At 46.0% G+C, this 144,179-nt stretch overlaps 4 protein-coding genes and 2 long non-coding RNA genes across 11 annotated transcripts in view; 3 read left to right on the top strand and 3 right to left on the bottom strand.

The window, feature by feature from the left end:
* Positions 1-65,089, bottom strand: part of LOC139054854 (shootin-1) — a 71,868-nt gene extending 6,779 nt beyond the window's left edge. The window contains exons 1-14 of one of the 5 annotated variants that reach the window (XM_070532516.1): positions 64,913-65,089; positions 57,948-58,042; positions 53,971-54,031; positions 47,673-47,767; positions 36,972-37,164; positions 33,365-33,462; positions 28,412-28,493; positions 27,579-27,673; positions 26,733-26,879; positions 23,167-23,302; positions 15,680-15,794; positions 10,506-10,573; positions 8,269-8,366; positions 5,450-5,506 (exon numbers count right to left, since the gene is read on the bottom strand). In XM_070532516.1, the coding sequence (XP_070388617.1) occupies positions 5,450-5,506; positions 8,269-8,366; positions 10,506-10,573; positions 15,680-15,794; positions 23,167-23,302; positions 26,733-26,879; positions 27,579-27,673; positions 28,412-28,493; positions 33,365-33,462; positions 36,972-37,164; positions 47,673-47,767; positions 53,971-54,031; positions 57,948-58,042; positions 64,913-65,036 (1,464 nt within the window). In that variant the 5' untranslated portion in view covers positions 65,037-65,089. Of the gene's footprint in view, positions 1-5,449; positions 5,507-8,268; positions 8,367-10,505; positions 10,574-15,679; positions 15,795-23,166; positions 23,303-26,732; positions 26,880-27,578; positions 27,674-28,411; positions 28,494-33,364; positions 33,463-36,971; positions 37,165-47,672; positions 47,768-53,970; positions 54,032-57,947; positions 58,043-63,937; positions 64,187-64,361 lie in introns of those variants that run through there. The other 4 variants (XM_070532517.1, XM_070532518.1, XM_070532515.1 and 1 more) reach the window with 4 other exon arrangements.
* Positions 65,090-65,754: 665 nt separating this feature from the next.
* On the top strand, positions 65,755-67,801 carry LOC139054855 (uncharacterized). The gene has a single exon (XM_070532521.1). The coding sequence runs from the start codon at positions 66,213-66,215 to the stop codon at positions 67,116-67,118; it is 906 nt and encodes a 301-aa protein (XP_070388622.1). The 5' UTR covers positions 65,755-66,212; the 3' UTR covers positions 67,119-67,801.
* A 6,707-nt stretch (positions 67,802-74,508) lies between these two features.
* Positions 74,509-143,678, top strand: LOC135900245 (insulin-like growth factor-binding protein-related protein 1). Its single transcript, XM_070532514.1, has 3 exons — positions 74,509-75,129; positions 139,301-139,444; positions 142,429-143,678. The coding sequence occupies exons 1-3, from the start codon at positions 74,688-74,690 to the stop codon at positions 142,599-142,601; spliced, it is 759 nt and encodes a 252-aa protein (XP_070388615.1). The 5' UTR covers positions 74,509-74,687; the 3' UTR covers positions 142,602-143,678.
* LOC139054852 (uncharacterized) lies at positions 77,928-84,300 on the top strand. Its single transcript, XR_011511553.1, has 4 exons — positions 77,928-79,596; positions 79,666-79,834; positions 82,136-82,368; positions 84,145-84,300. It is a non-coding gene; the product is annotated as an uncharacterized lncRNA (long non-coding RNA).
* On the bottom strand, positions 84,671-94,323 carry LOC135908859 (uncharacterized). 2 transcript variants are annotated; one of them, XR_011511554.1, is made up of 2 exons: positions 93,973-94,323; positions 84,671-92,450 (listed from the first exon to the last, which is right to left on the bottom strand). It is a non-coding gene; the product is annotated as an uncharacterized lncRNA (long non-coding RNA). The 2 variants fall into 2 exon arrangements; XR_011511555.1 differs by having other exon boundaries at positions 84,671-91,791.
* On the bottom strand, positions 94,954-100,875 carry LOC139054851 (uncharacterized). The gene is made up of 2 exons (XM_070532513.1): positions 100,389-100,875; positions 94,954-98,803 (listed from the first exon to the last, which is right to left on the bottom strand). The coding sequence occupies exon 2, from the start codon at positions 98,583-98,585 to the stop codon at positions 97,221-97,223; it is 1,365 nt and encodes a 454-aa protein (XP_070388614.1). The 5' UTR covers positions 98,586-98,803; positions 100,389-100,875; the 3' UTR covers positions 94,954-97,220.
* Positions 143,679-144,179: the final 501 nt, after the last annotated feature.

Below are 144,179 nucleotides of genomic sequence, written 5' to 3'. Positions count from 1 at the left end.
AACCTTCACCAACAGTTTCAAACACTCCTTATTGGTAGGCGGCCAGTGGGTGCTCAGATGGAGGGTGGGGAGGTTGCGCTGTCATCCACTAGTGCTGTGCTTTCCTGTGTGCTTGCAGCTCTGTATTTATCTTAGCTGCAATGCCCTCACCACAGCCTCTAGTCGGCAACTGCAGCAGGCAGCCTGCCAACAGGTAGCCTTCGTGCTAGAGCATCACTCACAGCCCTATCGTGTACACTAGTATTGTTATTGTGCATCCACGCTTCACTGCCGAATATATATGACAGTGACATGCAGTTGCCATGCTGCATAATGCACAGCATATTATAAAATTAAAAGAAAGACAACAAAAGCCCAACACCAAGACGTCGCAAAGATGCAAGCTGTGAAAACGTGCACTGACGCACCCTCTCGCCAAAACAGGTTTCCACAGGAGAGTGCGGGGCTGTATGTTTCTGAAAAGGTCCATTCATACATTAGGAATACCTTTTTCAAGTTAATGATAAGAAACTTGAAGCTTTCCTCGGTCATCCTTTTTGCAAGGAATCGTGACACATTTTAATAGTTCCTGGGATGCTCATGCTAAGCATTTTTATTATTATAAACCCTGATGAATTGGCTATTACAAGCAACTCCCATTCAGGTTATTGCGAAGGGGCATTGAAAATCTGCTTGTCTCATGCAAATGTTTTGTTCAATAGCGGCACATTGTTATGCCATTATCATCAGCAGCAGCCTTTCTCTTTGTCTCCTGCAGCATGAAGGTCTCTCCCAGTTATCTCCAATTACCCTGTCTCATGCTAGCCGATTATACCATAAATTTCCTAATTTCAATCCCCACCTAATTTTCTGTTGTCCTTGACTGCGCTTCTCTTCCCTTGGCACCCATTCTATAACTTTGATGAACCCTTCATTAACTGCCCAGCTTCATATTTTGAGCGCAGCTCTTAGGCGGCCATTCCTGGGTGGAGTGTCGGTGTCCCTCGGCGTAGCCACACAAACACACTCGTGCCAGTGCTCAAGCAATCGTCATCTTCTTCCACAGCTGTCTCCAATGCTGCTCATCATGCCAGCGTTCGCATACTGCCCCTCCCTCTGCAAAGGTGCTGAAAGCACTGGCCCACTGCCAGTTGGTGTGGTGATTTGGTCTCAAATCCTTTGCCTCAATATATCGCAAAATGAAAATACGTATACAGCTGCAGTCAAATTTCGCATTAGAGAGTATCGTAATTGTTGGACATTTTTTTTCCCTCTTTATGTAAACTAGAATATCAGCTACCCCCATTTGCTCTCTTGTCTATACCACTTTCGCCCTGTCTACTAAATTCCAGGCACTGCTATGTGCAGAAAATTAAACAAACATGCCTGGACTGTACAGTTTATAAGTTTGACGTAATAGTTCTGCGGAAACCGCAAGGTGGAGAGAAGTAATAATTAAAGGGAAAATGAGACATCCACCCAAACGTAGCTAAGTGCTACAAAGAAAACCCATACGGGTTCCTCGAAAGAAAAGCTTCGCAGTTGAAGAAAAAGTCAAACTCTTGCCTTTACTTCTGAATTGTTGATAAATTCGACTTCGCCTGCCATCTGCTAGCCCCTTTTGTTAGCTCAGATAGTAGAGTGGCTGCCCCGGAAAGGCGGTGGTCCCGGGTTCGAGTCCCAGACCAGGATGAATTTTTCTTCAACTGCGAAGCTGTTCTTTCGAGGAACCCATATGGGTTTCCTTTGTAGCACTTAGCTACATTTGGGTGGATGTCTCATTTTCCCTTAATTAGCTTATAAGTTATCGGGAACATATGACTCGACAGACACAGCATGCCTTAAAGGACAACTGCTGTACTGCAGCTATTACGGTTTGTCGGTACGACATTACAGAATATCAGAACACAGGGACGCTAGGACAGACATATGAAAAACATGACCCACAAGCACCGTCCTTTAACTGTCAGTCTTTCACCAAAAAAAAAAGGCGACAGCATGTAGTCTGTTTAGAAAGAGAATGCCTACACAAACTTGCCTAAGCTGTACAGCTGTACTTAGAGTACTATAGCCCATGCCTTTCAAAGCTACGAAATCTGTCACTTCGAACACTAGTTCAAAGTTTGGCAAATGAACCCTTTCAATGTCAGGTTCTTTTTGTAGGTGATGCACAACCAGTTTTTTTTTTTTCTTGGATATTGTAAAACAAACACAATTTATTTTTGGTTATGCAGGAGAGATAAAAATACCACTGATAATGGCAAAGGCCCTCTTGATTTGGTCCCCACATTCCTATTCATTATCTCCCACCTATTCTTGTTTTGACGCATACACTTCCACGATGGTGCCGCCATGTCAGGGTCAAAATTTGAGGCGGTCGAAGTTGTCTCTTCCTCAGATGACAAGCTGTAATTTCCTGAGTCCAAGCTTGGCTCGCATTTAGAGTCGAAAGAGCCGCCACTCCAATCTACAGTTGATGGTCCCGAATGAGCAGCTGTCTCAAAGCAATCATAGGGCCACACTCAAGAGAGGAGCACTTTCATTTATTGGAACTCAACCAACCAAAGCAAAGAGATCAACAAATGAAACAGAGAGCAAGAGGAAAGAGATATGACAGAGGGAAAAGCAATCCTGGAGAAAGCACACTGATGAAACGAGCACCCTCGTTGCTGGAAAGGAAGCATGCCGTAGCAAAGACAAAGCAAGACAAAGAAAAAACAGCCTTGTATAAACCTACGACAGATGGTTGAAACATGCAAGAGTGGTGGCCTTTGCTCTGTGATGTGAATATTTGAATGGAAAATCACTGCTATCTGTGGATGCGTGCACCCCGCGAAGCACGACCTTGCCTATGAAGGGGCACGTTCCACAGCGTGCTAACACAAACTGAAAATATGCTTCTATAAATATACGACACATGGAGGAACTACCGTGGACCTCACCAGCTTCGTGTTACTGGGTACATCTGAGTGGAGAAAGTGGAGAACATACACTTACATCAGTGACATGGTGGGACAGAAAGCATAACTGTACCAGTACATCAGTGACACTGAAAGGGTTAAACATTCATGGCATCTTCGGCTGGTCGTTCCAAAGTGCTCTAGACTGCTCTAACAGGCAGCGTTGTCTTCTACTGGTTGAAAGAAAGCACACACTTTGCATTTGACTATTCTTTTTTTCGATTACACTCCTCCCTCGTCAAGCATTCTCAGCTATTGAGCCATACCGCTGAAGCAATTGTCGAGATTGAGAGCATTTCCTGCCACGTCGTCACAACACAGCATTGCTGCAGTTGGCGATGGTTCCCCGTAAACATGACAGTGATGTAGGCCACTGCATGCTGGCATCTCAGCAAACACTCGCCTCACCGGCGCATCCACCGTCTTTCTTAAGGGGTGCTGGGAGCTTGGGATAGGCGAAGTCACACATTTGCTGTAATCACATGGTTTTGCCTCTGGCATTTTCTTCTCCAAGAGCAAATCATAATTTCTGATTGCCTGCTTGTCCTCTTTCTCTAAATTTGAGGAATGGTGGATCCACCCAACTCTGTGATGGAGGATGCTGGCGACCAGTTGAAGATATCATTAACAAAAAGAGAACATACCAAAAGTAGTTGTTTCGAGGCAAATATGAGTCCATTATCAGACTGTTTCATGTCTACTGTAGTATAAAGGTCCTTGCCCAGCGATCTTCAATTAACCCTTCCTTGAGTCATGTAACTTCATACTATGCCTTCAAACTCCCTAACCTCATCGTACCCCCTAATTCTCTGTTTTGCCTCCGACTACATTTCTCTTCGTTCCATGTTCGTTCCATGTGCATTACATGACCTGCTCAACTCCACTTGTGCCTGGGTTCCTGTATTCACAGGGACAAGCTTGACATCTTAATTTCAGGGTCCACACAGGTTCTTTATACAGTAGCTTGTGTTCTTGTCGGTTTATTCTTTCTCTTTTTGGCAAGTGCTTGATTTAGTTTGGCATGTATCCCTCTCACTAGACAGGTTAAACACTATTACACTTAAAAGTCTGACACAGAATGGTCACATTAACTGCTCGGAATTGTGAGAAACAAGACATACAATGTTCTGAGAGCTGAGGGTGTAGACAGATTTGCCAAGGCATACAGCTGTGAAATCTCCCATGAAGTGGTAACGAGGCATGGCCGCCAATGCAGGAAAAAAAAGACAGTTCTTGTTGCAGATGGATCCACAGCTACTTTGTGACTGTTACTGTGAGCTTGATATCCGATGTCCTGACGCTCACACGACATATTTTACACAGCTGTAGAATCACGCAAATGACCGAAGCTATCTCAAATGAAACTTTACAGGCAGAATTTTTTGTACATTCCTGCAATAGCAAGTTATACTCGGTGCTTGTACTGGATAGTCTCATTTTGCCTGAAGCCTCTTGTGCATTCATGTCTATTCATGCAAAGAAGAAGAAGATGAAGCGAAAAAAAGAAAGACACAAGAGCTGGCATCCAAATCTTGGAGGCAACAGCCTTCGCTCGTCAAGTGCATGCTAGATGTGCCACAATACTGTGTTGGAGCAAGCACTGCAGAGCCTTTACCAAGGCACACAGCATCCTTACCTTGTTATCAACTGGCACCTAAAACAGTGATTGAAGAGCAACAGCATATGTACCAGCTGCACTATGTGCAAGAGTGACCTGAACTTGCTATCACAATCCTTTTAGTAATAGTTCAGGCAACTGAAGTTTGTTTGTTCTTGGTAACTGAAAGGACTTTTTTTTCTTCGATGTGCTGCCACATTACACATGACAGTTAGCCTGCTTACTTCTTTTTTATGAACAGAACTATGTGATGAATTAAAGATCTATGCAGGCCAGAACTACAGGAGAAAGAGAAAAGTTGAAACTGCTATTTATTTCTTGGGACAAGCTTGTTTCTTTGTTAGTCTGTACACATCATCACCTTAGCAGACTAGTCAGTGCCCAACAAATGAACAGGCTACCCCAAATAACTCATTCTCTGGCACATTCGTCGATACTTGGCAAATTCATTGTAATGCAAACAAAATACACATAAAGAAAAGAGGGACAGATACCATGAGCACTTCTGTGTAGCACCCATAGTCTGTTATCTTTTTTTATATGGTTGTGTGTTTTCTTTCTTTTCTTTTTTTTCCCCCTACAATGGCTTCACTAAGGCTCATCCACTTACACTGCTTTGACTAAGTACGCTTCTCAGGAAAACACTCCACGGTGATGGAAATCAGAAGTTCGGAACACAAGCCCTGGTTGTTGCTCTGAACAACATTCACAAAACTGTCACAGTGCACCAATCGCAGTGCAATATGTGAGCTGTAACCATGAGACTCCAAGACTACACGCAGTTTATCTTGCAACACTGAGCTGCCTCCTTGCTTCAGGAATATGCACCTGCCTCACGAAAACATGCTCAGCAGCATAATCCACACCAATATGATCGAGCAGTGCCGCTCACCAGTATGCTGAGAACTTCATTGACGGCTGGCTCCGAAGAGGACCTCTCCTCCAGCTCCTGATTGGTGAGCAACAATGTCAGTGTGAACAGTATGCAATAAAGATGGCAAAATTGACTATGTGACATGGAACAAGTTTTCTCGTGGACGTCAAGATAGATATGTAGCACCAAATGCTCAGACAAAGAAAGCACAAAGTACTGAAATAGTGCATTATCCAAAACAAATGCACTAACATGCTTATATCAGTGTCAGTTATTGCAATGCACATCCTAAACAAAAATAAATAAAGAACAGCAAATCCTGCTTGATTAGTTCTCTTGCCACTGTTTAAATGTTGCAATAGGAAGAATGCCACCATTAAGGATCTTCAACATGACAGTTAATTAGCTCAGCTTTTCAGGTAGTTACAAAACTGCCATCAAGTCTCTAAACCTTTAGAAATCTTTCCATGCCATGTGCAAAAAAGATTTGCATGTCACATATTAATCAAAGCAACAAGGACTGCAGGCACAGAGCTGTATGTGCGCACACACTCTTCAAGGATAATGACTCAGTCACAACCATTAAACAAACAAATAAACTTATAGGCTACAAACAACAGCACAGGTGATAAGAAACGCATTTTGGTAACTGACAAAAGAGACTTCCTTTCACAATTGCTTGTTCACAGCTGTATTTCAGAAAACACAGATCAGTGAACTACACTCAAATAAATGTGAATAAAAATCAAAGGCTGGCACAGGTAAGCATCCTGTTTACTTGACTGATGCAAGGCAGTAAAATAAAGAGAAATGTTTGACTGAGAATGAAATTTCAAAAGCACAGGACGTAAAAGTACGACAAGCTTAAGAGAAGGGTACTTCAGACAATTTTGGTGGCCACAGTCACAGCTATTATGATTACATATTTCAATATTATCGCAAGCTTATTTGTTTATAATAACAGCCATTTCACTGTAAAGTTTTGTTTACACCCACCTATAAAACTGGATTTGTGACATAAATGAGCCATCATGCCATCATTGGTGGTTTCGTACTATCATCATCACAGTGCCATTGTCATAAAAAATTCGGTGGCTATTTAGCTGTACAGGCGAGAGGAATGCATTAGAATTCTGTCCCACTTCTTTGAGGTTCTGGATCCATAATTTAAACAAATTTCACAACATTGCAAAGTGTTGTTCGGGAGCTAAATCAACGCACATTCTGCCTCTTCAAGGAGTGAAGTGCAACTGACGGTGGTCCGTAGCAGACGACTGTCAGTTATACGACATAGTATATACCTCTACCATGTGACCGGCTTCCCACAGTTCACATACACTTTTTTCCATTTGGACACTTCTAATGCTAATGCATTAATGATGTCATGGTGCAGTCAATCGTAGTGCTGCAGTATCATCATCATTGTGCAATTTTCATAAAGATGTTATGGTGCTACATTGTTCCTGTGATGTCATTGTTTTTGTTGTCATTATCATTAGCCTTCTCAGTTTACATCAGTGAACCAGCAATCAATGTATCAGGAGGCCACTTAGGGCTTTCCATGGGACACAGTGTTTTACAAAAACTTGCCTGTTTCTTAGAGTTTCTCGGAGGATCATGCCTGAATGCTGACAACTTGTCCTTCAACGCAAGAACTGCCTAAAAAAAAGTGCGTAGCATACACTAGGAACTGAGGAAAGCGTGTGAAATGCTAGTGCGCATAACTGCCAAGAATGCTTTATTTCACATTTTCAAGATAATATGCCTGCTGGTATGCATGCAAGAGCGCAGCTTTGAAGTGGCTTTGAAGGGGAGCAGTCAGCATAGCGACAGCAGCACATGTCCCACCCTCTTTCTGCCTGCTAAAGCATACTTAGCACATGTCTTGTGTAATAGTGCAAGTGGCTATTTAATGCTCAGAAATGACCCACCTTGGTTCTGGAACCTCTGTGCAAAATCCTTGACACTATTGAAGTGCCTGCTCGTCCACCTCAAATTATTGCCATCATTACACTTAGGAGAATAGCGAAGTGGGCAAGTTACTGCTGGTTCTTTATCAATAACAATGTGATAAACTGCGATGAAGATAGACACTGAGATGTGCCTCATTCTTGTCGTTCTTGTGTCTATCTCCATCCTAATTCATTGTGATGCTGTTAAGAATAACCCATCATCACCTTTCTCTCTGGAATGGTAAACTGCTTTCATCGCCATTTCTTCCTACATTTGGGAGGTCCAGTTCTTCCTTCTGCCATCGTCACTGATGCGTTCCTGACTGCTTAACGAATCTAGTCAAGTTAACCCACCAGATAACACTTTCTTGTAGTCATCTGGGTAACTCATCCTTCAACGTGCGCCACACTTCCTGCCATATGCAATTTCCTCCATAACACAATTACACTGCTGATCTGATCTGGTTGTTGCTCTGATAGTGTCTCGTTTAAGTTCCCGTACGAGTTCCAACTGATGCACTTTCCGAGTAATTTCAGTTTGTCTCTTTTCCTTCAAGTTCACTTTGTTTTTCATATCATGATCTGACCACTCAACTAAACATGTGCTTCGTATTCCACCATTAATTTATTTCTTACATAACCTTGGAATTTCCTTTCTTTTTATCATTATTTTCTCTCCTCCTACTGCAAGCTTCTTGGTCTATCCACCATGGCGGGTACATGTCGCCAATGTTGGAGGTCAGCAGCAGCAGCCGCAACATTTTTCTCTGTGCATGCCAATACCGTCCTCTGAACGACACTATCCCATATAACAAGGGCTTCAACACATGGAATGTTGAGGCCCCATACTGTGGCACATTTGACCCACACTGAAAAAGAACCAACCTCTTCCTGGGCAGGTCGTGCCGTGGGCCGCAAGTGGACGCCCTTCTTGATCTGCTCAATCATCTCCTCCATCAGCTTCGCCTGCAGCTGATCTTCCTCTGCATGTGGAAATGTGTCCGAGTCTATGTGAGATGCCATTCACATATACTAATAGGTACAGACCTCCTCCTCCTCCTCACCATGGTGTCACAGATATGTAAAGACCCTTTCAACAGGAACTCCATGGGCCTTTGGATAGTGCACTACAGCCGCTGTGACTCCATGTCAGCGCTTGCTCAAAAGCTTTAGGCACAGTGGTAGCATGGGTGCTTCATGTTCATGCTCAACAGCTGTTCACTTGTCCTGATGAAAAGGTCTACAGGTGCGTACTGCCGTATTTAACCTAATCTAAGGCGCACTTTCTTCCGTGAAAATGGGTCTGAAAATTGTCTGCATGATATAATCAGATATGAAACCACAACCGCATTCCCTGCATTGGCAAAAGCCCACAGTCAAAGCAGTCAGACTTAGAGTCATCGCCATCACAAGATGGCGACAGAGCACATTTTCACATAAGTTGTGGGTTCATTTTGTGCTTGACTACAATCTGGAGCAGTACTCTTGGTCAATAACGTTCGGAGATACCATCACTTTTGCGAGACTTTGTGCGACTTGGCACTGGATGTCCCAGCGTATATGGCCACCAGCGTTTCTGGTGCAGACTGTGCAGTGCCAAGCTCGCTATCTACACACAGTGCAAGGGCTTCATACTTCAACAGTTCTAATGCAGAGTCTTGCAAAAGTGACAGCAGCATCTCTAAAAGAGATCACTTGAGAATACTGCCCCTGTGTGCTTGGGATCAGTGGCCAATGAAGTGAAAATGGGGACAACGATGCATCATTTTTATTATGAAAGGTCATAAAAAAAAAATCCTTCTGTGAAGATAAATTCTGCACGTCTCGTTTTTAAAAATTTTATTGTGAACATGGGGGGCATAATAAATTTTTTTTTATAAATCAGTGGCATGTTACATTCAAGTGCACTTTTATTGTCTTTAAACCCGCAAAAATTGGGAGCACGTTAATTCAAGGGGGAGAGGGTTCGAATCAGATGAATTCAGTGTGCTTAACAGAGCTGGCATGTCACCAAACAGGTTCCTACAGGCGCATAAAACCTTCCTAGCCATATTAGATAACTGCAGCTAACAACTATCATGACAGTGGTCAACAAGGCATGCTTCTAGAGCCAACATTTTGACAAGGAGACTTGTCCTCATCCTGTTGTGTAGCTTCAGCAACATCCCTTGCTTTAACCACTATTGACTGCATTGAGCTGCCATCTTCCTGTGATCCTTTGCCTTGCTTGGCTTAAGGCGGGCTTTTCAAAGTTTTATGTGCCGCACACCAGCACTGTCATTGTGTCCTTGGTTAGGATCATGAGGGATCTCTATGGTGCAAGGGCTTCTTAAACTGTGAGAAGTGTCTCAACAGACTAGAACAGTTGTTACTTCACACATTATTAAATTGTAATGGCCCACAACTGACCTAAACTGGCAGATTAACGCTATGTAAGTCACACATTTACACTCACAGTAATGACAGCACAAGATAAACAAGGGCACTCAAGGAAATGGGACTGAATTTAAGTGTCCCATGTCCTGGAATGTCCCACAAATTGTATTTGTTTGGTTGTGCTGTTATTACAATGAGCAATTGCCAGACAGCCAGACTATCCATTCTTTCAACATAATTACACCACTGGGCTTTTACACCTTTAAACAAACGTACACCCTTTGAGGTGTGTATTTGCCACACAACAATAATCACCAACCGCCATGCTTGCGTTTCCTTTCTTGAAAACGCTGCACTCACCACTTTACTTGCCGAGAATGCTCTGTCATGCTGATAATGCACATCCGTTTCGTGATTTGGAAGTACCGAGCTCACAGCATTAAAGGAAGGAAATGCTGACAAGACAGATGAATTTTTATAGCACTGTTCCTGTTGGAAATTTGTACTTTTTATACCTTTACTGTTTAATATGCCCCCCTTACTTTATGCCCTGCCATAGGGCCTGTAAGGTTCTTTTGAATAAATAAATAAATAAATAAATAAATAAATAAATAAATAAATAAATAAATAAATAGATTATTCTTGTGTGGCAAGATACAACCCAAAGGGCGTAATTCTGTTTAAGGGTGTACAACCTGTCCCTCATCAGAAGCCTCTTGACTAATGAAACCAAGCGAGTGACTCACTTGCTTTTGCAGTGGCTGCAGCTGGTGCAGGTGTCTTTCTGCCGCTGGCAATGAGTGCCATGAGGGACCTGCAGGGCCAAGGAAGAGGCACACATCACCCGGCAGCCATGGGCTAAGTGACAAGCACAGCCACATACGGCATAGTTCATTTTACACTGGTGCCCAGTCTTGACAATGAAATGGGGTGGAGGCACAAGGAGCAGTGCCTGAAGCTTCCCTGCAATTCTCAGCTTGCTCTATGTATTCATGTATCTGACGTGGTTACAAAACATCCCCATTTATCCCCCCCTCCCCATATTATATCCTCCTGACTGTATTGCTAGAGTTAAGGAACCAGTTACCTTAAATTCTGCTGGTATGGCTTTTCTCTGATAATCATTTCCCTCTCCTAGTCAGACTTAAGCATTAGGCGACTGCTGCCCTTTGTGTGAGAGGTTATATACCAAATCTTCGAAGGTGACTTTCTATTAAGTTCAGGAAGCTTGTTGGCACATTCTCCTCTTTAGAATAGTGTTTACCTGAGCTAGTTGGTTGAACATAGCACACTTGGTTTCCAGCAGAACGTACTGACATGGACAGAAAGGCACGATGACATGCACTTGAGCCCGCATGGTCATGTTCGGGGTACTGGGCAGGTTTTACACCCCAAAGTCAAACAGCAGGCTATGAGGGTGACCAAAATGGAGGGTTCCAGGTCAATTGCGGCCACCTGAGGTCGTTCAATGTGCCTGAAGCTAGGTGCACGAGTGTTTCTTTTATGCCTTCTACCTCCATCGAAATGTGGCTGCTACAGCTGGAAATTGAACCTGCTATTTCACACTATCTCGTGCAGGATCGTCAAAACTCACTGATTCAATCACACAGAAGCGATGCTTTCAACATGGTGAGGGCACCACGACACCTGACAGTACATTGGCAACAGATTGACTAATATGCCTGTCTAGCACCACTCTTGGTAACAGACAAGTACTAACAGTGCACAGTTCAAGGTGAATTTTGCATGCATTTGGATCTGCTCCACTCAACATTTCATGCACTAAGTATGCCTGCCAGAGAAGTGAGTGATGTGTAGTCGGCTTGACTGCAAGACAACAAAGAAACCAGGAAAATGCACCGTCACACTCTACTCAATTGGCTCTGTAGAGGAGCAAGGGCAGCATTCTGCATTCCGCTACTGCCATGAGCATTCTGCACACATGCACTAGCATAACTGCTATGGCACGCTCTATGCTTTAGTTTGCCCTGAGCACATACCTTCTATGGGATACATACACACTTTATTAATTGTATTATTTACCTTTAGCACCCCTTGTGAAGCGTCGGGGCAGTAGGAGAGGAGAATAACAAAAGAGGTTGGATGGCAACTCCAGTGCCATATTGAAAAAAATATATAGGAGGCTATGCTTCCCGCATATAGCATCTTTGTGGCAAATATGCTTCAACGTTTTTAAAGAGGCCCCTATGACCAAATTATACCCACAATGTTCTGCATAACACGGCATTCCTTGTGTTATCCTGAGCTGAATGCAAAAAAGAATTAGCAGAATTGATGCAATAAAATGCAAGTTATTCAGCTTATAAATTTAAAATTACAGCAGGTGACATAAAGAAGCTTACCCTATTGCATTTCGCTCACCCAATGAGGACTTAAGCTGCTTCCAATCAAATGCAGCTTACATTCCGCACTATAGAAAGCCTAATTGTTTTGGTTTTCACAGGTCCGAGAAAAACGGCCAAATTAATCGAATGTGAAATCACAGAGGGAATCGAAGAAACAATAAATAAGTGCTTGCCACATCAATCCATCTTCATTTAGTGAATAAATTCGCAACCCTTGCTTCTATTTTGCACAATATCAGCGCACAAGTGACATTTCTCGTAAGGTTGAGACTGATTAGTGTTCGCAGTGCCACAGGCCTCTTGACTTCATTTGCAGTGTGGCCCGTTTGGTCGACCAACGTTTTCATCCAAGTAGACGTGCTTTTCACTACCACGCACACATCCCAATTATTTCTTTACCAATGAGCTGGTAGATGGTCCATCCATCTTGACGTAGCTGCAGTACAGTCAGTCTTCACCCTCAACAGCTTCCGCCGTGTTCCTAACATTGCACAAGCAGTGCACTGAGTCAGAACGGGGCTACTATTAGCCACAATCGCTGCGCACGAAATATCGGTCTCTATTGGCATGATCATGCATCGTGACTGCACAGTTCTGAATTAAAATACATGCAGCCAACATGGTGTGATGTGAGGCAATAAACGCATAGACACACAAATAGACACAAAGCGTTCGGCATTTTTGTCGTTACAGTACAGTTTCTGCTGATGGCTACGACGATGCAGACTTCACTGCTTCGTTTCTATTGGCTCCTAGCACTGCTTTCACTCTTTTGCGTCCCTCACTTGTGGCACTCCACACTCTGGGGGTTGTCCAAATTAATTGCCGTGTGGCCAAACACATCCAAATTAACAAAGGTTTGATGTCATTAAATAATGCATACACATGTGCGAGGCAAAGGACAAGTCCAAATTATCCGGTTTTTCAAATTAACGAGGTTTTAATCAATGAGGTCTCCCCACCACACACCTACCATGCCAGCACTGGATATGGTGGCACCATCTAGTTAAGGCGCCTGTAAACACACCCTCTCACACACAGTAAACATTATAAATACCCGTCGCGTGTTTGTCATACATATACGAAATTAAATTTACACGTCGTTAATGTCTACAGGCTACGTGCAAGTGCCTACTTTTGCATTATATATTCAGTGTAGACTGTTGGACAGCACGCCTAGTGTCAGTTGCAAATAAAATTTATTTGTATACTGTTACATTGCAGTGATGGGGACAAACGCAGTAGAAAAAAAATGTGAATCACAAAACTATTTATTGGGCAAACCTGTGCCTAGAAAAGCAAGTGACACTCAAAGCAAAACGATAGTGGCGAGCACAGTTGGCAATTGTCAAAATCTGATCATTGGGTCAAGCACATCAGTTTTTATACATGAGTTGTCGAAGGTTCCAGCACAATCACTGCTGCCCGAGTTCCTTCCAGAAAGTACTACACTATTTGCTTCACACATAGAGTTAGTTTACACACAGTTTGGTGGCAACAGACAATGAATAGAACTATCGACAATATTCGAGAAACTTCCAATACATGCAGCGTGTCCTGTGCTGAGCAACTACGTTTAACATTTGCTAGCTGGTGAAAAGCAGTCACCAGAGAAAGACAAACAAGTACATGTGTCAGTAGCCCCCCTCTTAAAAAGCATCGTCCCCATGCTGCAAACAAACCGAACAGTTAAAAACAATATGTGTGTCTCCTTTGTTGCTTTAAAAAGCATAAGAACACATTTTTATTTTTAATGTCATCATTGTACATACTATAGCATAAATATTAACAATACAGTATAAACGAGAAGAAATGGGGTTAACCGAGGGGCCCGATTTTATTACTCATATCATAAGAAGCCAACAAACACTGACACCAAGGACAACATCTGGGAAATTACTTGTGCTTAAACAATGAAATAAAGAAACAATAAATTAATGGAAATGAAAGTGGTTCAAAAAACAACCTGCAGCAGGTGGGGAACGATCCCACAACCTTCGCATTTCGCGCGCAATGCTCCACTAATTGAGCTACTGCGTGTCGTTTTCCCATCCACTTTCTTGGGTATTTATGTGCCCTAGTAGAACCCTGGGAGTGTTAGCCAGCGCCACCCACTCACAGACCTTGCCAGCGGATGTGGAACATCCTTTCTGCCGCAGGTGTCACGAGAACGTGATCTTTTGGGGTGAAGGCAACTGGTCAATAAACCCACACATGCTACCTGAAGGCATCAATGTTGCCGGATTCGAGACCCTCGTTATGAAATAAACGAGAAGAAATGGGATTAATCGAGGGGCCCGATTTCATTAGACATATCATAAGAAGCCAACAAACACTGACACCAAGGACAGCATATGGGAAATTACTTGTGCTTAATGAATGAAATAAAGAAACAATAAATTAATGGAAATGAAAGTGGTTGAAAAAACAACCTGCCGCAGGCGGGGAACGATAAATTAATAAAATCGAGCCCCTCGGTTAACCCCCTTTCTTCTCGTGCAACCCACCTGCAGCAGGTTGTTTTTTCAACCACTTTCATTTCCATTAATTTATTGTTTCTTTATTTCATTCATTAAGTACAAGTAATTTCCCCTATGTTGTCCTTGGTGTCAGTATTTCTTGGCTTCTTATGATATGAACAATACAGCATGTTCTTCGTGCCCAAGCAGTCAAAACGAACAGCATAGGTGATGTGCCTTTGCTTCACATCTGCTGCTGAAAGTTGTTGATTTATAATGCTTCAGTAGGTGCCGAAACTGATTTCAGGAGCAAATTAAAGTATAAAATGATCCAACTTCAGCACTTTCATGGGCACTGGAGGCGTCGTCAAGTTCTATGGTTAGTAAAAGTGTAATAAAAACAACATACATAACTTGGAGTGCAAGGGCACCTTAAAACATTTTCACGTAAAAAAATTATTTTTAATGCAACATTCACAAAATTGTAGAAGAAATAATTATGAGGTTTTACGTGCCAAAACCACTTCCTGATTATGAGGCACGCTATAGTGGAGGGCTCCAGAAATTTCGACCACCTGGGGTTCTTTAACGTGCACCTAAATCTAAGTACAGTACACGGGTGTTTTCGCATTTCGCCCCCATCAAAACGCGGCTGCCGTGGCCAGGATTCGATCCCACGACCTCGTGCTCAGCAGCCTAACACCATAGCCACTGAGCAGCCACGGCGGGTAATTGTAGAAGAAGCTCAAATTCGTAAACATTACAGAAAACTTGGAAGATCTGGCAGGTACGCATTAGCTTTTGTATGCACAGTGATATGGCGCCCTTGCCTGAACCAAACAGAATGTAAGCACTCAACTAAAACTCTCTACTAGCTCACTAAGCAATGAGATGTGCGGGGAATATGGGAATCTTTGATCCATTTTATCGCACACATCTCTCCTACAGACAGGGAGTCATTTGAGACTTCCTGATATGAGACATGCCATACTTTGTGCTACCCTTCTATAAGACTCGAGGTCAACCCAGTAAACAAAGATGTTTTCACCACCACCAATCTTGCACTTGCATCAATAAGGTTCCAGCAGTGCTCACCTGAGGGGGTTGAATGGCACAGGCGGTGGTGGGGGTGGGGGCGGAGGAGGCGGTGGCACGCTGACGATGCTGGGTGCCGAGGTCTTCTGGTCCAGCTCTGTGATTAGCTCTCGCACTGTGGCAACGGATGAGAGGAGAAAGATGGAAAAGGGAGAAGAGGTTCTTATAAGAAATGTGTCCCATTTACATATCATGATGCAAATGTAGTGTACCCATAGCTAAAGCTGCACCACTAGACCCACCATGCATGCAACAAAAAATGCTTCTGGCAACACAATAAAGTGCACGCTAAGGCAGGCAGGAAGAAAGTGGAGGGAAGGTTGGTGTGCGTCTCCTTTTTTAGCGCTGCCGTGGCTGTCAACACAGCTGAGTGCATATGAAGCCTGTGCGCCCTGTTTAATCTGCCACGCGTGCGAAAAGTGGGCATGCCAAGATGGCATGGCATCGTGTATGCTGTTTTTCCACACATTTAGTGCTGGAAGATGGGTAATCTCAAGTTTTGGACACACGTCGAAGATGGAGTATGATAGAGCATCCGCTCCCCGCAGCTGGCGCTTTTCATGATACAGTCAAACCTACTTATAACAATATTCAAGTGCCAAGAAAATTCCATTGTTATAACCAATAATTATTATAACAGGGTTGCATGAATACATCAAAATAGGGGCATGGCAGAGGTGATGTGAGAAAATTATAATGGCGGGGAGGGCAGTGCCCCTCCCCACCACTTTCCTCTGCCCAGCTGCTGTTTGTGTTCACTCATTTAACTACTTCCTGAGCACTCTGATCGTGTGTAACAAGCCGTGGCTGTCAACGTTAAAAAATGGCACTGCGATAACAAATGCAAAGAGGGGTCACAGGCGGCAAGCGATATGCGAGTACCGCCGAGGCATCGCTTTGGTGGCCCCAATAGGGGCCTTTTAAAAATTGCGAGAACGCTGCCCTGGCAGACTGCCAACTTGAGAAATCCAGAGGAAACGCTGATGTGAGATCACCACAAGCGTCTCGACACGTGCTTCTCACTGGCTTGCACGGGAAAACTCTATGTCTACCAGCCTTGTGTGCTTTAAGCGAAGCTTGCCGACATCCTTCTCCAAGGCATCCAGGTGCTCGACGTAGTGCAGCGGAAGGTTCCTCGCGAAAACGAAGCCGCGGAGGCAGCATTTCCTACTGCATCATCGCTGCCATTATCACCGTTGCTATCCGATGGAAGCACATTCACAACGATCGCCTCATCGGTTAGAAGCACTTAGTTTCCGAATCTATAGCCGTGCGTTTTCTTTTCACTGCGAATGTCGTACATTGCTGGTGATCAGCTGGCAGATCAGCCATCTTCCGTTTTGGCGGCGAGTCAAATGAGCCTGAGAAACCACGTGGCCAGGAACGATTTCGATGCAACCAACAAAGACGAACACGAGCAATTAAGCTGTTAACAGAATTGGGCTGAATGAAGAACCAGCCATAGAATAAAGAACCAACTTTATGCAACATGCAACAATCAACATGCGAGCAATCTGGGAGCAGCGCATTTTCCACAGTCCATTCGTGTTCAGAGGGGTGGAAGGGCAACTAGAGAGAGGCGCGCGGAGATGGCTAGAAAATAAGAGTGCAGTGGCTATTGGAGCAGCGGGCCATCGTGCAGCGGCTCAAACTTCTTGTTTTCTTTTTTTCTTTTCAAAGATATTGAATATCACCACCTTTCGGCTCGGACACCCAGCAGCCAGACTTCATCATTATAACCGATAATGCGGCATTGGGGAATTGTAGTAAGCGGGTTATTTCACCATGGAAAACATTCAAAAGTTGACGGTGCAGCAGCGTCTCATTGTTATAACAGATATCTTGTTAAAACTGGTATCTTTATAAGTAGGTTCAACTGTAGTGTTGTCCCACTGTGGGCAATACTATCAGACGCGGAGGCAGAGTGGACGCAAAACAGTAGCTGGCTTCACTTCGCACCGTCAATGAGAAGATATCGCCGACATGCCATAAAATTGTATTTTCCGTCACCGACTATCAAATTCAACAAAATTATTTCTTTTCTCATTTAAATTTGCTTTTAGTGATTGCCCAATAAAATTTGAAAAAATTTTCAGCACCATCCATGTAAGAAGAAGCCATCGGCGACTGTACTTTTCTGCATAAAAGATTGAATTTCAATGTAACGAAATTTCATTATACCAATGCAAATGGCCAATTTTACAAACTTCGTTATATCGAGGTTTAACTGTATATATAGATCTGTGCATCAAGTACAGTCAAACCCACTTATAAGAACATTCAAGCTCCACAAAAATTCCATAGCGACAACTGATAATCTTATAACTGGGCCGCATGATGTATGCCACAAGGAAGGGACATACATCAAAACTAAGGGTGTGTGAATGTTGAACAGTAAACTTCAAATCAAATATCAAATCAAATCAAGAAAATTTAACGCAAGCCTTAATGCTTACAAATTTTGTGCAATAAGCACAGGGCTGCATATACTCAGGAGGCTGCTCAAATTACATGACAAGAATCTTGCTACGTATAAGTAACTTAGATACCTAGGAATTGAGATGTATAGTATTGCAGCACTGATAACAACTTAGTTTATAAACGAAAGTCTGGAAAATATTTTTTATCAATAGAATGGCTGTTGAATAGAATCAAGCATTTTTTTCCCTCTGAAGCTGAAGTTTAATAGTGGGCCATACTGTGCTTGATGGTAGTCCTCTATTGCTTAGAAAGTTTTGCTTTCCCGTTTTCGTCCAGGAAACACAAGGGTGTTTCCATCTTAATGGTAAGTGGTTTCATTGGGCTATCGTCAGCTCCTTAAAGGGACACTAAAGAGAAAAATGATTTCTTCTGCATCAGTAAATTGCCTTTCTATGACACCAAAAACACCACTCTTACCACAATAAGACTCCTGCTAAGCCAGAAAAAGTGCAAGAACAAAAGACCGGTGGCGACGCCTCCTTGAAGTTCCGCACCTGGTCACTGTGACGTCATGGATTCTGATGGCATCTTCTAGGGCCTACTTAATAATATAGCGGTACAGATTGACTACATTGTATTCTAAAGGAACCAACTATTAAACATGGCAAGCTTTCAGAACCTTCACTCAGCCAACATGGCCTAAATGCGAAAACATACTTTGGAATCCTTGACGTCACACTGACATACTGGCTTCGGGGTTTCGGCGCAAAATTCAAATACTCATACTTCGACCTTCATTTTCTCATCTAATAACCAAACTGTTATTTTGAAATGACTGTCTGCAGGGTTTTCACATAATGCTTTATTAGTCTCAACTGATTTATTATTTCGCTTTAGTGTCCCTTTAAGTTCTATCTGAGCTATAGACAAAAGCAAGGAATGCAGGTCACATGATTTGGCACTACTCTGCACAGACATTGTTGCAACACGGTTTGACCGCAGTCAGCACTGACGGTAAAGGGTTCTCAAAGATCAGGAGGCCTATGGCAAGTTTACGCGATGGCTCCTCCTTACTCCTATTTTTTTTTTCACGTGCACTTTCACCTGCCTTCTGTGTAAATGTGTCTAAGCCAGTGGTCAGCATGCTCATCAAGCATGCTCGTCACAACATTTTCGAGCCTGCTATGCAAATCCAAAGACAGTCCTCAAAGCTACAAAAAGAGACCAAAGTGTGCCCATACGGCGTTTCACAAAGATGGCGGCCATGAACAGCGGTCATTCAGTACACTCGCTTTCATTGGCGAGGTGGGTTGTCACTTTTCTGGGGGTTGTGAAAGAGTTGTAAAAAGATCTGTGTTGATTTGGCAACCGTAAATTTAGTCGCCGACACCCAACGATGCACATCCAAATAAGCCTAACAGGTTAGACAGTGTGGACAATGGTGCAGCTGTGACAAAAATTTGCCATCAGCAGATGTGATAATGGGTTGCAAGCCATTGCAGAAAGCTTGTTGCTAATATTTTCCTATGGGTGACTCACCTGTGATCAGTTTCAAGATCCCGCGTACAGTATGTTAGATGGACGGCCACTGAAGCGGCGTTAGAGTCCGCGGTTGACCAGCTGGCAACCCGTGCCAAGTTCATCTCTGTGCATGCATGTCGGCAGAAAGCTTTAAACTGCTGTACACTGAACGCAATGTGATCAGCGTGCCCTATGGTGGCTACTTGACCCGATCTTCACACATGCTCCTGTGCTTTCCACGTGCATTGCTTTTGTTGTTCCCTCTGTCCATGTACCGTTAATCATTTTGATTGGTCCAGTCAACCTGATCGTACTTTGTACTGATAACGATAGCGCACCATGAGAACGCTGCATGCGTCAAGGCACTGATGACAGCCAGGTCATTCGCCGATTATACCGAATATCACAAAAACCACATATTTGAAAAGTTGAATACAGTCAAAACCCGCGATAACAAATTCCTGTGACAACAGTGTCATGTGTGTGTGTGTGACAGTTTGCCCGGTTAGTTCCAATAGAATTCAATGCACTTTGTACCTCTAAATAATGAAATGTCGCTATAGAAAAATGCAGCAAAAACAAAAACAAAACAAAATCCACGACCCACCAACTTGGAATTGTTTATGATGCTTGAAATGACGGCGACACCATGGAGTGCTATGTATCTGGCCGTGACTGAGCGATCATCCAGGTATACGCATCCCTTTCTCCAAGAACACTGGTTCTCGTGCCACCAAACAGTTATCGTGTGTGGATTCGGTGCCGGACATAGATTTACATGAAGGGGTCGCAATCTCTATCAATTGCCATCGGGTATACGACATTTGATCACTTTCGTGCTTGGAACCAGATGTGTCAGTGTCTACGGGCGAAAGTATGCGCTGTAGAAATGCTGCAGCGTGCGTGCAGCTCTGTTGCTATGTTTCTGGTGCCAAATTATGCAAAATCTCACAAAAGTGATCGTATCTCTGAAAGCAATCGACCGAGAATACAGCTCTATGGCAGCGCTGCCAGTGCTGATCGACGCATGCGGTGCACTTTGTACTGTCAACAATGCAATTCTTTATACTCGAGCAAGGCTTGCCTATGTGGGCTAACAGAATTTCGACAGTAAAGTTTCATTCTGCAAAGAATTACCTATCTGTGCTGTCTCATTCTGCAACAACGAATTTCTCACAAAAGTGAACTTTTTTTCGCATTCTCCACTGATTTCGTTATTGCGAGGTTCAAATGTACTAGATGTTTTATTCGAAAATTGTTTGGACTCTCACTATCTTATTCGAAATCGAATATTTCAGCGTTTGCATGGCCCCAATCTAAACGTTTCAATTTGACAAAAAGAAACACAGTCGAAGTGACTTATAACATTATCAGTTTTAACAATATATCTGATATAGCTATGAGCAGCAGGGGCACCGTTACCATTTGTTTGTTCTGTGTTATTGGTCACAACAATTAAATCTGGCTACTGAGTCAGTGCCTAAGGGAAAAGGAACACAAAAATATCTGGAAATCTAATAATAGGAAAATGCAAGTCACCGTTCCCGTCTGCATGCTGCGCGCCTTCACCACATCGCCAGCCTCACGTGCCTCTCTCCCGTCTCCCTCTCCCCCCTCTGAAACACAGGCAGACTGCCCGTCTGTGATTTCTGCAATGAGTGTTGTGGAAACTTACAAGGTGAAAGCTGGCACCTGCCAGACTGTATGCAGCTACAAGCTAAAACCATAAGGGTTCCACCGAAAGAAAGCCTTAAAGTTGAATAAAAAATAAAAAGTTGTCCCAATACATAAATAGAAGCCGGCTAACTGCCTTTATAGAGCAGTACAGTGCAGTCGACTTATAGCAATATCACATATAATGATGTATCATTTATAATGATGAGCTGACTTAAAAGTATCAACTTATTATGCATTAGGGTTATAAGGAAAAAAAACAAAATAATAATATTTTATTCACCGCATATCGGATGTAAAAATAAATATTTGCCTCCTGGACAGCGTTTTTTATGCAGAATAATCATGACATTCGCATTGCAAAGTTCCCCTTAAATGAATGATGATGAAACAGGTGACACGTTTGCCTACCCGAGTTCGTATCTGCAGCCATTACTGCACAGCACATCCCGCCCGCATATCAGTTGTGAAAGCGATAGAGAGCATCACTAGTTGGTGCCAGATGCTTCACGTCCACGTTGCCCGCAAACATGCTCTGTGCGTCAAAAGAAGAGAGAGAGAGAATAATAATATTTAAAAAACTCGATGTGTCATCTGCCCTTTCTATGCACTCTTAGTGAGCGTGGAAATTTGCTGCAGAAGCAGCCCAAAAGAAGATGGCGCTGTATAGCAGAAAATGGTGCAGACAAAGTGCAAAGCTGTGTCACTTGAGACGAAACTACAAATTCTGCTAGACCCAAAGAAGTGCAAGCTCACGAAGGAGCTCTGCAATCATGACAGCTGCATCCAGGCGCCATACCGATCAACGGAAAAGGCATGCTTTGTAGGGCAGGACGAAACCCCCCACGATAACGAGACCAACACAGTAAAAGCCACTGACATTACCAAGCTCTGGGAGCACGTCGCTACTGAATATGAAACAAGTGATGCTTCGGTGGAGGAATTTCTGAGTGCAGATAGTGCCGCCTCATTCCGCTAAGAGATATTCGAAGGGGCGATTGTTGTCGCAACAGGTGACCGCATTGTGCGACGGAGGTGACAACAGCAGTGGCAGTGACGATGAAATTGACAATGGCCCATCTTTAACACTGACCCTGATCGAGTCGCTCACCAATTTCATGCACACTAAATTACTGCCCATCAGTGTTCGCGCAGCAGCTAGACACAATACACAGTGTGGTTGTGAACCTGAAATTCCTGCAAAAGCAAGTGCAGATTTCCAACTATTTCAGTGCGCCTAATGCTTCACACACTGTTTAGAGATACAAATTGACATTTCATTTTTCACTGCCTACTTTCTACGTCTATTTTTAGTGCAAGCGGCAAATTGGATTTCAAACAACAATGGTTTGTTTGGTAGGTCTTTTTTCTTATTTTTTACAGCAGTCTAGATATGACGATGACAGAATTCCTTGTCCTTCTTTATATTGTTATAATTGGACTGCACAATACTGCCAGGTTTCCTTTCTGGAGTGCTAAGCAGGTCACAGTGTGAGCGTGAAGTAATAACTGCAAGCATGAAACAAATGACGAATGAAATGGACAAATCCAAAGAAATCTGCAACCTAAAGGTTGGTTCATAAAAAAAGAAGATGGCACCCATACATTTAAGAATGCCAACCTCCCCTTACAACTGTTACAGCATCCAGTGAGTTTGCTCAACATTAACATTTCGCCTGCACAAAAGTGCAAAGTTGGGCTAGTTGGGTGAGCATCATTCTCAACAGGATTGAAGACAGTGCCCGTGTATTCTCTTTTTTCATTCCTTTTGTTGCACTGTTTCTTTTTTTTTTCGGAATGACTTCAACTGCATTTCTTGCTGTTTTTTCTGGGAATATTCAGGTGCACCACGTTGTGGATTCAATGCTCACCCCTCTCCTCGAGCTGTTGGACCCTCTTCTGGGACTCGTACAGCTTCTGCTCCGACTCTCCCAGACACTGCTTCAGTTCTTCCACTGTTTCCCCAGGGGCGCTGTGCGAGTCCAGCTGCTCACGTAGGGCCCGGACCTAAAGGGAGGGATGGAAGAGTGTTTGCATTGATTAGCTGATTGACTGATTGTTTGGTTTTCACATAGCGAGTGCCTGAACTTACAAGCATAGGTCGGCTTTATCACTCACAAGTGCACTGACTTTTTCTCGCTATACATTCATTTCGCAGGCATGAGAGGGAGCTTTAGTGAGCAACAAAGGGTGCGAGTAAGCAGGGGTATGAATGGGAGTGAGAGCCAGTGAGTTTCAGTGAATGTGAGTGTGAAGAGGTACGAGTGCCCGTTAACGTGAGCACGAACGAAAGTCAGAGGAAGGGATTTTGAGTGGACGCGAGTGGCTGTTTGTGAGTGTGAGCAGATGTGAACATGTATGTGAGAGAGTGCCGGAGAGTGGGAGTAGACGCGAGTATGAGTGCGAGTGGATGCCAGCAAGTGTGAATGGGAGTATGAACAGGAGTGAGTGTTGATAAGTATGAAAGGGCATGTGTAGAAACATGAAGGAGTACCAATAGGTGTGAGTACACATGTATGCGAGTACATAGCATATGAAAATATCGGTGAATGAGTATGAATACTAACTTTCAGCTTATTCTGTCAACCTATGCTTACCAGGCATGGGAATACAGTAAAAGCTCGTTAATTCACAGCTCATTAATTCAAAATTTCAGATCATTCGAAGTAGCCACCACGGTCCATCCAACAATGTATTGAAAGCAATATGTAATGCATCCTGCTAATTCACACTGAAATCTGCACCGCCACCAATAATTCAAACTCTGTGCCATTGTAGACGGAGAGAGTGCTAGTGCGTGGGAGCACGCTGGCGGCGCTGGCGATGCTGCGCGGGCCGCGCCACTTTGCTCTTTCCATCTGCGGCCCTTGGTTTAGGCCTGACTGGAGAGACGCATTCGCGCCTGGCCAGCCATAGCCAACGTCTCTGTTGCAGGTTGCTTCTCTCCCTCTCTCAGGACCTTAAAGACAAAAATGCAGAGACGGTGCTGCGTTTTTTTTTCTTCTTTTTCTTTTTCTTTCTTTGCACCTTTCTGTTACATCTTGGAGGCTATGCTCTTTCTCTACAAGGTGCCCTGCCGAATAGTGGAACCAGGTAATGTCTGAAACATGGCAGCCACGACGTTTATCGGCGCTCAAAGTACCATAAAGCACAGCCTTTGAGATTCGTGACTATTATATGTATCCCAACGTTGCTGGGATACGTATGGTGCATTTCGCAGCAGGCTGTGGTGCGTTTCACAAGTGCATTTTAGAGTGCAGTTCTTGCTCCTGCAGCGCAAAGGCGCGTTCATAGCCTGACTTTTTCAGTGCGCATCGCTTGCAGCCAGTTATGCTACGCAATTTGCGCTGCACCAGCCGAAATGCCGTCCTTTCTACACTTCAATGCGTGCCGTCAGCTGCTCTCTTTGGAGCATGCGCAGAACGATCCCCAAGCCGTGCGCCGCTTTGAAGACTTTCAATGGCTGTCTGCGACCGTCGGCAAAGCGGCGTGGGCCCCGTTTTTCTTTGTGCCATGCACTGTGGGTCGGTGCAGTCGGTGCAATGTATGCGCGGATGGAGCAACAGCCATCTTGATGTTGGGCACGTTGGACCGCCTTGGCCGCGTCCGGTTACGTTAGCTGCACCAGTGCTTCCAACTATAGACATTGTCCTCGCCAACGTGACCTATAGAGTGTGCATGCGCTCATGCTACGTTGGACTATATAGATGCACCTTAACCGTGCGATTTTTTTCTCTGGCTTTCATTAGTTCGCATTATGTATAATTCGAATTTTCATAGCACCCCTGCAGAATTAGAATTAATGAACTTTTAATGTACACACCGTACTATTTGGTTAAACACTGCACGTATGGACAACTCCTTGCACCAACTGGAATTGATGAAAATGTGTTTGATGACATAAATCATGTTTTGTGTGTCTGCGTGCACTTTGCAGCCACAGAAGCAGTCTTCAAATGGGCTTTGAATTTACATGGCACTGCACCATATTCCTGGACAAAGGAGCAACTCTGCTAATGCTTTGTCAGCAATGAAAGTGCTCTTAGAATTGTTCCGAGACACTTGCCACAGACTGACACTCTAGTTGCTTGTTACCGTGTGTGCTCTTGCTCGTTACTTGAGTGTGCTGTGCGTACTATGCTATGTATGTGTGGATGATAGCGTGCATCACCCATGTCGTGTTGCATGCAAGGAGTATGTCTCTCTCATCTCAAAGCAACCTAGGGGCTGTAAGGAAGGCTGTGGTGAAGGGCTCTTGATTAATTCTGACAGCCAGGTGAAACTGTTGCAGCACACCCACAAGGGAACAGACACAGGGACTGCACAGAGCAGGGGGCACAGAGCAAGGTCTGTTGTACCTTCCGTGTCTTTGTGTATGCACTACAATAATTTCAAGATGACCTGCCAAGAAACTTGCACTGCCACTATCACTGACGAGGACTCCAATTATTCAATCTGTATTGGCAGATGCTTTACAACCTCAAGGGCTGGCGTAGATATTTCTCTAAATATGCAACACAACACGCAACCTGAGCTACAAGACGTTCTCAGACTGTGCCAGTGTCGTGGCTCTGAACTGCAGTCTACTAAGGCACTTACAGTATTCTTGCAAGCTACAAGCCTCAATGAGGCTCTGTGAATAACATGCATACTAGTACATTTAGTGTGCACGCTTTTTTTCTCTCACTCCCTTTCTTTCATCCCTCACCTTCTCAGCTGGAGTAGCATGTCAAGCCTAACCTAATCTCTCCAGATAACACACACATTCTCTCTCTCTCTCTCTCCCCCCTCAATGACCATGTGAGCCTGTGTTTAACATGCACCAAATGCTTGGTACACAAGCAGTCTTCATTCTGCAAAAGGCATCGCTACAAATTAGTGACATTGCTCTCAGAAACTGTTTTCTTCACGTCACGTATAAGTAGATTTTGATTAAACTTGCACTATTCATGTATTTCTATGTGCTGAATTCACAGTAATAATTTTTTTTTTCATACATCACGTGGCTTTCGTTCTTTTTTATGTCTCAAATGTGATGACTTGTCCACTTTGGAGGAGCAAAATCTCTGGCTTAGTACAGATATCACGGTAACTCATTTTTTTCTTGCTGCTATTTGAACTCCTGTACAGAGCGATGAGACGAAGCAAGTATGTTCAGCGCAAGTGGATGAAGATGGAGCAATTGAGGGGCAACATGGGACGGAGCGCATCTTATTTCTCAATCTGTCATCATCTGCTCACGTCGTACATACTTGCACTGTTGCACCAACTAGCCCAAAGAAGTGCGTTACCGATAAGACAGGGAATGCTGCGACAAGGATCTTTCAGAATTAATTATTTTTCTAAGACACCAAAAGATGCGTGTACATATCATGCGAGAAACTTTCCGAGTATGTGCCACTGCGGCCATTAAAGTCAACGTGCACCCCACGCTCACCTCAGCCTCGTGCTCTGCCTTGGCTGCCGCTGCCTGGAGCTCGACTGCCTTGACCTGGTCCAGTGCTGCCAGCAGCCTCACCTCGGGCACCATTTGACCCACGAGGAAGGCGCTCTGGCGGACGGCTGCATTGCGCTCTCCTTTCAGCTGGGCGGGTTACGGGACAGAGGTGGAGGACACGTGTGTCACGCAAACCATGGCTGCTGTCAGCCGTTGGCAATACATGCACCGTCCCGACTAGTGGACAGCCGTTATTTTGAAGCAAGCCCTTTTTGCTATGCAACCGTTAGGGAGCGTGCAGTTACTATAGCAGTGGAAGAGTGGGTACAGTATACACTCTGGCTCCTCCCTTTCAGCTAGTGACAATACAACAGACTGTTTCCACTAGCGAAGGCAATAATAAAGTTGTATACTGAGAAAATCACTTCACTTATGTCACTTCAGTTGGCACTGATTGGATGTACCTTGCACAGTTGGTGAATGCACCTCAAGTGTCAAAGTTTCTCTCTAAAACTCGTTTCAAAATTGTTAACTATGTGATAGTTGGTCGGCTGTCGTACGAAATTCGTTACATCACACACATGTGGATAGAAGTGGCTGTTCCATAATGTATCCACTGAAGAGCTAAGATTTAACCTTAACACAGTGAGGTCATATCTTCAGCCAAGAAACTTCATTAAACTGGCAGTGCTGTTAAAACAATGCTTCCGAATTTTGTTAAAATGAAGCTTACGAGTTTCTGCAATACAAACAAAAAAAAAATCTCCACAAGTTTACAAAACTGTCTTGGTGGCTAATACCCCCTCAGGAGGCAGGAGAGAATTGAGCTGTGCGAGATTCACTCACCCTGGCAGCCTCCTTCTCATGTGCTCGGTTCCGTTCCGACTCATCCTCAAACTTCTTGCGCAGCTCGATGTATTCTCGGGCAGCCAGCACCGACACTGCGTTTGGAGGACAGAGCCATGAGTCCACGACCGGCTACCAAATATAATCACTCAAATATAAGAACAGGCATAAGAGATAGCAAATAAATTGTACTGGGAAGTGCTTATGCTAATACAGATATTTTTAAAATATTTTATTTGTACTCGATTCAGGTTACCCAGAGGTGCAAATAGAAGCGATTGCCACATATAAGAGGCCTGCATTCCAGTAATGTAAGTATACTCATAGACGAATGGAAATATGGACTAACTGGTAAGTAATCATTGTAAAAATCAGTGCACAAGCAACAAGGATGGCAAATTGAAGAGGAAAACCAGCGTGAGCATGCGGTGCAGTGGTGGATTAGGTCATTGGCAGATCCATTTAATTTTATATATCTAGTAAAGTGAATAAAATATATTGACAGTCTCTTCATATTCTTTACTTGTATAGCGTACAGAATTGCCCTGCTTCGAATATTTGTAGAGGGCAGTGTGAAACCTACTTAATTTCCAACTTTTCAAGCTTTCTTCCGGAAAAAGCGGGGGCGGGGGGTGGGGGGCTGCATTCTTTTTTTAGGCCATTTGAAATGTCCAGAAATTTTGCCATCTCTAGACCAGTGGTTACCTGCCCTATGCATATGACTTGCTGAACTCCTCTCGTATGCACCTACATCCACACTGCACCAAAACACTCGACTGCTGTACCAAGCAAGAGACACAACTGTAATAAAAAAACCGAGGGTTGTCACTCACCCCTGTTGAGGCGGCCCATACCATCTTCCATCTCAGCTAGCCGCTTTTGGCAACGACTGCGCTCAGTCCGTTCAGCCTCCAACTGCAAAGTATAGACCACTGTTACGTGTACCTCCAGCTCATGGGCATCATATTTTGTACAGACCAGACTTCATATGAATGTTATATCTATGTTATATCTATGTTATATCTATGTTATGTATGTCATTACTGATGTCGACGACATTGGTACTGATGTGTCGCTGGTGCTGTGTGCAGACAACAGTAGGTTGTCTCTGGCTATTACTTGAAAGAAGTCATGACAAAAGTGAAAGATTGCCTGCCTTTTGAAACTGTAGCAGTGGCAAAGTCAGAACAGACACTAGAGGTCAACACTAAAAAATTTGAAACCATTTTATTTCAACAAAGAATGATGGTAGCTGGTACAAACACAAGAAATAATCACTGATTGTGCAAGCTTTGGTGTCGTCAACCAGAATAAAGTTTCTGATGTTACTTTTTCACCCCATATGACATGGACTGTTCACGTTGAGACATTGGTGAAGACACTGTCATCAGCAGCTGGTGCATTATTGTGATGTTGACCTTTTTTGCCTGCAAATGTAAAACTACAACTGCACAAAACCCTTTTTCCTTTCCCATCTAAATTGCTGCACACAAGTTTGGGGAACTTTGACAAAATGTAATCTTTCCTCCCTACATCAACTACAAAAAAAGGCAAGTTGACATGTTGCTCATGTACAGTTAAGCACAAAAGTTTACGGACTGCGCGAACGTGTGCCAAACAACCCCTCCACGACATTTCCCATGCCACTGGGAGCAGCGCTAGGCTGAAAATGTGTCCTTTTGTTGTTCACCAGCGCGGCAATTTTTTGCTCGGCATGAGGCTTGTCTAGTTTTCTCTTTCTGATGCAATGCACTCTGTGACAGCCATGGCGACGGGCCTTTGTCTCAAGCAGTATCGTTGGAACTGATAGTGCTGATAGCAGCAGCCTTCTGCTGAGCTGATATCACTGTGAGCCCCTGGACTGTGCACTTTGCGTGAGAATGAAGGAGAATGAAGTTGTGCAGCACAAGAAAACTGACCCACCAACGAAAAACATGGGGTCTCATTTCCAGCTTAACAATACTCTCGATGCCAGGTGTCGCACCACTAGGTGGGACACAGAGACCATTTGGCACAGGCTTGTGTGGTCCGTAAACTATTGCCGTCGTTTGTACTCATAGGCACAGTCCGCACGACTATTCATATAATATAAAACTGTAAGTGTATTGAAACTGTAAATTTCACTTGCTTTACTCTTCTATATTTCTGAATGAATGTGAGAAAATGGCATTACAGAACCTATCGAGACTCACTAGGCTGAGATATGATTCCCAGACACATAGTAGTGATCAATGGCCAATCCCACGACAACATGGTGGCTACATGATGCAGTCACTGACATTTCATATACCATTCTTTTTAAAGAAGTATGAAAAATGCGACATTCTTTCTAGCAGCTTTTGTCCTCATCAATTAAAGTAACTGTTCATTTTAAGTTGATGATAGCGTATGCCATTTGTTTATATTCTGTTGTGCCGATCTGTGTGAAACACATAATCAAATTGAGCATTTGTTTTACATGTTTACTGTAAGCTCTATGTGTTGTAAGCTCTATGCTTTTCTTTTACTTCTGTTGTACTACTAACTTCAACTGTTGTTTCACTGGGTATAATACATAACTTTTTTAATAATGTTAAATTCTTTTGTGAGAATGTCCGTGACACACACACAAGAGAAGAGCAGCGTAGCTGTGTTAAGCTGGTATGAAAGCTATTGCATGTATAGTCCTCCAGGCATCCCTCGAGCTGTTTGCGACAGCTTTTGACACCTGGAGAACCCCCAACAATTTGTTAGAAAATAAATGACATTGAAACTACAATATCTACTCACTGCTGTACAAGATCGTGCTTGTGCAATACCAAAGCAGACGACACAAAGCAAACCCTACTTTAATGCTAGTAAAATAGTTGCAAAAACCAACACTGCATTTTGCTGGGGCTGACACATTCAGACATTCTTTCTATGCCTCTAACAGAGGGAGATGCGTAAGGTGAATTCATCAACCAAATTTGGAGATATTACGACAATATAACTTTCACTGGCTACTGACACAGCTGTTCTGAAGTCTTGCTCCTTCAAGTTCTCTCCTGCTTGGAGTTGAAATAGGTCCACGGCGTTTATTGAAATATAAACACACGGTATTTATTGAAATTTAAACACACAACACACAGCTGTGCACTGAGCACTACACTTTGAACTGCTAGGCCAAGGTAGCAACAGCAAAATCTCTGAACTAAAACAGTTTTTAAACAAGAGCAACACACAATAAAGTCAGGTAAAACACACTGTATAATTTGTCGACTAACACATGTCCATATTTGCTGGTTTGTTTCATAGATTATGCCACACTTTTGAAGATATAGCTGGACAATTTTGTCGTAAATTCCAGCCTAAAATATTTGGAACCATGTAACAAGTACATATTTTTTTCTTTCTTTCAGCGAACTAGATCCACTAAGCTTAGCGACCACAAAAATGAAAAAATGAAAGACATTTGCTAGACTTAGAAGGGCCCCTCACCAGGCAAATTTTGCACATAACACTAGGACACTGTAAATTTTGGTTATACACTGAAAGCTTTCAACTGCCATCTAGGAAATGATGCACCAAAATAATTTTTCAAATCGGTTCATTATTGGAGGAGATCAAAGAAGCTGAATCACCCTGCTGCCATACTGCCAGGAGGTAAGCGCCAATTGATGGCAGAGACACTCTCCCTCCTTTGCCTTGACTAGCATTTGCAAGTGGCATTCTTTCCGGGCTTTCTCCCATACCGGAGCCAAGGAACTGCATCAAGTTTATGTGATGAGCCCAGCCTCGTTTTTTCTTCTCATCGTTTTTTGGTGCACAGTGCGCTTGCGGTAGTGGCATTTCACATTCCGAATTAGATGGTTTACCGAAGTCACATGTCAAGGTGAGCGACATTGCAGGGAGAGCGTTTTACGGAGAGGCATTTGTGCATGTGACCTTGACTCTGGCTGGGAGCAGGGCTCCTTTGAGAAGGAGGGCACACTGCGTTTTTTTGCAGTGTGCAGCAGTGTAATACCTTGCAGACACGACCGTCAGCATGTGGTGTATACACTGTGCTTGTCTGTTTAAAATGGCCAAACCTAGTGCGAGGCCCATTATGCAATTTTTCCTAAGCACACTTCAACACACTGCTATGGGGCTAAGTGGTGCAACATGGTTCCTGGCTGGTGAAGGTTTGGCTCCCTTGTCAGCTCTAATTTCTCCCCGTGACAAAGGCATTGTGCATGAACAATGGCAGAAGAAACAGCTTACAGATACCCATTTTACAATACCATAATGTACTACTTCTATGTGCCCAAGCCTCTGAGTGTAGCTGCTATGTGCAAAATTGGGTTACATTATGACCACATCAAGAGGTGCTTTTTATTTCCGAGACATTGAAAAAGTCAGCTCCAACATTGCCTCATCTATGGTCCCTTCAGCTTTTTGCCACTGAGACAGGTACAATCTGTCGCAAAGGTTCAGGCCAGTGCACTCCTAACCATACCACATATAAAGGCCATGTGGCAATGCTCTGCTTATTGGCACTTGGAGATTTCCATGAAACACAGCACGCAGAACCACCTCTGGAAACGCCCAATGCAGTAAGAAAAGAAGGAAGACAGGGGTCACAGTGACAATTGCTGTGACAAAAAAGAGGGTGGGCTCTCAGCCCCAATGAGGAAAGGGATCTCACTTGCAAATGCTGGTCGAGGCAAGAGCTCCTCCTGCAGAAAGGGAAGTTCACCTCCTCGCACTATTGCTTTATCTGCTTCTATTTTGGTTACAAATAACCCTCTCCAAGAATTCTTAAAGCTAGAACACTGCCTGGACAGTTCTTTATAACATCCAGTAGGCAACCAAAATTTCTGCTGGGGCCTAGCAAGGGGCTCTTTAATCTCAACTACATATAGTCGGTGACAACCTAGGAACGCAGAGGCAAATACACCCCTGCCGTACATGAAAAAGATGTACATGAGCCAATCAATTATGTTCACTCAATTCCTTGACATCACAGCCTAGCGCATAGCACTTCTTTCAATATCCGTGCCTTTCAGGAACTATATTTTGGATTGCTGGAAGCCCAGAAGTCAGGTGCAATGCAGTTTTGTGGGTGGAGCTCCTACTGAATTCTTAGGTTGTCAGTGAGCATAAAATATCAGCTACTTGCATGTGCACTCTAGAGAATCCATACCAGCATCTCGATATCTCTTATAGATAATACACCAATCATTTTCAGTTTCTCGACCCGCTTTGAATGCTCTAACTTCAAGTTTCCTTACTGTCCTCCCAGGTTCGGGCCCATAAATTACTTAATTGGTGCCTGTTATCAAAATCGAGAGCAAATTATGTACAGATGTCCAGCACCTGAAGCTAAATTCTACCCTTATCTCCTCCGCTGGTATTTCTTCCTGGCAAAGATGGCAACGTAGTACTGAATACTACCAGCATAAATTCAAATAAAGCTACTCCAATGCCTTGTTCTGTTTCCAGGTTCACCTGCATTTCTAATAGTGGCTTAATTCAGACTCCAAAGTGTACACTTGGAACTACTCCATGCTTAGAAACCAACTACAGAGTGGCTACACGTCACCCTTCTATGTAATCACGCCTTACAGACGTTCCCATTCGTTATTTCCTGTTCCCGTATAAATTTGTGCTGATGGTATACCATAGCTAGAACAAAAAACTTTGAGGAATGCACTGCAACTTGGGAAAAACATTTTTATAACAAAAGGAGAGTGTACATTTTTATGAACAAGTGTAACGTGAGAAAAAGCTCCAGCACAATCATTCACATGAGGTTCTGAGGAACCAGAGTCAAACAAGCTGCTCACCTCAGCCAACAGCCGCTCATTCTTGGCAGCCAAGTCACGGCCAGTGCTCTCGCTCCGCTCCAGCTCGCCCCTGAGGCAGGTCACCTCTAGCCTCAGATCTGCATTCATGTGCATGCAATGTAAAGTAAAGATGAACTCCCAAAATCAACCTAGAGCAGTTTTTCTTTTTTAAACCTTAAGAAATTTGTTTTCCTCGAGTTGGTTCAGAAGTAGCTTGCAATTTCTAGAGGTTGCTTTGGAACAATGAGCGTCACAACAGATTGTTCCCTATTCCTCTTATTCTACAAATTTTACCGGAATTCCTACAGCACACACAGTCACTTCTGCTGGCTACACCTTACAGCTTTTACTGTGAACCAGAACAGAGCAGAATGTTTCCCTCTGCCGCATTTCGATTTGCAATATCAAAGTGTGATCCCAGTATTTGCTCAAGGTTTCCAAATCTTCTACAAAGCAACCATTGTAATTCATCATCACCTTCTGAGCATGATTCGAGTGGACTGGCATGCTTGATATTGTTACGGCGCAACCAAGAGTAGCACCAGTTAGAAGATTTCACGTGTAGAGGTGGAATCGGTCTTGACACCATCTTGTTTGTGTATCGTTGCCTCTCTTGTAAGTATTGTAAGTACATCTTTATATGTGACTTTCGCAGTGTATATACCTGACGGTAGACTGATTTCATGTCAAGTTTCTCAATGGCATAGAGGGTGCCGGTTGCGGTGGTCCTTAGCAGATGAATAGCAGCTATAGCTTGTGGGGATCGCACGCGCGTCCCGATATCTCCGGAGCGGCCACGCGGTTATCACGCGATAATCACGTGCTCGCCCGCGGAGGGTAGCTGGGGAGAGGGCACCTTCGCCGCTCCCGCTGCTCTTCGCGCCTGGCCGCGACGCTGCAGCCAAGGCACCCCGTTCCCTCCTTTCCCTTTCTTGGAACCGGGGAGACTTCCCTCTCCGCCGCTCGGGGAGCAGCGCTGTTCCCCCGAAGCATCTTGGTCTCACGGTGGAAGAGCTAGCGAACGGCCGCATCTCAAATCCGCCGCTGAGACCGCCGCACGCCGTCCCCCCTGTTGCGCCCGGCCTTTGTGTGCGACTCACCGCCCCAGGGCCCGAGCGCGGAACCACTTTGGGTGAGCTGAACTCTTATCAGCCTCTTTTGTGGCTCCCACATTGTGCGGTTTGTTTCACCCCAGACGTGCGGAATTCTCCGCCAAGCGGTTGTGTTTTGTGCTGTATTTGTATGTGTTGTGGCTGTTGTTGTCTGTTGGAATCATTGTACACCAAGGTGAATAAACACCTTAGGTCGAGACTCACCCTGTCCCCACTGGCCTGAACCCGCCGTGGTCGCAACTCACTGCGAACCGCGGGTTAGGGGTCACAGCTCTGACTGCTAGGGCTGCTGCGAAAGTGCTAGGGAGCGACTGCCGCTCCGTCGGCGCTGTGCGATCCAGAGAAGGGTCAGGTGCGCACGCGCGAGCCTGAGTAATACCCCTATAAGCTGGAAATGCATAGCTTTACACTTATTATGCTTAATTCAGCTTACTGAATTCAGCTTACTGAATAAATGTAAAGCATAGCTTTACAATTATTATGCTTAATTCAGCTTAAACTTTGCAATGAGGAACCAGGGAGGTCAGAAAAAGAACATTAGGAGAGAATATGACTGTGCTATTAGAGTAGCAATCGCAAGATGCACCTATGCCAAAATGATGCACCTATGCCAAAATAATCCCCCTACCCTCTTTTTCCCGTAATCTTCTGTAAAAAAATTCAGTCTTGTCTTAAGTTTAGGTGCAGTGGAAAAGTAATAAGGACTGGTGAGGCTAGTGATATTCGTGGAGTTGGCCCTGATCTAGAGCATCCTCCAAAACTTTGTGCTTGGTTATGTTTACTTTTGAATTGAATGCAAAAGTCTGTACAATGGCACATTTGAAGAAACTACTGTGACAGAAAGCCTTCATTTCTATTTATAGTAGATGTTTCTATACTATTGTTTATGCCTGTCTTTGCGGGCTCAAGTAGCACATAAGCGTCATCTGAGGGAGACCATACATTGTAAGCCAGAAGGATTCAGCACGAGCTTCAAAGATCTCAGACTAAGTCCTGAGGACAACTTGCGAGTCTTCTGGTGCTTCCTTTTGTGAGATTTGTGTGACACAGGCCATAGATTCCACTTTAAAAAAAAATTTCAGACAGAACCAAATGTATGGTGGCTGATTAACCAGCAGAGCTGTCGATCGCAGACCAAGCAACTATGGCCAAACTCCGCGTCCCGAAACATTCTGGTTAATTTGGAATTTGCCTCAGTGAAACTCGAAGGAAGTGGCAACTCACACTTCAGTTCAGTTTATTGTCCTTAAAGACCCCCGGAGGGGGTATTACATAAGGGGTCTGCCGCTTCTGCCGCTTGGAAACACTTCTGCCGCTTGGAAACAGACTCGAGTGGCCTCCAGTGCGCGAGCTTTATCGGTAGTGCTTGACGCCGATGATTTGACTCTCGCATCTGCTCTCACTGACGTTCTTCGGAGGGAAAGTGACTGACTGCATTCTCTGCTTTCACACGGGCACATTGTCGTTGGTTATAGTTGCGTGTCTGCTGTCAATGCGTTTCCTTGTACTTGGCTTATTTGTTCTTCAGCCGTGTGCACACACAATGCACACAATGCATTGCAATGCATCGCAATGCAGTGTAAGACCACGCACACAATGCATGGTCTTCCCACTTTTCCCATTTTTGTTGGAGTTGCAATTGTTGCAATGTTGTGCCTCTGCAATGCACAATCGGGTTCTTACACACCGCGGTGGCTACCGTGGCGCACGTCCCGGTGTTTTCCTACCACAACTGCCGTGCCGTTGTATTGAGGGCAGACGACAGCACACCCAGCTGGCAGCAACAGCGGCCGGCAGGGGTGCACTCCCCTACTGTGCAGATGCGCTGTGCGGTGAAATCACGTGTCCTTTTTTTCTTCTGCACCGTACTATCATTTGTTATCTTTTTTTTGTTAACTTTACGGATGTTAGCCAGCCCAGATAGACCCCCCCCCCCTATGAGACCACACAGTGCCGCCATCCTTTTTGTTCATTTCATGGACTTTAGCCAGCCCAGATAACCCCCTATGAGACCCCCATATGGCTCATTCATACAGGTCTGTTAGGTAAACAGCTTCGCTGTAAAAAACACTCAACTTTTTTGAACAGCCCACAATGGCTACTGCTATAAAAGCAGTGCATGCATGCTGAATGGATAAAAATTAGAGGGCACTAGAAAATGATGGCTAGCGATTAAGCTACAATGAATAAAACAAAACAAAAAAAGAGATTCGTGATCAAGTATTTGACACTCAAAAAAATCTACATCGACAAACAGCATAATGACTGAGCGTAGCCAATCCTACAGTTTGGTGAACAAGGCTGTTTGCGTAATTTCTGCTTGAACAAAACGACCCTGAATTGCATAAATCTTTAACAAATTTTTGATGCATTACATGCAGAATCTGACTGTATTGAACTAACTCACGACCTTCGCACTCTTCATCATAACAAGATACAGTTGTTATAGCCCACAGCTATGGCCATCAACTGCAAAGGCCAGCAAAACCGCTCACCCGTCACTGTCTGCCTGAGCTGCTCAACCTCTTCATCGTGAGCAGCAGTGCCATTACTCGTCAGGTCGGATGACGTGGACGATGCCGCCGAGAGCGCAGGAACTGGCAGGTCGGACAGGTCTTCGCCCGATGCGGCCACCTTCTCCCAGAGTATCTGGGATGTGCGTCGCAGGTCCTGGTTCTCCACATACCACTGTGCAAAAGAACGTGCATCAGACAGATGCCAGAGATTTGAGAAGGACCTGCAAAAGCTCCCACGCTACGCATCAATAAAAACAACCTTTGAAACAATGAAAAAAAAAAACTTCTCACATTTAAGAGCTTCGTTATGGAAAAGTGGCTGTACTTCACATTGCTGGTGCTAAATATAAAAGTATGCTTGAGTCCATTTGATTATCATACACTTCTCCCAGTTTTCTTACCATAGCTAGCTAACAAGCAAATAAAAACAAGGCATTTGTAATGCCAAATTATGGAGCAGGTTAATACATGAGCACAGCTCCTCAATATAAACGAAACTTATCTTGATTCACTAACAAAATATACATTTAACATAGGAAAACATGGGAAAGGTGGGAGATGAAAATTCAAGACGATGAGAAAAAAGAGAACAAGGTAAAAGCGAGAGCCAACATTTCGACAAGTGGACTTGTCTTTTTCAAGGCGACATATGCTTTCCTCAGCACAGTATATATGGGTAGGATTCTTCTAAAGGGGAAAGGGGTAAGGCCGGTAGGTTAGGCAATGACCGAAGGTTTGTTAGTGGCAAGTGTTAGAATTGAAAAGAAAAGAAAGAGGTGCTATTCACACGGCCGTCAGCTAGCTGTGTGTTCTTTCGTGGAAGGGGCCTGGACGATGGCGGGGGTAGGGGGAATAATCTGCTTCGCTGGAGGTCATTCAGTCATCCAGACCTAGATTCATGCCTGCTTAGCTCGCACGGACTCATTCAGACTCACACACCTCAACTCATCTGAACAATTGCAATTTCCACTATACATGAGAATGCCTATCTAAATTTGTGTACGAAACATATAGGCAAACTCCGCAAAGAACAAGCATCACTGAAAAACCAATATGACAGTTAAAGAGTCGGCACCCCTGGCTTTGGACAGGCAAACAAGAGCAAGGCCTTTAAGACATAAGACAAATAGTGAAAACAAGAAAACACTCATCCAGTTAAGCGAAGCATTAGATTTAAGTCATGTTATGCTGTAGAAATATAGTAATGAGGCTCTAAGCACCTTCCTAAGTGTACTGCATAAATTTTATGACAAGCGCTCACCTTAAAACTATTTGTTCACAACACATGAACATGTTGCATACCAAGAGTCAAATGTTTACAAAGACAATAAAAATTTTTTAAGAATAAGAAATGAAAGGCCCTGAGCATGACCTCTCAAGCTGGAAAGTCACAAGTGCTCTCCAAAGCACAAGATAATACATAGTACATAGACATCATATGTGCAGAAAGCAAAACATAAATTGCTACATTCATGAAAGTACATACATACTATATCAAAATAAAAAAATTAATGTTTTATGAAACTGTTGGTGTAGCCACGAGCTGTACAAGAGAGATGCATAGTCACACTATGGAAAAATATGGCATTGTGTTTTGGAATAAAGAATTGGCAACTGCCCTAATTTAAATATAATTCTGATAATTTTCACATGAAAACTACAATAAATAAGTATTTTGTAAATGCAAGGAGATGTTGCATTAGCTCAGAAAGTGAAGGAAGGATGCTGTTCTAACCACTCCAGCAAAATGGAATTCCACATTTGTATATGCCACAACAGTGTTGAATTAGCTTTTTGGCTGCACTACTGTAATGGCCTAAAGTGGTTTGAGTTGTTCCTCTGTTTTTTGCCTATGATTCAGCAGCAGCAGGGGAAGCACTTTTTCCAGATGTTAAGCGGCAACCACATGCATGCGATATTCAAGTAACAGCAAAAAGCAATGCAACTGACATGCTGTCAAATTGCAGCATGGTGCCACCACATTGACAAAACATTAAGAAAAAAGAATCTCAATAAATTTACATTGTTGTACAAATAAACACAGTAGTGCACCCATAAAGACATTGCAAACATACCACGAGGTCAATGTTTTAACCAAGGTGTAATACACCTAGCTTTAATATGCTGTCATTGCCAGTGGAAATCTGTTCTGTGCCACCAGTACATTATGCTGTGGCACCATCTGGTGAGCAAAAGTAAAAAAACTTTTGCGGCTCTCAGTGGTGTCTCAAGCCTAACAGCGTCATAGCACACAACTGATCTCAATAATAAAGACAAGACAACGCCAATACTTTGACCTCAGCTTGAGATAAGAGGAAGCGATGGCGGATTTTAATATTTATATTTTGCTGCCAGGAAGAAAGTTGCAAGATGATGATAATGATCATCATCATCAGCAGCAGCAGCAGCAGCCCCGGTTATTTACTAACTGTGGCCATGTTGTCCCTGCAAACTTCTTAATCTCATCCGCCCACCTAACTTTCTGCCGCCCCCTGCTACGCTTCCCTTCTCTTGGAATCTAGTCTGTAACCAGGACCACCGGTTATCTTCCCTCCTCATTACATGTCCTGCCCATGCCCATTTATTTTTCTTGACTTCAACTAAGCTGTCATTAACTTGCGTTTGTTCCCTCACCCAAACTGCTCTTTTCTTATCCCTTAACGTTACACCCATCATTCTTCTTTCCATAGCTTGTTGCGTCGTCCTCAATTTAAGTAGAACCCTTTTCATAGGCCTCCAGGTTTCTGCCCCGCGAGAAAAGGCAGGCTAGAAAAGCACAGTTACTGCAGGATGAAGTAGCCAGTAAATGGGAAATGTACCGGGAGGAAAAAATCTATGGTTCAAATACTGATGCTAGCAAAGATAAAAGGTGAAAGTTGACGTTGGTTGTCAGAACTACGTGAGAAAAAGAAGGCCACAATTAGAATATTTTGCAACATAAAGTTATTAGGCAGGAAGTCAACAACGATACAACAACATATCTTAGATGAAGATGAAAACAAACTGATGATATGTGGTTTTTAATGGTGCAAGGGTCAAGTCTAGCCAAGGTGCGCCATTCAAGTGATTATGGGTTTTTCCCTGCAACAGAGAAGTGCAAAGCGCAGATTGGGCACAACTGTATATGGGCCTAAAAGTAGATTTGCTGTAGAGTGCATAAAATATATATGTATTAAAATTATGACAATGTCTTGTGAAGCGTACTGTGAACATAAAACATAAGCTTTGAAAGGATGCTGCACTAAAATGCGCAAGTTCCACTAGCACTGCTGCCTCATCAGAAAACTTGGACACAACGCTTTGGAGGCATGTGCCATACAAAATGCTACTAATGCAGCAGTAGCCTCTGTTGAGAGGTCATGTTATAAATTCATCGGGCTCACAACTTGCAATGAATCCACATTATGTAAGCAGGGACTTTTGTAGTGATCTACTACAAAAAAATGAGTCCACATGAAGGAACATTGCCGGATGGGGAAGAATATTTTGTCGGTAAGCTAGAGAAAAGTGTTTTTTTCTTTTGGCTTGCAATACGCAGCACTCCTGCAGGACATGGAGGACAGTCAGTGTCTCTCCTCATTTAGCGCAGATGGGAAGTCTACAGCAAGTAAGAGCAAGTAAGCAAGTAAGAGTGGGTGCCGTAGGTATGGCCTATTCTAAGTAGACACAGAATTACTTCAGTTCATCAGATTTTTGCTGTTCGTTGCCAATTGCCCAATTGAGGCTAATTAAGTTAAACTTATGCAATGTTTCAGTGTCCCACATTCCTTGCCAGTATTTTTCTGTACAGAAAATGCTTCAAGTCTGTCACAGGGACAGATATCACAGCGTTACTTGCTTTCACTGTAACAGATGTGGCCATCTGGTCTGCCAGCATGTTCCCTTCAATGCCTCTGTGGCCGAGCACCCAGATCACAGCAAGCCGGTTTGACATGTATGCAGTTCACAGGAGTGAATAAGGCTCACTAAGTACAGGAGCCCTGTGCTTCGGGAACGACATTAGGGACCTTACTAAACTCAAAGAGTCAGTGACTATGATGGCATTGGGAAGGTTGGTTTTCCTGATACATTTAACAGCCGACATTACTGCATATGCCTCTACAGAAAAGATACTTGTTTCCGGGTGCGAAACATCAGATACTGAGAATGATGGACTGACCCCTGCATAAGACATGCCAGCATGAGACTTTGATGTGTCAATATAAATTTCCGGCCACAAGTACCTTAACTGAGGTTCTATGAACTGCATTCAGATGTGTGCCTCTGGAAGGTGCTTTGTAACATGAGCAAATGATATGTCACATTTACTGAGTTGTCATTGCTAAGATGGTAAGAGCTTTGCTGGGGCCTTTAGATGAGGTTCTAAAAGTGGAACACCCATTTCCTCACTAAGTTTCCTCACATGCAGTGAGAAGGGCTCCTCTGCTGTGGGTCAGCTAGGACACAGTGTGGTACATGTCACATCGTTTACAGTAGTGTAACACGGATGTTACACTACTTACTTTTACATTACATTACTTACTGTTACTTACTTTTACACCTTCCGAAAATATGTAAAGCTAAAATATGACCTTTGTAAGGTAAGTGACCACTCATTCGATTTCGCATAGAGGACAGGACTTGTCCTGAGCACACCTGTGGCTATGTGGATGACTAAATGATGAACCAGATCCAACATCCTCAATGTGCTCGGTGCAGCAGGGTGATACACCACGGCCGCATAGTCAAAACGTGTATGTATAAGGCTTTTGTACAGGTCCGATAGGCACTTCCTGTCGCTGCCCCATGTGGTGTGCGACAGAAGATTTAGGAAGTCATTGTTTCTCGTGCACTTCATTCTAAGATATTTAATGTGGGGGATGAATGCTGGTTTTGAGTGATCTGTGTTCTCACCTAGAAAATCTGCCCAACTTTGTAAGCTGTCGCCTTGTGTATTTACTAAGGGCAGAGGGTGAGACTGTCAGCCTTTTAATTTATCCACCCTGTTCCACACATTTCTTTCATCACTGTATGAATGAATACTGGATATATACTTTTCCCAACTATCTATCTTAGCACGTCGACATGTTCTTCTAACCTGTGACTTTGCTTGTTTAAAATTATTCAGGTTTTCAGCAGTTGGAAAGTCACGAAGCAACCCTCAAGCTTTGTTTTGTTCTTTTCCTTGCCTTTTGACATTCATGATTCCACCACAAGATGCGGGGTTTATTAGTCTGTCCATTAGTTCGCTGCATGCATTTTGTGGCAGCATCTGTTATAAAACCTGTTAAGTAAGCCACAGCATCACCTATATTAAAACCAGCAATGTCATCCCTGTCTAAACACGCAAGTTCTTGGAACAGTTGTCAGTTGGCCGAGTCAGCTTTCAAGTGGAGAAGATGTGGGGAGCATTCATCAGAAGGGTTCTTAATAACGCCCCACTCAAGGTATAATATGACAGTACTGAATGCTATGCTTAGGTTAACTGAAGAATAGGTTTTGTGCGCAACGCCGCAGTACATTGGCTCCTTCTTAATGAGTAAGCATGCACCAGAGGAAATGAGGAAATTTTCTATTAAATCCCTATTCCATCGCAACAGGAGTCTCCCCGCAAAGTGTTGGTCACATTTAAATCTCTAACTATATGTATGGCTCAGGAATCAATGTAGTTTTGAAGTTCAGTTTTATGAATTTGATAACTGGGAGGGATGTATACAGAGCTGATAGCAACTAGCTTATTAAACAACACTGCTAGGATAGCATACTGTACACCTTCTAGGGGTGTACAGTAAAAGCTCGTTAATTCGAATTCTGTGGGGATGCAACAAAAATTCAAATTATACAAAATTCGAACTAATGAAAGTCAGAGAAAAAAAGAGCTCAATTAAGGCGCATATATTGTCCGGCGTAGCAACAGTGCATGTGCGCACACGCTACGTCACATTGGCAAGAACAACGTCTATAGTTCGAAGCACTGGCGCAGCCAACATAACCGGACGCGGATGACGTAGCCCGATGTGCCCGACATGGAGATTGCTCCATGGCTCTTGCTCCATTCGCGCCTTCGCGCATTCAGCATGCGGACTGCACCGACCCACTATGCATGGCGTGGAAAAAAAAAAGGTGTCCATGCTGCTTCGCCGACGGCCACAGGCAGCCATTCAAAGCGATGCACAGGTTGGGGATCGTTCCGCGCATGCTCCAAAGAGAACAGCCAACGGCGCGCGCATCGAAGGACAGAATTTTGGCTGGTGCAAAGCAAGGGCCGTAGCGTGACTGGCAGCAGGCGACGCATGCTGACGCAAGCCGCAGGAACAAGAGCTGCTGCGCTCAAAAATGCACTCTCAAAACGCATCACAACCTGCTGCGACATTGGTCTCCATTGTACTTTCCTAGATGCACCGGCTGCATGCTGCTGAGTTCCACTGTACGCATAGGTGGCATCCAAACACGCATCCCAGCTAGTTTATATATTGAGCATCTAAGTGAAATGATGACAGAAATACAAAAGGAGAAACAACATGTTCGTTGCAAAGGAAAACAGAAACCAAAAAGCTGGTGGAACAGGGAGATATGAGAAGTGATCGCCGCACGACAGAAAGCATCTCGAGAGCACAGGCAGGCAAGAAAAGCACAGTTACCGCAGGCTGAAGTAGCGAGTAATTGGGAAGTGTACTGGGAGAAAAAAATATATGGTTCGAATACTGGTGCAAGCAAAACTAAAAGGTGAAAGTGACCGTTGGTTGTCAGAAATACGTGAGAAAAAGAAGGCCGCACCTAGAATATTTTGGAACAACATAAAATTATTAGGCACGAAAAAGTCAACAACAATACAACAACATATCTTAGATGAAGATGAAAAAAGACTGGAAGGAGAAGCGGCAATAAATTACATCCGAAAAATAACAGCCGAATCTTTCCAAGCCAATGACGAGGTTGTATTCGAAGAAAAAAAGAGCATGAAAGAGATCCAAGTGGAAGAGGAGCTGGTGCTGACAAATTTCAACTGGAAGAAAGCGGAAGACAAAATTCCTAAGTGCACAGCCATGGGGCTAGACGAGGTTCCCGTTAGGCTGATAAATGAACTAGGACCAAAATGTAAGGGAGCTCTGGTGAAAGCAGTAGAAAAAACTTTGAAAGATAGACGAATACCAGACAGCTGCTGACAAAGCAGAATGAATTTAATTTATAAAGATAAGGGGGAGAAAGGGAGAACTCATATAGACCGTTGACCATTACGTCATTAATATACAGGTTAGCAATGCAGGCAATTAAGTTAAACCTGCAAGCATGGGCAGAGAATAATGGCATTTTTGGAGAATTTCTGAGTGGCTTGAGTATAGGTAGGAGTTTGGATGATAACTTGTTTGTTCTTACTCAGTGTATTGAAATATCAAGAGTAGAAAGCAGACCATTATGCATGGCCTTTTTAGACATTACAGGAGCTTATGACAACCTAGACCGCAACATTTTGTGGGGTATTCTGGAAGGGGGAAGGCTTAGGCGACAACTGTCTACAGCTTTTGAGATATTTGCCTAGAAAATACGGTTTGCGTTGAATGGAAAGGGATGAGGAGCGAGGAACAAGTTCACATCAACAAGGGACTGAGGCAGGAGTGCCCTTTATCCCCGCTGCTGTTTATGATGTACAAGGTGAGGATGGAGAGGGCGCTAGAAGGAAGCAATATCGGGTTGAATCTCTCACACAGACAGGCGGGTACAGTACTAGAGCAGCAACTCCCAGGTTTACTTTATGTGAACAACATTGTCTTGCTAGCTAACAAGCAAAGTGATTTGCAATGTCTGGTTAATATCTGTGGACAGGAAGGCGAGAATTTAGGTTTGAAATTTAGCATTAGAAAATCAGTGTTATGGTATTCAAAGAAAACAGTGAACAGACACTGGCAATACAGGGCCAGGAAATACTTCGCGTTAAAGAATATAAATGCCTTGGTATATGGATAAACAAAGACAATAGATATATGGAAACACAGAACAAAACAACAACAGTAAAGGGGAGGAGAAATGCAGCCATAATGAAACACAGAGCGCTATAGGGATACAATAGGTACGAGGTGCTCCGGGTTATATGGAAAGGTGTAATGGTTCCAGGACTTGCTTTTGGAAATGCGGTTGTTTGCTTTAAATCAGGGGTACAATCAGGACTCGTCGGGAACCAAAGGCCAGTGGGGCACCTCGCATTGGGCGTTCACGGGAAGACTACAAATGAAGCTGTGCAGGGTAATATGGGCTGGACCAGTTTTGAAATGAGGACAGCTCACAGTAAAATTGATTATGAAGAACGATTGAAGAATACGGAAGAAAGTAAATGGGCTGGGAGAGTATTAAGGTTTTTGTACAGGAAAAACATTGATTCACAGTAGAGGAAAAGAACTAGAAAGCTTAGCAGCAAGTATGCGGCATGTAGGGTGAGCAACAAAGAACGTCAAGCGAAAAGTCAGGAAGGCTGAAATAATCTCATGGGTGGTGGCATTCGAAAAGAAACCAGTCATGAGTAACTACTTAAAAGGAAAAAATGAAATCAGGAAAGAAACAATTTATAACTCAAAGGAAGCTCATCACTTTTCGAAGCAAGATCAGGTTGCCTTAGAACATGCACCTATAAAGCGAGATATAAGAAGGAAGAAGAAGCATGTGCTTGCTGTGGTAAAGCTAGGAAAACGATGGAGCATGCTTTATAAGAATGTGAAGATATCTGCCCAGCGGTCGATTTAGAAACCACTGGCCTCCTTGAAGCGAGAGCAGGGGGAAAGTAAACATGTCTACAGTAGAGACTAGTATGAGGTGATTGGAAGATTGGTGGAAGAAAAGTAGGGAAACTACAAAAGACAGAGACATACAAAGACAAAGTTCCCAATCGGGGGCTCAGAAAACTTGGTTATGGAAATTCATCGTGGAGTTTTTTTGTTTCTTGTTTCTTTTTTTTCTTTTTAACCTAGGTACCACATTAGACAGTATAATAGCACGAGCTTGGTGGCGCAGCCCACCGCCATATTCCAAAGGGGATGCTCATAACATCCATCCATCCAAAGCCTTTTCCTCAAACATGGCTTAAACATGTACGGGTAAGCACTGGAGGGTACAAATCCTATGCACTCAAGTCCCTGGTGTCGCAACACACCAAACGCCTGCTTACACAGATGCCCTGCGGGGAAGTTGCGAGAGCGAATTCAGTCGAAGCGGGTGGACTGGTTGCTGCTAAGCTGCTGTGCAATCATGCTGTCCCCAGCAGAAGTCACTGCACGGGCTTCCGGGCAACAAACAAAATTTTCTGGCTGGCCAAAAACCAGCAACACGACAAGCAATGGGTCTCCCTCTACGATGGCTAACGCTGTCACTCAGTGCTGTCGCTAGAAAATTGGATGCATGTGAGGGCCCCTTTGCAGTATACCCGAAATGCAAGCAGCACTGTCACAGTCAAAATTTACAGTCGCTTAAGCATCCATACAAGATTTGAATGCAAAAGCATGAGAGCTTATCTAAGTTATCACATTAAATTAAAACTCCACCTTAATCCGCCTTGCTCTAATTTGTACCAACCTTAATCCACTTTAATCAATCGTAATCCACCTTAATCCACCTAAACCCAATTATGGGAGTAGGCCACAGCATCCGTTCGATGCCATGGTTCTTCACAGTGGGACTTTGCAATGCGAGCCGCAGCAGGTCCAGCGCCGGGAATGTGATGACATCACTTAGTCACGTGGATTTTGGTACCATGAGATGACAACAATGAACACCGGATTTTGTGCTTCATGGGACATATAATGCTTTTGCTTTAATAAGTGACCCCAAATAGGTAGAAGTGGGCAATCTCAAAGTAATAGGACTCAAAAAAAAGTTTTTTTTTCAAAAAATTGAAAAAAAAAATATTTTGTTAAAAAGTCAATACTCTTTTGACTAATGACTTTTTGTCTTGCATCCTTGTTTTATTAAAATGCTGCAGGCTCTGTAAATTAATGAAAACATAACTTCTAAATAATACTTTATCAGTCTAAACTACAGTTGAAAGTTCCTATTTAGTGCCCTTTCAAGAGCACAGGCTCCAGCTGGCTTCAAGCCATGTGCACGATCACCTGGCAACAAGCCAAAATAATGGGCTGTAAAAACAAATTACTGCAAAATTTACGAGGGGAAACAACTACTGCTGCTAACTGTGTCACTAATGTTCTGCTTTGATGACCCTTCCTCATTTTTTATTTCTATGCCGATTCATGTGCAATGCAAAAAATTCTCCCTAGCTCAATATTTTTAAGGCGAAAGCCTTATATGCCCCATGAAGCAAAAAATACAATGTCTGGCGTTAACATCGGATGGCAAGAAAACTCATGTGACCAAGTGATGATGTCTCGTTCCCGGTGCTGGATTTGCTATAGCTCTCACTGTGAAATCCCGCGGTGAACAGCCACAGCATGAGTCGAACGCCGTGGCCCACACCCAAAAAATAATCTGGCTCACTCCCAAAATTGGATTAAGGTGGATTAAAGTGGATTAAGGTTGTTACAAATTATAGTAAAGTGGATTAGGTGGAGTTTTAATTTAAGGCGATAGCTTGAAGAAATCCTCATGCTTTCGCGTTCAAATCACCTAAGCATACTTAAGTGACTGTGAACTTTTTTAAACACATCTTCAAAAACCACCAAACAAATCACCAGGCAAGCACAAGAAGATGCAACCAACCTGAGAGGCCTTTTTGAACACCTTGGAGGCAGCCTTTGTCTCGGCATTGTAGCGACTCCTGAGCATCCCGTACTCCTCGCATACAGCTTCCGAGGCTGCAACAAGGCACAACACCAACCACACATCTGAGCACCCTCGCCTGTTGTGGGGCCAGTCTCTGCACTTCCCTGCTCTACGCCAGATACGAATAAGCTGCACACCAGCAAATGGAGGCTCCCTCAAGTCCCATGATCCCGAAGGATGTGAGTCAATAGCTGTGTACGTGTGTGCCGTGTAAAACTGATCTGGAAGTTGTGATAAAGCTTGTTATATTGCTGTTGCCTCAGTTCTATAACGTGCTGTGGATGTGTCACTTCCTTTTGAAGGCACAAAAAAATAAGGAAGTTTCATTGCGCTACCATTTTTCCAGTGATAGCAGCACGGTGAATGCGCTTCAGGCCCCTTATCACTGGCACAATGCCCGCACAAAAACAAATTTTCAACCAGGAACACTAGTTGCTGATAACAATGTTGCCAGATGGCACAAGAGGTGCAATGCTGATGTATAATCTGAACCATAAGATATTCTGCAAGAAGTCATGAGCAGACAAAAAAGTGAATTTTTTGTAGACCTCCAAGTGTCATGCGTGAACACTGCGGAGATACTAGGATGAATAGAAGTTACTGACTCGCTCCTAACAGCAAGGCAGTAACTTCCTGGCATGTATGGTACTGCACAGGCTTCCTTAAGAACAATGACACAGCACAAGTGCAATACTTCAATTTCTTACTTCACAAAGTCCCTACAGAGTGTCATTCAGGCTCACAACATTGTGACATATTCTGCAACTGCGTTGTGACATTACAATACAGTATTCGAGATATATCACATGCGTGCCTTGTGTAAAACTCATGATAATAAATGGGCAGATGACGCCAGCATGAGCAAATTCCACTGGAACAACAAAATCTAAAGACTGTGCTTGAGGTCAGAGAACGCATCATATAATAATTAGAACTTCAACATGTGGTAAGCCCTATTCTTAATAAGGCAACCAAATGCTACTCTTATATGAAATCTACCGATGAGATTCTATTTTCTTCTACATTTCATCAATACACTGTTCCTTATGTGTTTGACATGGTCAGGATACACAGTGCAACATCAATATATTGTACTCGTATTTCTTGAATTTCACTGTACACTAAACAAATTTATGACGCAGTAACGATGTGATGCACAAATGTGGGGCAGTAATTCAGACAAGCGAAACAAAGTGCTTGAGTGTGAATATGAATGTTCCGAGGGTTAAACAGAACTCAGTAGCAACCGGCAGTTCATATGGCATGGCTTCAAGCCACTCTCCCTGGTGAAAAATGTAACAGCTTTCATAAACAGGGAACTGGGTCCCACTGTCAGCAACTTTAAGTTAACCAGAAAGCAGGCAACCATAAAAGTCGTTTACTTATACTTGAGGCAAAATTGCAATTCAAACTAACTATTCCCTGTGACCAACTTTTGAAAGCTTTCAAATGAAAGCGTCACTGCTACATGCATGCGGTTTGAAAGAAAAGAACAAAAAAGTGATTATGTAGCAGCCCTAGTCTTTTACAGACCGCTAATTGGCTGTCATACCTGTCTTAACTTTGTTTAATAGAGGTGCTGAAAGGATTTGAAGCTACAAAGAGAACACCATCCCGGTTTCCTTAACCTGAAAGAAGGTTTTGCTACTGATGGCCACAGTATTTCATCCTAGCACAGGGCTTGAAAAAACTACTCTCAACCTTTTTGGGCCAGTCTTTATATTTCACACATGGCCATGAGTCAGTAGTTGGTAGGGCAGCTACCCCAGAATAACAGTCATACCAGTTTTGATCCTTAGACCAGGATTAATTTTTCAATTGAGAAGTAAATATTTTTTTTATTATTTCTTTTTAAGAGCCACGAGCAGTTCCTCTGCAGCCTTGTGCCATCTTCATTTGATGGTCCACATTTGCTCTAAAATTATACTTAACCCCTTAAATGTTTTATTATTCTGACCAAAAGTGACCATACCTTGCTTTTTTTTATATGGCTTATTTTCAAATTTCTCTCTATTGAAAACTCTTTTAAAGCATTTTCAATCAATTTACTTCATGTATTAACCCATTACCCAAGAAAACTCTACCAGTTACATTTTGTTGACTTTTCATGTCAGACAATCTTTTCACCCTGTAAATACATTGTGAAAGATTCGTGAGAGGTGCTTTATTTCTTGAAATGCTACTATAGTGTACTTGGTAAAGTATGCTGGGCCTTCATGGAATCAAAACCTGATGTAGGTCACGAAATGCATGTGCTCTATCTTGCAGCTCCCAAAAACAAAAAGGCTTGCAGCAAATAGTCAAACAAAATTTTTCGCAAGCCTGAATAACCTTCTGGTAGCAAAATTAGCTTTTTATTGGGAAATATTGGTTGTTATGGAAGTGTTCTTATTTATCAAGTGTGTAACATGACTTCATCAAGTAACAAGGAAGGGCTTTGCTGTTGCTTTCAGAGGCATGTGTAACGCAAATATATTATTGACGCAGATCTAGATGCGATAATTGGTGATGAATACAGGAATTCAAAACTAAAGCATTCAACACTTGGTTAATTGGTAATTAAAACATGGTAACTGAACATTAGTAATTGAAACATTCAAGAGGCTGGTGACATCTCCTCTAATGGCAGTCGGTTCTTGCATGACAATCCTGTTGTATGATTGCTAGGTGTAACTTTCGTTAGAATTTTTTGTCATTTTAAGAGGTGTGGTCTATGTCTGGTTCACCAATCTGGGTTGCCCTACTTTTATGCATTACTCATCTCCATTGGCATAGGAATATACGTAGTCTTTGTTGTTTTCTGTTCCCTCCCACTCATTTTCCAATCTGTAATAAAGGATGCATGAATCATCTTTCTTTTAAATATTCTTCATAAGATATCTAAATGGTTACTATTTATCTAAATTTACTCTAACACAGCTCGCTATTTTATTGACTGAGAAGACAAGAGCACCATCATCTTTGTCCGCAGCAAGAAAGGAACCAGAAGGAATAATAGGAATGTTGATGTAATTCTAAATACATTTCTTTCCTGCAACAGTCTCTGAAGTTCTTGTAGCCAGCAAAATATATTTTGGCGAAATGCAGGTAAAAAGTGTATGTGCTTTGAGATCAAGCACGCCCCTCTAGCATACACATAGACCCAGCGTACTTTACAAAGTACACCTGCATTCATTTTCTTGCGACGGTATAAATATGTATTGTATATGAAATGTCATGCATTCATCGTTTACACCCTTCTTTTCTAAAACTTACCCAAAAACTTCAGCTTCGAGAAGCATATGCTATGCTTGACAAAGCTGCATGTAGAGCAGCACCTGTTATGTTCAGCACTTTTCCAAGTTTGGCAATCAATAGATCAAAAATGTCATGCAGCTGACAAAAAACTACAATGCGGTCGTCTTTACAGGACCCTTCTTAGCAAAATGGCACGCCAAGGAACACTGTGTGTTTTGTCTTTAATTACGTACAAATGAAAATGGTACTGGACTTTTAAAAGTACGCTGGGCACTAATGGATTAGGCGTGAGAACCGCATTTCCCCTTTTCACTATGCAACATATACCTGTCATTGCCACAAACGGTACAGTTAGAAACATGAAAAAATGCTTTATTTTACACTGTTTTTAACTGTTTTTGTACTAATTTACTTATCAATAAATTGAACTGAATTGAATTGTAACTGTTCTGCAAAGCAAAGTTCTTGACCAAAGAAAGTTTCTCGCATGTTCTAGCCCTCTTTAGGAAGGTCAGAGTCGAGCAGCAGCTTTCTTTTGCATGCACAATGCACATGTGAGCTATTAGTCACAGGCGCCATCGTTCAAATCTGTCAAAAGGCACAAAAACCACGCAATAACAAAAACACCGTCTTTGAGTCATGGCAAAGTGCTGCCATCTACATATTAGAAAGCAAAGACCGCATTAAACACGTCCCTACATTGTTGACATAATGGCTGCCATCTATGTTGTAGAAGACGACCAACATGGCGATGCTGGAAAAGTGCTGACATTCATGCAGTAAAACAAAAAAGAGCGAAATAACCGCACACTTCAAACTGTGCAACTACAACCGTCTTTGTAACACAAAAGAACAAAGTGGACATGCCGAGTTCATCCAAATTGCTTTCAATATGGGATTATTGCTGTTGACAAGCTGAGCTCGTCCAAAACCTTCATTTTGGGTATTATGTTTCTTGAAATTCGGGGGGTGAAAACAGAGTGTTATTTTTAATGAGAAAAATTGGCAAGAAATTAGAGTTTCATTGTTCTTTGGCCCAAAAAACCAGAAGAAATTGGGGGTTTTGCTGTCTGGCAGCCCAAAGTTTGTCATTTTTCTGCTGACTTTTAGAAACAACAGAAGCTATGGTGTCTTTTTGGACACAAATGTTCTATGTAATCAAGCGAAATAATTCCCAGGAACATGTAACAGCAAAGAGAGCTGCTCAAAAACCACGAGATGAGCTCATCTCTTCAAATGTTTGTTAGGCCTTATTATTACATTTAAAGGAAACCAAATTAACAAAAACAAATTGTGACTGGTTTGACAATCCCTTTATTATTTTGTTCCTTGCAGTTTCTTAACAAAGGAAGAAAATACAAAAATTTGTGCACACGGACATGTAATGCTTTTCCTTATCTTACAAACCCTAGTTGACATATAGTAGTCGACTACAAAACTTTACAGACCACGAAATCCGAGAAAAACCTGATTATCTCCACAAACTCACTACGCAACCCAGACTTCCCATTTATAGCCTCTACTAGCATATGCGAAAAACATTGTGATGAGCGGTTTGCCTGGCTACTGTTGCAGGCCGCTCACAAATTTTAGTGCTTTCCGAGATCCTGTGATTTGTAAACTTTGGTGGTCGACTGTACATTATCATACGCTTTGGCAACATTTCTGCATTCATGCTAGATGTTCCAGGCCTTTCATCTTCGACTGCTGCAGTCCTATTTTACTGGTTCCTAATAAATACTCTTGCTGCAAAATTAATGAAATACCAACCAGACGGATCCCCCACCCTTCTTTGAACATGACGCAGTTGGGTAAACATCCTATAAACGTCACAGCTACCACTCGCAAGGCAAAGCAACGTCAACACTGCGTTAATTCGCCTCCAAGCACATTACCACTGTTTACGTGTATGCAACACATGGAAAGTGCGATGCAATGCACCACTGTCACCAGAACTACACTGCTACTAAAAAAAATAAGCTTTCATTCACTCAATGCAGACAGGCACTGACTATATCTTATTTTTATAATGGCAGATTTCACTTGAATGTTAAGCAAAAACAAAACATATATCATGTTTATGTATTACTAATGTTAATAACATGATTTATCTTGACCACTTATTCACAAGAGATGGGCAGCATTAGTTTTGCAACACTTGCATGTACTGTTACCGTTTATGAAAGGGCAAATTTCAAGGGGAAAGTGAGTGTCACTTGATTTTCATATCAGGAATTACAGGGTTTTACCCAGAAATGAAGGTCTCCAAATATAATTCAGTATTTGGACACTTTATGCCTGTGCCCGTCCACATATCAATTGGCCTGTTCGACAGTATTCATTGTAATAATGAGCACAGCATTTCTAAAGAAATATTATGATTGGTGGTCAATGCCCTTATTTCTGTTATCCCAGTGCTCGCGAAATGGGTCAAATGTTTCTTGGTTCTCAGTACCGTACACTGCTTTTAATTAGCCAGTAAACATTCAACACAAAAAAAAACTTTCATTCATCAAAATGCCAAATAAAAATGCCATCGTAAAGTGGATTGAACTATAAGGTTTTTTTTTTGCAATGTTATTGAATCTTATCTTATCTAAGCACTGAATAGAATCTGTGTACGCAGCTGCGAGTTTTGCTACATAAAACATCAAAAGAGATTGACACAAAGTACATTCCAGTCAAGCATACCATGCACAATGTGACCGCATACAATTAAAAAGCTTCCTGTCCGACAAGCCCAAGGTCTATCAAAATAGAATTGTACCTGCAAAGCAGTTGGTACCTGATAATTCTGTTGTATGCAAAATGCTTTCCCCCTTTTTTTTTCAGTGAGGTTATCACAGGAAAACAGACAGCAACTTTCCTAATAAGGATGCCAATGCAAGAGTGGAGTGCACAAGTGCGCAGTATAGAACCAGAAACTAGTGCAACGTGCCTAATTTCTGTTAAGTATGAAATTACATGCACAATGATCTGGGCAATTGCGGGGACTCACCATTTTGCAGTCTGTTCAGTGTCTCCTGCTGCTCTTGTACTTTCAGCTGTAGTGAGGCATTCTGAGAAAGAAGGGAAAGGTTCACATGACTGATTCTGTTGTGCTCATCAGTTGCTCAGCAAGCCCTTGCTAAGCCACATACCATCATGCACTAGTCACTGTCACTACGTATATATTTCCTAAAGTTGCTCTTTGATTCACTCATTATCAAAGGAAATGAATGAAGAAACAGCTTGCCAATTCCACCGGAATTTCTGCATTCAAAACTGCCACTGAAATATACCATGCATAGTGATCGGGCAATCGCGGCAAGTGCATGCATAGTGATGACAAGGTACTTAAACATTTTTTTTTTACTTCCATGACATCACTGCATAATGGCTTCAAGCCCTGAATGTATTAAAGCAAATAATTAACGAATTCCACCTGCTTGAGTGCAGCAGATGAGCGTCTCTTACTTAGTGTCTGAAAATATGTGCAGAGTAGCTTAATGAGAGGACAAAAACTATTCAATTTTAGCCAGTCAATGCAAGATTACCACAAACCCATCTAATCCATGAACAAAAAAGGATGGTCATACAGTTTTCTGACCACAACAGGCGAGCCCTTTTTTGTTGTTGTCAACAGCACATTTCACAGCTGGGGAGACGCACACAGCATTCCAATAATTTGCACTGTGACAAGCTTCCATGTTTTTTTATCTTCCTTTGGCTATGTAAAATTACCATTGCAGCAGCATCGCATTTGATTTCACTTTTACCCATATAAATTGCTTCTATGTAACACAAAAATGAGTGCGTGGGAAAAAGAGCTTGCGGCAAACCAGCCGAGCAGGCTTTCTGCAGACTGCACGTGGAAATGCAATGGAGCGGGTGTTGCAACAGACAGAGAACGCAAGTAGACAAAACAAATAGAGAAATAAAACACAGTAATGAATTTCATTTCTCCTTAGAGGATATTTCGTAACTATTATTAAATTTACCTCCCTGTGCTTGAAATTTGAAAACTAGAAACAAAAATGACTTTTCACTATGTAGCAATGTTGTACTACTACAGAAACTATATTTCAATTTTATGTCATTGTTAAGTTCACTTGTTAGTTTTGTTGGGAGCTCTTTTGTTGTCATTTTCACTCGTGTTATGTACTGCTTTGGTGCTCCATTTATCGTGTGCAGTTTCTTGTTTTATCCCACGAGCTGAGCTCTCCGTGTCAGTATAAAACAACAAACTAAACTAAGCAGCAGTGAGGCACGCTACCTTCATTAGGATGTGCTACAACAGAGTGTTTTAGCTGGCTTGTATCAAATCTTAAGAAAAGTTTGTGCACAGTACATGTATACAAGCAACTTAGGATCGTTCTGTACCCACTTGAACAACTAAACGTATCCTTTACGATGAGCCTAAGTTCAACAGACTTTTTTTTTTTCATTAAATGAAGCTCCTCTACTTTGAAAAAAAAACTAGGGTGAGTTAGTATTTAACCATCTTTTGGTAGACTTCAGTGGGCACAATCGACAAAGCCACAGAAGAAAGGTACACATGAACACAAGTGCTGACTGACAACCCAATGTTTATTGAAAAGAAACTGCAACCATCGTGTGCACTGAAAACTACTAGAAAATTATCATAATGTTCTGCTCCCACATTAGCATGTTTTGCGTCATGACAAAAACACCTCCTGCGAAACTGATTCGCAGAAAGGCTACCACAGTAAATTACTTCGGTGCTCTGAGGTTTGTGAGCATTCTTTTTAAGATTTCAAAGCCAAGGACCTATGTATATTGAAGAAATAAATAAAAGCAAAATATTTCATATCAGTAGGCAGTGATCTGAAGAATTTATTTAAATTCAAAATATTCTATTGAGAAGCTTTAGAATACCCAATTGATTTCTCTCCACAAAAGTAGCCACTGTGGTTTCAAATTTTACGAGTTCCACAGAAAGTGTGTGAGGTCCGAAAAAGTGTTACGTCCCAAAGTATTTGCATGCAGCACTGTTTGGGTGCTCGTACAAGTGTCGAATGAACAATCCCTATTGCACGCAGACCAAATGTATGAATGTGCCACAAGCCAAACTTACAGTTCTTTACTGATGGCCACAGCTGTCGTCTCATGTCGCCCTTTATGCAGTCTGTCAACAGGAAGAATGCTGACAACGCTTCGAGAGTTGCCGTGTGGTACTTATAGCTATATTATGAGGTATTATGAGTTACCGTACCAACTCGCCCAACTGTCTATCCTTTTGCATTATATTATGAGGCTTCATTTACTGCATTGCTTTAGCAGACGAGCCAGTGCAGCTCGTGTGACAGCCAAAGTAATTGTCCTCTATCCATCATTGTTCCTTATGGTCTATTCATACATCTTGCCTGTGTGCAGCTCCGATTATTCAAGACATGTTTTGAGAGAATTAATGTCACAGAGAGTGAACGTCTTATGGTGTGGTACTTTTTCATTTCTCTAAACTTTCTATGAAGCCCCAAGAAGTTCAAGCCACAATAGCTATCCTTATCGAAAGAAATTATTTGGATTATGCTCAATATGCTCTACAACTTCCCAATTGAATTTGTTGCACTTAAGCCAATACTTAAAAGCTAGTTAATTAATTTTTGTCAAATGAATGACTTACGACTTAATGCAAACAGATACTTTAGTTGAGTGTGTTGCATTCACGAAGAGCACACCTGTCTTTTTTTTAAAGGCTTGGCAGAAAGTTAGCTGAGACATCCTGCATGCATATATATAGCCCTGGGAAGTCAGTCAAAGTCCAGTAAGTGTGCATTGTTGACTATTGCCTTAATTATGCCTAACAACACTTTCCTTGCTCACAAGCTCAAGCCTTTTTCTCAGTGTTTAGAAAATGAATGCGCAATTTGTCATTATGAATTAAGCGTAGCACATCAGGTGAGAACAAAGAAAGAAACACAGCACAAGTGTTCCTCACAAATGAAATTTTCTTTCGAAATATACATATACAAATACAGACAGTACTAAATGTGTAAGTTGCTGTGTAGCTGTGTGTAAGAGCTTAATTTGGATAACCTGCAATGGTAAATCTCAGCAAAGAGAAATAAAAAGACAAAGCAGAGGAGAAAGAAACAATACAGGCAGAGCACAGTTAAGCATGTTTCCAGGAATTCCTTTAACTTCTCCATGTGATTTATGAGGTTTGAAAGTGTCAGCAAAAAACGTTGCATTCAAACTTTGTTATAATCAAGTTGCACTCAACATGAAAATTATTTCATTATATGCGATATTCGTTATAAACGTATATTCGTTACATGCTAATATGTACAAGCAATGTTATCCCTTTACTTAATTATGTTCAATATTCATTATTGGCAGACATTAATTACATACTAATACTGACGATAAATGTTTTAGAATTTGCTTCATTATGTTCAATAATTTGGTATATCTGTGCTTGTTATGTCGAGGTTAGACTGTACTTACCAGTGCAGATCAAGTGATCCAGTTCAGAAACAATTTTGGAACCTGCACAATTACTACTGTCTGTCTTTGTAGATGTTTTTCGTAAAAGAAAATTTCGGGTAGAAGTGAGCAATTGTGGTGTCTTCTTTCTTTGTTCTCACCTATCGTACAACGCTTCATTCGCAATGTGTCAGTACCAACTCGCCTAAGTGTCAACCTAGTCACAATTTGTCAAGCACAAGGTTAATCTGTGGACACTGATGGCGATTCCAGATAAAAGGTGAAGTCAGCACTGTACATAAGTCTTCCACTCTGTCATTGCTTTTCCTGAGCCAACTTCCCAAATATGCACAAGAAAAAATGTGTCTCAGTAGGTCGAACGTCTCCAACAAATCATAGAAGTGGAATGACCCATAATTCAACACAGTTTCAGCGCCGCACGGTGAATGGACTTATCGCACCTCACAAACCAGCCAAGGCAGGTTTACAGTGTACAGCGACACGGTGAAAAGCGACAAAGTCAAGCAATGAACACAAATTCATTACCTCATTGCGGTACTTCTTGGCTAGCCTCTGCTGCTCTTCATAATGCTGCTTGAGTTCTTCGTAACAGGATCGCAGGTCCTCGTAGTCTCTCACCGCTGGAATGGCAGTGCACATGCATTGTTACATGTCACGCATCCAAGTTTGAAAATGTACAGGTTCTTCTTTGTGATTCACAATACTTTATTTATTTATTTATTTATTTATTTATTTATTTATTTATTTATTTATTTATTTATTTGTTTGTTGTACCTTCAAGGCGCGGTGTTACAGAAGGGAGTGGAATGAGATACAGGGCATGTACAGATGGCAGGTTATAATAATAAAAAAAATTTTTAAGGCAGATTAACAAAAGTATTCTTCAATAGGTGTTCTAAAAGCAGATGTATCAGTTATGTTAAGAATTGAGGCCAGCCGATTATTCCATTCATTGACAGTTTTAGGAATAAATCAATAAAAGAATAGGTTCATGCGACAATGCGGAATGCTCAATTTATGGTGATGGTCAGTACGAGATGATACGTATGCAGGTTTGAACAAAAGTTCTTTTTAATTCCGGATTGTAGATATAAATGTTGTGCAGCAGTGATAAGCATGCTAACTTTTTACGGGATGAGAGGAGATGGAGGTTTAAAGTAGCCTTCATAGATGTTACGCTTGAAGTCCAAGAATAGTTAGAATGAAATGTGCGCTACGATTTTGTATAGATTCTATTGTATTTGTTAAGTAATCTAAGCCAGGGTCCCAGACAGAAGAGACATATTCAAGCTTAGGACGTATTAGTGTTTTGTGCAGAAGTAGCTTTAAGTTAGTGGGGGCCATATAGAAATTGCGACAGAGGTAAGCAAGCATGCGGTTAGCATTGTTAGTGATGTGGTTTATGTGTGCTTGCCAGGAAAAATTAGATGTTATGTGGACGCCTAAGTATTTATAGGAAGTGACTTCTTCGAGTACAGAGTTCATCAAGTGATAATTGAATAGGTTAGACAAAGCAGTATTGCAGTAAATCCTCATTAGTTTGCACTCTTGGCTGTTAAGTCACATTTTCCAAGTGTCGCCAGTTAGATACCTTGTCTAGATCAGATTGTAATTTTAGAGTGTCAGAATTTGATTATATTACTCTGTAAATGACACAATCATCTGCAAATAAACTTATGGACGACACTACACAGTTAGGCAAATCATTAATATAAATGAGGAAAGCAAGAGTCTGATAACAGAACCTTGCGGCACCCCGAAACTGACAGCACAAAGTGAAGAGTCAAAATTGTTAGCAGAGACAAATTGTGTTCTATTGAATAAGTTTTCAATCCATGAGATAATATTACGGTCAATGTTGAGTGTATTTAATTTTAGACAAAGTAATTGGTGAGAGACGAGATCAAATGCTTTAGAAAGGTCCAAGAAGATGGTGTCAATGTGAAATCCATTATCCAACGCGGCACAGATGTCATGTGTAAATGAAATAAGTTGGGTATCACAGGAAAACGATTTATGGAACCCACGCTGAGAAATGAAAAAAATGAATGTGTTTCTAAGAAGTTGATGAGATTAGAGTATATTATATGCTCTAGAATTTCGAATGGCAGACTTGTTAGAGAAATCGGCCTGTAATTTAATGGTAAATGTACGTCGCCAGATTTAATTAATGCAACCACCTTACTGACTTTGGTAATCCAAAGATCCTTTGGTAATGAGCACGACAGAATAGACTACGAAAAGATGTTGCAGAAAATTATGGAGGAATACACTTTAGTATTTTTCAAAAACTTGGAATTAACATAGTCTATTCCTGACGATGACGAAATCTTTAATTTAGGAATCAAGTTCACGACACCATCGTAATCAATGAACAAGGGCTCCATCTGTGGAAAATCCATCTTAACAACTTCAGGTAGAGAAGTACAGGGCAACATGTTATTCAAAAATGATTTAGAAAACACTTCATTGAGTACAGAACAACATTCTTCATGTGGAACAACAGCACCATCTAAATCAGTAAACAATATTGTACTTATATTTGTACATATAGGTAGTGTTGCCACAGATCACAAAAGAAATAGTAATAGGCTATTGCATAAAAAGTTTTTTTTAATGCTGGGAAAAGAGGCATTTTAAACAAATTTTTTCCAGCATGGATGCAATGCTTATTGTTAGTCATGCAGTGTGCCTTCTGAAAAGCAGTAACACAGTACAATAACTGCCAGCATTCTTGGCATGGTGCACGTTATTGAAAAATCATATGGCGCACAGGGCATCTTAAACAACATAGCTACTAAACATAAAAGGATGCCTTGTTTTAACCTTTAACCCTCTTTTGAAAGCGGCTCATACGACATCCGGCATACCTGAAGTGTGAAGTGTTCAGCGTGCTTCGGGCTAAACTTAAACCCATAAATGAAAAAAGAAAATACGATTATTGCTTGCTTGCAGTAAAAGTTGATCGTGCTTTAGCAATGACCTACCGAAAAACTAGTACATTTGATAGAAAGTGTTTAAAAAGAAGTTGAACATATTGAAAAAGTAGTAAACTTTGCTATCATTTTCCTGAAAGATTCCAAAAATCTAGATTTCAAAGCTCTGTCATTGAATCAATGAAAATCACTAGCTTAGCTGTGGCAACATTGCATAAAGGGGCGCTACAACACTTTTTGAACATGATAAGGGAAAGTTTACAATGCATGGACAATGCTGCCATATGTAAGCGTGTGACCAAAATGTTACTCCACCACATGCAGCAGGGCCCACAATCTCACGCAAAAGATTGCTCGCTCACTCCTGCAGCTTTCGAGGCCCCCTCTATTCCTTGTTTACGACGCAATGGACTAGCGCAACAGCCCATAAACGCCAGTCGCTGGGTGATTGTTCATGGTCACTGGTTACTCCAGAGTAACAGCTCGCATGCGGATGCATGCCCCTTCACTCTCCTAGCAAATGGGGAAGCAGAAGTTGTAAGCGCTCCCTGACATCTCTTCTTCGTCAGACACCAACCTTGAAGGGCTACCACAAGTGTACTGCAGAAATAAGTAAAAGTAAGAAAAGAGCAAAAGGGCACAGCTATTGCTGCTGCCTCGGCTGAGAGGAAATGCTGTATTGAAAAGGAATGGGGAAAGTAAACATTGCTCTCTCTATATCTCCATTATTATTAGGCCCTTCTAAATAGCGCTTCCAAGAATATATTCATTAAAAGGGACTACACTCACTCAAGCGCAGCATTGCCATTTTAACAACCTTGGCACTAGATTTAGCAACCTTCTTGGTCTGTTTAGCAACAAGTGACTTTTTCTAGCAACATAACAGAACAAATGGTGACAATTTAGTGATTTCAAAGTTAAGAAAGTTGCTTCGGTAATAGGTTTCTAGAATGTGCTTTATTCTTCAAAAGCTATAAAAAGGAGACTTCGGCTGTAGGGCACACGGACTCTGTGACTCAGGTGAAGCAATAGCGGTTTACACTCACAGAGGCTACACATTGCGATTAATTGCGCCAAGGGAAACAGGCTTCACATTGTCTCACAAAATGCATGATGTTGGAAAGTGTAGAATTAAAGTAAATCAGCAAAGCTTGTTGCAGTGAAGTGTAAGGCGAGATTTAGAATACAGCAGGTGAATTACAGGATAAATCAACTGCAGAAAGACGTACAAATCAATGAGGCTGGGCTTGTTGACGGAAATCTGAATGCATCGCCTTCATTTCTTGCAGATTTAGGATAAATCAATACTGCATGGCACTTTCAGGTGAGTCAAGGGGCAGCAACATAGTATTTTACCTGCATAAAGGTGCCGTAATTGTCAGTGCCCTCCGTGTTAACAAAATGATCAAATTCATCTCACATAATTCAGTTCTGCTTTCACATGCACTGTCAACTTGAAAATTTGCAGTCATAACGAAGACCAAGTGCATCATTGTGCTAGAAAAATCAGGTAACCCGAGTTCTTTTGAACCTTGCTGTGAACCTTGCTGCAATCATGCAGTTTTCTAAATAAATTAGTAAAGTAAGAGTTCTCTATACACAGCTGGTAAACTCACAGTTTATATTTGTCACCTGCAGGACACTAGACAAATGTGAAATGTTTCAGGAGATGCAGTCATGCCATGTTAGCCTATATCAAAGTGTGCCCCAGGAACGTCTACATCAGTAGGATTCAGCCGAGAGACTTAGCGACAATTTTAGTGACTTTGGAGCAATACTCAGCAAAAATCTAGCAACCTTTTGTCTCACTTTGATGAAAAGGCTTCGCAGGGCCTCCTTAAAGAACCCCTTATATATTTAGGCTAGTGCCATTTTTTCAGCTAGGTTACTTCGCTGGGCAGATGTTAAAAACAAGGAACATTTCAAGTGATTTGGCTTGCTGCCTAAATTGTGCTAGTTAACTTTTCAATTATTCAATTTAGGGCACATGATGCAATTGAGAAAATTTTAGCTTAGCATTAATGCAATCATGTCTACATAGCAGAAATCCTAAGACCAGCACCACCTGTGAGATATATTTGCCCAGAAAGTACATTCGAGTTCTACTAAAGATTGTCCCTGGCCACGGCGGCCGCATTTCGATGGGGGCGAAATGCGAATTAAAACACCCGTGTACTTAGATTTAGGTGCACGTTAAAGAACCCCAGGTGGTCAAAATTTCCGGAGTCCCCCACTACGGCGCGCCTCATAATCAGAAAGTGGTTTTGGCACGTAAAACTCCATATATTATTATTAAAGATTGTCCCTAACTGTTTTAGGAACACTTCTGACAAACTGTTAAGTGGAAGGCCGATGTACTTCATGTGATATCAAAACATCACACTTTGTTTGTATTTTTAAGTGTTTCATAAGAAAAAACACTCTCTGTATCCTTTACCATATTTCTCACCCCAATAATTGAATGTATTTAAATCCCATACCATTATGAAAACTTCATAGATCTTACAACAACAAATATAGGTCTTCTCATTTTATTCTTAAACCAATGTGATGGACTCTGGCCAATGAATGCAGCCAAACTGTCCTCGCCCACTTTGGGTTATTGCGTTGCGTGCAGGAGAGGGAATAGCGAGGCCGGGGAGGCCTTAACGAGCTGCTGAGGCAGCCGACGTTTCAGGTACACTGAGATAAACTGACTAGCTTGTTGTGTCTCTGGGCACACGCATTGGTCGTGTCTCTATTCTCCAGTCGTCGTGCTCTTGCATACCTTGCAACACCAACTTTTCAATCTTTCTGTTTGTTTAACCAATATTTAGGAAGGCCACCTTGGGCAAACAAAAGATCAATTCCATGAGTTACATTCAGAGATTACGAACACTGTGAACAATGCTATGAACAAATGAATAAACTTTGTTAAATAATTCACAGCACATACCTACAATTGTGCACTTGACACTAGACAGTATAATAAGGGCATGTGTAGTTGAAACAAAACTCTTGAGAATAGTAAAATGTGTGAAAGGATACACTGATGTCCCATTTCTATATTTTCCCCCCAAAAAGCACTGACTACGTAGAATGTCAGTGCGTATGTCACTGCGCACTTTTAGGATAAATGGATAGCTCAATTATAACATACATAGGTAGTGTCAGCTGGGATTCCTGCCAAACGGATATGACAATCTACAACTGTACAGCATCAATTGCACAACTGCAACAGATATATCATAAAGCAGGCATTGAAAAATTCGTTTGTTGATGCTTCATTGTAATGTGCTGGTCTGAACAGTGTGATTTGTCGTAAAGTCGCCTTCCCAATTAAAAGTACAAAAAAAAGAAAGAAAAGAGAGCACATAATATGAAACGAATACGTAAGTAAAAAAACGGAGGGTTGATCCTTTCTTTCTTTTATATTCGAATTCATATTCGAATTATCTGATAAACAACTTTAGCATAGATCTTATATTTTCATTAATTTTTTTCCGGCTTCATACTCCATTGTCATTCATTCGCAGTGGCTTATATATGCACTGCAACGTCTGCTGCATGCAATGAAAACGCTCTGCGCGATTGACACACCTACACAGCTGCCGCGCCATGATGAGTCAAGCACGCGCGCACACCTCGCATGTTCGCACTGGCCCAGAATCTACAGCGTCCACTTGAACAAGAGTATACACGTGTCTCCATCACGTACGGAGCCGGTGACGCATGCAAAGCGCGGCGTTTGTACGAAAATAAAACACACACGCATCGCGCGCAGAACTGAAGCAACAGAAAATGTGACAGCGCGCGCTCGCTTCCTGCGGCCGTCAAAGAGAAAAACGGGCGGAGGAGATACGCGCACATCGTGGTGGTGTCGCCGCGTGGCGCTTCGGTTGCGAAATAACCGGACGTCCGCGCCGATTATCTGGCTAAATTTAGAGATAAATAAGTTGGGACGGTATATAGACACGCGCGCGAATCCCGCAATTTAGATGATCGTATCAAGCGTGTCGTTTACCTTGCCTCGACAGCTGCGTCAGTCGAACGAACTTTGGCCTCTCCACCTCGTAGGCGGCGCAAGTGGCACACCGCCCCTCCGCTTGCGTGGTCATCTTCTCAGTGCACGACAGCGTCAATACCGCAGAGAGATTTGTCGAAGCGATCGCTCCTTGAGATGGTCACATTGGTTCGTGTATAAGCTCCAAGATCACCTGCGCTTCTGCGCGCTCCACACATCCACGCAGGTACCGGTCGACGGGAGGAGAGTGTAACGATCCCGGAACAGGCCGAAATATGACCGGCCGTGCCAAGTAAAATGCGTGAGGAAACGAGGTGCAGCGCGTCGTCGAGGCGAAGTGAAAAAAACAAAAACAAAAATCGAGTAAGCGAAAACCTCTTCTGGGCACGAGCGTCACCCCCCTCGACGCCGCACGACGAAACCGAGAGCGCGCACAACGCAGAGCCTGGAAGAGCGGTAGCGGATGTTGGCCCGTTGGAGATGGCGAGATTAAACCGCGGAGTCGGGCACACAAGCTGCACTTGAACCCTGCGTTGGGCCGCCGCGCTTACTTAGGGCGGCACGCAGCCTTGGCTGGGAGGAGTCTTTCGCGGGGCAGATGAGAAACCGGCTTGCCTCGCTGCGGTGGATCTCCTCCGCAGGGTCAACTCTATCAGAAGCGCAACTACGCGGCATGCCGCGCACGTGTGTTTGCTCCGTTCAGTGATGCAACACAGTTCGCTGCACAAGTTAGTTTCGGTTTCGCTGTCTTGCTATAAATGCACTCTGGATATTTTTTTTTTTTTTTGAGTGAGCGTTGAATACACTGAACTTTTTTTCCATCGCCAAAACGTTATTAGTACTTAAATATGAACAATACTCAAAGTAAGCTACGCGATCAAAATGAAATGCTTCTCAGCGAGGTTTGGTTTCGTTTCGGTATTATTCGTTTTTTCTTTTTTTATTCTTTACGCGTGCTGCCAAAACTGCTGCTCTATGAGGATAAAATAAACGTAACTGATAAGGTGAGTAACAAAGCTACGATGTCTTTGTTGGATATTAATTCTGTCGCGACCAGTACCACTCCTACTGTAACTGCATGTTGAGTGTTTTTGAAGTGGTTCGTCTATTTGGCAGAATGCTGTTGGAGAAGAAAATTTCCTCTCCCGTGAATTTACGATTGCGCCATGCATGCAAACCACTAGAAGCTTCCACCGAGGCCAAGGTCGTGAACATAGTCATGAACAACAACGAGATTAATAACTCTGCTGATAAGACGCTCTCGTCGCGTTGCGCAGTCTACACCGGCATCTTTGCCGACATTCGCCCAAATCCAGCCTGTTGTTGCCAAAGGACCAGCTATGCAATGATAACGGGAACACGCGGGTGTTTTCTCGGTGGGTGATATATTTATGGCTGCCACAATTTGTCCTACATATATGTTGTTACAGAGCCTGGTTGTAACAAGTAGCTCGGGGAGTGAGTTGACTGAGTCGCCGCGCACTTCACTTGCGCTGCTACAACGGCGTGAGGAAACACGGAATTATCAAGAAAAAGCAAGTCCGAAATCTTCCACTCGCGGTAACAGAGCGCGCTTTATCTCGCGCACAGTAATCATGTGTTTTTTACGACTAACGCGCAGATAACTTTAACTAAAACACTCAAGCGTAATTAGGCTTCGTCTAACGGCTCGAGCCTCACGCGCGATCAAACAAAAAACTAAACACGGTGTTTCCGACGCGGGGACAGTCTGCTGGTCTGCCTACACTGCGCTGCTCGCCTCGCGCGCCCCCACCTTTCTCTTCTTCTGGTCCAAGATGGCGGCCGCCTCGCGGACAGAGCTCGCAGCCCGAGCCTACGCTTCGATTAGCGATGAATGGTGACGCCCGGACCGCCCCGCCGGTCCGCGCCGCCACGGCCTCGGCCGTAAAGAGGCCCTTCGTCGTTGATGGCGGCTGCAGCGACGACGAAGAACGCGAGCCCTCGTCGGCGAGCGGCAGCGGCGGCCCGGCCGCCAACAAGCGTCGCGCGGCCGCAACGATCGAGGTGAGCCGCTTCTGGAACGAGCCGATCAGCGCCTCGACGCCGCGACTCAGCCGTCGCTTCTACGGCGTCGACTGCCAGCTGCTAGCCAGGCGCCTCCTGGGCAAGATCCTCGTGCGGCGACTGGCTGACGGCACGGTGCTCAAGTGCCGCGTTGTCGAGACCGAGTGCTACTTGGGCTGCGATGACCAGGCTTCGCATTCGTTCAACGGCCGGCGCACCGAGCGCAACGAGCCCATGTTCATGGACCCGGGCACGGCGTACGTGTACATTGCGTACGGCATGTACCACTGCTTCAACATCTCGAGCGAGGGCGACGGCGCCGCGGTGTTGCTGCGCAGCGCCGTTCCCCTTCAAGGCGTCGACCTGATGCGGCGCCTGCGCGGCGCTCGCCGCAAGGATGCCGGCCGCAAGCTCAAGCTGTTCGAGCTCTGCAATGGGCCCTCCAAGCTGTGCCTCGCCATGAACATCACCAAGGAGACGCTCAACAAGGAGTTCCTGCCCGACAGCCAGGCGCTGTGGCTGGAGCGAGACAGCGAGGGCGACGTGCCGGCCGAGGAGATCGTCGTCTCGCGCCGTGTGGGCATCGAGGGAGCGGGTCGCGAGTCGGCGGCCAAGCCGCTGCGCTTCTACCTGAGAGACTGCGACTGCGTCAGTGTCAGGGACAGGGTCGCCGAGACCCGGGCCACTGCACAGCAGGTCGTCGCGGCGGCGCTACAGCTGCCCGTCCCCTAGCTGGCGCACATTTAGGAATGCTTTTTTCACTACGGACTCACGGCGACAAAAAATCTGTGGCCGGCGCGAGCAGTGATCACCCCCTTACCACCACGCCCCAATTCACTTCGCCCCACCTAGACGCTGATACTTTGACGTGAGTTTATGTATGTACTGGGTCGTTGATCGACTGGGCACCGAAGAGTTCGACGTCGCCGAGATCGACCGCCGAGTGAACAGATTGACCCCACTTCCGACCTCCGTTCAGAGGACCACGCTTCAAGCGCTGCTTTACCCGGTTACGTTCACTTTTAGTGAAGTTTGTTACGATTCCCACGCCAACTGGTGCATCTGTATGCTCGTGGAGCACAGCTCGAAAACACACCACCAGTACCTCTACCTCCCTTTTAACCAAACGCCAAGGCATGCGGGGATTTCTCTCCATTTTGTTACACATAGGCTAAGTCCCACAACCCCTCCCCCACAACCGCCCCTGCAAGAGTGGACCTTGTTTTGTTTTTTCTTTCTTTCTTGTTTGGTTTTTATTTTATTTTTGCCGCCTTGTTGTTTCTCTTACAGACATGTTGTGTTTGTTGACATTCGAGATTTGCGCGTGACCCGTCATCGACCGAAGACGCTGGTGTCGCGCGCATACGCTCGTATTATAAAATAAAGTGACTTTGCATTGTCGCCGTTTTGCTGAAGGGCTCGTTGCGGAGTATGTGTTATTTACCGAATATGCATTGAAGCGCCACGCCCGTATGTTTTGTGATCCTCTTCTCGCAAACCTCAGTCTGCCGTCTTGTGCGCGATTGTTTGGTTGTTTGGCGACATCAGCTGACCGTCGCTGCCTATCGGTCACTGCTTCTTAGTTGTTTACTGACCAAACAGCCGTTACCCGAAAGGCATGCGCTGAAACCCGTCGTCGCCGACGTGCTAACCAACGCAACCCGCAAAGCTTTCCTTCCGGTACCCGAAAGAGAAAAACAAGCGCGTATGCGTCGGAATGCTGCTTCGTTGGCGTCACGCTCGGCGGATGGCGCCACGTGCGCGGGAAGAGGTCGCACATATTCTTGCTGTGTGGCGCGCATTCAAACCGCCCATTTCTTCATTTTGACGGACGGAGGGACGGAAAAAACTTTAATGGAAAAAGGACCTGCGAGGTTGCCAGCCCGGGCTCAGGCCACCCGGGCATTGTGTGCGGTGAGGCATAGCCTTTCCACCACTGCCCGGGCCCGCTGGATAGCCCATAATTGGTCGTGTAGTTCTGAGCTAGTCAGAGCGCTTAGCCATCGCTCCTCGAGAAGATCCGGTTCTATCTTGTCCTCTGCGTATACTGAACCGATCTGTGTGCACTTCCACAAGATGTGTGCCATGTCTGCGTGTTCGTGTTTGCAGAGCTTGCAGCTTGCGTCTGGATATTGTGTTGAATTTATTCTGTTTAAGTGTACTGGGTTTCGGAACGTTCTGGTTTGCAATCTTCTCCAATCTGTTTCTTGAGACCTGTCGAGTTGTTTGTGGGGTTGTGGGTATGCTTCTCTTTGTTTCGTGTAGTGTGTCAGTATGTCCTGGTACGTGACCAGTCTGTCCCCGTCGTCTTTTATCGCTTCTTCGTCGTCCTCGCCTCCTCCGTCTTCTCCATCGCCTCCGCCGCAGTCCTTTCCTCTTCCCCAAGGGTTGCGGGGTGTTGGGCCCTCACTGTCCGTGCCGCGGTGGGTTAGTGTTCGCGCGACTCGGTGGGCCTTCTCGTTGAGGTTGGGAGGGGCATTCATGGTAACTTCTCCCATATGTGCCGGGATCCATTTGAGGTATTTGGGTGTAATTGTGCCGTTCTTAAAGTCTTCTGCTCTGTGGTTCAGGATTTTGGCCGCCTCGGTGGAGACCCAGCCCTTTGTGAAATTCCTAATAGCCGTCTTCGAGTCGCTGATTATTGTTCTGTATTGTTGCCGACCGCTGATTATAGCCAATGCGATTGCCGTTTCTTCTGCTGCCTCCGACGATCTAGTCCTTACGGAGCCCGCAGTCACGGTCTTTCCTTTCGTGCATACGACCGCCATTGCGAAGAGGGAGTTACCTTTGTCAGCGCCGACACCACCATTGTCGTCCCTGTTTCGCGGGTACCGCGCGGCGTCTACGAAGAGCACCCCCTCCCGCGCGCCGTGATTTTTGAGAATCGTTTTCGTGCGGCATTTTCTTCTCTCGACATTGTGCACGGGGTGCATGTTCTTCGGGATATTTTCCGTGTTAATTGCGGCTCGGACGTCTGGGTGAATCTGCATCTTGGGGCCGTTCATTCCGTGGTAGTTTATGCCGATCTTTTCCATGATTTCTCTGCCCGCCTTGGTTCCGGAGAGTCTTTCAAGTTGCGCTATTCTCTGTGCTTCTGCGATCTCCTCCAGCGTGTTATGCACCCCGAGTTGTAGTAACCTTTCGTTTCTTGTGTATTGGGGGAGACCCAGTGCTGTTCTGTACGCTTTTCTAATGAGCGCGTCGATCCTGTCTTTCTCGGCCTTGTTCCAGTGGACGAATGCCGCCACGTACGCGACGTGGCTGATCGCGAAGGCCTGAACGAGCCGTACGACATTTCTTTCCTTAATGCCCCTCCTGTTGTTGGAGACTCTCTGTATTTTGAGCGAGCTACTTATGTGGGAAACGTATCGCTTCGCTAGTAAACAAGACTAATCAAGTTCGCAATCGCTTGCAGGATTTTCGCTCTGAAAGCGATCCCTGAGCTTGTTCAGGTGTGGTGGACCTCTCTGTCAACAATGAAAAAAAGAGTAGCGCTCTCGCATTCCTTGCCATTAGTTACGAAGCCACTCCATTCGTGACCGTATCTGTCGTCGGAAGGACTCTACTGAAAGCTAACAGCTCTAAATACCAAATATTGAGAGCTCAGTGTGATAGCTCTTACTCTTCTGAGCATCGGAGCCCACGCCTGCAAAATCAGCTGTTAGCTTGCGGAGTTGCCTCGAATATTTTGACGAGGATTGTATGTGTTGTCAAGAACCGCAGAGCAGCCTCATGCGAGGAAGCTCGTAATACAAATCGATAAGTTTGCGCTCATCGCACGCACATTGTACAGCTCCACTCTCGTTCATTCGACCCTTGCGGTACCGCAAGGCTTGATCGAATTATCCGGAATGTCGAAATAAACGGCGCCAAAATGAACGAACTCGAATATTTTTTTTCATTGGTTTAAGTAGTCTGTACTTTCTTTTTGTTTCTTGCTCTTGATGCACGGCTCAACCAGCATGAGGCGAAGAGCGCCGATGTGTTTAAACATTGGCTCAACGTGATGCAATATAAAACAAGTGGCAACGGATTGCTTCATTGGCGGAAGGAGCCTCGGGCTCTAAAAGATAACTATAAGACTATATAAGACAGGTGCATGGCCCAGGGAAGCGGTAACACTGTCTGCTGAATTTGATGTTTTTGGAAGTTTAGGTAACCGCTGCGAACCTGACGGGACGCCTATGTGCGTCAGGTGGGATCGAATTAACGAAAGCGGCATATTTTCGAGTTCGAACTAAATGGATTTTTCGTGACAATGGTTTCTCGCTGGGACTTTTTCGGTGCGTTCGAATTAAGCGATAAATCGAATTAATCGAGTTCGAATTTACGGCGCCGGCAGTAATTTGCTTTGAAATAGCCGGTGCCAAAAATCCTTTAAACGTTTTAATATTCTCCGTGTGTACTTGTGCCACAGTTTGTTGCGTATACCTCTTCCTGAAGCTGAGTCGGCGGCCTCCATGCCAGCGACATGGTCTGAAATGGGAATTCAGCTTCCTTCGTGTCAGCGAACAAAGCATTGAAACAAGGATTACTGTACTAGAACATATGTGCAAGTCCAAGAGTGCACGTAACATTCCCATTAAGCGACTGGTCACGTGAACAACATCAGGTGTATGATGTGAGAGCCTACGCTGAATTCCTCTACTCTGAAAGGTGAGCCTTGGGGTTCCAAACACCTTGGTTCCTGCATTGTTCTTGGAGTAAGTTCCTTATCTCGTTCTCATTGCGCGTTATATATATATATATGTATGTATATATATATATATATATATATATATATATATATATATATATATATATATATATATATATATATATATATATATATATATATATATATATATATATATATATTTATGGTGTCCCAACTATCATATGCACCAAGATTAAAAATATGCACATGCCACATAGCTGGACAGAACCAAGGTAATGCTGTTTCACGTTGCATAGAGATACTCAGATTGTTTTTTCGTTCCTACTAAATACATAACTAGTCTTAATTAATAAACTTCTCGATTATTATGACTAGATGAAAAGTTTCAATGAGAAAATTGTAGAGCAACATGAACGACTCCCGATACAGCTAGCTTTCTGTTGCTCAATATGGGCTACATAAATGTGTTTTTCCGAGCGTGAAAGAAGCCTGCGAATACACGCAAAATTGCCGCTCGACTGGCCGCTTCACGCGTAATGCGAAGACGTGGGATTGTTCCCCACTTGCGGCAAATGGTTTTTTCATCCACTTTCATTGCCATTAATTTCTCATTCCTTTAATTCAATTCGTAAGTACAAGCAATTTCCCCCTATGTTGTCCTTGGTGTCTTTCTTGGCTTCTCATGGCATGAATATATACATACACATACATATGCAAGGGTACTTGCATTCGTCATGGCCATTTAATAGTCTCGTTTGCATATATGATAATTATTTCGAATGAAACTTGTAAGCACGGGGGACAGTCTGCCGTACGTATACACGTGGCGTGCCCTTGGGCAACGGAGCTCGGCTCCGAGGAGTTATCGCTGTGTTTAGACGTGGCGAGTAGCCATTGTAAAAGAAACACCACAAAGAGAACACCCCCGGCAATGCTGAAGCCGCGCCGCTCAACACGCCAGCGCCGCCGCGCCCGACGGACGGTGCTGCCACCTCTGCCGGGTGGGCGCTGTGCCAGCCCAAGCTTCGTTGCCCCCTCGCGTTTCATTCGCTTTTCCTTTCTTGCCGACGCGCTCTTCTGCTTTCTCAGCACCCTAGCCCGGCTGCGCGATCGCCTCGCAAGCAACGGCTTTCCTTTCCAGCGAGGTTTCTGGTTACCCGAGTGGTTCTGTCTGCGCCGATGTTTTGCTTGGCACGAGTTGATTAGTTCCTTCCGCCCTCTCCCATTCCGCCCTCCGGGAGCGCCGTTTGCCCTTTCTTCGTTCCTCGGGTTTCCAGTTATTATTATTATTATTATTATTATTATTATTATTATTATTATTATTATTATTATTATTATTATTATTATTATTATTTTCGGTGCTTGCATCGCGCGGCCTCCGCGTACCGTGCTCTTGCGTCTCCGCATCGGAAACGTGGGATGAGCGCGAAAAGGTTTCGCCTCGGCGAAGGTGACGAAACTCCAGCTATTAAAGAACATAGGGAAGAAAACGTGTGCTGAAGGCGGTGAAAGAGCGCGCCGGGCTTGCCATACTAGGGGAAGCAAACAGCGCAGACGGCAAAGCAAACGTCGGGCAAAAGGAGTAACAAGAAAAATTATAAAGTGCGCCTTCGACAGCTGCGTCGCCTGTCGGTTAATAGCCAAACTACTTCCGTTTGTGCCAACGTTACATAGGTGATACGTAAACAAAAGTCAGCGTGAGACGAACCCAATCCGCGTCTAATTGCGAAGGTAGGAGGAACACGCACGAAGACGGCAGCAAGCTGCGTCATCCGCAGTTTCGGTTTCGGCGCGCCGACGGGGTAAAGCCCCTCAATTTTCCAAAAGTAGCGCCATTCTTAGATCTTTCCGCCACCCCGCTCACCCAGGCGCTTCCTCCTCCACTCCTCCTGTCGCCCCAGCCTCCTCCGCTCCCCCATTGGCCAATCTGTGTCACGTGAAAGCGGGCCCCGCGCTTTTGTATATTTTTTTCTTTCCGGCGCAGAGCAGGCGCCGCACTTTTGTATATCTTTTCTTTCCAGCGCGCTGCGACCCCCAATCTTGGGCCTGCGACCCCCATTTTTGGGCCTCCGCGACGAAGTACGGCAGGCGGTTTGAAGGAGCGCGGTAGTTTTATACAATGTGTTAGGGCCGAGTGCTTAATTGCGATGCCGTGCTGCTGCGCCTACGGTTGCCACAACAGACCCAGTGACGGCAAAAAGCTTTTTGTTTTACCATCCGCCGGGCGCAACGCAAAACGAAGAAAAGTGTGGATTCACAAGATCGGGCGGGCTGACTTCGAGCAAGTGGCAAAGAACGCGCGGCTTTGTGAAGTGACACGGCTCCTCCAACCTCTTCTTTTGACGCCCGTGTCAAAACGGGCCCGTGTCCAGTGCATTGGGGTGCGTTAAATAACCCTAGCTGCAAAAAAAAAATAATCCAGAGCCCCCATTATGGCGTGCCTTATGAGATCGTGGTGTTGGGATGTAAAACCCAAGAATCAACTTTTCTGTCTTGTGTGCCTTGACTGTTCCAGTTAACGCAACACTGCTTCCTTGTGAAAACTTACAACGCAAAAGAATACAGACGCACGTAGTACACAGAGATAAAATTAGCACTTCAACAGAAGTGTTGCTGGTGCCAATGAGGGAGGGGGATAATTATTTTCTGAACCTCTTTCCAGTTGTCCCATCAAGTTCCTTCTTTCTTTTCCATCAAATTATAACCATTTGCACTGTAATAAATAAATAACGATTTCATATGCTGGTACGTTGTTAAAATTATCTATACCGGCTATGTGTGAAAACGTTGCTCATGGCCACCACAACCTGTGCATGAGCTACGTACATCTGTAAAAGGCGCGGAACAGAAACGGCCCTGCTGCCAGGCATTGCTGACCGCAGACAGTCGGAATCTCTCACGCGCCGGCCGAACAAAAGCATCCTGCAGGTACGTAAATTAACCTACGAAACCACGTGCACATACTTTCACGCTGTCAAAACCTGAAACTCTGGTAATTACTCGCGTGTCTGAGCACACCGCGTGCTTGTGTCGTGTTTCAGCAACACGAACTTTCAACGTGCGCGCGCTTTACGCCTTAAATGCGCCTTGAGTAATGGTGCTTTTCTCTATTTCTTCCGCAAATCCGACACGACATTCTTAAGGCCAGTTACCGACTGACAAAGCAAGATCTATATTGAAAAAACTACTCCGCAGGACTCGAACGAACTTTTCCGCGGATTTCCTCCCGTAGCGTGTTAGCCGTCGTCTGCTACGGCAGGCCCACCACCAGCGGCGCCACCGTCGAGGCCGCGCCGAGCGGAGGAGGAGGGAAGTGAATGGCGCTACTTTGGGAGATTGAGGGGCTTTACGACGGGGTCGACCGACGCGCCATCTGTGTGCGCGCGGAGAAGGCAGCGCGAACGTCTGCTCCCCTCCTCCGCGCGTCCTCCTCTCCACGCGGCCCCGCCCGCCCAAGACAAAACGTCCCAAACCCGGAGACTTTGGCGGAGGCCAACCACGACCAGTAGAGCACTCCACGTCAGCTCGTCTTGGAAGCTCCGCAGAGGCCCTCGGCGCAGACGACACGCTCGCGCACTATTGCCAGTTCTTCACTGCCCCGAAGTCCAGACAGACGGCGTGAGCGGTCACTGCGAACCCCAACGATGTCGAGGATCGCGCATCCCAGCGTCCTGCTGCTGCTGCTGGTTGCGGCGGCCGCGCTGCAACCGTCGGCGGCGGCGCGCCGCGAGTGCGGGCCCTGCGACCTGGACCGGTGCGAGCCCCCGCGGGGTCAGTGCCTGTCCGGCATCGTGCAGGACGCGTGCGGCTGCTGCATGGTGTGCGGCCAGCGCGAGGGCCAGCGCTGCTACCACCGTTCGGTGAAGGGCAGCCTGGCCGACGGGCCCTGCGGCGAGGACCTCGAGTGCCGGCTGCGGCGCGACCTGGCGCCGGGAGACCCCGCCGAGGCCCTGTGCGTCTGCTCGCGGCCGGAGCCCGTGTGCGGCTCGGACGGCGTCACCTACGACAACGTGTGCCAGCTGACCGAGCAGCGATACAGGCAGAGGAACGGACTCGAGGCAGCCTCGCGGGGACCCTGCTACACCGGTGCGTATACTGGGCGATACGAATCGGCCTCGGGGACCGCGTCGCGCTTTGCCGCGGGTCTTCTGGCGCCATCGCGGTCTTCTTGTTCCCGCAACGGCGCTGATAGATAGAAGCACACCTTGGCGCTCCTGGCGACTTTACATTAGCAAACGCGTTTCTAAAAGGCGTACATCGACTAATAAATTAATTATCTTCGCTGCAGTCGGTGAGCGTAGTTGCTGGAGAAGCTGCAGTTTCCATCGTTAGGGGTCTTTTTTTTTCTTCTTTTTTTAAGGGAAGCTTTCTTTTTAGCTCTTGCCCCCACTTTATTAGGATATATCTGTCTGGCCGAGTAAACTGGGGCGACGGCGGAGATCGTTTTTGTTTAAAGGTGCGTGGTAACTTGGCGGGTCAATCCTCATTGTTGTACGATATACGTAACCTGGTTACGGTTTAAGTGTGCTTTGTAACGCGCAGGCCAAACCTGGAAGTAGTGGAACTTCGCAGTATCCACACACCTCACATCGTTAACCATTTATCATCCCCTGAAGCGTATTTCGGCAGTTGTATGCAGTCTACTGCTCCGCGTATTCACACTCACACACAAAGGCCGAAACGATCGGAGGATGATTGTCAAAGTCCACTGGCGATGGCTTGACCTGGGGGGCTATTCAGAATAGCCCCCCAGATGTGCCTTAAACCCTATGTCAGGACCGATTACGTATGTTGAGCTCCTGAACTGATCGGCCACCCGCGTAAGTACGTAGCATCAACGAGCAGGGGATGTGTTGTCGCGGTCACACTGAATATTAACCCTTTAATTAAGAGGAAGATTTACCTCAGGAGATCTTATTTAAACACATAGGGGAAGTCGGGAAACTGTTTTGCTTGGCATCCACTGCACCGAATTCAATATGGCCTGTTACCTTTGGCGTAAAATGTGCCGACTGCAGGTAGCACACCTTTTTATTTAGGTCGTCGTTTGTCTTTTTTTTTTGCGAGAGCTGTTGAAAATCGCTAAATTCTTAAATGTTGGGTTTTTGAAGAATGAAAATTTTGAAAAATTGAAGTACCAAGTTATCGGGTCTGGAATCAGAAATTAAAATTTTGAAATTGGTATCGCGATTGTTCTAATCTCCACCTACTCAGACACCCAAAGTGGACAAAACTGATGTGTATTATTATCCGCCATGACATGTGCCACTAATTCGTGAGCAGGACTTTTGCGAAACCCTCGTAAATAATAGAACGACTTCGCGTAAGATGTAAGCTCATAAAACAAATTTAATTCTGGGGTTCTACGTGCTAAAAAAAAGGAAAGTAACTCCGTGGCGGGACTCCGGGTCAATTTTGACCACCTGGGGTTCTTTCACGTGCTCCTTGTGCATGGTCCACGGGTGTTGTAGCATTCCGCCCCTCATTCCGCCCCCCAGTGAACCACCGATATTCTATCAACATCAATGTATGATCCATTCGACCACGTCTCGACATAACATCTAAAGGACGTCCTACTCACATGTACTTTGCGAAGATCAAGTATCCGATGTCTAATTGACGTTCACTCGATCTACTTTAGAATGAGACTCTTTATGGACATTACATACTGACGTCATAGAGATGTACGCGCTACGTCACATCGGGTGGTTGTATTTTAGGTTTTCCTGAAGATTTTCCTAAGATACCGTATCGGACCTTAGAAAACGCTAAGTTCCCCGAGCTTTATCGCGCATGAAATGACATTCACATCGAATGTGGTACCTAGATATCGCAGAAGTAAAAGGTGGAGCCAGAAGCTCAGCTTAGCGAAGGCTCGTCGAGAATTTTCGGATAATTTTCGTTCCGCTACGTGGTAGCCCAGCGTCGCTGCTGGTCACACGACGTCTAATGGATGTTGTAGCAACATGGCGAAAAGAATGCTTTCTCAGAACGCACATGAATAGTTGCTGCGCCCCATAGACCTTTTTTTTTCAGTTTCCATACGACAGAATCATGTTCTCTTATTTGTTCAAACTATAGCTCGAAACCTATCATGACTGCATCCCCACATGTATTTATCTAATCTGCCTATTTACTGATACAATATAATTTTGAAATTTTTGTTAATTTCATATGCTCAGTGTTCCGTCCAGGAGAATGAGTGGGCGCTGCGTTTTCTCGTCGCGGGCATGTGTACCACACATGTGTGCCCGCAGTGTAACGCGATCTTGCTGTGTGGGCGTTCTTCCGCTCAGCGTCTTCTGCGAACGTTGTACAGAATTTGTCCTTTATACTACATGTGCTGTGGCATCTGCGAGTATGGCCCGCCAGCGTGAACTGAAAAATATGCACTGGATGTTCTGTAGACCTCTGCTTGCCTAAAGTGAAAATCACTAGAGCTCACATATGTGTAGCGGCGATATCCTTACAACGTTACAGCAACGTACGTGACCTAGGTGGGACTTAGATTATCCGTGGTATATGTGTTTGTAATGTTGTTTAGATAAACCTAGATATCTACAGGATGTGTGCAATGTCTGAAACATCATGTCCTATGGACATCTATGGAACATAGAAGGTTCCGGTAGATCTGAGGATTCCATCCACTGCCCCCGGGCTTTGTAGCGCAACACCGGAGCCACTACGCCACCGCGGCAGGTCTGCAAGCTCATGCGTCCCATTTGCCCGCTTCAGGTTATCTGTTCATGTGTTCATAGATAACTGCAATATCTGTCTTTTGCCGCTCGCAGGAAAAAAAAATGAAAAGAAAACAAAGTAATGAGACGATGAACCGCCTTGACAGCATGATCAAATGAAACCGATCTGACGAAAGTTCGGGGGGGAAAATGCCAGTTTCGACAAATATCCATGCATGCGATTAACGAAATTGGGAGTAATTTGGGTTCTGTGTTCAACTCGCATGGCGGCACATAAGGCATCAACGTGGGCCGAATTTCGCTCACAAGGGCACACACAAACACACGCGCGCACGCACACACATCCATCGCAGACGTATTCAAATCCGAGCAACTCATACATGAGAGACAGCGAAGCTGTTTAGGACAGTTCTCACGACCTGCGGGAGTCCTACATATGGTTACGGCTTGCCGCTTCCCGAAATTTATCCAAGGAGTTGCAAGTGCCTTCCCTACATCGAGTACAATTATTTCGCTATTATAGTATACGCTAGTCTTTCCAGACGCTTCATTATATCCGAGTTTAGTGCTTCTATCGCGTCTGCTGTCTGAGCTTAGCGCACTTCTATATAGTGCTCGCCACGAACGATGCGTGTTGCTTGTATTCCGCACCGGCTCTATACCGACCCCGACTGTGCGTTTAGCAGGCCCGGATTCCGAGCTGTGATCCAATCTGCGTCCCTGGCTGTTCACCAGCTCACATGCGACGTCGGCTGTCACTGTAAAACAATTTACACCCTCTGTAATAAAATTGTGAGCCCATGCCACAAGTCGGACACCGAGCTATTTTTCCTCGCCCTCCCAACTCCCTTTTCTTTTGGCGCAGTCCTAGCCTGCGCACGCTTATTCTCCTTGTGCCTGCAACTCGCACCCTAGCTTACACCCTTCTCTGGTGAATACCTCTACAATTCCTCCGAGTAGAGTGGCGCACTATTTCTTATACTTCGCCTGCCCATTTTGGTGTGTAAAGGAGTGAGTTACAGACATATTTAGACCATTTTTATGGTATAAATAATTTTACAGTGTACGCCACCACACGAAAACCGTCGTGCAACTCCCCTTAACATTCTCGCTGTAAAGAAAACGAGAACACTCTCTACGCTCGTGGCGTCGCTGCCGAAGTGATATATGTTTAAAGCCAGGGTCCCTCACCAGGTTTTTTTAACAAACGAGAGTAGCGTATTCATGACGGCCATGACAGTCGTGTGTGCGAAGTAGTACAGCGCTGCGCTACCCCCCACCCCTCCCCACGCCCCCGCGCGATAACAGCTGGCGCTTAAAACCAAACACCGCGTTCCTTCCCTCTCGAGGACGCCCGATCCCAGCCAGACAGCCACGGTCACCAGCACACATGCGTCGTCGCAGAGAAGCGTATCCCCGCAGGCCGGCTGTACCCGGTTTAGAGGCAAACCGGATGTGACGTGAGCCAGTGCCGTACTCCCTGCCCCCAGATAGGTACTTGTACGCCTAGGGAAAGACGCTGCTAGGTGCTGCTGCTAAATCCCTGTGGTTTCTGCCGGCTCACGTAGGTTCGTTCGCGTGGTCTTGTTACGCCTCGCTGGATCGTGTTCAGTCATGCCGTCCTTGCGCGGCGTCATTGTCGGCGAGTCAGGTTAAATTCTTTAATAGGTCGCGCCTGTGCCTAATTGAGTCTATTAAAGACTGCACATTCAGTTTTGCTGGCTACAATTCAGTGTGGCTGGCGTGGGCTGTCTCCACGATGCGCTTCGAGCGTGTCGATTTCGCCGTTCTTTATGTTGGCGGAAATGACCGTGAAAGCAACATGGATCTACAAGAAATATGCAACAACATCAAGGTAAGTCTACTGAAATCACAAAATTTGAAACAATAAGCGCTAATAGTTGTGTTTTCTTTTAAATTTTAGGCCTTGATTGTTCAGCGAGACGGCGCCCGTCGTGCTGGTTTTCAAGGTGCTCTCTCGCTGGCTAGAAGATGCTGATGCGGAACAGAAAATGCAAAAACGTCGCTTGCTCAACCGCAAATTGACGGCTACGCTGAAGCGCATGCCGTGTCTGCGGAATTTGAACCCCGAGGTATGGACCCCTTTTTTCCAGAGGCATGCCGTTACATACCGTCAGGAACACGCTTGGCTTATTTCTGACTCGGTAAAAAAATGTTTCACTTTTTCTCGCTGCTCGCTGCTGAAGAAATGCGGACCGTTTGTCGTAGTTGTCTCACAGGGTGGCATTACTGCGGTGAACAAAGCAAGTGTTGCCGTACATACTGTGCGCACTTCACCCTTTGTTGGGCGGTCGGAAAATATTGGTCCCACTATTCAGGGCAACTTCGCTACTCTGTAGCGGTGAAGTGTAATTTCTACCATTGAACGTTCCTGTGTAGACATGTTTCTGAATCACGTTAAGCACATTTTTTCGTCAATTTCTTTGTCAAACATGCGATAGAGCGGTTGCGCAGATTGTTTACTTCCCTTTCTACAATGTTTGGTTTATTCTGTCGCCGTCCTTCAAACCACCACAGCGGCAAATCGACTCTTTTGATCGAAATTCCGCGTTTTCATAATAGCTGAATTTTGGTGCGGTTAGGTGTCTAAATTTCTCGTGCCCACAGCTACCAAAACAGGTGATCAAATTATTAGCATCGCGAATAAATCGCATTCCTACATATGCAAGCTGCTACATATTTTTGATTGATTGATTGAATAACTTTAATGAGCGGTTCTTAAAACGAAACCCGCTTTGCCTCTTCCTTGCTCAGTGGGTGGTGGCTGCTGCAGTCCTGCCAATATTGGTCACTGTGTATGGCACTGGATATGTGCTGCTTGGCATGTGTCCAAATGGCAACTTGGTTACCTGTTAAGTGCAGCTCAACATGTACCACTGGGTAGACACGTAGAACAAGAGGCAAGAAATTAAGTATACAACAGGAAATTTAAGAAGTCAGCCACAGAGAAGTCTGAAAGTCGGCATCGAAAGCAACCGAGTATGGACAAAAATGAACTAAACGAGACCAGGACATGCATTGTGTGCAGAATTATAGAAGTAAACGAGTGGTTGCATTTTACTGAACATTACAAAGGCTTCACTTATAACCGATTTTCACATATGCATGGAATCTGCTAACTTTTCTGTGCAAAACTCTACCGGAAAGGATATATTGCATCCATCGGTGTTAATATATTTCCTAGCATATTTTCTCTTTTTCAGCCAACATACACATCCCCGTTAAATCAAATAGATCACTGTAGATGGCTGCCACAAGCATATTACAAGAACTGTGAATTGGAAGCTGTTGGCTACCTGTGGCACGAAGTCATGCAAGGGTACATGTAGTCTTTGTGTGCACATTGACTTCATGTTTTAGCAGGGAAGAAGTTTGGGTGTGTTGGTGGTATGCATTCAGACTGGGATACATAGCGCAAGTTAGCGCTCGTCCTGTGTTCTGCTTGTCCCTGTATAATTTTTTTGCGCTATGTATCCCAGTCTGAATTCATGTTTTACTCATTTGACTGGCTCCTATTGCACTCCGGCTGAATAGCAATAACACACAGGCCACTTTACGCTCGAGAAGCCTGCGAAAGCTGCAGGTACATTCATAAAAGTTCATAAGTACATGGCATTAGTGAAAAAAATTAAAACCTTTTCTGGTACAGCCGTGCGTTGTCGGAAGTGTCTCAATGCATTGCAGTGATTAAACAGGCACATATTGGCTGTACCACTTGGATTTCAGCGTGCACGCGTTGGCTGGATAAAAAATTCTACCATATTTTAACACCGAACATTAGCTCACGGGTGGAAAGCGCTGTTTCTGTTGTAAATAGATGTGGCTTGCACACAAGGTATGCTGCATGAACAGAAGGTGCTGCAGCCACATAACCTGACCTTTGATCTTCATTATGCTCACAGATTGAAGGGATGGAACTAAGTGCGTCTTTTAAATGCTTGATTTCAGCCAGTTAAATTTGCCAACACGGGGGATTCAAACCACTGGTGTCCATCTGCTGTTGGGCTGGATTCTCAATTTAGTGAGAATACTTGCTGCGTTCATTGGTGCTGACAGATATCAAGTCAGTTGTAGCTCGGCATTTACTGTATTCCGTTTGTCACCAAAATGCTAGAGAACCACTCGAGATCCTTCGATGTCAGCATCGTCATAATCAGTGGGCACCCCATAAGAAAAATAGGTCAATTTTGGATGGTATCCTTGCAAGTGTGAGAAGGCTAGGCCACAGAAACTCTAGTTTCTGATTTGTGCACTATTCAGCCACGTTAAAATGTGAGGAGCCTAGACATCTAAAAGACGAGGAGCAAGCAAATTGAATGTAGCTACCAAGCAAAAAATGTGGAAGCGTAAGCTGTTGATTTTTTACTCTAAAGGCACGTTCACACTGAAGACGGAGCGGCTAAACCGGGCAAAGCTCTTGGCCAGGCGGATAAAAGCAGGCGTTAAACGTGGCAGCAAGCCCGATCGCTTGTGGACCACTTTTTTTCCTGCCCGCCAGAGCTGTCCGCTTTGCTGCAGCCAATTGGAACACCAGACGACGCTGGCGTGTGCGCGATAAGGATGGACGACCGGTGCCAGGAGACGGCGACAAGTGCACCACAAAAACGTAAGATACTCCGCCTCGGCGGTGCGGGCAGCCAGGCAAGCTGTCCAGTATACAGGGTGTTTTAGCTAACTTGTGCCGAGGCTTTAAAAGAGAAAGACCGAAAGAAACTAGGCCTGCAGTACTCAAATGCAATCAATTCAGTAAACTACCCTTTTGAGCAACTTTAGTACTTACAGCTCATTGAGAAACATCTGCTTTATTTTTATGTGGTTATTTTTTCAGGACAAAAGAAAGTGCACAAAATCGAAAAAAAGTACCATGCAACTATGCACTTTTTAGCAGTGATGAACAATGCGGCATGCAGACAGGATGTAAAAAATATGCAGTTCCGACACACTGAAAATTATGTAAGCAGCTTTCTTTGCTGCTTCTGTTCGTTGATGGCATTTGGCAGTGATGTGTTAAATGTTACCTTGCATGCACCACTTGTGTTTGTAGTACAAAGAGCTCACAGACAGACGTGCGCTCCGATGCTCAAGGTGGTGTTGTGCACCATCCATATCCTGTGAGAGTAGTGGCACTGTCATTCCCTCACATGGCGCATCGCATGGCGGGTGAGGTAGAGAAATCCGTTTATTGAATCCTTAGGAGAAATAGTTGCTGCCACGTCCTGTGCCCGACAGAGCAGTGCCTGCTGGCCACCCAGTGTTGCAGTGTAGGGACATTGAAGTTTTGATGCTGGACCACCACATGCATACTGTCGTTTTGACGGCGTGGTGCTGTATTGCAGTTTTGCATCTGCACATCCTGTGTCAATTGTTGGCATGGACACACTTGCCGTGTTTATTTTTTTCAGAAATAGCATAAACATGCCATACCACACCTTGAACTATCATTATATTTTTAGTTTGCCCACAACTGTCACCATGTCTAGTTGTAGTGTTTTTCTTTTAAAGAGACTCCATACGAAAGATGCTTTCTGATGGCATCTTTACCTTCTCGTGTGATCATTCAGCGAGCACAAAGTACTGCAGCTTCTGCAATGCTTTTGTCTATTCCTTCCAGGCACACTACTCTCAATGTATCATTAGCGCTGAAATAGAATACCACCTGTTGCTCAGAGCAGCTTCAATATAGATTCTAATCGGAATAGGCAGACTTGTGGCAGTATACAACTTTCTATAGCCATAAAAGGCAAGCTAGCATAGTGGGGCATCTCAGTGCTCGTAAAAGCATTCAACTGCATGTATCTCCAAATAACTAAGCTCAAGCAGACACTGTCAATATCTGTGCTTGTCACGGTGAGTTGGTGCGGGAACTTGAAGGTGTCGCTTTTCCTTCATATTTGTGTGTCTCTTATGTTTTTGCTAAGGCTCTTGCCACAGCAAAGTTGCTCTTGTGGTATTTTAGAAGGGTAATTTACTAATCACCTAGGCGATGTCATTTCCTACATTTGGTTGCACCGTGTGCATCAGTGCAATAAAATGGGTCAAACGGCTTAATACAAGATGTTGCCAGGCCTTTTTGGCACGACACTTGTGGATAACATTTTGGTGTGGCTTGGGCGAGACCGAAAGAGAGAAATTTACACATACGAGCACAAAGGCCAGGCACTGTTCCCTTGTGGCCTGCACAACCACTAGAATAGCAGCTAGTCTTATCAATTCATACCGAGTATCACAAAGTGGATTATTGCAAGAACTGTAGCTTGGTTGATACAAGGCACTTACAGCTGCAGCTGAAACATGTGGTGTGATCAAAATGTACAAGGTTACAACACTCTTCACCCTTTTTGTATTTAAGACTTTTTAAACTTTGCCCGCAATTTGATTACAGCTTTCCAGAGTTCCTTGGAAAATCCGCCCATGCTCCTGCCATGTACATTGCCCCCCTCCTCGATGTGGCATGCAGTTGGAGAACAGTTGGAACAGTTGAAGAGGCGAAGAAAGGTCCACATTATAATAGGTTGTATGTAAATAAAACTGATTGAACACAACCGATTCGGCTTCCACTTTCGTCAAGACAATTGTCAGCAAACAAATGGAGTAATTTCAGTAGGGCGATACTAATAGTGCATAGAAATTCTTGGAAGCCTCGTCAGCTTTCTTGCTGTTAACAGGCTGTGTTGGTGAGGTGGTTTAGGCAGGGAATGCCAATTCATGAGGGATGGTCATGGCCACCATGTTCAATGTATGTGCAGCATCAATCAGTTCTCTAGACCGAGTGCACTAATGTCATGGCAGGCCAGCACTTCGTCGCATGATATATTTTCAAACCTCGCATGCTTTGGGGCTCTGAGAAAATTAATGAAGCATGAAACTAAAATCGGCATGTTGCAGTTTTCAATACAACCATCACTGCATTTGTCCATTCTTGAAACAAATTTTATTGTACCAAATGCATACAGAATTGTGGAATATCCGAAGTACATTTTGCTTGTTTTGGTCAAGCAGCTGGCAGAACAAAACCACAAAGTTCCAAAGCAGGAAGGTAACACTTCTTTTGAAGTACACGAGTGCAAAACTTGCCGCCAATTAAAAAAAGAAGGGAGCTGCGACACACCATTTCTTGGTTCTTTGACCATTTATTTTTTCTTTTGTGGCTGATGTTTAAAAATCCTTGCTATAGCAAATGCAAAGACATCAAAAATCAACGCACGACAGATATTGGTACTATGGTGTAAAGTAATGAAGATATAATTTTATGCACATTATTTCGTCTGAAATAGAGGGATATAGCACAAACGTTGCTCTTCAATCCCAATAAAATATAAGGAACTCGGCTACAAGAGGGCTACGGCTTCTGTAATGTGCAGCTATACTTAAGTACACAAGCATTTTTGGAATCTGCCTCTACCTGGGTGCAGCTTTGTGACCTGGAATGAAAAGCCACAGCCATTGAGCAGCTGCAGTGGTGACATCACAGTAAAAGGGAATGGCGAAAAATTAAAACAATAATATGGCCATGCAACTTGCAACAAATCAGATAGGTCACCTGAAGCTTCTATTTCCAATTTTTCTGGTGTTGCATAGAAGGGCAAAAATCTTGAAATAGTGTACGACTTTCATGCATAAACAATTGTGCATATCTGCTTTTTTTTAACCGTGCAGATATTTAGCAAAAAGTTTTGAGCACGGAGAGCCCAGCGTTTTTGCAAAGGAGTTTCTAGGTGAGGTGGACACACTATGCTGCTAATAATGCGAGTTTCAGAAAATTAATTTTGAAAAATTCAGTCACTTTTTTTATTAGTAACTTGGCGGCAGCCTTCTAAATGGCATATTTGGAGGCAGTCGCATGTGAACGCACACCCTTTCTTTTTCTAAATCTCGAAAATTGCACTTATTTTGAGATATTCATTATCACGCTCAATTGAGTACAATCAAAACTTGGTGCATCCTCCTCCACATCAGGCAGCAGTGCCCTGTCAAGAAGTGTGGGACAAAGCTTAAATGATAGCCTGATATGGCACACTGACGCACATGCTTGCCAGGCAAAGTGTGTCGTATCAGCAGCTACAATGACTGGCCAAGATGTTTCCATCTGATGAGATAGCGGGACCTTCTTTTTTGCACTCCCAGCACACTCAGTTCCAATATTGCCTCGATTTGCCAGTGAAATTCAATGATGAATATCTTGAATTAGGTGCAACTTTCAAGATTTGTAAGAAATGAGAGTGCATTAGAGGAATTCCTCTGCAAGAATGCCACATTTTCCGCGCTCATAACTTGAAAACAAGAAAATCTGTACGGTAATAAAAGACGCCCTATACGTATACAGTGCATTGGAGCATTTCATGCAACCAATATTCAAGCACCTTCTGTCTACAAAGAATTCATAAAGCAAATTTATGCACTAATACTGGAATCAGTTACGAGCACTGGAAATGCAAACACTGTTACGAACCCTGGTCACATGCCAGGCATTGTGTTGCTGCTCTCTGCGTAGGGCCTATGAATAAAAACCACCTTCAACATCGCACAGTAAGCTACTAATTGCTATGTGTAGGAAGACTTACAGTTCTTCAAATGCAATTATGACCTAGACATTCTAAAGCTTTTCTAATAATGTACTTTTAGTGAACAAGTCCCCAAAACTTGGAACAACTCTGAAGCTATAATGCCATTATTATCTGAAAGATGCACTACACATTTTTTTAACGCAGTAAGGAAACATTCATAATCGACAATGCCACCATAGACATGAGAGTCATAATATTGCACTGCGTGCAGCAAGGATAGCACAATCTCGCACAAAAGATTAGTCTCTCCCGCAGCCTTTGAGACCCCCTTTATTATGTCTCGCTTATGATGCCGTAACATAGTACGAAACCATGATGACGTAACTTATGATCGTGAGTTACTCTTGAAAGAAAGCTTGTGCACACATGCATATTCCTGCATTGTAACTCTGGAGTGCACTTACAGTAAGGACACTGTGAAAAGAAGAAAAATAAGGCCAACAGCAAGAACCAGGCAGCGCAGTGCGATTTGCACCTTCTCGGCTGTTGTCGGTTTAAGTCACCTTTGCTGCAGCAGAGTCGTGTTATGCGGCGAAGCATATTTATCATCAAGCAGTGAAGCATATCTGAAGTTAAAGGAGACACTGTCACGGGGCCCCTGCGGGTGCTTATGGTTACCCAACACTAGCTTAAGTACCTATACTGTGACCTCTTCATGCATTTGGACAACACCAATCGCCATGTGTAAACCTCTGTGTTCACTGCTAATCTTGCCAAGAGCCTAAATTGTTCCAAACTACAAATTTCACCAAGTGGCAAACTTGGCAATGCTTCTGGAACCTCATTCTAAAGTACTTTAATACTACCAGGATGCTTCAATGTCAAACTGGATTAACAACCTGAGATGAAATTGCGCCAGCTTCTAACTTTCTGAATGTTTGCTTCACCTCCTACATCAGTGAGTAGGCAGTGTTCAATTGGCGCTCCCGCTTCACCAAGCAGACGACCGCTGACGAAAGCACAGTGAAGGCGAATAATGAGAGCGCAAGCAAACATTCAGAATGCGAGATCTCGCCCTTGGATTTAGAGAAAGGAAGGGTAATTTCATCACCAAGGAACCGAAGTATGCATTCAACAATAAAAGCTTCTGAACGGGCCACTTCCACATCAGCACTGTGGAAAGACTCTGATGAGCTTATCAACCAGCAGAAATTTTCACTCGTGGCAGAAATTTTCACTACCACAATCGCAGGTTTAAAGATATTTGCATGATGACATTTTGGTCCAAAAAGAAGATCCGTTTGAGCGATGGTGTAAGCGTGGTGCCCACTGTTGGCTCGGCTTGCGAAGGGCGACCTGCTGATACCAGACACTTAAGCAGCTCTTTTTGATGTCTGAATCGATGGTGACATGCACTAGGTGTCACTGCTCTTCGAACATGTTGAGCTGTTGTCCTTGCTTCATGAAACATTAAGTAACTACAATTATGACATTGTCAAACAAAAGTGTTGTATTAGAGAATTTTGTTAACCACGAAGCATAATATCCCTGTACATTATTTGCTATGCAGTCTATGTAGTATAACTATTTTGCACCTCTGGTTGGTGAAAAGAAATGGATTTTTGCAATACCAATAGTATTAATATTCGAAAAATATTCGCTTCGCACTTAGGTTTCATTATTCGAATTAGCTTTGAAATTAAAAAATTGATATTTCCACACCCATAGTTTTTACTCAAATACCTGGAGCATAAGTCATTTGAGGACGTAACTTCAGGAATAGCAACAGTATGCCACCAAAGAGTCAACACAGTTCAAATTTTTTTTACATTCTTTTACAATTGTTTTCTACTGTACAACATTAAAACGATCTTAAGCCTCAATAATTGACTAAACTAAGCTTTGATAACAGCTGCATGCTTGGAACGAACGGTGCATGTTCCAGCCACTCTAGGGTAGCAGTTTAGGGTAAAAAATATCTGTTGCTTAGGAATGCCACTTGGTGACCTTGTGCAGAGAAATCCCAGCTGGACTTTGCCATTTGAAGCTGCTGCGCACAATGGCTAATCACTGGCTTCTTTGGTCTTCTCGATGGCATCTACTTGCTTGAGAAGCTCGACCTCAATGACGTCTGACCACTGGCAGCACATATTTCTGTTTATCACAGATAAAAATTGCCTATGAGCTCTTATTTCGCCCAAAACACAGACTTTTGCCACATTTAAGAAAGTGGCACTCTCCAAGTCAGTGTGGTCAGCATGTCTGGCATGCACTTTTATCTCCTGCGTCAGAGTGGAGTTACTATCCTAAATTAATGTGCTACAGAGATGACAGAGAGGTTGGCAAAGAAGTTATGTGCCCAGACAGAAAGAATGATAATATTTATGTCTACTGCAATCAAAGCCATCTATTTGAGCACCTTGCACCACCAGAGAAATCCTAATGGCTTCCTTTTCTTCCATCTCATAATGTGGGCGGTTACACCCCATTAAATGGTCCCTAAGATGGTTTTTGTCAACCCTGAGGAAATCTCTCACAGAAAACTTGTAGACAGTCTTGATAAGTGTTGTCAGATTACCTTTCAATGTGTCCTTTATCATCACTGTGGTGATCGTAATTTCAATTCATGTGCAGCACTCACACAGTGTGCACTCCTTGCAGACATCTGTAACTAGTGGCAGTTTACCAGCATACTTGAAGGGAGGAAAAAAGAGCATGGCCACACCAACCACATCACAGCATGTGCATACATCAGATGACATTGTGGAACCTAATTCTATGTCAGCAGGAAATGCATGGCTGCTGTCGCTATTTCGAGTGCAAATATTTGTCCCACGGGTACAGAGAAGTCATTATGGCAACCACATAATCCAGGCAGCTTAGTGCTGGGCAACTGCAATATTTATGAAGCAGCACACTGCATTCAAAGCCAGGCACTGTCACACTTGTCTGGGAAAATCGGTGCTTGTATACACAGGGGCTGGACCATTTCAAACCACAGTCACATTGGAACTCTGTCCACTCTCGTAGGGTGCATTTTCTGTGTAGTCACTGCCACTGCAGGAATAATTTTCTTCGAACTGCACAAACAGAAAATTGTAGCACTGTGCTCTGCAGTGCTTGGTGCAAAGGCAGAGCAGCCATGAGCCTTCTCCCATCCACAATTCAGAAATCCGCCAATACATAGATGGGTTACAGTGGCATCTCTACAGGCAGCACACACCACCTATATGCTGCCACTTAGATTGAAACACACTGAGGGTCTCCATGCCTTTATGTAAATGCTCAAATATACTACAGGACAGGATCTTTAGGGAATAAAGGTTGTTTCACGGTCCTCATATCTATGCTATGACAAAGCCAACTCCAACTGCACAGGTAGAAATTGCTGTGGAAAATTAAATTTTACAGTTCCATGTACCATATTTTCCATACAGTACTATAGCCTGCAGGATCTAATTTGGGCTGAAAAGCCCCTCTCATTAAGCACCATGGCAAATTTTAGTTATAGGTACATTGGAAGTTGTAAGATGCCGTCAAGGGAGCATTTCCTCAAACAAATATTTCTAATTAGTTCATTATTAAAGGAAATGGAAGAAATTGAAATGTTGCATTTTCACGCTGCCAGGACGCGAGTGCTAAAAGTGACGGCACTCAGCCCCTTTGCCTCCTAGTGATCTTCCTTCTTCATCTTCCCCCATGACGGAGCCAAGGGTTCACGTCATACTCGCTTACGAGCCGTCTTTTCTTTCCTTTTTTTCTTCTCTTCCTTTTTTGCTGTGGGGCACATATCCAGGGATGGCATTTAACATTGGTTGGCTTACGAAAGTCACGTGCCATGGTTGGTGATATTGCAGGCAGCACGTTTTACATAGAGACATTTGTGCATGTAACCTTGACTCTGGCTGAAGCAGGGCTTCGTTGAGACCATGATGGCTTTTGTTTAAAATTTCAGTTGTTTTCCCACTGTGCATCATTTTGATAATTTGGAGACAGGATTGTTAGTGTGTGATCTATGCACTGCACTTGTCGGTTTGCAACTTCCAATCTTGGTGAGATGCCTTTTCATATAACAAAGTGCAACTGAACTTCCTGAAGGCATTTGCCTCCTATGTTCAAGGGAAGCAGCCCACATCCGCATACCTTATTCACAGATGTCAATTCTTTTTTTGTTGCTGCTCCGTATTAAAGATGGGAACCCAAGACTGTGGAAGTAGCATGGGCTTGGTGGTCTGGAGCTTACCATTGGTTGTCGGATCGTGCCGCTGACTGCATTTTGCAGCGGCTCATGAGTGCCAAGGGGGCCAGGCAGGAGATACGGCAACAATTCAACGAGTAGCAATGAATGTTTACTTCACATTGTTACGGAGTGGTCAACTCTGCAAGTTTCCCGATGGTGAGCGACAGACATGCTAGTTTGCTCAAAAACTGAAGGCTGAAGTCCATTAGCGAAGACGTCCTTTATAGTGTTTGGAATACCCTCGCTCAAGAAAAGGAGAGAGAAAACACTCTCCACGCTGGCGGCTGCCGCTCGATACATGGAAGTGTTCAACTAATTTTCTAACCCCCACTGGCTCAGAAGGAAAGGCACTGACATGCGCATACACACACACACACGCACACAACGCTGGCATCTTCCCTGCCGAGGACAAAGAGAAATAACGAATGCACACACGAAGCTTAATCGTCCCACTTGCTGAAGGGAGACAACACTGTGGAGACTAAGCAGACATCAGGGTGTTGTGCAAGCCGTGGGTAAGAAGGCGAAAATGCCTGCACAAATGATAAGGTCTTATTGCTATTGGGGCCTCCTAGGCGTTTTCCAACGGTTGCAGGCGGCTCGGCGTATCTAAAGGGTCCAGCCTTTCGCTGTTGCTTTGGTGGCGCGACACAAATCGTTGACCACACAGGCCAGTCATAACATCAGTTCTTGTGACTAGTTCTTGTGCACGCTCACGGACACTGAGCTTGAACGACGCCATGAATGCTCTGTCTTTTCAGTGCTATTAGAACTGTTCTTGTATTTTCTGTGTATACGAAGTCGATTATAAATCTCTTGTGCATTTTGCAACGTGGCCTTAAATATCCAAGCACTGAAACGCAGCCACATGATCAGAGTAAGCAGCATTCACTTGCATATCATGAGTTGCCAGAATAAATTGAAAATATTGTGCTGCGACTATCATTACTGCGTCATGAAGCAACCAGAAATGACAGTACCATGCTTCACAATGCGACTTTCATTTCTCCCCTGGTGCACTTGTACTTCTCTGGTCCCCTTTCCACTGTGTAGAGCTCCCAGAAAAGCTTTTCTCAGGACAGGGGACCATACTGTGCGCTCAACCAGGTGGCACCCATCACCACAACATTGCCCCAATCAGTCTCACCTTGTCATCTCTCGTCCTGTCCAGTGACGTTCTTCACATTTCAAGGATGAAGGTTTAGCACTGTGCTTCCGATGACTCTTTAGAGCTCTGGGACAGTGCTTCCGCTGCCAGGGATAATGCTACAGAACAGCGAGTCCACTGACGCAGGTACGCAATGTTTGAAGAGACAAAGATAAAACCTTGTGCAGGCTGTCCGACATGCATATACATCTTTTTCTGCGCCTCTTTCTAAGCAACAATGCTTTCACTGGTGAACAGGAAGGCAGCCTTTGTTTCTTTTTTTCATTATCGTTTCTCAGTTTTACAAGGCCATAAAAAAAATAAAGAAAACAGAAAAGATTGCGAACCAGCCCTGCAATTTTCTTGAATTATTGGAAACGAATATGTGCGAACAGAGGATGCCAAATGAAATGAACAGCCAGGTGCAACAACAAGTCACATCATTCAGGTGGTGCAGGCGGTTTGGGAGGCCCATAAAATGCCTTAATAATGGGATTTATTTGACCGTGAACATGGTGAGAAGGCTGCTTCTGCCTTGCAGTGGTATAAAGACTGCTGCATGTCTGGAGGTTAAATGCTCATCATTCTATCATGCATGGAAGTATTCCGACTATTTAGTGGAGACATGGGAAAGCCACTCAAGCCTACATTAGCAAAATGTGTGGTACTGATTACAGCGAACGCACTCCCTCCATGTTCATGCAACCGAATGTACACATACTGAAAGCTGAGGTGTACCTGACGAGTGTAGCATTGTGATGCTTGCCAACAGCCCATAGGACAGGAAAGGCAAATCCCTGTGCACGCATAGTGAATTCGTCACTACTGTGCATGCTCATTTCGGCAAACTGGCATAACAGATGTATTGCGAGTGCAATATGTGACTGTAAAGCATGTGGCGCGTCTTTGTCACCATAGCTTGAGCTTGGTGAGAATCAAGTGGTTTGATAAATGTACAACAGAGTCAGCAATGGTGGGACAGTTCTTAGAAACTTCAAAGCATGCCCGTCTGGCTCTACAATGTAAAAAAAAAATTGGCTTTGATCCAAGAGCCAGATCTTTCTGACTGGGCAACATTCATGCACCAGCTTTGTCAGTTTTTTTATGCTCCCACTACTTGTGCTGAGGTTGTGAGAAAGGCCTGGAGAGAGTATACAATTAGAGAATCATGTACCTCTTACATTGTGGATGTCCTGGAATTGTGCTAACGCATGAACACCACCACGTCTCAAAATGATCGAATGCGACATATTAAAGGCACAAGCACTGTTACCTTATATGCCCTTGGTATGCAGAACCCCAGCACTTCTAAGGAACCGCTTTATTCGTGCCGAGCTAGAGCTATGGCGAGGAAGAAGCGACACACTACGTACGGATGAGGAAGATGAAGGAAAGCCACATTGCGCTCACAATATCGCTAACGTGGTAGTTTCCCAAAGGAAGCGGTCACACTACTGCGTATAAAGTGTATGCACAGGGATACTCATGTCTTCCCTGTCCAAGGGATTGGTGGCAAGCACCACAGAGCAGCACTGGTCAGGTGCATTCCAGTTAAATTCTTAAGAATTGAGAAAAGGCCGATTCCACACAAAGCAACGACCTGACACCCTTGCCAACAAATATGTTGAACTGGCATTGAGTTTCAGGTATTTGCGGCCACACATACGTAAACCAATGGGCAAGGTTCTGACTGGTGTTGTAGAAGTCGCGGGGCGCTTTTTTCGTTGCGACTATAGATCGGATTCATTTACAAGTACTGCTCCAGGAGGGCACATGTAACCGGCAAACAGAGGCCTCAGGAGAGCATTAGACTGGAAGCAGGGCGGTCCCAAACTGGAAGCAGGTTATGTTGCCCCAACCCACGGACCACCCTGACTCCTGCTTTCTTGTCCGCGAAAGCGGACAGCTGATCTTAAAATGCGTCAGAAAATTCGGGAAGTACGACTTACACACAGCCTACGGGCATCATAGATATACTACTAGCACGCGCAGGCCTCGGCGAGCCCCAACCCATGGACCAGTCCGGGTTCTAGCTCTGGTGTCCCCGTTACCGATTTGGTGTCCTGGAGACGCCGCCAATAATATGAAATAGTGACACGTTGTTACTAGTAAAAAAACACGATTTAAGCCGCTAACGCTACGTTCAGCACTGCCGCGCCCAACAACTTCTGCAACACCTGTGAGAACTTCGCCAATCAATGGTTGTTCTTGGCAATACTTAGAACTTGTGAATTTTGTGTACCGTTCATGCTTAACTTTGTAGTGCACTGTGGCTTAATGAAGCACTACGCTTGCGTGTAGCATACGTACACATCTTACCTGATAGACGGTGAACGGGGTCTTGTACATATATCCGCTGAAGAAGAAAAGACTACACCTTCACATGTGTTAAAACACATGCCAAACTTGAAAAAACAAACGTACAATGAACCTCCACACGTTAAAATAGCAAAAGAATCACTTATAAGGCGAAAACTATTGAAAACTTCGCAAGCGCCACGGCAAGCGCAAATCCGCCATTGCTGCTGATATTGATGTTGATCAGGCTGTCCCCTTGCGATCGAGTCGGCAAGCGCGCGGAAGCGCGTTTCTTTATTCTATGGAAGCGCAATTGGCGCAATGTAGCCAAAATAAGTAAATAAAGAAAACTGTGCATCAACTCCAAATACACACACGCAAAATAAAATAGTCGGGATTCTCTATAGCGATGTTTCCAACCCCTTGACTGATATTTCATACAGCTCGTTGCATTAATTAAAATACCTGCAGTGCATTGTTTTCATAACGCGCAAAAAAAAAATTCTGCGCTTAAGTTTACCCGCACAAACACGCGGCGCAAATTCGTAGAACGCCACCAGTGCAGCCCCCACCCTCCAAGAATATATATAAAAGACTAGTCAATAATAATAGCATATAATTATAACGTGAGCGTCGGTGCAATCAATTCATTTATTTGTTATTATTTGAGAATTCGATTTTATTTGTTATAGAAAATCAAATGCAATGCAGTAAACAATGGATAGAATTCAGCATACGGCTTCCTGGAGTCTAAAAAAAAATCTGCCTTGAAACTTGACATGGTGACGAGGCAAATTGTGGGTATACGATTGAAAATAATTGCTATAATGTGTTCGCGTATGAGTAAGCTTCTCAAAAGGAGTTTCAAGTGTTTCCATGGTATGGCAAGCTTATATCTTGATTCATAAAGTTTTTTTTTATTCATATTGGTCAATTATGTTTAAAAAGAGAATTGCAAATTTCAATGGTTTTGTTTTTTACCAGGGGAACACAGAGTTGAGCCACTGTTTTGAAACAAACTTTTATTTAAAGGCAGTTACAAGTAACGCCGACACCCTCACTCATGACAAAACAACTTTCACTTGCTGTGTCCAGACACTTGGTTCAAGTTGCATGTAATGCTTCATCTCCAAGCTTTGCGTGGTTTCTTAAAGGCATTGTGAAATCTACACGGTGTTTTTATTTTACACCTCCTCATCTCACAGCACAAGATCTGAAATGCGTGATTAAGAAGAATCAGGCCAGCACATATTCACAGAAACGAACTCTTCACAGTGCAGTTGACAAGTGCAAAAATTACAGCAGAAACTGTCAGTCACATGATATGAGCAAAACATAACTGTTCTTTTTGCGGGAAAGCCTCAGTCCCATGCCGACATTAACCCATATGGTGGTCATCACTGGCAATGTTTGAAAGATTTTCATAAATTAGAGACTGAATGTCTGGAGTGTTTATCATAAGGGAAGTAGAAACTCACACGTCTTCTAAACAGCACTTTGCAGTGCTAAATGTATGCTGGCTATTGATAGTAATAAATAGTATGACTGTTACAACTGTTAAACAAGACAAAAGCTCACAGGAATATGAAGGCTTGAAGTGATAAACAGTGTTTGGAGGGGGAATGTAGCTGTAATGAACCTTTTGACAAAGATTTGTCTTCGTCAGTGCTGCAATTAAGTTCTGCACAGCAATCTTTATGCACGCTTAGCTCACTTTCCCACACCGTCAATGTAGGATGAAGAGGAGAATAAGATAGTGCGTAGAATGAAGTTGAAGTGTAGAAAAGAAATGGGGAGACAGTGAAAGAGAAGGTAGGAGCATTGTTGTAGATTATTCTTCCAAGGTTGCTCTTCCAAAAGAAAAATATTAAATGTGTAAGGAAGCATTGCCAATTATTATTCTGCCACCATAAGCACCATAAAGGATGCAATATAAAACTGATCTGATATGTAGAGTGGCCTAAAGCTTTCTGCATAGTCTTTACTATCATTATGACACTGTCTGCTGCAGCCAAATATGCAGAAGTTTTCATTGAGTGCTCATGACCAGAGCAACTTATCCAGACTGCACACAACACCACTGCATATACCCTCTATTTTGGTAATCTGAAAAATAAAAGTTTATTCAAATGGGCAATAAAGAACATCACATGGAACACAACATCTAGATAGAATTATGAGGCATGCCACAGTGCGGGACTCAGTATTATTTTGACCACCTTGGGTTCTGTGATGTGCACTTGAATTCAACTACATGCTTTTTTTTTTCATTTCACCACCACTGAAATGCAGCCACCTTTGCTGGGATTGAACCCGCAGGCTTGAGCTCAGCAGTGCAACATCATGACTACTGCACTACTGAGTGTTTACACAAATTTATAAGTAGCAAAACACATTGGAGGCTTTTGCACACTGAAACACTACAAACCGTCCAATGCGCTTCCTTACATCTATGTACAGACATACCAGCGGCTCATATGACAAGCATGGAGGCGTGCTCGAACACACTACTATCCAACAGCTGCCACATACCAGAGATAACCACTGGGTCTGTACCTATTTTCACAGAATACTTAGCAGCAGCTCATACAACAAGCATGGAGGCATCTCTCGTGCTCTAACACACATACCATCCAGCTGTGACATATGGCTGCACACCACAGACAAAAACAGACGGGCTAATCATCAGAGACCACATGTCATGATTTGTTTATATGCAAGCCCTCAACCTGCTTCTATAAGGCATGACAGCACAGCACTACTGCACCACTTCTCTCTTCCTAACTGCACTGGAGGCTTGTTACCAGTAATCGTGCCCTGCTGACGTGGTTATCTCTTCAGTTTCTATGTTGCTGTCCCTAAGCTGTTATTTAAGGACTTCCTTTCGAGCTTCAGTGGGCCTTGAAAGGCTAGATGATGGCTGCGACAATCTAGGGGTTTTTGTAGAGTGAAATCTTAACAGGTGCACAACTTTTTTGTTGGCTGGTTCATTTGAATGGTCTGGCATCTTTCTTTTTGGGTCACTTTCACTTTCCACAAGCATGAAAACTGGCTCAAACAAATTGTTTGCCTTCTCAGCCACACCCTCAGAGACTTCACCATCTGATATTGCCTGTCTGACTGAGTCCATTTTTGCTCTTAAGAGTGTTGAGCTTGACACTGCTTTGGCTGCTTCCAGCTTTGTTATACTCTGTACAATGTGCAATGCCCGACTTGCCTCACATGCTTCTTTGGGTGAGCTCTCATGGGCCTTGTTGCTGCTAGTTGGATTAGTGATGACCACACAGTGACTGTGCTTGCACACACACTGCGCATTCCTTGCACCTCAAAGGACAGCAAGCACCATCTTTCACTTTTGACACTTTATATGAGAGCCCTTTAATAGATTGAAATGGCACAGTCCATATGCCATCTTCATTTATTTTGGCACAAGCTGCCATTTCAATGCCAGACCTGTCGTTCTTCTGAATTGTTCTCAGCTCCTTACCCTTTGCCCCTTTCATCATCTGGCTAGCCCTTTTCATTAAAAAATGATTTGTCAAGTCCATGAGGGCAGAAATTAGTTTGTCACCATGCTTATTCTGTTTTCTCTCCAGCATAGTATGCTTTAACGTCCTGTGCTTGCTCTCAAGGTGCATGTTAGTGTTGACAGCTGCTCTAGTCCTAAAGCGATAGGCCCACTCTTGTGGCCTAACTGCATAGTGGTCTTTGAAGTACTTGAGGAAGTCCCTCAGTTTTTCTTCCTCACTAGAAAGGAATTGCTTAAAATAATCTTCAAATGCCTTTTCCGCGAGGAACTCTAAGAGTAGCCACACACTATGGTAAACATGTGGCCTTAGCTGTTTCTCTACACACTCGAGTGTCTTCTTACGCCAGTTGTTATCCACATGCCAGGCACAGAGAAGTTTCTGTTTTGCGGCACCCATGACCCTGGACCATGCTTTGTAGAATTGCGAGGCATCATCAGATATCAATGTCTTAGCGGCCACTTTTTGGGCCATGGCCGACTCCAGAGATTTGAAGAATGCTGTCAAAGTTTGCTCGTTCATCTGGTTGCAGATGAAATAAGCTATAGCTACACCTGATCCTTTTTTATCTAGCACCAGAAGAGTGGTCAGCTCAAACTGGTACTCTGTAGTTCCATGTGTGGAGTCAAGACACAGAGTCCCTGCAGGGCCCAATTTTTCTAGTAGCTCCTTCTGAGGCTCTGTCATCAGAACAAGAGCAAAGTCTGCTGAAGAAAATGTACCACTTGGGTCCACTGCACCTTGTGCCTTGTACAGGCGGACAAGTGTTTCACCTTTTTCTTTCCTCACAAGCACCCACGTGTCTACACTGACAGCGTCATTAGTGTGACAACGTTCAGGAGCAGCAATGTTAAACTGCTGTTTGATGTTATGCAGGGTTGAGCACTCTGCCAAGTGCACTGGCCTCAGCTTGGATGCCACAGATGTTCTTATTCGCTTTAGTATGGTTTTCATGGGCACACCCCTTTCTAGGTTATCTGCTACACTGGCCTTTTCCTTGTCACTCATTCTCAAGTGCTGAATTTCTGGTTTATGACCATAATGGTTTCTTTGATACCTGACTTTTATGGTGGTGCCTTCAGGTGTCGGACTCTGAGTGTTGTCCATTGTGACGGTAATAAATGAAAGACATATCTTACCAGACCTACAGCTCCCCTGACTTTTCTCCCGACGGTCACTATGACCTTCCTTTTTCCTTGCCTCGCCTGATCTATTACAGTAATAGTGGATCCTTGTCTCTCCACTGGCCAGCTTTTTGGAGTCCCTGGGCAAAATGAACCAGCAGTTTTTGCTACCCTCTTCTTCTGCTTTCCATTCATGAAATTCTGTAATAAAAGCACAAAATAGCATTAGATGGTGACAAGTACTTTGTGGAGAGAGATGCAAACAAAAATAATCACTTTGAAGGCTTTGTACACGGGTAATGTAGCATTTATTTTACTCCCTCACCTTCAACTCGACTGTGTCATGAGGTCACCCTTGATATTGCTCAAATTTCTGTTAAAATTGAATTTCAAATATGCAATGCGCCATAACTTCAAAAAATTTATCATATTAGTTTTGTTTTAATAAGAAACAAATATGAAACTTAAGCATGATCTATGCTCACTCCTTCCTCAATATTGAATCAGACTGTACATTCACAGCAATGCTGTTACGATAAGACAAAGACAAACTGAGAGCACGTGGTGCAAGCTACGCCCCAGAGCAGTGTGAATCCCTTCTCTCAGTTTCTTCTTGAAAAGCTCCTTCTTTTCAAGAAGAGCTTGATTTTTTTTACTGTAGATAGGGGCTTGGCGAGGGAGTGTTCCATCGTCACGCGGTTATGATCTGGCTTGGGCATGCGCCTGGTTCGAGGAGGCAGCATTATGTGTGATTTCAATAAACCAGTTGCTAGTCTGCGTTCGTCCCGTCTTCTTCGACATTGGTGTCTTTTGCCAAGCGCAGTTTAAGTTCACAAAAAGATGTCTTACCAAGTAGCCTCCTAACACACTCTTAAAGAAAAAACGATTGCGCGTGCGTCAAATTTGGCTCTATTTTATGAAATCTACAACCAGAGTCCTTCAATTGAAGGACTGTGGTACTACTAAAGAATTTTCCCAAAGTACGCCGGGAGAGCAAGCCGCTGACAGCCGCAATTGCAAGTGTGGTCCTGGACATACGTCGTCTGCATTTGGACCTATTGCGGCCTGCACTGAGGCGAAGACTGCACCACACACGCAAGTAGCGCAGAGCAACGTACGTCAGAACGCAGAGCAAATCCCTCCTCTCGTTCAAGAAAAAAAAAAAAAAAAAAAGAAGGGGGGGGGGGGGGTGCGCGAGCGTCACATTTCGCTCTATTCTATGAAATGTACTAATAAAGAGTTTGCCAACAATACGCTGGGAAACCATCCCGGCGACATCCGCAAATTCAAGTATGGTCCCGGTTCTGCGTCTCTGCCGCATTGCAACGTGATTGAGGCGAAGACTAGGCCACGCACGCATGTGGCACAGAGCAACGTCAGAACGCAGAACAGCTTACTCCTGTCGCTTAAAAAAAAGAAAAAAAGATGTACAAACGTCAAATTTCACTCCACTTGCTGTGCAGGAAAGCAGACCATGCCAAACGTACGTCATGTAGCGCATCGCTGGGTGCGCGCACACATGACCATACAAAACAAACAAATTATATTTAACGAGGATACAAAGTTCAACATACCCCAACGAAATAAATTGGGCACCTGCGCAAAAGCTGCTCTTCGCGAAACAGATGCAGAAAGAAAAAACAAAGGCCCGCAAGGTATAAACAACTAGCTGCTTTTGGAGGCACACTGCGCACAAGAAATTTAAAAAAGTCCGACATATAATATTGCGTTTAAACGTCATTTGCTCACGATGACTGAGAATAAACTTAATAAAACTGTTCCTCACCCTTATTGTTCCGGAACACAGGTGCACGTAGTCAGCCTCGAAGTTGTGCGCAGTGATCTGGTGCACCGAATACTTCTCCATTGTAAGCAGGGAAGTCCCACATACGTCGCATTTCATCAATTTCTTGACACCCACGGCCATTCTGTGAACGTTCCTGATGTGTTGCAGCATGTTCTTCCCCTGTATGAATAGTTTGCTGCAAAATTCGCAGCGACGATCGTCATCGCCGATGGCAGCTCGATCACATACGTGCGCCATTCCGAAGCGGAGAGGCGGCATTTGGATGCACGTGGTTTTGCGTCATTGCACGCACTAGGGTTGTTGTATATTCCGGCAATAATACAGGGAAGAAACCTCCCCAATCACGTGACACACTAGGTATTCAGTGGCCCCATAGGGACAATTGGAAACCAACTTAGGGAACCAACATCCGGGAACGCAGGGTCACGTGGATGCTGCCTTCTATTGTTCACCGGCCTCAGCCGGCCTGCGGGGAAACGCATGTCGTCGCAGTTCCTGTTTCGTCACTCACCGCGACCAATCGAGGAAGGCGGAACGACGTAAAAAAAAAAAAAGAGGCGGCGCTCGACGCCGCGGTACGTCCCTCGACTCCGGTATGGGAGAAGGCAGGGAAGGAACACCGCCTGTTAGCGCTAGGAAAGAAGGAGAGAGTGTCGCCGTTGGCAGCGACTAAGAGGACAGTTTACCCTCATGGGTTGCAGAGTCAAGCGTCTTTCCCTTCTTTAGATCACTACCAGTTAATTTCTTCCATCTCCTCCAATAATGAACCGATCTGAAAAAAATCATTGCCATGGTTGAACGCGGTTAAACCAGGTTTGTCGAGCGATATAGCGCGGTTTTGCTTCCTTTGGGAAATGACAGAGACGCTGCTCGGCGCCGTCAGCGACTACCGTATCTACGATTGCACCACAAAACAACAGGCAGCAGCAGCGAGCGAATTGACCTTCCTGCTGCGTCTCGCTTCAACGCCAACTAAGCGTCGAAAGCACAGCACATACGAAGCTAACAGCACTTGACGCACTTCGTCCACATCGCGGATCGCTCTCAAGATATGGGCGCCCACGCGGCGTACGCTGCAGCGGCAGGCTAAGTCCCAGTTTGACCTTGGCTGGGCTTCAAGGTCAGATTTACGTAACCAGGCGTTTTTTGGGTTTGTACCTAGAGTATAGCAGAGCTATCGGGCTAAAATTATTTTGCTAAAAATGCTTCTTAGACGGCGTTTTACAGATTCCGTTCTATAACCAAAGCTTGCAATGCGGCATCGTGAGGGGCGCGGTTTAGATGTTGACAGAGAAATCGGCCGCTCTCTCCATCAGCGAGGGGAATCGCCGCCATGCTTCGACGGCCAACAATTGCGACGCAGGTGCGGCTTCGCATTCGCCAATAAACTTGTTTCACTGGTTTCGACTCGAACCGTTGGTGGAACATGGCCGCGTCCCACACAAGTCAAGCTCCCTTAGGCAGACCTTTTTAAAATTAAAAAAAAAATGGTGCCTATTGCAGATAGCACACTTATTTATTATTATTTATTTATTTGTACATACGACAGCCATATTGGGCTATTGCAGGAGTAGGTGTGAAAAGCAGAACAATAAAAAGCAATAGGAACAACACATACCAAATGGAAATATTAACTACCTATTCAGAAGTCGCTAAATATAAGGTAAAGGAAGAGAACGAATAGGACTAGGCAAAAAGAATTCCTATATTAAATTACGCGGGAAAAGAAACCGCATTTAAAAGTGTCCCTACGGACAAAATAAGGCGCGATGTTTAGGTGATAATGGCGTCTAGTATTAGAGGATTTAGGAGGAGTCAGGTAATTACCGGAAAAAATCCGGCAAGAGGAGTTAATAATGCCATGCAGAAACTTTAGCGATTTCGTGCGTCGGCGATCTGAGAGTGGTTGCAAGCCTATAAGGATAAAGCAGCTGTGGAGCGTGAAACATCCCTGTCGAACCTGCAACATATGAAGCGAATCGCTCTCTTTTGGATGGCCTCGATTTGATTAACGTCGCATCAATTGTTTGTACGGATTCCAAACAGGAGAAGCTTATTCTAATTGCGGCCGGATAAGTGATTTATACATCAGTAGTTCGGGATCCCTTGGGGCCGTGGTCAATGCGCGACGCAGATAGCCTAACTTTTTTTCAGTGCCTTTGAGGTTATTAAATCTATGTGTTTGGACCAAGACACACAGGGCGTGAAACGAAGACCAATGTATTTATATTCACTAACGCTCTGAATGGGAGTATTATTAATATCACAAGTAATAACGGGAGACGTCGTTTTATTAGCGAAAGTCATAACGATGGTTTTACTGATGTTAATTGTCATTTGCCAGGTAGCGCATCAAGAGCTAAAATTAGAAAGTGACTTTTGAACTGTAAGTTGTCATAAAGGCAGGAAATTTTGTCATATAAAACGCGGTCATCAGCATACAGGCGCAAATTTGAGGTTATATGACGAGGCAAATAATTCATAAAGGTCAAGAAAAGCAACGGACCCAGCACGGAAACTTGTCGCACTCCTGAGGGCACTTCTGCCACCCTGGAATTAGCTCTGTTAAAGGACACAAACTGGGATCGATGAGTAAACAAAAACTAGAAATCCAGCTGAGAAGGCGGGATTATTAAGGATGGCGTCAAGTTTATGCATCAATTTCGTATGAATCGCGCTATCGAATGCCTTTGATAAGTCAGTGAATATTCCGTCAGTTTGGTTATCCGCGTCGAGGTTAATACAAATGTCATTTGTAAATTCACTTAGCTGCGTTAATGTGCTCAATCCGCGTCTGTAGCCCCGCTGGACATTAGTTATTAATTTATGTGACTCAAGGTATTCCATAATGTGTTTGCAGACAATGTCCTCTAATGTTTTACAGGAATGAAAAGTTAAAGAATTCGGTATATAATAAGATATGATATGTTTGTCACCGGTTTTTAATAAAGAGAGAATTTGCGCAACTTTCCAGGATGAGCGTACTGTAGAGAATGCCAGGGAGCTGCGAAATATGCCAGTAAGGTAACGGCAGTTGCATAATGGGTATCGTACCAAAAGGAAGTTGGGAATGCCGTCAGGCCCAGCAGACTTCTTAATATCGGGTTTCAATATTAAGTTCAAAACACGTTCTTCCATAACGTTAATGTCATTGATGGCCACTTCACTACGAGCAATGGTGTCTGCTTGGATGACGTTGTTGTCACGAGTAAAAACAGACTGAAAATACTCATTAAATGCATTTTATATATGGAATGGATCATTGGTAGAATCATGGTTAACCACCATAGAAGTAGTTGTCGTATCACGTGGTAAAACTGACGACCAAAATTTACGCTGGTTAGATTTTAGCAGGTCCTGCATTTGAGCACGGAAGAAGAATTCCTTAGCGGAGTTAATTTTCAGTCAAAGCTCCTCTATGTCTTTAATGGAAGTTTTCCAACTTTTCCAACCCTTGATCTAAATTACTCGATGAGGTGACCATTATTTCCACGAAAAATCAAAATAACTAATTGAATAATTATCCTAATTACGCTAACTAACTTTTTAATTCGTTGCATTACGGCACACATTTCGATCTACGAATTGTGGCTAGCCAGTATGCAAGGCATATCGATCTAGAACGAATTTTCAACACTGTGCGAGTTTCTAGATAATAATTTTCAAAGTGTCCGACGAAATGCACTGGCGTTCCAGTTACTTTTGTTCTTCAATGCTTAAAGCTGCGTTTTCCTAAACAAGTAAGTGAAACAGCAGTGCATTATTACCGCAAGTTTGACGGTGCACATCTCGAAACCGGCACCAACCTCAAAATTTATTCCAAGTCGATATGCCTTGCGCACTCACTAGCTAGAATTCGTAAATTGAATTTTGTGCCGTAAGGTGATTACTTGAAAAGTTAATTCGTGTAGTTATGATAATAATTCATGATTTCACGAAGAAGTAATGGACACCTCAATGATTAATTTACTCTAGATCTCAAGGGTTAGAATCGTGCTGGCTGCCACAGACAATTAAAAAAAGAAAAAGAACACCGCGTGAACTCGTGACACCTCCCCTTGTAAATTACAATGCGCACTGCCTCCAATCCTTCTCCAAATTAAATCGCAGGTAAGTGTGTGCGAACAGCAGCTTTCGAGACCTAATTGAATACGAATCGAATAGGGCCATAAACGCATATCGAATATTTTTCACATAGTCTACGAATATTGTCCAGCCTTCTGACTAACGATTATCGCATCCTGGTGTTTACAACAATTGAAAGCTCCTATCATATTACCATGCACATTACAAAACATGCTTTACTAAAATCACACAGGGAGCGCTAGGGAACAACTAAGCAGATCGTTCGCAAACTCATGGTTCTTAGGAGAGAGAATACGCAGTCACGCACTATCTAACATAGTTCACAAAGGCAACCCTATGAAGCAATGAACATCTGTGTTTACTTTCACGACCAGACGTGTCTTTCGTCTGTGGCGACGCTAGAGTGAATTTCTTTTTCTAGTTCAAATTGTCAGTGCAGATGGTGCCACTATTATATAAAGTATGTTGCAATGAAATATATTCTCGTTTAATCAGATGGGCGGACATATGTGCTGCATTTATAAATCGTACCAATTAAGCCATGCCAAATGCCATGTATAAACTTTTTTTTTTTTTGCAAGTGATCGTGTTTAGCCAGAAAACTCAAGCTGTCTGAACGATGCACGGTCCACGAGTACTTTAGGTGGATCGGATGAAAGCTATCGCGTTTTTGCTTCGATTTCATGTTTGGTCGTGTACAGTCGACGACGCAAAGTACCGGCAAAATAATCGAAACGTATTCGAACTTCCAAATGGTGGCTATTGGATTCGATGATCTAATCGAATAGTGACTATTGAATAGGCTAGTATTTTAAACTGCTTTGTTTGGTTCTTTTTCAGCGTGTCTTTTCTGGCTGAATAAATAATATCAAAATAAAGTTGTTTATTAGTTGATAAAATTTATGCCAGACGGATGTTACGCTACCACCAACACACATATTATTGCGATAATAGTTATATATGTAAATTCCAAGCGCATTTCCGCCGCCGTAAGTATCGCCGTGATGTTCCGTATAAAATCCAAGTGCGATTGCATCGCGGCCGTGCGCCGCATGCTGAGGGTGCGAGTGTGAGCCAAGGATGGTTGCTCGATCTTGAGCGCGCAAGGGAAGAAGGAAGGGAGAAAGCGCGCCGTCTTCCACCGTGCGGAAGGCAGCAGCGAAAAGGAGGGGGGGGGGGGGTTCTTTTACTACGGCGGCGGAAACGTATGCCGCGGTTGCGGCCGCGCGGGCTCTGTCTTGAAAGCAATCTGCGGTAGGTACAGGTCTAGGCGCACGCCTAGGACTGATACCTTTGTGTGCTCTGTGTTCCACTTAGTTCGCGTTGATGCGAGAGGCAGCACAAAGGTCAATTCGCTCGCTGCTGCTGCCGCTCTTCCTCACGCCACCGTTTTGACAGCGAGTGTCCGCCGCCAGAGAGTGAGATATGTGCTCACATTTTGCCTATGTGTGCGTGACACCAATGTTGTTAATTTAGTTAGTAAGGGAATGCTGACAATTTTATGCATCCGATATCCTGATTGCTTTGTATTGAATTGTTTAAACATGCGCTATGTCTAGTTCCATGACAGCAATGTAACCGCAACTCCTGTCTTGGCTTGTGCTGAGAGTATGAATAAATAAAATAAAATAAAAAATAAACCACTATCCTTACTTCGTATAACTGTCTAACAATTTGCTATCGCAATCGCTGCTTTGCCTTCGGGCGAAACTGCGACTTCCTTATTTTCTGCTCTTATTCCGGTGCAGTCGAAAATACCTGAATTAAGTTCTGCTGGAAGTATTTATGAGGCACGTGGCTTATGCGCTTAAGAGAAAGCTTTAGCTCGGGCCCAACTCCGACGCGGCCTATTCAAATACAAGTAAAACGCGAAAACGCTTTTCTGAAATAACTCCTGGACCGATTTTAATGAAATTTGTTGCATTTGAGAGAAAAGGTTAAATTCTAGTGACTGTTGGAAGCGGAATTTTTATTTAAAGCCTGAATTTTGTTACAAAAATTTTCAAAATTTTCAAAGTTTAAAAAAAGAATAGAAGCACGAAGTTTACAAATTAATAGCTCTGCATCAAGAACAGATACCGCGGTTCTCTAAACTGACCCCGTTAGACCCTTGAAAGCGCACAAATTCGATATGTCATTTTTTATACTACATGAATTTGTTACGTTGTGTACAAGGGTTCTGCAAAAGTTGTATTTGTATATTAATAATTTTTTTAAGATTCATGTGTAACATATCAATTTTGTCCGCTTTAGTTGTACTATTAGACGCAATTCACAGAATCGCGGTATCCTTTTCATTGTTAAGTCACAGAGTTATAAACTTGATAGTTTGGTTTTCTGAAAATTTTTGATTTTTGCCAATTATTAACAAAAGATTGAAGACCTAATTCAAAATTTCCAAACCAACATGTAGTCACTAGATTTTTAGTTTTTCTTTTAAATGCAACAAACATCGCCAAATTTGGTGCAGTGGTTGCCGAGAAAAACGAATTCTCCTTTTACATGTATTTAGATAGGAGCACCCGAGCTAAAGCTTCCTCTTAATGTGGTTTTCTTTCTAGATCAATCGCGTACAACCTAAGTAAAAAAATAAACAAACATAAACACTACTTTTGCATGCAGGATACAAACTGCAAGGAATAGACAACTATGGCACTGTGACACACGTTTTCAATTAATTTTTTTTCTTCAATTTAGCCGCGTGGTTCGTTCTCTCGTGAGCCGTTTTGAAGTTGTTGGCTTCGACGTGAAATTGCAGTGGACGCCCTACGCCAGTTTCCTTCCATGGTCGCAACTTTCAATGTGCGAAGCTTGTATTTAACTCGGGTGTAGGATTGAGACACTTGGTTAGTTCAGAGGACAGGGAATTGGCCAAGTTGTGATATATACGTGCATGGCTGCTAAAGCGCGAATTATAAGACAAGGACCAAGATAACCGTTGGAAAGGAATCTTTCTTTTCTTTGTCCTCTTTCTTTGTTTTAGGACATCCTTCTTTTTCTTGGGTCTTTGTTCTAAGTCGCGCTGTAGGTCGATGAGGAAGCTTGAAGGATTCAGAAAGCTGCGCAGAAGCCGCAATATATAACGGAGTAAGATACGCAAAAAAAAAAACAAAAGATTAACACGGAAGCCTAGGCCGTTGACCTAAACGGCTGCTGTACGCAGTGTCTCTTACACCCGGGGTGTCGAACCGAACCCGAAACAAAAATCGTACCGGAACCGCAATTTTGGGCAGCACTGAACCCGAACAGACATTTTACGAACGTGCATAAACGCAAACCGAACCTGGACAGGAAAATATAATGAATGCCGTCACTTTCTCATTTCTCCGTGAGCAGTAACCGTCGCTGTGTAAACCTTACTCGAAATCTGCTTTTGGTATGTGCCACAGTTCAACGCCCGTTTAGCGCTCAGCGAAGCTGAGTACAGCGCTCTTCGGGTTGTAGAAGTTATTTGCGGGACACGACGTGCGTGTTCTTTGCTTCTCTGTCCGCTCTTAACCAGCGCAAGACTATACGTGTACGTGCAAGTGTGCAAGAAAGGTCGACACATGACTCAGCACAAACCGTCATCGTACATCGTCCAGAAGCATAAATGTCCTCACCTGCTTCTAAAAAAAAAAAGAAAGCCAGCAAACTGCGCGAAATTTTAAGCGCTGGCACCCGTTTGTCCTTTGCCACAGAGTGGAAGTTATCAGTTGCAGTTCATATAATACAGTGTGAATTCGCGCTGTCTTCGGCACCATAGATCACATGCCCCAGTTCGTTCACCACCAATCTGGTATAGTTAAGACCTGAAGCAAAACAAAATTTAACTGACTCTGCTGCTGTCAAACTAACGAGCGTGGAAGCTACGCACACCTAACGCTGACTCAGGGGTCCTCTGTTTTTAATGTGTAAGTGAAAATCGTCCCGTATCTGCGCGATTCATTCGCAAATTTCTGCCTCCTCTTGATAAAACTTACAGTGCGAGCGCCATGCGGAATACTCGATAATACTAGGCAGATTATTCCCAGGGAGCAGGATAAAAATGGATTCCGCCGAACCGGTTTGCGAACCGGTTCGATGTTTCAAACCGATTCGCGAACCGTTACAGGTTTTTATTTCTCCAAACCGAAATGAAATTGAAGCAGGTTGACCCCGAACCTGAATCTATTACCGAACCGAACCGGTAATTTTTTTTCGGTTCGACATCCTGGTTTCATCCACAGTCATGTAGGCGCGGGCGGTATGTTTCAATTGTCTCGTTCTCCTTCTCTCCATGTTCCGTTTAATTAAATGAAAGCTTTACCTGACGAGAGAGAGAAAGAGAGAGATATATATAAAAGCAAAGGAAGTACAAAGAGCTTAAGAAGAGGATATCTCCGGTTAGCTACCCTGTATACTGGGGAAGGGGGTACGGAATAGGAGGGAACAGAAAGAAAAAAAGAAAGAAAGAAAGAAAGAAAGAAAGAAAGAAAGAATATATATATATATATATATATATATATATATATATATATATATATATATATATATATATAGGAAAGGAGGCGGGTGAACCACCCGAGTCGAGTGTGTGTGATCCCTTGTCGACGATCTCGCAGAGCGCACATGCTCGCGCTTGTCCTGCGAGCTGCATTTACGCGACATCAAACCCGCCGACCGCGGAAGGAACGAGGGCTCGACGAGAAGTGGCACTCGTGAGGCGACGGAGAGATGTCGTCGCCTTTTTAGAGTTCACCTAATTTGACGCCGTCCTAGTTCTTTCTTTTTTTTTGCTTTTTTGCGCGCTTTCGAGATCGGCCAATGAATCCGAAGAACTATTATGTCTCTATAGAATCTATATACTATATATATAGTTTGTAGAATAAAGCGCCGTAGTTGTGACAACACTTGCTTTGCGTGCGACAACGTCTGCAGCAACTCGCGCTTCGAGGTTCCCTCGAAATTAATAACGACTAAAAGTGTAACTGCGTAGCCTGAGACATCCACATCCAACAAGTAATATTCACATCCAGCGAGTGACTTGCAACCAAGTCGAAATTCGCAATACGTATTATTATACTATTACCTTTTTTTCCTTTTAACTCGCTTGGGTAGCCAAGCCACAGGACTTCAGATGCACTGCAGGACGAAACATGCACGCATGGCTCGCACCCAAATATGTGTTACAAATTCTGAATTACAACAGCGTTTACTGCTGCAATTCAGAATCCGGAACAAAACTGGGCCCAAGGAAAAGCACACCCTGAAAGGGCACGTAGCCTCTGCATAGCTCAATGGGTGCAGAGCCCACTGTGTTCACATGACGGCGCATCGCAATTTCTTTGCAGTTTCGGAAGCGCGGTGAATGTGCTCGACGATACGTCTTAACTTCGCTCGCCATGCACTGCGTCCGGCAAGACGATCTCAGTGCGAACGCCACCTGGGTATGGCTGAAAAAGCTGCACAGCTGACTCGCGATGATGGGAACGGGCTCGAAGGGACACTAACGCGGAATCTCGAACCAATGTTACATTTTAAGCGAGCGCAAACAAGCACACCACAGAAGAGACACGTGGTATGCGGCACGTCGCTTCGCGTCTCGATGCGTGCGACTCGCTTTTCCGGCTTGGTTCCCGTATAGCCATAAAAACTACATGCATACTGAATGCATATGCTGGTCACGACGATGATTATGAGGCACGCCGTAGGTAGGGAACGCCGGGCGAATACTGTCCACCTGGGCTTCTTTAACGTAGCACCTAAATCTAGGTACACACGAGCATTTTTTTCTTTTAATATTTTTTTGTCGACATCGAAACGCGGTGGCCGCGGCCGGGATTGGATTGGCGACCTCGAGCTCGGCGGCGAATACGCCATAGCCACGTAAGCTAGCGCGGCAGCTTTGTGTGTTACTCGTTCAATTAAGCAATTTCCACGGAGCATAACTCATGGCGTTCGGAACATTTCTGAGTATACTGGAGCGCATCGGCGCACAGTATAGCCATCCTGGTAGGGTACATTCTGCGTTGAAATATTTTTTTTTCTAAACAAATTTTTATCAAAGCCGCGAGTCCTCTTGTCTGTGTCTCTCGTTGATGCCGCAAGAACAGGGCGAATGCGGTTGCAAGGACTACAGATACCGCGAGGATACTACCCATAAGGCATGCTGATAGGGATTACCAGAAAAAAGTAAGAAACTCGCGTCCACCCGTTTCGCATGCGTCTCTCGTTTATGCTGCGACGACTGCGGGAACGGAAAGTAATTAAACTCGCTTTTTCAGCAGCTTCGCTTAAGACCTCCAGAAGACGCGGCTTACGCCCAGTTCCTCGGCGCAAGATACTATATCGCGCTCTAAACTTCCATCGGGAAACTGAGAAGATATGTCGCCCGCGTTCGCGATTCGCTGCTCCGGGGTAACGCGAAACCTGCCCTTCGGGGTAGCACAGCTGACGCCGACCGGACTCCTCCGTTGCACCTCACTGCTGACCTCAGAAACTGACTCTGCAGCCCCACTCTCTCGACGACCGCTCTGGCAACGTCGTTGGCAACGTCGAGGTGTCGATAAGCAAATCAGGAGCCAATGCTGTCCAGAGTTCCGCGGCGCTCGTTTCGAGTAGAGACACACGAGAAAGTTGGCATCGTCCTTTGGGACGCTGTCCCTTCGGACACCGGTTAATCTTTTCCTGAAAGAGACTAGGATAAGGTCTCTCGGCTGTCTTAGAATATTTAGTTAACACCGGCTTACATTCAAGGCCGTGAACGTGCCTCTCGAACACGAACGCGTGTATTAGTCGCATCCTACACGCCTATCCTCATCATCCCTCCGCATATCCCCTTTTTTCTCTTCTCTAGAGAGAAAGCTGGATAGAGGCCGACCTCTCTTGATTTACTCAATGGATTCTCCTCGCTCTCCCTCTTTCTCCCGGAGCCAGTCTTCAATCTGGGTTGACCGGCCGTTTAAAGGGACACTAAAGGCAAATATTAAGTCAACCTAAAGTGATAGATCAGTGCTTGAGAATCTCTAAGGCGTCAATATTATCGCGAACAGAGCCTTAATAATCGCGAATTGAGGTAAATGCAGAACATGATTAGAGACTCACCCGGGGCATTTAAGTACTTGCGCGATGACGAAAGCACTCCTCAGTTAAATTTTGTCACTAGTACTCAACCACTCGATCGTTGCACAAAACATCCTCGCATTGTATTATAAGACGAAATAAAATGCTACTTGTCCAGTTCTATTTTACGTTTAGAAAAAGAACTCATTGAAATAACCCTGACAACGACGCGGGCGGTCGAAAGGTTTCGTTTTCGCTCGACTCCTGGCCGCCCTCGCTTTCGCGTTTCAGTAGTTATCGTGTGGTGCTGCGCTGGTTTTGCTGGCTCACGAAACTCGCCCAAAGTGCGAGTAGCGAAGAATTCCACGTGATGACGCGGGATGCCCGAATGGTCTACGCCACTTGACCAAAAAGCAGCGGCAACTCCGCCGCTCTGTCTTTGCTCGGTACCGCCATCTGTCGGGCGCCGTTTTACTCACCGATGGCAGTGGTGGCGATGGCGTATGCAGCGTCACCACTCCCCCGTTTCGGTGGCGGAAGATTTGAATTTCCAAATAGGTATTCGGACCCTTCCGATGCAACTTTCTCGTAAACTAAGTCTTTTCTTGGCCCGAAAAAAGCGTTGCGAGGCTTCTAGAATGGTATTTAAGCAGTCCACGTCGACTGCGTATTTCCCTTTAGTGTCCCTTTAAAGGAAAAAAAAAACATTTTAGCTGTATTAGTAAATTATACCTATTTAGTGTACCGGAAAAATACGCGAGACGGAAATGCGTGTCGCGAGGCCACCTTGAACTTGCTGAAGCAGCTTTTCTGGGGTCATGGATTTTGACGGCGTCCGCCGCGGTGCTATTACTGCTAGTTATTTAGAATGAGGTCCATTTGCAAGAAACAGAAACAGAGACGGGAACGAACCACGCTTGATTGTCTAAGTACTTGTCTCTGTTCTCTACTGCACACATCAACGTGTGTAACAATTACACTACACCGACGTGTAGCTTTTTATGGCTACGAACGCGAAAGCTACGGAACCAAAGCGCGCGTCTCGCACCGCCGCTGGAATGGTAGTCCCGTAATTTCGTTCGCGATTTCGAACACGAGAAATAGAATACGTACTTATTTTATTCGCTGTATAGCACCTAATTTAAAAAGAGGCGCAATGCTTACTAGTCGGGAATGGAAATGTTACTTCTCTTTTAAATGATTCAGCCTTAGGAGTGTCAAAGCCGAAAAAAGTCTATGTGTGCGTGAAGTACGGGAAGCCGGTCACGTGGCAGATGTTAGCGAGGGGATAGCACACCTTAGAGGAGCGTTTATGTGCGTAAATATATAGTCCGCTCTGGACCACCGTCAGCTGCACTTCGCTCCTCAAAGAGGCAGGTCGTGTGTCGACTGAGCTTCTGAGCAACGCTTTGCGATGTGGCGAACGCGGTTTAAATCGTGGATCTGACACGTCAGAGAGGTGCGACGTAATGCAGACGCATTTCTCTCTCATTTACCGTTAAATTTACCGCCGAATCAAAGAAAAAATCTTGACATCTAAGGTCGTCGCCGGTTTTACGCACCTCTCAAAAGCAGGATGGTGTCCGCGTCTTCATTGGCCGGCCGTCGTCTGCTGTCCGGCGCGCTTAGCTCGCCCTAACGTTCTTTGATGCAGCAGCGAACCGCTATCGAAGCAGACGAATTCGTATGGTGCGCAACATGCAGTCAACCGCAAAAGTTCACGAACCACGAGATCTGAAGAAATGTTGAATGTCTGAGCGCTTTGTGGAATGGAACCAACAAAATTGCACACAGTATGGTGTTCGCATATGCTGTATTTATAGTACGGGATGGGAACCAGAACATCAGGCTTCGTGCCCAGGCTGCGGCACCTTTTAGCTTTTCACTCGACGCCGCCGGTTCGATCCCGGCTGCGCTGGCCGCATTTCGATGACGACGGAATGCAAAAAAAAAAGTTTTTATGTTAGTTTAAGGCGCACGTTAAAGAACCCCAAGTGGTTAAAATTAATCCGCGGACTCCCTCATTAGGGCGTGCCTCATGATCAGGTTCTGGTTTCGGCACGTAAAACCCCAGAATTTAAATTAACTTTATGTATAGTTTCAGCTCTTTAGCGGATCGCGCAGTCGGTAAGCTTTTGCGGTTGACTGTGTATGTTCCTGTCAACGGGTAGAACGCAGATGTCGTTGAGTGACCGCGGCGGGTCCAATTTGCAAACCAATGCAAACCATACCTCGAGAAACGGGATAACGAAGGCGGGCTTCTCCTGACAAAGACTCTTATAGCCGTGAAGCCAGCTTTGACGGCCGCTGCTCAGGAAGCGACACTTGAGCCGACATTCTTGTACAGACAACGCTCCCAATTTTATTCAGGTGGTCGTTTCAGTGGCGGCCCGTTGAGAGAATGGTAATGGTGCGTCACTTTATTAAGAGGTAAGGAATCGGGTGACGGTCTTGCTTCTTTCTCCGTCGGCGAGTAAACTCCTCAGTCCAAAAGGGCAGTTATGCGTTTCCCGTGAATTTGCGTGGACAGGCTAACATCAACTTATCGATGTGCTCCGCCGTAGGAGTGAAAATATGCTCCGTGGCCCACCGTCCTTCAATGGGGCGCTGCCAGCCGTGGTAATCGTTCCCTAGGCGTGCTGCAGTGGACCACCTATCTTTCTCTCTATCGCGGTCGTCCCGCTCGCCAAGTGTCGAGCTCTCCTACGTGCGGAAAAGCCTCGCGTCTTAGCCGGGGAAATTAGGCGGGAGAGATAGCGGCGGCGATCGCCTCGCGTTACACTTTCGCATGGCCGTGCGGCCTCAACCGCTGAATATATCGTGCACGCGCAGATGCGACTTGCGCATTTCGTCGCGCACCACCCTCCCACTTTCGCAATGCGAGTCCGTTCTCAGTTCTTGCGCGCTGGCGGTTTCTTTTTCGCTGACCCGCGATATGAGCAGGCGGACGCCCGGGCGAAACAGCCGACGACCTTGGCCTTGTCGGCGCATTACTCGCGCATAGCTTTATCGCTTTATTCTCCGCCAGCCTCGGAGCGAATCACTTTACGCGGGAGAACAGCTGACACGCATTTCAACACGGGTAACCTTGTTGTAGCTGGGTAACCATGCGGAAGCGGTTCTCATGCGTGGATCACATGTGTGATCCGGCATGATACGGAAGAGTGAACTTGCCTGCTAGAGCCGTTCCTTCCTTCTTGCTTATATATATATATATATATATATATATATATATATATATATATATATATATATATATATATATATATATGTGTGTGTGTGTGTGTGTGTGTGTGTGTGTGTGTGTGTGTGTGTGTGTGTGTGTGTGTGTGTGTGTGTGTGTGTGTGTGTGTGTGTGAAGGAGATGCTGGCATAGTGTACGATACCAGATACTTCCCCTTCTACAACTATGCATTTGTGTGTAGCACGAAAGTTGGCGAAGACTTCATCGGTACTAAAGTGGAAAATCTTCGAACATTTGTTTTGTGAACTTGAGAACTCGTGTCAACGTATTTCTTTGTCCTAACACTTCCTTGTAACGCTTGAATCGTTTTGTGCCTAATTATCTTGACATAAAAAACGGGTAACCAGCGCCGCCTACAGGCAGCATCTCCTTAAGCAGATGGATCACGCAAACTCAAGAGAGCGATTACGCCGGCAAGTTTTCGCTTCGAACAGTCTTTCTGCGCGGTAACGCAACAGCTGCAGTGACTCAGTCGCACGGTTTGCCGATGGTCACTGTCGGGAATTGTCTGACTCACGCTTGGTGCTAACAGCAGTCAGCATAAACAGACTGCCACTCTGGGTAGTACTGTAGATAGCGCACACTTAAGTAGTGTACACTCTATGCCCTAGCTGTTAACCTCGTTCCACATAAGTTCCAATAAGCAGGATCTTCCTTCGATTGAGCTTCCTGCCACTAATATATATACACGACTTCGTCGTTTTATAGGCTTGATCAGTTAATGGCGTCGTTATTCAGGAGGGTCACCGTTCCTTGATGCTGCGCCACGTATTACGGGCAGTAATATTCGCTACAGCTCCCTGTGATTTGGCGAGGGGCGACATTGAGTTACGCTCTGAATGGGCAGCCCGATGAAGCTGCGCCAACGCCATCTCTTGAACTGGAAACGTATCTATAGGAGCACTCTTTGTCGCGAAGTCGCGCGCATTACGAAAGCTTCGCAGAATCTACCGTGCGCCACAAAAGGATCGCCGTCGCCTTGTTTAGACCGTCGCCAGTCGCCGATCACAACACTGGTCAGGGTGTTGACGAAAACAAAACAAAGGTGGACAAATGCACAAGAAATTAAGAGTTCTCGCACTCACCTTCACAAACCTTCTGTCGTGACCTTGCACACCTTCTTGCGCTGTTACTTTGCCCGGACACGAGGCGGCGCGGAAACTGAAAGATCGCTGTGAGTGTTCGAAGAGATGCTGTTATTGTCGAAGTTTCGACTCAAGCGCCAAATGGAAGTTACAAGCTTCACTTGTGTGATTTACGGCTACGACTGCTCCGAAGAAGTGTTAAAGGGCCCCTCATCAGGCCCATGACAAATTTGGTTATACGCTGGAAGTTGTTACATGTCCTCTAGGGAGCGTTCTGCCGCAAGAATTTGTCAAATCGGCTCATTAAATAACCGAAATAGAAATATTTCAGTGCCGCGAACCCATGATTTCAGCAGGTGGGCTCCACTGCCAGGCAAGACGCTATCTCCACTCGCCCCGTCTAGCCTCCACAAGCGAAATTCCTTCCCTGCGTCCTCCCACACCGAACCTCGAGGATCGCGTGACGCATACGTCACAGGCCCCACCTTCATTCTTTTTCTCCTCGCTATCTTTCTCGGCCCTGCGCACTTCCGCTGACGGCGCCGCGCGCGAGCTGTTATTTCGTTCGCGCAGCGCTCGATTTTGCGCGCTGTGCACAAGGAAACATGACTAGCGGTATAATTCAGCGCTACACGAATACTGAGGCAGAACAAGCGGATCGCAGAGCATGATCACGCGCTGGAACACGCTAGAAAATGGCAGTTTCAATACTTGCGCACGTTACTGCACAACCGTGGGAACAAGCAGACGAAGCGGAAGTACGTCTCTCTTCCTTCTGTGCGAAGTAAAACAAAAAAAACGCGCTGACATTCCGTTTGTGCGTTTCATTATTTCTCTAAAATTCAATTCGTCGATTCAACAACAGATCACACAAATAGAAGATGTTGCCTTGAATAATGATCCAAGTCACGTGTCACTACGAGCGACGTCACACTGCGGACACGAGCACGTAGGCGCAGGGACACGAGGACGTCACCGTCCGGCTTGGAGCGTAGTCGCCGCGAGAGAAAGGGAAAACGGCGTTCGTTTTGAAATTTCAGACCTTTCTGCGGCGCGTAGCGATGCAATTCTTTGCAAACACGATCGTGATCGCGCATTGTATACTCTGCGCTTGTCAGCTTAAAATGGCCAGACCTGGTGAGGGGCCCTTTAAGCGTCGCAGCTGAATCGAGGCGGCTGTAAATGAGCTGCAGAAGGTTGCGGTTCGCGAAGCGCCCGTGGTCACCACTTGTAGAGAATAAGCGATTCAATCGGTCATCATAGACGGATAAAATATATATTCAGAAAATGTAACATCATTTCACGAAAACTCAGGTCAGTCGCCGCTCGCAAATCGTGGGCCGCCAACGAAACAGATGGCGACCGAGCATGCTCACTATGACTTCATCTTCGTCGCTGTAGCAGACACGTCTGAACATAGCCACAAATCTAACAGACAGGCATCGATAACAAACTTTTCTAAGCGTTTTATTCAATGGTTTGTTGTCTTCATATTGATAGGGGTTCGTTTGATATCAGTCTTACTCTCTTCAGTAATGCTGCCGCAAGCGTTATCGAATGTTACGTCTTTCCGGATTGTACGTTCTCTTTCCGTCGTTCCTTGAGAAAAAGAAACGTGTAAACGAAGTTCAATTGTACTTGTAACATGTTTGGTCCTATCCAATAAAAGCGCGCAAGTGCTCAAACGGGCCCTTTCAGCCTAGCCCACTCGCGAATTGGTTTTTTTTTTTTCGAAAATGGGATTCCATCTTGTGTCGGGTGCTGCAAGGTTTCACCTGCAGGTATCTCAGGGCACCATTATGGGTATGAATTTCTCTACGGAGCACTCATAGAGAAAGGTAGTATAGAAAAGCTATATAGAGGTATTTCTACTGTCTGCACGAGAGGAGGAAATAAGGGGATAGAAAGAGAGGACAGGGGTGCACAAGAAAGCGCGTGCGCAATTCAGCGGTCTCAGGCAGCGTCCTCAAATTCTATAACTAATATAGGACCACGGACCTCAGGAACTTCATCAGGGCATGCATACACTAGCGTTCTGCTAGAAGTTACCTTGGGGAGCGCCGGCCTGGAACCGCGCATTTTCTGACAGTGAGCGACTGCCCAGTCTGTCGACCCGCCGAGGTTGCTTAGCGGCTATGTGTTGCGCTGCTAAGCACGAGGTCGCGGGATCAAATCCCGGCCGCGGCGGCCCCATTTCTATGAAGGCGAAAAAAAAAAAAACGCCCGTGCACTGGGGGCACGTTAAAGGGCCCCTGGTGGTCAAACTTATTCCGGAGTCCCCCACAACGGCGTGCCTCATAATCAAATCGTGGTTTTGGCACGTAAAACTCCAGAATCGAATTCCACCCAGTGTGTCAGTCGCGTTGCGCATCATTCGCGCTGCCCCCTCTGCACTGTATTGCGTGGTCACATGCACGACACGCAGACGGCCTGCTAAAGTGTCGCAGCGCTGTTATATAGCGCAATTATCTTACGGGTGGACCAGACGTGCCACCGCCGTGTCCGACGTGCAATTAAGGGCGCCCCTTTATCCTCTGGATTTTGCGAGCGACGAGTCGCAGAGCCCGCAGGGGGCGCATCGCGGCATCGCAGAGCGGAATATTCCGCACCACGCGCTGTCTTGAGGGTTCCTTAGCGGCTCGTGTTGCGACGTGGCCGGCGAGCGCAGTGCTTGCGTGTATATTTATTGCGAGTGGCGGAGAACCGCGCCCGAAGGGCAGCTTGCACGCCGCCGCCGACCGAGGCCCGTCGCCCCGCAGCTCTTCCGCCGTCGTTTCTTCTCCACGATAAACACACGGCCGCGCGGCGGAGTCTGGAGCGGCAGTCGCCGCTGCACGCGTCTATTCCGGGAGCGGAGATTCGGCAGGCGGATGCAGAGGGGAAAAAGAAAGAAAGAACACGGAACCAGCTGTTGCACTGGCTGGGCAAAATTGTGGGCGTGGCTTCGGAGTACGAAAAAGGAGAACCGCTATTAATCCGCGTCGATTGATTGATTGGGACCAGTACACGGTAGCCTTGTGACGTAAACAAGTTGGGAAGTGCAAGAGTAATAGCGAGATGGAATCGACGGTGTAGGGGGGGGGGGGGCATATACTCGATCGCAGCTGCTAATTTCATCGAGTAGTCGGCGACAGCACGCGGGCACTCGTGTCGGATGCGTCGGGCGTGGATGGATGGGGACGGAGCGCTCCATTTCTGCCACGTGGCGCTGTGACTAATGCCTCGCCACTGGATAAACCCGTGGCTCGAGCGGTTACAGGTAACAAAATTAAGTGGCAATTGCGTTTCCTACCAATACATGCGACATATATGTCCTGTTTCATGCACCCGCTGCTGCTTCACTGATTCACACGCTTTACAGCTTGTAACAGCATACATACATTCCTGTTTAGCAGCTACATGTATACTTGTGTATCTGCACGAGCTTCGCCCTTTGTTTGGAATGACGGAATACCGTGATAACACATTTTGTGTACATATGGTGGTCCGCTGGGCAAGTGTACGTCTTCGTCGCGGACGCATCTCAGACGAGGCATCTGTTGAAGGCTCTGCTCACATCGTCTGTGCGCATAGCGCATGCCTCGTAAGTCATCATTATTTGTGACCCGGCAGCTCACAGTCCGGGTTGAAAAAAAAAAAAAGCTGTACTCTACTTTCTCTACTGAAAGACACACTAAAACAACACTAAATCAATTTGAGTTGACAAAGTATTCATTCGAAGCGTTACTTACGACCATTTCGCTGTAATATGGGTTGACTAAAAGAAGGGAAAATAACGCCAGGCTTCCATTTCACGAATTCCATGGACGCCGAAACACTAGCGTCGGTATACGTCAGTGTGACGTCACGGATTTCAAAGTGTCTTCCCGTATTCGCGAGCCTTTGTAGTGCAGTAAATGTTGCTGAAACTTCCGAAGTTCAGTCTTTGGCTCTTTTAGAATAGAGCGTAGTCCATCTTTGCTGACACAAAACGGCTAAAGGCCCGAACAAACGCCCTAGAGTTTCCTAGTAAACGTTATGCAAACGCCGTCAAAAATCCATGACGTCACAGTGAGCTGGTCCCGAAAGTTCAAGGCGACGTCGCCACCAGCCACATTAGCAGCAGCCACGTACGGTGGCACTCGCAATAACATGGGAGTCACTGACATCCTGATCTCGTGAGCAGCTATGCCGAGAAATCGCGCTGTGGCATACTGCGTTTTTGGCGTCATCCGCGTCATTGTTTGCCAGCAATCGCACGACGCTCATTGTCTTACCGGAGAACTCTCGAACATCTTTATTTATTTCTTTTTACGTGGTAGCCTAGGTCCTTATCAAGTGATAGTACAGCACAAAGCTCGCGCACCCGCTATTAATAACACGGAGCTCTCGGCAGTACGTCGGTCTTTTCACCCGCCCCGCGAGTGAAACCCTGCCATGCTTGCACCTCAATGCACCCAACTGACGCGAACATGCCATGCGGGGAACGGGGCAGCTTCCGGCCACATGGCGGCGTTTTAGGGCGCCTTGTTCTTGGCGGTGCGCGGCGGGTCTAGCCGGGGCGCCGTCTGCACTAAAGGGCTTTAGTCTGCACGGGTTGGTCGTTCGGTACGTGCGCTCTTGCGTGGGCCGGCCGGCGCCCAGTTCTCTGCGCTGCCGACGTGTAAGGGGAGCGGCGAGGAGGAGGAAGGATCGCGTTACGAGGCGCATAGACGCTGGCAGGCAGGCCTTCGTGGCCAAGGACACAAGACGCCGCCGCGATGCGACTCCCTTCGGAGATAACGAGCCTTGGTCGACGAAGCCCACGCCGAGGGTGACACGTCGAGGCGCGCGCATACGCGGCCCTTCGCGTTAATTAATTGGCTGGGTGGGCCACCAAGCCGCATCGAGGGCACGTTCGCAATTACGAACGCGTTACTCTAACCGCGGCTTGTGCAGGTTTGGCCTCGGTGTCTTGTGCTAGTGGAGCCACTTGCATTCGCGATGCTCCGAGTTCGTTGATTAGGCGTACACTCTAACCGTCGTGCATATTCGGAAACCTAAGTGAATAAATTGTGCACAGTGGCGTAGCGAGGGGGCGGCACACTGGGCACGTGCCCCTTTCCACCCCCCCACCCCCTTATCAACCGGCCCTTTGCTCCCCGCTCAAGTGCGTGCCCATCTGCCCTCACCCCCCCCCCCCCCCCGAATGAATGAATGAATGAATAAATTGTAGCGGGTAATATGCATGTGGCACTGTAGTTGTAGTGGGTAATATGCATGTGGCACTGTGCGGACTGCCACCGCTGCGGCGCGAGACACGAGCGCGGGTTGTTGATGCGAAGCGCTAGGACTCGTGATCTAGAGCTACCTGCGATCCCTCGAACGAGCTACATAAACCCCATTTTTCCCCCGCTAACGTTATTGAAGTGTCTGTTGATGGCATCAAATGTCTTGCCCTCGTCGATACAGGTGCTGCTGTATCTGTGATTAGTGAGAAACTTTGTCGTGAATTTGGTGGAGGTGCGGGGTAACCTCGAAAACTGGAACTCCGAAGCCGGACGCTACCGACTGCTGCGACCATGCCTGACGAAACCACCCAGGAAAATGCACCACAGCCTCCGACGGTCATCGTTTCCGGTGCATTGCGCCAGCGTGATCCTGCCATCTTTAGCGGCACCGATGATCATGACGTGGAGGATTGGTTGTCATCTTACGAAAGGGTGAGCCAGCATAACAAGTGGGACGACGTCACAAAGTTGCACAATGTGCTGTTTTACTTAACCGGCGTCGCGAACCTCTGGTTCCGAAACCACGAACACGATTTCACAACGTGGAGCAGATTCAAGACAAGTTTCACAGAAGTGTTCGGGCGCCCCGCTGTGCGCAAGCTTCGCGCAGAACAACGCTTACGGGGGCGCGCGCAACATCACGGTGAAACGTTCACAAGTTACATCGAAGATGTCATAGACCTGTGTAAGCGCGTGAATCCGTCAATGGCGGAACAGGACAAGATAAAACACATTATGAAAGGCATTGATGAGGACGCCTTTCAAATGTTGCTAGCGAAGGATCCGCGTACCGTGGCCGAAGTTATCAACTTGTGCCAAAGTTTTGACGAGCTACGGAAACAACGCATCTTAGCTCGGCGCCCACCGCCTGCGGAAGATTCGTTAGCAGCATTGGTTATTGGCGACGACCACACAACTTTGCTGACGCAAATAAAAGAATTTGTGCGCGAGGAGGTCGCGCGACAGCTCTCGATTTTGCCGACCACGGAGAAGCCTTCTCAGTATTTGGCTCCAGCGATCCGACAGGTAATTCAAGAGCAAGTGACCGAAGCTCTTCCACCTCCGTGTCAGCCGGCTCCCGTGGCCGCGCCTCTGACGTATGCTGAAGCCGCTGCACGGGCGCCTCGTCAGCCGGGATTCTCTCCTCCGCCTTCAGCGCCTCTCCAGCCGGTGTTCTCTCATCCGCCCTCGCCTCGCCAGCAGGTCGCTCCCTTTTTCAGCGCACAGCAGCAAGGCACAAATCCTTGGCGTACTCCTGACAACCGCCCAATATGCTATGCCTGCGGTACACCGGGGCATGTAGCGCGCTTCTGACGCCGGCGCTTGCCGGCCTTCGTGGGCACCGCGCGACCACCCAGCTCCGGCTTCCGACCATACCGTATGCCTCAGCGACCACCACCGGAAGTCTACGCTGCTGATGACATGCCAGCACCGCAATCAAAGCTCTACAATACTCGTCGCTCACCTTCCCCTCGTCGGCGCTCACTCTCACCCATGCGTCGTAGGCCCAGTGCCAATACTACTGAGGCGGAAAACTGATTTCCGCAGTTCCTGAGGCACGAACTGCGTCATCGTCGGAACATCAAAGTCCTCGTTTTTCCCCCGCTAACGTTATTGAAGTGTCTGTTGATGGCATCAAATGTCTTGCCCTCGTCGATACAGGTGCTGCTGTATCTGTGGTTAGTGAGAAACTTTGTCGTGAATTACGGAAAGTGACCATGATGCCTTCGGTATTATTGCTTAGAACAGCCAGTGCACAGCAAGTTCAGTCAGTCGCTATGTGCACTGCCAGGGTGTTGATTCGAGACATTTTGTATCCGATTGATTTCTTTGTGCTAACTTGTTGCTCCCACGATGTGATTCTCGGTTGGGATTTTCTGTCGCGCCATCACGCCGTCATTGACTGTGCACGTGCTGAGGTTCAGTTCTCCGTTCTGTGCGATATGCCATCTCACGACTTTCAAGTTCATGATGTAACCAGGATCTGTGTAGCTTCAGATACTGACCTTCCCCCTCACAGCGCGGTATTCGTCCCTCTTTCATGCGCATCGCTTGCCGAAGCGACGGTCATGTTTTCACCCGCTGCCGTCTTCATTCGCCGCCAGCCTATATTGTTGCCTTTCGCTCTCCTCACGGTTCACCATGGGGCTGCAGAAATACTGATTTCTAACCCAAATTCGTACACTTTGGCTTTGCACTGTGGCGAGACTATTGGTACCATCCAGACTGTGGACGCTGACGTTATTGTGCATTTCCCTGTTCCCGACGACGTGGATACTGCCAACGTAACAGCACTGGCACCCCATGTGCCATCTAACCGCGTACCACCGGATGTTTTTTGTCGCTCTATTGCCGATGACCTCGAGCCGACACAACGTGAGCGGCTTATTACTATTTTAAATGATTTTCACGCCTCTTTTGACTGCAACCAAGCATCATTAGGCCGCACAAGTACCGTCTCTCACCACATTGATACGGGACACCACGCACCATTACGCCAGCGTCCGTACCGCGTGTCATCCACCGAGCGTCGTGTCATCGCCGAGCAAGTCGAAGACATGCTTGAACGTGGTGTTATCAAGCCATCCTGCAGCCCTTGGTCATCTCCTGTAGTACTCATTAAGAAAAAAGATGGCTCGATTCGTTTCTGTGTGGACTATCGTCGCCTCAACAAGATTACACGAAAAGATGTCAATCCTCTACCGCGCATAGATGACGCCCTAGATTGTCTTCATGGTGCCGAATTCTTTTCTTCTTTGGACTTGCGATCGGGCTATTGGCAAGTGCCAGTGGATGAATCCGACCGCTCCAAGACAGCTTTTATTACGCCTGATGGCCTGTATGAGTTTACCGTAATGCCATTCGGCCTCTGCAATGCACCCGCGACATTCGAAAGGATGATGGACAATCTTCTACGAGGCCTCAAATGGAAGACGTGCTTGTGTTATTTAGACGACGTGGTAGTTTTCTCCCCTGATTTCACCACTCACCTATCTCGTCTACGCGAAGTTCTTACTTGCCTTACCACCGCCGGCCTTCAACTTAACTTGAAAAAGTGCCGCTTCGGAGCCCGCCAGCTGACCATACTTGGCCATGTCGTGTCCAAAGACGGCGTCCTTCCCGACCCTGACAAACTTCGTGCTGTCGCAGAATTTCCGCGGCCGACTACAGTGAAAGAGCTCCGCAGTTTCGTCGGTCTTTGCTCTTATTTTCGCCGCTTTGTGCGCAATTTTGCCTGCATCATCGCTCCCCTGACGAAGCTCCTGGCTAGCTCTGGTGACCTTCGCGACTGGACTCCGGCGTGTGACCAAGCCTTCACCACTTTGCGTCGTCGGCTTACCTCACCGCCTGTTCTACGCCACTACGACCCGAGTGCACCGACTGAAGTTCATACCGACGCCAGCGGCGTTGGTCTTGGGGCCGTCCTTGCACAACGGAAGCCTGGCTTTCCAGAATATGTGGTTGCATATGCGAGTCGTGCTCTCACGAAGGCAGAATCCAATTATTCTGTCACGGAAAAAGAATGTTTAGCTATAGTTTGGGCCTTAAACAAATTTCGTCCTTACTTGTATGGCCGTCCGTTCGACGTTGTGACAGACCACCACGCGCTCTGCTGGCTTGCGTCACTGAAAGACCCCTCGGGGCGTCTTGGACGTTGGGCTCATCGGTTCCAAGAATTTGACATTCGCGTCATTTATCGATCCGGGCGCCAACATTCTGATGCAGATGCGCTCTCCCGTGCGCCCATGCGATCCGACGAAAGGCCACCTTCATCCATAGAGTGCCCGGTTGCTACGCTTGCTGTTACTGACATGCCGTCTGAACAGAGAAAAGATCCGTGGATTGTGTCTCTCATTGACATTCTTAGCAGTTCTTCAACGTCTACATGCCCTCGAGCCATTCGTCGCCAAGCCACCCACTTCGTGCTACGGGACGCCATCTTGTACCGCCGAAACTATCAGCCCGACGGTCGCAAATGTCTACTAGTCATCCCTCGCCATTTGCGTTCCGACGTATGCACGTTGTGGGTTCACAGTACGTCTCCGCGCACGGCGTCGCCAAGTGGCCCCCGAGAAGTGGAGCCTCACGACGCGGCACGACGGCGCACGGCGATAGACCCACCGCAGGTTCGAGCACCGAGCCGAAAGACCTGGACGGCTCTGGCCGTACGCATGGGCGCTCTCCCAGGAACACACGGCGTCCAGGACAGTTAAGGCGTTTATTGATCACCAATGGCCAACATGTACCAGACTGCACCCAAACACACGGAGTACACTCGGCGCCCGCGGTTCCCGATGGCGAGGAAGGCGGGTTACACGCCGCGTCGAACAATGGTTTACGCGCGCGGGCCGAAATGCGTTCGCAAACGCTACCTAGCGCTTCCCGTCACCGACAATGGTCTGCGACGGTTCGGACACGCAAAATGTGACGCACTGAGCACCTGCGACTACCGCAAGGGCGGAACGCAAAGCCACTCAGCAAGCCACACTTACGCAAGCTGACAAAGCACGTGAACGTCCCCAGGCCGGGGCGTTGGGGACACAAATAGCTGGTCGCTCACGTACCTTGCAGCTTGCCTCTCGTGACCGGCGCTCGTCCCTCTCGCAGCACGACTCCCCCGCGCACCGCGATCGTCCCCAGTCGGGGCTTCTTCCCTACGTCACGCCCCACGACCCAATCGCAGGGCCGCGTAGCATGACGTCGCGGGACGCGGCCGCGGCGCCCGGGGAAAACGGCGCGCGGGTAGAGGGGCAGGCATTTGGGAGAGGTTTTCCTCGCAATGGCGAATAAGTCCGGAGCCTTAGGCACAGCAACGACTGCGCCCCGGTAGACCGAAGGAACTCCCACATCCCTCTCCCCTTAAATGTCCCTACCAGCTGAGAAATAAGCCGGCGGCATGTAACACAAAGGAAAAGTCCCCTGTATCAGCCAGCACTAGATATTGCAAGGACGGCTAACCTCCTGCCTCCGTTCCAGCCCTTAAACACATATTAAAGAAAACGAGAACGATACAACCAGGGCAAATACACTAATAGCACAATTATTTAACACGTACAACAAGCCCAGCGAAAATCGTGTACAACCATATCACTCAGAGGGAAAACACCAACACAGAAACATACACACACACGCACAGAGACACACGCTCACAAATAAACATTTAAAGTCCCGCACTTCCCGCAGGTAGCAGCACCAGCAGGGAGGGGCAGGTGGGCGCCGTCCGCGGCTGCCTCCGTTAGAGTGAGAGTGTGCCCCTTAAAAGGATAGGGCACGGCAGGCACGTACCCAGGGGGGGGCCCGGGGGGGCCCGGGCCCCCCCCGAAATCAGATGGCATACCCCCCCCCCCTCCCCACCCACGCCACCACTCCTCACACATTCCTAAAGCGCTGCCAGATCATTGCTGAGACTTGGCAGCTATTCATCGGTCAGCATTATGCTGCCTTTTTCACTCCTTTTGGATGGCGGTAGTTATCAGCATCTCTTGGGATGTGAAGGCCAGTTTTCTCATAGATTCGGCGCCCGCGAGATTAACTCGAGATGCGTTCATTTGTCACCATGCATTCAACTGTCACGCGCATAGCTGTTGCTTTTGTTAGTTCAACCTTCTTTGTTTAGGCTCATCCTAGGACCAGGACAGGGATGCGGCTGTTAGTCAACTGGTCTGTACTCTCGTGGAACGAGTTGCGGGCGGAGAAAACGCCAATTGCGTTTAATTTTTCCTTTTGCTTCATTAATTCCTTGAATGACAGCTCGTCGCGACGCTGGCAGATGCCCGGAATCATATACACGTGATATGGGTTAGATAAGGTGGGAAATAAAATAATGTGAAACAGCGTCCATCACGAAAACCTGCAATAATCCTCAAACCCATAATCAAGATGACTGTCGCCCGTTACCTCGTCTGGTTTTTCCCTAATTGTATGGCACTTTTCGTCTAAAATTGGCAACTGGAAACAAAAATCGCAAGGAGTTGAGAAATCAAGCGATCTACTAAGGGGGAGAGCCAAGGCAACAACCAAACTGTAAGGAAAAGCGAATTTAACAACAAATCTAACAAATATAACCGTTGCTTCATAAAATATTTATGGATCAACATCTTTTTATTTAAATAGGAAGTAGAAAAAACGCCGTCGGAAGCGGAGAACAATTGCGTGTATTGAATGACGCTTCTACAGTTATCGGTCGAACCGCCTCACGTAGCCACTTCTCTGCTGTGCTTATGTGGGTGTTTTTCTAACCTTTCGCGGTGGGCGCAGTGCGTCTACAATCTCAGTATCCTGCGCTCTACGCGGTTGTATGGGACTGGCGGCCACACAGCGGTACGCAACTTCCCAAATAACAACACGAGTCGTTTTCGCACTTGGAGCAGTAAACGAGGAATCCAAAAGAACTGTGATTGTTCCGCAAATATATATTTCGCTATAATTCTTCCAGAGCTGATACAAAAAATGCTACTATAGTCGGAGACAACTGAAGTCTACAGTGAAGCCTCGCCCACGCCCTCATTACAACCAGCCACTGTTCCTCCACGAGGCTGCAAATAATCCGTACTTCAAACTTTTCCTGTTACCCAAATAAGGCGGTAACCACAAAAAAGTAAAATTATTAGCGCTTAATTTTACACGCTTTCCCTCGCCTATTACAGTGGAATGACGAAAGCCTAATTCTTTATTGAACTGAAATGCTTGCTTCACTGCAACTATTTATTGTCATGCTTCACATCAGTTGGCAGTGAAGTTTCATGAGTAAACCGGCTCAGCAGTGAAAAGAACTGTACCGCAGACTTTTGAAGAGTGAAATATGCGCAGACTCTGTACAATTTGTCCTTGTCTGTTGCATACCTCATTGGTTGCGCCGATGGAAAACTCTTCAAGAACAGCGGACGATCCGGAGCTATCAAGCACGACGCCATTTTGATAAGGCCGCATGAGGGTGATTTTGTTTGCTTCTGTGATTAACTGGCGGAGTAATATTGCTACATGCGTGTGGTATTTGTTTGAACGAGGCGCGTGGGTGCCATCACTCCAGAAAAGAGGAGGAAGAACGAACTGGGCTCGCGCTGAAAATCTAACCGGTCAGCGCTGCAAGCGTTGTTGTAAATATAAACTATAAATAGTTTCTCGTCTTACTGACTCGTCTTTCGCGTAAGAATATCTACAGAGGTTCTACAGCTACCTTAATTCTACACAAGAAAAGCAGGGAGATACCTATAGAGAAACGGGTCAGACAGGGAGACACAATTTCTCCAAAGCTATTCACTGCTTGCTTAGAAGAATTCAAGCTATTAAGCTGGGAAGGCTTAGGAGTAAAGATCGACGGCGAATATCTCAGCAACCTTCGGTTTGCCGATGACATTGTTCTATTCAACAACAATGCAGACGAGTTACAACAAATCATTGGAGACCTTAACAGAGAGAGTGTAAGAGTGGGGTTGAATATTAATATGCAGAAGATAAAGATAATGATAAATAGCCGGGCAAAGGAACAAGAGATCAGGATCACCAGTGGGGCCTCTAGAGACTGTGAAGGAGCACGCTTACCTAGGTCAATTAATCACAGGGAACCCTGATTATGAGAAGGAAATTCACAGAAGAATAAAAATGGGTTGGATCGCATAGGGCAGACATTGCCAGCTCCTGACTGGAAGCTTGCCATTATCATTGAAAAGTAAGGTGTGCAATCAGTGCATTTTGCCAATGCTGACATATGGGGCAGAGAGTCGGAGACTGACAAAGATGTTTGAGAGCAAGCACCACGCAGAGAGCGATGGAATGAAGATTGCTAGGCATAACATTAAGATACAGAAAGACAGTTGTTTGGATCAGAGAGCAAACGGGTATAGACGATATTCTAATTGACATCAAGAGGAAAAAATGGAGCTGGGCAGGTCATGTAATGCGCTGGTTAGATAACCGTTGGACCATTAGGGTTGCAGAATGGGTACCAAGAGAAGGAAAACGCAATCGAGGATGACAAAAGACTAGGTGGAGCGATGAAATTAGGAAATTCGCGAGCGCTAGTTGGAATCGGTTGGCGCAGGACAGGGGTAATTGGAGATCGTAGGGACAGGCCTTCGTTCTGCAGTGGACTTAAAACAGGCTGATGATGATGATGACGACGACGACGACGACGACGACGATGATGATGATGATGATGATGATGATGAAGGTGGTGGGCCCCCCCCCGAAAAAAAATCCTGGGTACGTGCCTGGGGCACGGGGTGCTGGCACCTCTCCACTCTGCGCTGCGCGGGCCATGCCTTCATAGACACGTACCAGAGGGGTGCCGATACACCCTCCTGGCACGTCCAGGTGGCCACACTCCGTGTTTTCGGACTGGTCTCCGTAGCTGTGGCAGGCGGGACAGTCGTTGGAGCAGGGAGTATCCTTGCGGCTGGAGCGCCTGGCTATGCAACCCAGCGCCGGCGTCGGCGGCGGCTCGAAGGTGCGACAAGGGCAGACGGCTTGCCCATCTTGAGCGCGAGTGCGCTGCAACTCCAAGCTACCGACGAAGGCGACTGTCGAGAGAGAATGACAGCGGGAAGACAGTTCCGGGCACCGGCAGTAGCAGTGCCAGCAGGAGTAGTAAATGCTGACGCCAGTGGTTTTCCAGAAGGAGCGAGCAGAGATGGGGGGGGGGGGGCACAGGATGGAGGGTCGCGAAGCCAGCTGGACGTGGTTTTCGTCCCCTTTTGCACGCGCACACACGAGGCACCCGCGACACGTGCCCTTAGGGCTTGCAACGGATTCGGGCGCAGGCAACACCAATGTCTGAGGCGTCCAATGTCTCAAACCTCACTCTCATCTGACGCTCCCGTGGTCGCACGCCCCCGCTTTCCGGACACTTACGCGGCGAGTCTCAAAGACGAGACAACAAAAGAATGAGGGCACCAAGCGCCCCTCTACAGCTACGTACAATGGCGATGCGGGGTAAGAAGCGGGGCACTTTGAAAACAAGGCTATGCACACGAGGAAGGCTAAACCTATTATTCAAGCAAGAAGAAATACAAGCACTGAACAAACGGGCAAACTTTTTGACATCTAGTTAGGGCGGGCTGGAACCGTGGCGCGCTGGCCTCTATGCGGGAAATCCCGAGAGAAAAGAAACAGTCGCTCGCAGAGGCAGAAAGCAAGAGTAACGCGTTTCTTTTACCAGAAAGGTCTGGCAACGCGAGGGCGAATTCACAATGGTGGTCGTCGCCTGAGGGGGTATCGATGCGACGGCCGAAAGCGGTCGGAAACACCGGACGTGCTCTGTTCCCCGGAACACCCGAGATCGCTGGGCTCCGGCGCCGGCTGGACTGGCCTGCAATGGTAGGCTTTCAAGTCGGCAATGTGAACGCGGCCCCTGGTTCTCCCCGTCTGAGGATCCGTCAGCTCATACACAAGTGGTGAAAGTCGTTTCTCCACTCGGTAAGGCCCCAGCCATTTAGGAGCCAACGCTGCGGAAAACCCTTTGCTGGCGTCACTAAGAGCGTGGTTGCGTTTAAGCACCAAGTCACCGACCTGAAAGCAGACGTCGCGATGACTCTTGTCATACTGAGCTTTCTGCTGGGCTCGGGCGGCTCCCAAGCTGTCCCTTGCTCTAGAGAAAGCGCGGGCAAGCCGGGAGCGAAGCTGCGCTGCGTACGAGGAAAGGTCCCCTGGCGCATTCTCAACCCCTGCTCGGCGCTGCGTAACAATGGTTAGCGGATTCGCCAGTTCACGGCCAAAAATGAGGAAAGCGGGGGAGAAACTTGTTGAGCGGTTTTGCGCCGTCCGGATGGCGAACGCGAGTTCGTTCACGTGGTCTGCCCAATCCTTCTGGCTCCTGGCAAAGGCCGTGAGCATCGACTTCACAGTACGATTAAAGCGTTCCGTGAGGTTGGCCTGGGGGTGGTAGGGCGATGTGAGGCGATGCTCGATCTGAAGGGATGTACACGTCTCACGAAACACCCGAGAAGTGAAGTAAGACGCATTGTCAGTAATCAAACGCTCCGGAAATCCAAAGCGTGTGAAAACTTCCATTAGCTTATCCAACACTGCCCGAGCCGTCACCTTGCGGAGCGGAAATAGCTCCACCCACTTTGTAAAGTGATCGACCACTACCAAAAGGTGCTGAAAGCCCTGTTTACTCTTTGGAAAAGGCCCAATTAAGTCGCAGGCAGCAAACTGCCAAGGCCGCTGACTGTCAATCGGCTTCATTAAACCCGGCGGACGGCCACCGCGAGATTTCACCGTCTGACAGACGTGACAAGTCCGGCAATAACGGAAAACGTCGCGCTTCATACCGGGCCAGGTGACAGTGTGGCTGAGTCTTGCGAAGACCTTAGAGCCACTGAGGTGCCCAGCCAGCGGTTCATCATGAGCGTAGTGCAAAAGTGCGCGCCTCAGACTTTTCGGTATCACCACCTTAAACGGGTTAATTGATTCATCCTCGGTAGCGATATATCTAAGCACGAGCCCATCGTGGTCCAGCAGGTAGGAATCTTCGGAAGTACCAGCAATAAAAGCTGGCCCGGGTACTTCTGCGCTCGTTGCAACACCAGCAACGTTACGGTGCTCCGTTTCCGCTACTCTACCAGCAATTTCCTTGCAAAATGAATCCTCCTGCTGGGCCTTTAGGAGCTCTTCTCGGCTGAAAATAATCGCGGTCCCTCCAGAGTGAGAGCCGGTTCCATTACTTCCTTTTGGAGATACTGCAAAGGCCTCGTTCTCCGGTGTCGTGGTACGCGGCTGTCTTTCTGCGGCTAACTCCTTCTGCACCCGTGCAAGAACATCATGCGCGGTGACATCGTGTTCATTAAAGGCACAGTCATGAACGGTTAAGTTACCACCAGTGCCGGTCGATCTATTCACAATGCTCCCCTTTGGCTCGTTTACAACTATTTCCCCCACTGATGGAGAACTCTCGTCACCGCCCGGCTGTACAACGCCGAAAACCTCTTTTACCGCAGTCTCCTCTATAGGTGGGGACCCGAAGACGGTCTCCCTCTCTTCCTCGGCCACTTCACCGCTCGCACAGGCGGGCGTGTCGGCGGCTTCCGTCTTTCGCCGCTCGCCTCCGGCATCAGCCGGGTGGGGAAGCGGCGCACGCGAAAGCGCGTCTGCGACGACGTTCGTGCTCCCCTTTCGGTACTGCACCGAAATGTCGTAGTGCTGTATTAGAAGTGCCCAACGTGCCAGCCGACCCGCAGGTTCTCGAATCCTCATGAGCCAGCTGAGCGCGCTGTGATCCGTCTGCACGACGAATTTCGTGCCGTCTAAATAGACGTCAAATCTCCTCAGTGCAAACACAATCGCTAAGCACTCCTTTTCCGTCACGGAGTAGTTCTTCTCCGCAGGGAGCAGCGCCCGACTAGCAAAAGCCAGAGGGTGCAGGGCACCATCGAATTCCTGAAGGAGGACCGCCCCCAATCCCAAATCGCTCGCGTCCGTCTGAACGACGAATTTCTTGGTCAGGTCAGGCAATCTGAGGCGAGCTGTCTCGGCGATGGCTCGGGACAAGCCGCGGAATGCCTGCTCCTGCTCCGGTTCCCAACGCCACTCCACAGACTTCCCCAACAACTTTGTCAGCGGTGCCTGGAGTTTCGCACAAGATGGAATAAATGACCGGTAGAAATTGGCCATTCCGAGGAAGCGGCGGAGGCCGCGTACATCTTTGGGGGCGGGAAAATCCAGGAGAGCCCGGAGCTTCTCCGAATTCGGCTCAATGGAGCCTCCTCCTAGGGTGAACCCCAGCAAGTGGACTCGAGTTTGCGCCACTTGTGCCTTTGCCGGATTTAGCGTCATGCCCGCTGACCTGATCCTCCCAAGTATGTCCCCAACGTGACGTATGTGCTCCTCAAACGTTTCGGAATAGATCACGATGTCGTCGAGGTAGCACATGGCATGGGACCATTTGGCATTGCCCAGAACCCGATCCATTAGCCTCTGAAATGTGGCTGGGGCGTTGCACAGACCAAACGGCATTCGCTCAAATTGAAACAGCCCACGATGGCACGTGAAGGCGGTCTTTGCTCTGTCCTCGGGTTCCACCTCTACTTGCAAGTAGCCCTTAGCAGCGTCCAGAGTCGTGAAATACTTCACTGAACCTAGGCTGCCCACAATTGACTCGATGGTTGGCAACGGATAGGCATCTTTACGGGTAAGTGCGTTCAGTCGACGGTAATCAACGCAAAGGCGGAAACTACCATCCTTTTTTGGAACCAGGACGACAGGAGATGCCCAGGGGCTATCGGAACGCTTGATGACACCGGTCGCCAGCATCTCGTTAAGCACACCATCGATAGCCTGTCTCTTGGACAGGCTAACCGGCCTGGGGTTGCACTTCAAAGGACGCGTATCCCCAGTCTCGATCCTGTGGCGTACAAGGTCAGTGCAACCTGGGTCTTCTGTGAACAGGTCGTCATAGCTGAGCAGAACTTCGGACATGTCAGATTTTTGTTTGAGCTCCAGCCCTACCGCACGGGCGATCAAAGGGTGGAACAAGCCACCTCGCGCAGGCACGTCTATCTGAGCGGTAGTGCACGCAGAATACTGCGCCAGAAAGTGCTCAACCCCCTTATCTAGCGCGCCGTGCGGGCCCGCCACTCGCTCCGCGGCGACACATGCCGGAGGGTCAGCGAAAAGCCTCAAAGGGGACAACGGTCCCACCCTATAGCCTCCGTTCGCAATGTCTACCACTATACGGGTCTTACGAAGAAAGTCACGACCCAGAATCACGGGAACACTCAAGCCAGGCAAATGAATGAAGCGATGGCGCCTCGTTCGACCATCCCAACGAACAGACAGCCTCGCTGCCCCGCCTGCGGGAACGGAGCCGCTGGCTAGGTTAAAAGTTGCTCGGCATTCGCGCAAGCGAACGAAGCGCTGCTGCAAGAGGGTCAAAACGTCGTCGCCAAACAAAGACGCACTGGCCCCTGTGTCGAGGAGCGCGGCAAATTCGCGACCAGCAATAGTGACAGTGACGAATGGCGCGAATGCATCCGCGGGAAAGCCCGCACGACACACGGAGGGAGCGACAATCACTTCGGTCGGACGTGCGTTCACGCCCGACCCCCATCCCCGTTTCCCTGCCGGAGGGTGCGTCTGGGGCAGTAACGAGCAATGTGGCCCAGCTCACTGCACTCAAAACAGCGGGCTCCGCCGCGCGCATTCCTGCGGTTGAAAGCACTCTGCCCCGGTCGTCCTCCTCCGCCCGCTGCGCTGCCCTCAGGCCGTTCGGGACATGCGTCTTCCGCTGGGCGCGCGCTGCTGCGGATTGCTTGGCGTATTTGAGGGGGCGGATTGGGCCTTTGCTCCGCGCTGGCCGCGCTCCGCGCGTATGCATGAGGATCCAAGGCGCGTTCGCTGATTCCCCAAGCTTGCCGGTTTTCAAAGCCCACCGCAAAGGTGGAATGCGCGGGCGATTGCTGTTGGCGTGAACGGAAAAGAGTTCCCGTCCATGCACAGCGCGGCTCTAGCGCCTCGCTTGCGGGCGGTGGAGGGCGGTAGGCACGCATGGCCAGCAGGTCGCCTTGTATACGCTTGGCCTCGGCGGCCATGTCCTCCAGATCACGGAACCGACTTCCGCGCAGGTAGGCCGCAAAGGTTGGGTGAGCCTGCCTTATCACCCTCTCGACTCTCTCGTCGCTGGAGGCCGTCGGCTCCGCCATCTGGAACAGCTCCTCCATCGCTCGCACATACTCGAGGAGTGATTCGTCCGGGGCTTGTGTCCGCAACTCGAGCTCGCGCCGCATTCTACGATAGTAGTCGACAGGCAAAAATTCGTGGCGGAGAGCCGCCTTGAAATCTTCGAGCGTCGTTGCGCGGTGGCCGGAAAGCCTGTACCACTGTGCTGCTCGCTCTGTAAGAGCAACGGGCACAACCCGAGCCAGCATTTCGCGGTCATCAAGCCCCACAGCTGCCTGATAGTGCGCCAAACTGTCAAGGAAGTCTGTGACACTAACCGCATCCGCGTACCCGCGATATGTGGGCACTGCCAGCTTAACCACCGGCCGCGAGTGCCTTGGCGACTCCAAGGAAGTCCGGAGGGCACTCGAAAGGGACTCAATTAGTCGCGTGGCTTCGCCAAGCAACGCCCTCGCGTCCGGTGCGCTCGTCTCATCAGGAGCGTCTGCAGGCGGGATTTGGGCAGGCTGGGGCACCTGCAACCCTCCCCTCATTTCGGTTAGCGGTACCTCGCTCAACCCTACGCGACTCGAGGCCACCTCGCCACCTCGCACAACGGTGCTCGCGGCAGGCGGTAACCCCCTACTCCCTCCGCGCTCGCTGTCGGTGGTGGAGGCCACAGCCGCGAAGCTCCTCAATGCGGGTGGGGTTCGCGGCAGTCTCCCCTCTTCCATGGCGGCCAGCTCATCGTTGCTTATCGCTGCATTGAGAGATCCACGCCCGTCGTGGAGCGGCGTGGACATATCACACGCATCGGGTAGGTTTGCGCCAACTAAGCTTGCACTCCGTGTTTCGTGCTCTGGGAGTTGAGCTGTGCCTCCACGCTCGACACCAGCATCGGCTGAGTAATCGAACAGGGCGACATTCGCGAGAGTCGTCAACAATGACGACTCCTTGAAGCTGGAAAACATGGCACGGCCGGCCGATCAAGCGGGTCTCCGGCTCGTTACGCACCGCAGCAATGCAAAGGCAATTACTGCCCCACGTTGGGCGCCAAAATGTGGGCTCACAGTACGTCTCCGCGCACGGCGTCGCCAAGTGGCCCCCGAGAAGTGGAGCCTCACGACGCGGCACGACGGCGCACGGCGATAGACCCACCGCAGGTTCGAGCACCGAGCCGAAAGACCTGGACGGCTCTGGCCGTACGCATGGGCGCTCTCCCAGGAACACACGGCGTCCAGGACAGTTAAGGCGTTTATTGATCACCAATGGCCAACATGTACCAGACTGCACCCAAACACACGGAGTACACTCGGCGCCCGCGGTTCCCGATGGCGAGGAAGGCGGGTTACACGCCGCGTCGAACAATGGTTTACGCGCGCGGGCCGAAATGCGTTCGCAAACGCTACCTAGCGCTTCCCGTCACCGACAATGGTCTGCGACGGTTCGGACACGCAAAATGTGACGCACTGAGCACCTGCGACTACCGCAAGGGCGGAACGCAAAGCCACTCAGCAAGCCACACTTACGCAAGCTGACAAAGCACGTGAACGTCCCCAGGCCGGGGCGTTGGGGACACAAATAGCTGGTCGCTCACGTACCTTGCAGCTTGCCTCTCGTGACCGGCGCTCGTCCCTCTCGCAGCACGACTCCCCCGCGCACCGCGATCGTCCCCAGTCGGGGCTTCTTCCCTACGTCACGCCCCACGACCCAATCGCAGGGCCGCGTAGCATGACGTCGCGGGACGCGGCCGCGGCGCCCGGGGAAAACAGCGCGCGGGTAGAGGGGCAGGCATTTGGGAGAGGTTTTCCTCGCAATGGCGAATAAGTCCGGGCCTTAGGCACAGCAACGACTGCGCTCCGGTAGACCGAAGGAACTCCCACAACGTATTTCCATGCAGACCCCCAACAAGCTCATGCTGGCGTCCTGAAAACCTACGAGCGGCTCCGCCAGCGGTACTACTGGCGCGGCATGTATTCTTATGTCCGCAAATACATTCGGTCATGTGCCGCCTGTCAGCGACGCAAGACATCTTCTCATACGACAGGCCCTCTGCAACCTTTACCGTGTCCTGCACGTCCTTTTGATCGGGTTGGCATCGACCTTTATGGGCCTCTTCCATGCAGTGCTACCGGAAATCGTTGGATAATTGTCGCAGTAGACCACCTGACAAGATATGCTGAAACTGCTGCACTTGCTTCGGCTACTGCTCGCGACGTCGCCGCATTCATCTTACGGCATTTCGTCTTACGGCACGGCGCACCGCGAGAACTGCTCAGTGACCGAGGCCGTGTCTTCTTGTCCGAAGTTATTAATGAGCTACTCGCCGCGTGCCGCACTATTCACCGCACCACTACGGCGTATCACCCACAAACTAACGGTCTAACGGAACGATTCGACCGCACCCTTGGGGACATGCTCACCATGTATGTTGCGTCGGATCATTCCAATTGGGACGATGTCCTCCCTTTTGTGACGTACGCATACAATACCGCCGTTCAGGCTACCACAGGCTTCTCACCATTTTTCCTTCTTTATGGGCGTGAACCATCCACTACCCTCGACACCGTACTACCATATCACCCGGATGCCTCTGAATTCACCCCTCTTTCCGAAGTTGCTCGCCACGCTGAAGAGTGCCGCCAACTGGCTCGCTTGTTCACGTCGGATACCCAAGGAATCCGCAAAGATCGCCACGACAACGATCATCCCACACAGTCCTTCGCCGTGGACTCTCACGTCTGGCTTCGGCTGCCCTTCCAAGCTCCAGGCCTTAGCCCAAAGCTTGCCCCGAAATATCAAGGTCCGTACCGGATCGTCGCGTGTACTTCGCCTGTGAGTTATGTGGTCGAACCGGTGACGCCATCTTCGGACAAACGCCGCCGTGGCCGCGAGACTGTTCACGTCAGCCGCCTGAAGCCGTACCACGACCCCCTTATCGTATCATCGCCTTAGGTCGCCAGGATGGCTCCTCTTCGCCCCGGGCGAAGTTGTAGCGGGTAATATGCATGTGACACTGTAGTTGTAGTGGGTAATATGCATGTGGCACTGTGCGGACTGCCACCGCTGCGGCGCGAGACACGAGCGCGGGTTGTTGATGCGAAGCGCTAGGACTCGTGATCTAGAGCTACCTGCGATCCCTCGAACGAGCTACATAAACCCCATTTCAAAATAAATAAATAAATAAATAAATAAATAAATGTGGTAACGCCATGTGCATACACGATGTGGCCAGCGAAGTCCTTCTAGAAGTTTGAGCAGAACATCTAACGCTCTTGTTAGAAAAATGTGTCATCCCAAAGAAAACACGGGGAGTCCGAGGGAAATGTAATATCGCCGTCGGAACTGGCTGTGCCAAACATTTCCAGCTTGATACAGGGCTCACACCAACGCCTCCGTACCGAATCTTTTCTTGTGGGCAAACGTTTCTTGCCACTAACGGGTTTAGATTCTGTTTCGTTTGTCTCTCTCGTTTCGAACAATGCATTCAACACAGGCGCTGCTTATACTTGACCGCCAGCTTCAAAACGCGACGAGCTTAGTCGAGCAGGAGAAACGAGTGGGCACGCTTGACGGTGTACCCCTGTATCATCGCTCAGCTACGACAACAATGGAGCTAACGCTGGGACAGCACTACTCGGTGAAGTTTTGCGTTAAACTGAGCAAGTCCTCTGCTCGTGTTCCGTGACGGTAAGGGAATCGTCCACAAGGAATTTGTTCCCTCCGGGACGACGGTGAATGCGTGTTTCTACGCGAAAGTTCGCCAAAGACGGAGACAACGCGTCCCTGCGCGTGTGTCTAGAGATCGCGACATCATGGGTTCTGTACCGCGACAACGCGCTCCGTCGCACACGTAGTCCGCTATCAGAGAGTTTTAGACCGGGTAAGGAACCACGCTTCGCCCAGCCACTATAGAGCCCCGACCCCTCTCCCCGTTATTTGTTCCTGCTTCCGAGAATGAAACGCGCTTTGAAAGGACACCGATACGACACCGCGGTAGACATTCAAATGGCCGCAACGAAGGTGCTCAATGAGACTCAAGAACATGACTTCCAAGGCGCCTGCAAACAGCGGGATACCCGCTAGGCTAGCTGTGTCGATGTCCAAGGTTCTTAATCCGAACAATACCAGGTGTATCGAAAGAGTTTGTCAAATACAGTACATTTTCTATACTCTAGCTGTCTCCTTACTTTCAGGACAGACCCTGTATAATGCGTACACTGTGGTGCAAGTGCTGTGTGTGTTCGTGCTTTTTGTATAATTGAGACGTCCTCTCTCTAATTCGTCTATGATGATGTGTTGAAAAGGTCTTGACGCTACTCCACGAGACTTCAAAAGCTGCAGCCTTTCTTTCCACTGCATATAACCTTTCCGGGCAGAAATGTGTCTAGAACTCGGCACTCTTTGTACTGTTGTCTTACGGCCATTGATCGCCCCCTATGAATCGGGTTTCTGTAGCGGCAGTAACATCCACGCGTAGTTGCATAATGAGCTCCTATAGTCGTATAACTGTGTGTTTCTAAATCGTGGCACGCCTCCCCTATTGCTCCCTTTCCTTGCGACAGCCGATTGGAGCTTTTCTGTTTTCCTCTCTCCTTTTTCTGTGCGCAGCGCCCCGTGTGGTGACCGCTCCCGAAAACACCCGCAACCGGACGGGAGGCCGGGCCGCCATGACGTGTGAGGTGACTGGCTTCCCGGTGCCCACCGTCGAGTGGCGCGTCGACCACGGAGACGGACCACTCAAGGCACTGCCCAGTGAGTATACATTTAAGAGTGTGTTCACATAAAGTGGGAGGCGCTCGCCCTTCGCGAAGCTCGTTACAAGTCGCGGCCTCGTCGATGAAACGCTCCAACGTCGCGGTCGTGGGGCTGGTGCAGGCGCGAATACTCGGCACATCAGTGATGATATTTAGGTACCGCAATGCGCGTACGGCTTTGCGCAAGCGCACTGATGACGTAAATTAGCACAAGAGTGACAAAACGTTAGTACAGTGAAAAGAATTGACCGACGATTACGATGCTCTCTAATGCGAGGAGGAGTAGTAGATTTTAATGAGGAGAAAGGAGGAGAGGTCGGCTTGGAGAGCGTGTCTCTAGCCTGCTACTTCTCACTGGGGAAAGGGGAAGTGGGAAATACAGGGAAAGGTAGGTGGCGGGTGATTATGTTATGGTACAATGAGATACTATATACACGTCCAATATGCGGATGCGCACTGAAGACGCAATACACGTAAGAGTAATCTTGTCCATACAGAAAGTAATCTTGTCACAAAAAGTTATTGCGCAAACACATTTCGCACTGACTGCACGTTTCACAGCGTCTAGAGGCGATCGTCTAAGCCAGTCTCAGTCAAATTTCCCTAATGCGAAATTTGAGCGCAGCTCTATGCATGCTTTCAATTCGCGATATATTGGCTGGAGCGCACAATCTGTCTCGTGCGACACGTTGCAAATTGAGCGAAGGGTGGCGCGAATACCTCGCCAATCGGGAGATCGCGAGAGGCAGCGCGTGGGTGATGCGTGGGCGCGATTCACAGCAGGCGCCGCAGACAGACCTCCGCTCATGCAGCGCTTTGTTTCCATATATGTTATCTGCGGCGTCATCGGTGAACAGACGACGCGCGCTGCTCTGGCGCCATCTCGTAGCCATCGTCGCCGCAGAGCCTGTCCTGCGCGGCACCACGCTTTTCTTCTCTCACGCTTTCGCCATACTCTCCTCCTCCGCCTTCCTCCTCGCGCTCTCTTCGCTATCGCCGTCTTTCATCGCCCGCTGAAGTCCGCGTTGGTTCTTTCACCCTTTGCTGTGCTCGTTCGCTTAGTTTCGCCGAGGACGCCGATGTTCGCCGCACGAACGGGCGTCCATAGAGCTGCGCTCTAATATAACGAAGTCAAAAATTAAGTTGTGGGGCCAAAATCACTTTCTGGTTATGAGGCATACTGCAGTGGGGGACTCCGGAAATTTGGACCACCTGGGGTCCTTTAACGTGCACCTAAATCTAAGTACACGGGTGTTTTCTCTAATATAAGGGATACCGTCATATGGAGTCAAACTGAAATCACCCATTTACCAGTGGCGTCGAGGACAGACCTTACCCCAATTTGTGAATAAATGTCACTGCAGACATTCGGACCGGCACTGGCACAGTTGTGGGCACGTGACTGCTTCTTATACCCATCCCGCCAATCACATGTCTGTCTCCGACCCCTGTACAACGCTTATCTTTCGGGAGTCCTGAAGACAGATGGGCTGCGAGTATTAAGACTCTACAGAATCCTGACTATACGCGCTCCAGCTACAGGTCCAGTTACGCGAGCAGTGGGCCCGGAACTTTGACAAAGAGCATGCGCACGCCAACGTCGTCAGAACCGTCGCATATCGACGTCGCAGCCACTACTTACGTGCTCTTCAATGGTACATTCAAAGGACACTAAAGAAAAAAAAATTATGGTGTTTAACGTGCCAAAACCACCTTCTGATTATGAGGCACGCCGTAGTGGAGGACTCCGGAAATTTCGACCACCTGGGGATCTTTAACATGCACCTAAATCTAAGTACACGGGTGTTTTCGCATTTCGCCCCCATCGAAATGCGGCCGCCGTGGCCGGGATTCGATCCCGCGACCTCGTGCTCAGCGGGACACTAACGAGCGATTTGTTCCGTTAGAGTGTATTGGCAAATTACGTGCATCTCCGAAATAGCGCGCTTACCGTAAAAGGAACCTCGGTTTAAGCATTGGAAATACGCAAAAATGAAATAGGGTGACGCCGCCGCCCCTGAGGTCACCCGCTATATAACACCCCTAGTTCTTGCAACACCTCGCAGTGACAGCATGGATTTTGAGAGCGTCTACGCGTGAGCTGGTTAATTATTTATCACAATAGAAGGACTACAATGCATGCATTCTGAAAGAACCGAAGATCTAACTTAATCATTTTAGCAAGTGATGGAAATCTCTTCATGCTCCAAGACGGACGAAATAGCTAGAAAATACCTCGATAACTGTTACGTCACACTGATGTACAGGAGCTGGCTCCGGCGCTAAAATTCGAAAAAGGCAAGTTTGGCCTTTATTTTCTCCGGTCATCCCTTCTTCCGCCAAACGAGAGAAAACTAGAATATATATAATGGCCACCACTCGAGATTCACTTAGTGTTACTATAGCGCCCCTTTGCTTCTATTCGCTTTAATATTAGAGACCCCCATTGTAAGGGATACTGCATAAGGATAGGGAATACATCAGCACGTAACTTGCATATTGCATAACGGAGCGCACGAACAAAAAATACATTAGGTAAGTGTAAAATGTATAAAACACAAATACATAGACCCAAATAATAAAAACTAGAAGTTCCAACGAACTCTGCCCTCGGCGGCTGCGTTTAGCGGCGGGAAGGAGGAAGCCCGTTCGCGAAATGTCGCACAAAGAACCTCGACCAGCGCGCTCCTGTGGTATCGTCAACTGCGATATCGATAAGGCACGCATGGTGCTCTCTCGGGGGCCACGGTGTCCATTCAAGTTTCCATTCACGCATGATACGAGCGCCCGATGGTACACGCGCGCGCTCTTCTGCTAGAAGGAACCACCGACTAAACGGAATTGAATAAAATAAAATTAAAAAAAACGGTCCGTAAGTTCGGAGCCAACGCCTCATTGGCTGCGATTCAAAGCCGCGAATTTCTCAGCTGCGACGAGAACGCCATAGTTGCAAGCTCTGTCCTTCTCTCTCTCTCCTCGCAGCGGACAGCTCTCGCATCAGCGTGCAAAGCCGCGGCGGACCGGACAGCTTCGAGGTGACCAGCTGGCTGCAGCTGCTCGATCTGCGCCCCGAGGACACGGCCACCTACTGGTGCGTGGGGGCCAACGAGAACGGAGAGGCGTCGGCCGCCGCCAAGCTCAACGTGCTGCCGTAGAGAGGCTCTTTTTGTTGTTGACTCAGCTTTTTTGTTACGTATACACGATATTGCACAGTCGCGCCTCGTCCACTTCGTTCGTGTCTTTTTTTTTCTATTTGTTTTTGTTTCGTCTACGTAAAAGTGCCGCGTGTCTCGTTTCTCGAGGATATACTGTTCTGACACGGTTCACTGTCACAAATGCTTTCGGTGTCGTAATGTGACTGTATAGACTGTACTTGAGAGACCAAAGCCGCTCATTCTTAATCTTCTTCACGCGTTGTAGCATGACGTCGCGTGTCACCATTCAAACAAACACACACACAAAAAGGAAGAAAAAAAAAGATACACATTGCCACACATCGCAGACAGGAGAGACGACGATGAACAGCGAGATTGTCGCAGTGGTTACGTGAGACCGTTATAAACAGACTACTGTCGAGAAATTACGTACAATTTACGAAACGCCGATACTCAAGTAAAAAAAAAAGAACTAGTGCTGAAGTACAGGGTGTACCAAGAGATAAAAACTTGCCGCGCTAACGCGCTCGTATAGTAAGCTGTGCAGCTTCCAACTTACGGCCGGTATTAATAGGGACCTTCTGGCGGAAACCGTCAAAAATGGAGATCGAAGAGAAACAGAGTAGAAGCTGACCACATTTTCTCACGACCTGTTACGACTGGCTCCTGCCATTTCAACGAGGATCCATTCTCTACTGCATTTGTACAATGCCAGCGCCAGTGACGACACGCATGGGCGCACCAGCCGAGATTCTAGTCGCGTGTCAGTTCATTACTCACTGCCACCGTGCTTCGCCGTATGCTTGCAGGATGTAGAGGGCGACACGTACTTTTTTGTGCGCACAGACAGAGCCGTGCATTTATGCGAGCAACAAGCACTTTCTTTTTTATGGTGCTGCAAGTCCTGCCAGTCTATTATTTTCTCTTTCGACCGTTGGCACTTAATCGTGTTCTGAAATATACGAGCCGTAATGCCTTTTTTTTTCCTTGTTGTGGAAATCGGCATTCACTTGCGCGGTCTACTTTGGCTTTTTTTTAGAGAAAGATATATTGCAATAAAGAACTTTACAAAAGTTGTTTCTTGACCATTTGTTGCGCGAACGAATGCTCAATGCGGCTCACGAAACGACGTCATCAGTGGAGGCTCCTAAAAGTCGATTTTCTGCTTGTAGCAGACAATTCTTAGTTTTTGTTATCATGCATACATGCGTTCGTATATATGTATATTTGTACTCCATTCACGCAAGATATATATTTTCGCATTCTCCGAGTTTTGTAATGATTACAAAATGTGGACTCATGCGTAATATTTCTACGGGAACGTCACATATTAGAAAATCAACCACTCTACGCCTACCATACTTGGAATTCGCACCCGTAGAGTCACTTGAGAGATAAGTTTCACGTAACACATTGTCAGAAAAAATCAAAGAAGCGAACCCGCTACGCGCCGACACTACAGCGCCGAGTGCAGACACCAGGACCTTCCAACCCCTTGCATTAAGACGATTATTATTGCGATATCAATTATATGAACGCTCGAGGCAAAATTTTCGCCGTTGCCACGATGTTCCGTGT

Source organism: Dermacentor albipictus, chromosome 1 (genome assembly GCF_038994185.2).
Source record: "Dermacentor albipictus isolate Rhodes 1998 colony chromosome 1, USDA_Dalb.pri_finalv2, whole genome shotgun sequence".
Taxonomy (NCBI): Eukaryota; Metazoa; Arthropoda; class Arachnida; order Ixodida; family Ixodidae; genus Dermacentor; species Dermacentor albipictus.
The sequence above is the reverse complement of the archived record's forward strand: the minus strand, read 5'-3'. Positions and strand labels throughout refer to the sequence as shown.

Excerpts from the sequence above, each read along its gene's own strand:
- LOC139054855 (XM_070532521.1), top strand. The coding sequence starts at position 66,213 with ATGAATGGTGACGCCCGGACCGCCCCGCCGGTCCGCGCCGCCACGGCC.
- LOC135900245 (XM_070532514.1), top strand. The coding sequence starts at position 74,688 with ATGTCGAGGATCGCGCATCCCAGCGTCCTGCTGCTGCTGCTGGTTGCG. Across the intron at positions 75,130-139,300 it reads GCGGGGACCCTGCTACACCG|CGCCCCGTGTGGTGACCGCT; the intron begins GTGCGTATACTG and ends TTCTGTGCGCAG. Across the intron at positions 139,445-142,428 it reads ACCACTCAAGGCACTGCCCA|CGGACAGCTCTCGCATCAGC; the intron begins GTGAGTATACAT and ends CTCTCCTCGCAG.
- LOC139054851 (XM_070532513.1), bottom strand. The coding sequence starts at position 98,585 with ATGGACAACACTCAGAGTCCGACACCTGAAGGCACCACCATAAAAGTC.